Raw genomic sequence first — 121,832 nt, 5'->3', positions numbered from 1 at the left:
GGGCCAGGAAGTGGGGAATTGGCAGAAGGTGGGACCTGAGGTCCTCTGGAAAAGGGGTATGGCGCCTGCGCCCCAGGGAACATCCTAGCAAGAGCAAAGCTCGGAGCCCAGCCCAAGAGCTGCAGGTCTCCCACGCTCTGACCTAGAAATCAGAAGAATGGGAGGATCAGGGAGGGAGCAAGCCAGGGCACCTTCCAGAGGGGTGTAATCAGGGCTCCAAGCCACAGAGAGTGCTGGCTTTGATTAAGGGACAACTGCCGGAGGAGGCTTTGCTGGTTTCCCGCCACTTCCTGGGCTCAGCAGTGGGGTTTTCCCTCCCGGCAGCTCAGGACACGAGGACAGGTGACGAGCCAGACAGGAGCTCTCTCCACTGCCACCCCTTGAGCATATGAACCTCTGCCCACGGCCCCCAGCACCTCTGTATGAGCCACCTGAGCCTCTGCCCATGGCCCCAGACCAGGCAGGTGCACACTGGGCCACCCAGGCCCAGGTCGGGAAGGTTCGGCCCCAGGCCCTGCCAGCCAGCAGCAGTGGACTCCAGGCAACCCACTGCCCTCCAGGCTCAGCTGCCCTCTCTGTGAAAGGAGGCAGAGCACTTCCTAAGGCCAGGGGACCTCGCGAGGCCCAGTGGGGGGCTGGCCACTCAGGGCCACTTCAGAAGCCCCGCAGAAGCACTGCAGTAACGTGTTGGAAGGAGACTCCAGCAGCTGGGGAGGCCACAGTCCTGCCCAGCGTGGGATCTGCCCAGGGCCCAGGGCCGAGGGCCTGGGCAGAGAGGGCCTCGTTCCCTGAAGCCGCGGTGAATGGAGAAATGCAGAGCCTACGATGCCAGGGTGGTAAGAATTTGTTCTAAACGGGCTTTGAAGGCCTAGCATTCGTTCGACAAAATCCTAAGGCACTTGAGGGAAAGGTAGAGTGAAGCGCCAGAACCAGTGCCCACATCTGCCATCCAGCCACCTGGGAGACTGAGGCCGAAGGATTGTAAGTTCAAGACCAGCCTAGACAACCTAGCAGGACCCTGTCTCAGAATGAAGATAAACTGACCTGCAGGTGTGGCTCAGTGGTAGAACACCCCCAGGTTCAACCCCATTACCTAATATGATGGTGATGGTGATGGTGGTGCCAGGCTGGGCCTGGCTCAGTGTGAGGGCCTTCCTAGCATAGGAGAAGTCCTGGGTTCCATGCCCCAGGACTGCAAAAAAAAAAAAGTGGGATGAAAGTGAAGTTCTCCGCGGGTGCAGCACAGGTCCGCAGCGCCCACACCAGCGCCACGATGAGTGGTGAAGGGCCTGGGGCTTCCCCAAGGCCAGTAGCAGCTGTGGATGTCGGTCCTCCCACTGCTGTGGGACATGGCACTGGTGCTGACAGGGCAGACTCTGGGGGAAGAGAGACGGAAGGCAAATGGGTGGGAGCGGGATGTGTAGGACTCAACCTGCTGATGACGTGACCTTGTCTACAGACGACCTCAGGGATCCACTGATGACCTGTTGGAACTCATAAAGGCACTTGGGAAGATAGAGCAATATGTACAGAACCATTGTATTTCTTTCTTTCTTTTTTCCTTTGGGTGCTGGAGTTGAACCCAGGACCTTGCACATACTAGACAAGAGCTCCTACCACTGAGCTCTGGCCTCTGGTCCCTCAATGGTTTTTCCAAACATTGATATAAAAATTAAAACAATTCTGTTCACAATAGCATCAAAAAGGATAAAATACTTAGGAATAAATTTAATAGAACAAATATAAATATTACAAATCATGGCTGAAATGAATCGAAGAAGACCTTAATGAGTGGGAAGCCTCCGTGTTCATGGATTGAAAGGCCTGCCTGTTCTCAGGGCTCTGCTCCTCTCCCCAGATTCAACAGGATCCCTGTGAGAATCCCGTCCGTCCCTGCAGAGAAGTTGGCTCTGGAATTCATAGGCCCCAGCCGGGGATCGGAGCTACCCGACATTCTTAGAAAGAGAACAAGGTGGAAGGCTCACACTTCCCGATTCACACTTACCAAGGGCAATGAGGTCCACACAGTGTGGTCCTGGCCTCGGTGCAGAGTGGAACCGAGAGTCCAGAGCACTCCTGGGCCTCTGTGAGAGCTGACGTCCCCCGGGTGCCAGGGTCCTGAGTGGGGAGTGAACGCGTCTCCACCAAGGTGCTCAGACTGGTATTCACAGGGGAGAGGAAGGAGCGGGCAGCCAAGCATGGTGGCCCCTCTGTACGCCTGGCCACTGGGACACTGACGCAGGACCATCGCAGGTTTGAGGCCAGTTTGAGCAACTTGTCAAGACCCTGTCTGGAAATTTTAAAAAATAAAATAAAATAAAGGGCTGGAGATAGAACCCAGTTAGCAAAGTGGGTCCAATTCCTAGTACTGAGGAAATTAGGGTGGGTGGAGGGGCTGGGGGGCTACAGAGAGCAGACCTGTCCCGGAGGGAAACCTACAAGTGACCATGAGCTCCTGAGAAGACACTCGACACACTGGTCATCAGGGAAGCGCAGCCAAAACGCAGGGAGCACCTCCGGCCCCTCAGGAGGCCACTCGAGAGCCATCCGAACACACCAGGTGGGCAAGGACGAGAAGGACCAGCGCCCTCACAGCTGCTGGGGAGCGGGAAGGTGACACTGCGAGGCCACAAGCCAGCTCCTCAAAAGCGAGCAGAACTGCCCTGTGGTCAGCACCTCCACACCTCCTGGCTCCTCCAGGCCCCGTGGTCAGCACCTCCAAGCCCCGTGTCAGCACCTCCAAGCCCTGTGGTCAGCACCTCCAAGCCCAGTGGTCAGCACCTCCAAGCCCTGTGGTCAGCACCTCCAAGCCCCATGGTCCGCACCTCCACACCCCATGGTTGGCTCCTCTAGGCCCCGTGGTCAGCACCTCCACGCCCCGTGGTCAGCACCTCCACGCCCCGTGGTCAGCACCTCCACGCCCCGTGGTCAGCACCTCCACGCCCCGTGGTCAACACCTCCAAGCCCCGTGGTCAGCACCTCCAGGCCCCGTGGTCAGCACCTCCAGGCCCCGTGGGGCATGCACCAACGTGGCAGTCACTGCGGGTCTGAATATGCTAAAATCCACTGTCTTGAACGGTTTTAAGTGGCGGATTGTACGGTTAATAAAAGGACACGGGCTGGTAGAGAGCACACTGCCCCAAGGCTGACCACGCCCCTGCAGGACAGGCCCAGCTCTGCCAGACCTCACGGCCACACCCCAGTCCCCACTCGTTCACGAGGAGCCAGCCCCAGGCTGGAGCAAGAAACACCCAGGTCAGCACCGAGGGAGGCACCTGGTGTCGGATCCGACTCCGCCGGAAGCTTAGTTGGTGGTGATCCCAGGGTTCCGACTGACCTTATGACCAAGGAGTGGGTCACCGCCCGCACACAGAGCACAGGAGAGCAGGCCTTGCACACCTCCCTAGGTGGGGCCTGTGGCGCAGGGCAGAGCGCTGGCCTGTCGGCACGGGCCCTGGGTTCCTTCCCCAACGCCACTAAAAACCTCCTAGAAAAAAACCAGAATCAAGAGAAAGGATCCACAGCTCAGCCCAGAGCCCTCGAGGGGAACCCTGTGAAGGCCCTGTGTGCCACACCCCAGCCTCACCCGGAGGGGCCGGCCTCGGGCAGTGCTGCTCGCTTTTGAGGAGCTGGCTTGTGGCCTCGGAGTGTCACCTGCCCGCTCCCCAGCAGCTGTGAGGGCGCTGGTCCTTCTCATCCTTGCCCACCTGGTGTGTTCGGATGGCTCTCGAGTGGCCTCCCGAGGGGCCGGAGGTGCTCCCTGCGTTTTGGCTGCGCTTCCCCGATGACCTCACCGAGCTTGTCAGGCGTGCCCAGCGTGGAGGGAAGCCGCCTGCAGACCCTGCCAGTGCCCAGGACCAGGGCTCTGTCTGCTCCGGCCACAAGTGACAGGACGCACAGGCCACGGCTCAGCCCACCGAAGGTCCGGCCTTAGCCTGGAGAACGGAAGCCCAAGGTCAAGGCCTCCTCCCAGCCTGCAGACAGCCACCACTCCATGTCCTCGAGTGGCAGAGCTCTGGGCACCAATCCCATCAAGAGCCGCGCCCTCCAGACGTCTCCTAAAGTCCCCAGCCCCACTGCCACCCCTGAGGCTTGGGCTTCAACCCCAGAGTCTGAGAGCCACAGGGAACAGGGTGTGAGGTTCCTAAAGCCACACCCAGTGACATCCACAGGCTCAGAAGGGGCTGAGCAGGGACCCCAGGGCACATGGGCCCAGCCCTGGCCCCCACCTCCACACGTGCTGCAGCTGGGGGGCAGAACAGCGCACTGACCCTGGCCTCTGCCACACTGGGGGAGACGGACACCCTGCCTGCTGCCTCCCCCCACCTCGTGCTCCCCTCTGTGAGCCCCCAGCGCGGGCCTCTGCTGCTGCAGCAGCTGGCTGAGCCTGCTGGGGGCAGAGGGCCTGTCAGACTGCGCCATGGTCCTGCCTGAGAGTGGCAAGGGTGGCCACAGGAGACCAGCCCCCAACCTGCATGGCCCACCCGGTGCCCTGGACACGGCAGGGCAGAGCACGCCTGGTTGGGGCTTCTGAGGAGGGCTGATGGTTGTTGATTTTCTTTCTTTTTGACTCTGCCATTTGCCTTTAAGTTTCCACCTGAGAAACAGCAGGATCTAAAGAAAGTTAATTATTGAACAATATCAGGACTTAAAAAGAATTTTTTAATAATTAAAAATGCTCAAACATCCCCTTCCCTTCATCTCTCAGGTCTTAGGGTTCAAAAAGCGAGAAAAGCCCAGACAGGGGAATCTTGAAGTAGCCCCACAGTGTGGCCACTCCATACCTCCCAGCCTCCATGCCTCCCGGGCCTCCATGCCTCCCGGCCTCCATGCCTCCCGGGCGCCTGCCAGCAGCTGGAGCGCAGCCTTATGCCTCAGCTGCATCCCCAGGGGCACCACTGGGAGGCGCTGTGGGCTCTGGAGTGGGCCTAGAGCAGGTCCTGGGGTCACGGGGCATCCTCTCAGAGGGGCCCCTGGGACCTGTGCCCTCCTCTCCCCCTGCTCCACTGGATGTGAAATTGATGGCTTGTCCCCAACACATGCTCCTGGCCACTGCCACCCAAGCCATGAGGTGGAGCAGCCAGGGTGGCCCGTGCCAAGGCTCCTAGGCCTGGACTGTGACCCTCCCAACCTTTCCTCTCCACGTCCACTGCCTCTGGCCTTTCATCTCAGACCTCGGCCAGGCCTCCTGCTCCAGGCCGTCCCTTTCCTCACCACTGCCTGGGGCCCTCCTCCCACAGCATGCTCCCTGTCACTGGTCCTGTCACCCCCAGGGAACCAGGGACACCTGGCCCGTGACTTCCCTGACGCTCTTTCTGCCATGCCCTCTGCCATCCATGTCCCACTCGTCCTTCCGGTGGCTGGTCCAGGATTCTGACAGCAGGTCCATCAGCCCCTGCCCAGGCGGCCCCCACCCGGCCACAATCACGGCTCTGAAAAGGAAGGCGGCCCTGGGACTTTACATACCACAGGACCACGGAAGGTTCTGGAAGTCAGTCCTGTGGCCAGCGGTCAGTACTGACTCCTTAGTAAGGCAAGGAGCTGGCACCAGTGGGACGCAGGTTGGTCCCTGTCGAGTCCCAGCCCAGGCCCTCTCCTGTGGCCTCTGCCTGCCACAGGCCAGGACCCCAAGGGGTGGGACACACCTGACTCCACCAAGCCCCCCCCAGCACGAGGCTCCTGATGTGACTGACTGCAGGCCACAGTGGCCGAGCTGAGGGACACATGCCCCAGTCCCTCGGGGCAGGCCTGACCCAGGGCTCCCCCTCTCCGCCTGCGGAGTCCGAAGCCTGGGGGAAGACGGTGGAGTGCTGAGGGTCAGTGGTGGCCTGGCTTCACTTCCCATCGTCCACCACCAGCTGCACCCGCACAGGAAACGGTCCCCAGGGCTGGGGCAGTGGGGCAGGGCCACGGTGGGGGAGGCTACACAGTCCCCTACAGACTCTATAAACCTGACGATGAGACTGAGCAGAAGACAGCCAGGCAAGGGACAGGGACAGACCTCAAGGCAGTGTCCAGCGAGCCCGATGAGACACTGGTGACCAGTTATTCCACTCACCAAGGGCAAGAGGGCCAAGAAGCGAGCGTGGGCCAGACCCGGGCCCACATGTGTGTCGCGGGCAAAGGATCCTCCCGCAGCCAGCGTGGAGGGGGACGCAACCCACACGGCCCGCCTGGGAGGGCCCGCCGTCAGGGTGTGCGAACCGGGCTTCAGGGCAGAGTCAGTAAACACTCTCGGCAGCCCAGGGTAGGCCCGGCCAGCGGTCATCTGAGCTGGGCCCCTGAACCTGGCTGTGCTGAGGGGGCTCCGTGCAGAGCCAACAGCCTGCTGACTCCGCAGGCGGGAGGTGGGGAGCCAACCCACCTGCCTCTGCACGGCCCCCCACGGCCCACTGAGCCTCTGCCCTGAGGCTGCACCAGGCCCTCCAGACGCTCTTCCTGCTTGGCCCCTCAAAGTGGACACTAGACATGGTGCCCGGGGAGCCCACCCTCCCTCTGCAGCTGCCTGCCGGGCTTTGCTGACCCGACCATCCCTGCCCAGCCCTGCCATCCACCCGGGCTGGTTCCCTCCTGCTCCCTAGCGTCGGGCCAAGGAGCGGGGTGCAGCTCGGCGGCAGGACCCTTGCCTAGCAGGTGCAGCCTGGGTTCCGTCCCTGGCACCACACAGCCAGGATCAGAACCCACACTCCTAACTGACCTCCCTCTGCCCTGCCCTCAGGGCCTCTCCTCGCAGGGATAAGGACCCCGTGACTGCCTCGCCCCCAGCCAGGGCCATCTGCTCAAGTTCAGGCATCTGGAGGGCAGCCCTGGGTCCCCGTGTCCCTGTCCCTGCCAAGCGCAGGGCTGCAGGGAAAGTGGACGTCCCTGGAGGCCCAGGTTCCCCAGGGCTGCGACCTACGTGAGCCTGGGGAGTCTTCTCCCAGGCTGGGTTTCCTCACCACGGTGGCCGCCATGTGGCCACCACACACCCTCAGCACCACTGCACTCCACGGGAGGGGCCTTGCCCTGCCGTGGGCCACAGGCAAGCCCTCCCTGCACGCCCTGCCCCCCCTCCACCTTTGGCGGCTGGTTCTGGCTGCCCAGGCCCAAGCCCACGCTCCAGCACCGGAGCACAAGCCGACTCCCAGGGCCTCAGAGGTGGGGCCCACACCTGGAACCAACAGGACCAGGGACGGCGCATCCTGCCCCTGCAAGGACACCTGGCGTGCACTGATCAACTAGCTGGCCCCACCCCACGTCCCAGGAAAGCAGAAGGGGGCACTGACGGAGCACAGCCCTGAGGAGGGAGAGACCCGCGTGTCCCTGAGGAGACGAGGACACAGCAGTCACCCTTCTACCTGTGGAAACACCCCTGCCTGGACGTCCCGTGGAGCAGCGTCCTGCTGGCCATGAAGGTCAGGGACACTGGCCACTGTCAGGGCAGGCGGCACCAAGCCCAGGAGCCTCCACCTCCCGGGGGCCGGTTCTCCTGGACCCTGCAGAGCTGCGTCCTCCACCTCCAAGTCTGAGTCCACACTCGGAGGACAGCGGGAGGCCCCAGCCCCCAGGCTGGCAGGAGACGTGGCCTCACCCCGTTCCTGACCCTGGGGCCATTTCCACAGTCCATCTCCTCACGCCATTTCCCCACAGCGAGTGAGAGAAGTGACACTGGAAAGAGATGGAGTGGTGTCCCTGCGGCCGCGGAGAAAGGACACTGATTCAGAGCTGGCTCAGGAGGTGGGCCTGGAAGGGACGCCCTTTGTCACTTCCACACTGACAGATGCTGCCCAGGCCCGCAAGGCAGGACAGCAGGGCAGGGCTGTCAGGGCGCCTGATGGATGTGCAGGCCACACCGCTGGTCCAGCAGGAGCACGGTGCCGCCGTAGGCCCTGCACCCACACTTCCTCCAGGGTGTGGCTGGGGTCACAGAGCCTCCAGGGAAAGGCAGAGGGCCCTGAGGTGGGAGCCCATCCTGGGGGAGGCCACAGGTGGACAGCCCACTCCTCGGGGGCATGGGGCGAGATGGCCGTGGTCCTGGAACACCAAGACAAAATGGCGGCTTGACAACGTGGCCTCAGGGCCCAGGAGGCCGAGGCCGAAGCCAAGGTGTGGTGGGGCCACCTTCCTGCAAGGTCCCTCCTGGCCTCTGCTAGCTTCTGGTGTCCCCAGCAATCCGTGTCCCCAGTTATCAGTGTCCTACCTCTGCCCCCATCTCCACGTGGCCCCCTCCTCCACGTGGCCCTGCCCCGAGGGGTCAGGAAGATCTTGACGGCTGCTTGTCCAGGAGCGTGTCTCCTCCCAAGGCAGCTGCTTAGTGCTGCTTGTGGGGCCTGCGGTCTCAGCCTCAAACAGGCCATGACCTTTCCAGCACCCAGTGTGTCCTCGGGCATGGTGGCTGGGTGCAGGATGGGGCCCAGTGTCAGGCAGAGAACCAAGAAGCCCGGCTCAGCTCGCCCGCTTCTCCTGGGCCTCCTGGTCCCCAGCGGCCGCTCCCCGGTCACTGTGGTCCCACATGAGCTGACCTGCCGTGGCACTGGCTACCTGCAGGCTTCACAGAAAGCCTGGTCACAGGCACCGCATGGCGAGAATGCATGGTCACCAGGATGGCTCCCGACACCAGCATCACCTCGTGTCCCTGTAAGGGTGTCCTGCCACCCCGAGGTGGGTGGCAGTGCAGATTGACCTCCAGACCTTAGAAAGGTGACTTGCTCCTGGCGATTCTGCCTGCCACGTGGTCAGACGCTGGTGCCAGGCGCACCACGTTGCCAGCCCAGGTGTGCTGCTGCGTGCCCGTCTCCTGCCTCCACAGCAGCTCCCCATGGAGAGTGCGAGAAAACACAAGCGACCACAGGGGCCCCAGGAGGCCCCAGGCCACCCCAGGATGCCCCAGGCCACTCCAGGATGCTCCAGGATACCCCAGGGTGCCCCAAGACGTCCCAGGCAGCCCCAGGATGCTCCAGGCCACCCCAGGATGCTCCAGGAGGCCCCAGGGTGCCCCAGGCCGCCCCAGGACACCCCAAGAGGCCCCAGGAGGCTCCAGGCCACCCCAGGACGCCCCAGGAGGCCCCAGGACACCCCAGGCCGTCACAGGATACCCCAGGACACCCCAGAATGCTGCAGGATACCCCAGGATGCCCCAAGACGCCCCAGGCAGCCCCAGGATGCTCCAGGCCATCCCAGGATGCCCCAGGAGGCCCCAGGAGGCCCCAGGCCACCCCAGGACACCCCAGGCAGCCCCAGGACGCCCCAGGAGGCCCCAGGACACCCCAGGATGCTCTAGGATACCCCAGGCCATCCCAGGAGGCCCCAGGAGGCCCCAGGACACCCCAGGATGCCCCAGGCCACCCCACGCTGCCCCAGGCTATCCCACACTGCCCCAGGCTATCCCAGGCGGCCCCAGGACACCCCAGGCCACCCCACGCAGTCCAGGCTTGCCACAGTCTGGCTGGGCACAAATAACCGGAGTCACGAGCCACTTGTAGGTTCAAACAGGAACTCCTTTATTGCCTGAACCCCACGGGAACTCTAGAACCCCACGGGAACTCTAGAACTCCACGGGAACTCCATGAGAACTTACGGGAACTCCTCGAGAACTCAAAAGTAGCGGGCACCCGAGGTAGCAGGAGCCGCCTTATTGCCGGACAGCAGAGGTTCATATACACAACTGAATACACAGCTTGCCCCAGTCCAGCATCATCCACTTCCAGCAATCAGTCATTATCTTAATGATTATACACAGCTTAACTTAATTATCATCATCTTAATGGCTCGCTGGCGCTACTTCTCAACCACTCCTTCTGGCAAAATGCCAGGCGCCATCTTGACCTGGTTGTGGCTCTCAACACGGGCTCTGGCCACCAGACCTACAGACCAGAGGCTGGATTCCTGGCTCGCAGAAGCTTCTGAAATTGTTGGTGCCCATTCTCCTCAGTAGCCACCATCAATGGCGTGTGAGGGGGGAAGCAAGACAGTGTCCAGGAGGTCACTTGGTGTTGACCACCCCAGGTCTCTTCATGCCAGCTTGAGCTTTTTCTTTCAAAGAAGATTCCTGTGCTTTTTAACTCCAGTTTCACATTTCCCATCATGTGAACTCTCTGAATGGCTTCCGAATCAAAGAGCACACACACGACTTTAGCAATACTCTATACTATTGTGTGTGTGTGTGTGTGTGTGTGTGCGTGAGCGTGCACGCATGAGTGTGCGTGTGCACGTGTGCACAGTGCTGGGCACCCAAAGCAATACTATGTTTTGACTATTCAGTCAGCTTTTGGTAATATTGTGAACACCGAATTTCACGATCTCTCGGGGCAGCTACAAATACATTGCTCTTCAAATCAAATTTAAAACTGAGATTGCTAATCTGTGTCCCCAAAAGTGTTCATAAGGTATATATTTCAGAGAAAGAGATACCACCTCATGAGATGCCTGCTTGCACGTCCACACTTCACCTTCTACAGCTCCGCCAACCATCTGACGTCCAAGGACCCCTGGCCTGTCCAGCTCCACCAGTTCTGGCCCTGACAGACACCACCGCTGTGGGGTTCAGAGCAGCTCAGGCAAAGCCTGTGAGCTGCCAATGGTGGCACAGGGGAGTCCTCGTCAGGCTGGGGCCCAACCCGACGCCCAGCGTCACACAAGAGGGAAACCACATGTGAAACCCCAGGCCACCTCAGTAGAGGACTGAGCTGGCACCGCCGCTCTCGGGCCACACCCGAGACGCCCGGGGCTTCCGCAGTGCCCGTCCCTGGGCTGATCCTAGCCGTTCCACAGCTGTGGCCAACTGTCTGACCAGGACAATTTTAGAGGAGGGAAAGTTTGGGGGTGTCATGGTTCCAGAGCACCCAGTCCACAGGTGGCCGGCTCCATTGCTCTGGACCTGAGGTGGGGGGCAGCCGTAGAGGACGTGTGGAGAAGGGCAGAGCTAGGACAGGCCACCAGGAAGCAGAGTCCTCGCCAGAACGGAGACCCCAGGCAGCCCTCCAGCCACACCCACCCCCAGCGGCCACCCAGTCAGTCCCCAGGTCAAGGCTCTCACTTCCGAGCCTTCGTGGGATGCCTCACATGGGAGCTTCTGGGGGTCACCTCATGTCAGAACCCTTGCTGGGCTGTGCTCCTTCCCTGGACCCTCCATCTCGAGGCAGGGCCAAGGGCCCCGTGGCCTCCAGGCCGTGGTGTGCTTTCCCAGCATGGGGCACACCCGGTGCTCCCCAGGCGCCCACGGCCATGCCCACGGCCTGTGGTCACTGTCGTGTGCTGCTACTCTGAAATCCAAGCGTGAGCCCAGCTGACCTGACGGGAGTGCCGTCGATGGAGTGACCTGCTCTAGGCCTCTCGCCCCAGGTGGGGTGCCCGGGCTCTCCTGGGTTGAGGCGTTGCTCTCTGGTTCTGCAGACCCGCTCTGTAGGAGGAGGGCCAGGGCACAGAGCCACGGCTGGGGGCAATGCCTCCCCCCGGAGGGTCATGGGCTGGTGCACCTCTACTTCTCTTCTTCCTTCATTCCTTCGGGGGCTCGAGTTCTCCCTGCTTTCCTAACAATTTGTTGGAGGATGGGATACGAGGAGGCATGGGCCTTGGTGGGCATCGCGTCTACCAGGACGGGAGGAAGGCCAGTCATCGGCGCCATCTCATGTCTGGATTAGTCACCCAGCCGGGCAGTCCACCAGGGGCCTCAGAACCCACTGCCAAGACGGCCGGGCGCAGGGCGGCCTCCCTGCCCCCAGCCCAGGTTCGACTTTCCCCCCCCCCCGCACAACCTGGAGCCGCGCAGGACTGCGTAGCTCGAAGGTGATGGACCTCAGAGGCTGACTTGTCTCTTAGCCCAGGAAAACACACATCACCGTTTGTCAGATATTTGGGTAAAATATCTGGGAAACTTTGGGGCATGTGTCTACAGGAAAAAAGTGACCTGAACTTCGAGGGGCACTGACCCCTCCCCTACAGCTGCACCCCCGAGAGCCCTCTGCAGCGCCTCCTGGGATGGCAGTGGCTGAAGGAGAAGCCTCCCACTCGGCAGCAAGGCCAACGGTCCTCTTCAGCCAGGGACAGCGCCTGCTGCAGCCTTCCCCCTCAGGAATTCCAGCCTTGATGAACCCAGACATAATTAAAGGAAGACTGATTCACTGTGTGTGCACTTGTGCACGTGTGGGCAGTGTGTGTGTGAGTGTGTGTAGGGGGTGTGGGGTGAGGGCATGCGAGTTCATACCTGTGTGTGCATGCGGCGAGTACTGCGGGGTGTGTAAGTGCCTTGTGTGTGTGCATGCAGGGGGAGGGTGCGCACATGCGCGTGCCTGAGTGAGGACAGTGCAGGGAGGGGGCACTGGGCACACCCGTTTCCTTTTATGGAGGCGCCCTCATGTGTCCAATGCAAATACTGCACTGTGAAATGCCATCTTGGCCCAGGGCATCTTCAGAATCTATGCTGCCTTTCTGCAGAAGCATCTGAATTCCCGGTGGACAGATTCAAGTCCCACTCAGCTTCATGGGTACCTGGCAATGTTGGCCAAGTACTTCACTGGGGCTAGGTGCAGCTGCGGGCACCTGTAGTCCCAGCTGCTTGGGAGGCCCACTCACGCCCAGGAGTTCCACCCTGGGCAACATACCAGGACCCTGTCCAAACAAATGGCCAGAGAGCAACAGCAAAGACGGGGTTGATCGAACTTCCAGCCAAGACAGAAACACGGCCAAGCCGCGGTCCCAGCAGGCAGCTCGGTGGCCCCTGTCCAGGGCTGCAACAGCCAATGACCATGGACAAAGAGGCTGTCTCTCACGCCTCAGAAGGGGTTCAGCTCCAGGTGTGGGCAGGGCTGGCCCTTCCAGGGCCCAGGGAAGGGGCCTTCCTGCCTCACAGAGCTCCTGGTGGCTCCTCACATCGGGGCCTCCATCCCCTGTGGCCTCTATCTGGGCCTCAATTCTCTCTTCTCTCAGATCTCCTGGCATGGGACTTGGAGTCTGCCCTGAATCCAGGACAATCCCCTCGCCAAGACCCTGCCCCATCAGGTCATGTCCAGAGGTTCCAGGGTCAGGACCCGGCAGTCTCCTTCAGTCGCCACCAGTCCTCTGCAGAGGAGAGACCCCCTCAGACAGGGCTGAGGTGGACAGAGTGGTCACTGTGGTGGAACTGTGCTCCAGAACATTCCTGAAGTGTGGGCAGCGGCTGCAGGGCTCCTCAGCAGGCCAAGACACGCATCCTCTGCCCAGGGACCTGCTACCTGTGCCTGAGAGCCAGGGCCCGAGGCGCCCACCGGGCAGCAGCACACTGGTGTGCCCAGAACTTGTGCCAGTGGGGTCCGGTCTCTCTCCACGGCTGCTGTGGCTGAGGGCCTGTGGGGGATGGGAAGCAGACCAGTAGCAAGCAGGGTGCTAGAGCAGATGACCCCTTCCACCCTGGGGTCCTGACACACAGTTCCCAGAGCTGGCCCCATGCACGAGGAGCAGGAGAGGCGGACACCACTGTCCCAGCCCATGAAAACCTCCAGAGCAGGGTCCATGCCTGACACCCATGGCCAGTGCATGACTCACCAGGTGACAGGTGACCCCCCAAACAACAGTGGATCCCATCAGGCGGAAGGTGATCTGTCAGGTGACAGGTGACCCATCAGGTGACATACCCTACACGCAGCAAGGAAGACGAAGCAGTAGGATTCCTGGAGAGTGTGAGGCACCTGGTGTCACCTGCCATCTCCCTACTCTCAGGCCTGAGCCCCAGGGACCAGCAGGTCTAGTCTTTCCCACAGCCCACCTGCCCCCACCTGGCTTGGACAGGGCCCTGCTGGCCAGTGGACTGCCATGCACTCACGGGCAGTGTGACAGGCGCAGAACCAGAGGGTGGGGCTCCGGGCTGCCCTGCGCTGCGCTCAGCCCCAGCCAGTCGTAGCCCCTCACTGCCAGCCTCACCGGGAATCCCTGCCGCCCAGAATCCTCCCTCTCCTTTACCCCCACCCAGCAGGCAAGCCCAGGTCAGGCTCCTCTCCCCTGGACAGACGGCCCACCCCACCCACTCAGGACACCCTGATGCCACCACCTCCAGGCAGCCCTGCTCTGGATCCCAGTGTAGCCATCTGAGCCTGTGTCCCTCTTGGGACATGGCCACGTGGGCCTGCGAGACTGGCTGGAGTGATTGATCCTGCCCCACGGTCAATGCCCTTGTCCCTTCTGCAGGGCAGAATGGCAACACGTGCATTTGTGTGTCCCCAACAGTACTTGGTGTGTACTGGACAGACAGGAGGATGGACAGATGGATGGATGATGGATAGTAGGAGGGGTGGATGAGGGTGTGGGTGGGTGGACAGACGGAGGGAGGGGTGGGCAGATGGACAGATGAACAAACCTCAGGTGTGTACTTGAGGCGCTTTAGCAGCCTGCTGGGTGCCACAGGCCAAGCAGAGGGTCACTGTCTGGAGGCACCCCCCTGCAGGGCACCCCGTGAAGGGTTCCAGCTGGCACCGAGCCACAGCCCCCGGGGCGCGGGGGGCCTGGGCAGGATTCGGCGTGTAGAGTGCAGCCATTGCCACTGACCGCTTCCAGATGTTCCGACCACTGAAGAAATGGGCCTCCAGGCTGCCCCGTGAACTCCTGAGGCGGTTCTGACCCAGGACGCCTCCACTTCCTGCCCTGGCTCTTTCCAGTGGGCTTCCTGGCCTGACCACAAGCCCTCCTCCACCTCCCCAGGCCACACAGGACCCAGGGAAAGTCCCGAGAGCCGGAGGAGCCGTTCACTGCGCCCAGCTCCTCTGCGCCAGCTGCACCCCAGCAAATCAGGAGCCACATTCTCCCGCGGCCTGCGGTCTCTGTCGGGTGGTCCTCACATGGCCACATCCAGTCCTGTAGGGTGACCCGATGCGGTCCAGTCACAGCTCATGAAGGTCTAAGCTGAGAACAGGGCACAGCCAGGCTCCAGCTTCTGTGAGCCAAGTCACTCTGCGTGGCCAGGTCCCCCAGTTCACATGGCACAGTGTCCCCTCTTTCTTTGAATCCAGACAAAGCCCAAGGCAGAAGCCAGCGCAGGAAGACAGAGGGCAGCCTCTGCCATCCCTGGCCTGCGGTGGCCTGGGACACTGTGCTCCTCCCAAAGGGCTGAAGGTCTCTGGGCCCTGAAGCAAGGCCCGCCTCTCCCCCTGAGTGTGCTCCTGCCCTTCCTGGGCTGCGTGCTGACCTCTGAATCCTCACCTGTGTCCCCTGCTCTCCGCGCTCCAGCACACGCAGCACCCTCCACAGGACCTGGGACAGCACTTGGACTGCTGGCAGTCCCCAGGACTACCCCCATGGACACAGCAGACCCTGGAGAAGAGCTGGGATGTGCCTCAGCTGCAGAGAGCACCCACCCCAGCCACCGCCCACGTCCCCACACCCCTGGTCAAGGACAGGTGAGTCCAAGGCAGCAGAGGCCACAAACCAGTGGAGATTCTGACATGAGATGTTCAGTCCCTGAAAACCCCACAGGTGCCGTCCCCAGTGCAGGGCCACCATCCCACAAGGCCCGCCCTCCTGGCAGAACTGCCCAGGGGCCCTGGCATCCAGGGCCTGGAGTTTGGGGGTAGATGGGTTGCCTCCTGGCCTTCCCTCGGGGGGCTCACTGCTCATCAGCATTTATGCTCTTCTGGTGGCCCTGGCCACGCGGCTCACTGCCCTCCCACGACCACCCAGGCAGAGGCTCCCCGGGAATCTTGACAGGGATCTCCCCAGAGGCATCCTGGGGGGCTGCTTGGCTCACAGGCTCCAGAATCTTGCAAATGGAAGAGCACGGGAAACCCAAGAGGCAGCGGCACCACCCTGGCCCTTAAGTGGAGGGGGCATTTGGTCCTCTGGGGAGGACCTACTCAGAGTGACCAATTCAGGGGCTTCCTCCCTATGCTGGTCCCAAGGAGGGGTCAGCCCTAGGCACCTGGGCCCCAGCTGAGAACTGGCATGCAGCAGGTGCCGAGGGAGGACACAGCTGGGTTGGACCCAGGGTGAGGCCTACTGACACAGGGCAGGTCAGAGGAGTGGGCAAAGTGACCAGCTGCACCCTGGGCCTGAAGAAGCCACTGCCCGTCAACCTGGTAGAGGTCTCTGGCTGACAGTGATGCTGAGGCGTGCCGCCCTGGACCACAGAAGCTCACGGCACCCTCAGGATGTGGCAAAGTGAGGCTCGTGGCTGTGGGGACCCCCCGGGCACCTCCTCCGACCCCCCCAGGGTGCCCACATCATGAGCCTGGGAGAACTGGAAGCAGGAGCCCGAGCCCCAGGGCTCCCTCCAGCAGGGCTCCCTCGAGCAGGGCTGCTATTTTAGTCTGCTTGTCCGCTGCTGGGACTAAAAGACCCGACCGGAACACCTTTAAAGGAGGAAGAGTTTATCTGAGGTTCACAGTTTCAGAGGTCTCAGTCCATAGAAGGCCGGCTCCATTCCTCAGGTGAGGCAGGACATCATGGCAGAAGAGTGTGGTGGAGGGAAGCAGCTCATGGGGTGATCAGAAAGCAGAGAGGTCTCCACTCACCAGACACAAATATATACCCCAAAGCCAAGCCCAGTGCCCACCCCAGCACTCCAGTGACCCCGTTACTCCCATCAGGGGACCAGTTCACGGACTGACTCAAGACTGAACCTTCTTGCACTGTCACACGTAGCTTCTGGGGGGACTCCTCACATCCAAACCCCAACAGCTGCTAACGGGGTTTGTTGAAGGGAATAAGGAAACATCCAGGGGCAGAGCACTCGGCTCCACAGGAGGCAGCGGCTCCATTCTCAGCACCACAGAAAATCACATGATTGATTAAAACACATAAAGATATTGTGTCCATCTACAACTAAAAAAAGAGAGAAAACATCCAGGCACAGCAAAGGGTCCTGTGACGATCCCCATCCCTCCAGAAGATGGCCTTGGGGGTCTCTGCTTCTGAGCTCTGCCCTCCTGGCCTCTGTGTGCAGGAAAGTGGTCAGACCCAGCCCCAGCAGCAAGAACCAGCTGAGTCAGCTCAGCCCCAACAGACAGCGGAGCACCAGCCCATCAATCAAAGTCACTTTCTCAGCAATGGGAAGATTCATTGTCTCCGCGTCACTGGTGCCACCCTGTGTCACAGCAAATGGCTAATCAGTCAGAGAAACAGTAATTTTTATGCCATAAAAACCAAATTCCATTTGTCCACTAAGAATGGAAGCTGTTGATCAAGCAAAACCACAAAGGCCCAAGACATAGGGGGAGGGTCGCGCTGTGGCGGGCTGCTCCAAGGCCGGGAGGCACCGCTCCCCAGGAACCGCAGCCAGTCTCCACGCAGGCCGCAGCTGCAGGTGAGGTGGCCAGGCCCAGGCAGGGCTCTTGACAAGAGGGAGCCGGTGTCAAGAGGGTGTGTCAAAAGGGTGTCTCGGGCAGCACTGAGCAATGCTGAGCACCAGGGTCATCTGCTGAAGCCCCAGCCCCAGGACCTGGGATGTGGCTGTTCGGAGACAGTGGTACTTAAAGATGACCTGACTGTCCACACGGAGCTGAGGTGGCTGACCTGCGGCTCACAGTACCCACCTGAAGCAGGCGTCCTGGAGCGACCTGAAGGATCCAATGTCCACCACACACAGTCAGGGCGCCGCCCAGCCCACCCTTCTGTTCTGCAGCCCATCTTCCAACACCTAGAGCCACATGAAGCTGGCCGCATTCCCCCTGCTGGGGACTGCTCTCAGGAGTTCCAGAACGCAGGACAAGGCTAGTCCCCCATCTGTGACATGCTATTCCTCTTTGCCTCTCAGTGTCCAGACTCTCAGGAAGGACACAAAACAGAACTTCTCTTTCTGCACAACTAGAGTTTGTCTCCACAAGGCTCCCAGCAAAAGTGGCCAGGGCCACTCCTCACAGCCGGCCTAGAGGGCCCTCCCTCAGGGCCAGGGCCCATCGCTCACATGGAAGACTTGATGGCTGGGATACAGCTCAGTGGTAGAGAGGTGCCCAGCACACATATTCAATGCCCAGAACAGAGACCTCCCGTGAGCCTTGGTGAAGCCTCCGCACTGAGGTCCACTGCTGCTCCCTGGTGTGGCGATGCCAAAGACCCGTCCATGACTGGCCTGGAGAGAATCCTCCCTCTGACCTTACAAACTCCTCTGGGAAGTCGAGGCCACCCTGGCAGGACAACTGAGCAACCTCAGGGCAAATGCCGTTGGCCTGCACACAGGTCTGGGAAACTAGCGGCACACTGTCCAGCCAACCTCAGAGAAGAGGCCACAACGCTTAGCAAAAGCCCGTTCTCTCTGCGCCAAGCCTGGGGGGACACCTGGGTGTGTGGTCACCAGGCAAAGGAAAGGCTGGCTCCACCCGCCCCCTTTGTCCAAAGGCCTCAGCTTCACCTCAGGAAACATCAGCAGAGCCTCTCCTGGGCAAACCTCCTGAACAGGCCTCGGACACCGCCCCACCAGAGCCTCTCCTGGGCACACCTCCTGGACAGGCCCCGGACACCCCACACCAGAGCCTCTCCTGGGCACACCTCCTGGACAGGCCCCGGACACCCGACACCAGAGCCTCTCCTGGGCACACCTCCTGGACAGGCCCTGTACACCCCCCACCAGAGCCTCTCCTGGACACACCTCCTGTGCAGACCCTGTACACCCCCCACCAGAGCCTCTCCTGGGCACACCTCCTGGACAGGCCCTGTATACCCCCCACCAGAGCCTCTCCTGGGCACACCTCCTGGACAGGCCCTGTGCACCCGCCACCAGAGCCTCTCCTGGGCACACCTCCTGGTCAGGCGCCAGACACTCCCAACCAGAGCCTCTCCTGGGCACACCTCCTGGACAGGCTCTGTACACCCTTCGCCAGAGCCTCTGCTGGGCATACAACCTGGACAGGCCCCGGACAACCTCCACCAGAACCTCTCCTGGGCACACCTCCTGGGCAGGCCCCTGACATTCCCCACCAGAGCCTCTCCTGGGCACACCTCCTGGACAGGCCCTGTACACCCCCCACCAGAGCCTCTCCTGGGCACACCTCCTGGACAGGCCCTGTACACCTCCCACCAGAGCCACTCCTGGGCACACCTCCTGGACAGGCCCCGGACACCCCCCACCAGAGCCTCTCCTGGGCACACCTCCTGGACAGGCCCCGTACACCCCCCACCAGAGCCTCTCCTGGGCACACCTCCTGGACAGGCCCCGGACACCCCCCACCAGAGCCTCTCCTGGGCACACCTCCTGGGCAGGCCCTGTATACCCCCCACCAGAGCCTCTCCTGGGCAGCCCGGGACATTCCCTACCAGAGCCTCTCCTGGGAACACCTCCTGGACAGGTCCTGTGCACCCCCCACTAGAATCTCTCCTGGGCACACCTGCTGGACAGGCGCTGTACACGCCCCACCAGAGCCTCTTCTGGGCACACCTCCTGGACAGGCCCCGGACACCCCCCACAAGAGCCTCTCCTGGGCACACCTCCTGGACAGGCCCTGTGCACCCGCCACCAGAGCCTCTCCTGGGTACACCTCCTGGGCAGGCCCTGTACACCCCCCACCAATCCATTCCTGGGCACACCTCCTGGGCAGGCCCCGGACACCCCGCACCAGAGCCTCTCCTGGGCACACCCCTTGGACAGGCCCCGGACATCCCCCACCAGAGCCTCTCCTGGGCACACCTCCTGCACAGGCCCTGTACACCCCCCACCATAGACTCTCCTGGACACACCTCCTGGACAAGCCCCGGACACCCCCACCAGAGCCTCTCCTGGGCACACCTCCTGGACAGGCCCCTTACACCCCCACCAGAGCCTCTCCTGGACACACCTCCTGGACAGGCCCTGTACACCCCCCACCAGAGCTTCTCCTGGGCACACCTCCTGGACAGGCCCTGTGCACCCGCCACCAGAGCCTCTCCTGGGAACACCTCCTGTGCAGACCCTGTACACCCCCCACCAGAGCCTCTCCTGGGTACACCTCCTGGGCAGGCCCTGTACACCCCCCACCAATCCATTCCTGAGCACACCTCCTGGGCAGGCCCCGGACACCCCCCACCAGAGCCTCTCCTTGGCACACCTCCTGGACAGGCCCCGGACACCCCCCACCAGAGCCTCTCCTGGGCACACCTCCTGGACAGGCCCCGGACACACCCCACCAGAGCCTCTCCTGGGCACACCTCCTGGACAGGCCCCGGACACCCCCCACCAGAGCCTCTCCTGGGCACACCTCCTGGACAGGCCCCGGACACCCCCCACCAGAGCCTCTCCTGGACACACCTCCTGGGCAGGCCCTGTATACCCCCCACCAGAGCCTCTCCTGGGCACACCTCCTGGGCAGGCCCTGTATACCCCCCACCAGAGCCTCTCCTGGGCAGCCCGGGACATTCCCTACCAGAGCCTCTCCTGGGAACACCTCCTGGACAGGTCCTGTGCACCCCCCACTAGAATCTCTCCTGGGCACACCTGCTGGACAGGCGCTGTACACGCCCCACCAGAGCCTCTCCTTGGAACACCTCCTGGACAGGCCCTGTACACCCCCCACCAGAGCCTCTCCTGGGCACACCTCCTGGGCAGGCCCTGTACACCCCCCACCAGAGCCTCTCCTGGGCACACCTCCTGGACAGGCCCTGTGCACCCGCCACCAGAGCCTCTCCTGGGTACACCTCCTGGGCAGGCCCTGTACACCCCCCACCAGAGCCTCTCTTGGGCACACCTCCTGGACAGGCCCCGGACACCCCCCACAAGAGCCTCTCCTGGGCACACCTCCTGGACAGGCCCTGTGCACCCGCCACCAGAGCCTCTCCTGGGTACACCTCCTGGGCAGGCCCTGTACACCCCCCACCAATCCATTCCTGGGCACACCTCCTGGGCAGGCCCCGGACACCCCCCACCAGAGCCTCTCCTGGGCACACCTCCTGGACAGGCCCTGTACACCCCCCACCAGAGCCTCTCCTGGGCACACATCCTGGACAAGCCCCGGACACCCCCACCAGAGCCTCTCCTGGGCACACCTCCTGGACAGGCCCCTTACACCCCCACCAGAGCCTCTCCTGGGCACACCTCCTGGACAGGCCCTGTACACCCCCCACCAGAGCCTCTCCTGGGCACACCTCCTGGACAGGCCCTGTGCACCCGCCACCAGAGCCTCTCCTGGGCACACCTCCTGGACAGGCCCTGTACACCCCCCACCAGAGCCTCTCCTGGGCACACCTCCTGTGCAGACCCTGTACACCCCCCACCAGAGCCTCTCCTGGGTACACCTCCTGGGCAGGCCCTGTACACCCCCCACCAATCCATTCCTGAGCACACCTCCTGGGCAGGCCCCGGACACCCCCCACCAGAGCCTCTCCTTGGCACACCTCCTGGACAGGCCCCGGACACCCCCCACAAGAGCCTCTCCTGGGCACACCTCCTGGACAGGCCCTGTGCACCCGCCACCAGAGCCTCTCCTGGGTACACCTCCTGGGCAGGCCCTGTACACCCCCCACCAATCCATTCCTGGGCACACCTCCTGGGCAGGCCCCGGACACCCCCCACCAGAGACTCTCCTGGGCACACCCCTTGGACAGGCCCCGGACATCCCCCACCAGAGCCTCTCCTGGGCACACCTCCTGGACAGGCCCTGTACACCCCCCACCAGAGCCTCTCCTGGGCACACATCCTGGACAGGCCCCGGACATCCCCCACCAGAGCCTCTCCTGGGCACACCTCCTGCACAGGCCCTGTACACCCCCCACCATAGACTCTCCTGGGCACACCTCCTGGACAAGCCCCGGACACCCCCACCAGAGCCTCTCCTGGGCACACCTCCTGGACAGGCCCCTTACACCCCCACCAGAGCCTCTCCTGGGCACACCTCCTGGACAGGCCCTGTACACCCCCCACCAGAGCCTCTCCTGGGCACACCTCCTGGACAGGCCCTGTGCACCCGCCACCAGAGCCTCTCCTGGGAACACCTCCTGTGCAGACCCTGTACACCCCCCACCAGAGCCTCTCCTGGGTACACCTCCTGGGCAGGCCCTGTACACCCCCCACCAATCCATTCCTGAGCACACCTCCTGGGCAGGCCCCGGACACCCCCCACCAGAGCCTCTCCTTGGCACACCTCCTGGACAGGCCCCGGACACCCCCCACCAGAGCCTCTCCTGGGCACACCTCCTGGACAGGCCCCGGACACACCCCACCAGAGCCTCTCCTGGGCACACCTCCTGGACAGGCCCCGGACACCCCCCACCAGAGCCTCTCCTGGGCACACCTCCTGGACAGGCCCCGGACACCCCCCACCAGAGCCTCTCCTGGGCACACCTTCTGGACAGGCCCCGGACACCCCCCACCAGAGCCTCTCCTGGGCACACCTCCTGGGCAGGCCCTGTATACCCCCCACCAGAGCCTCTCCTGGGCACACCTCCTGGGCAGGCCCTGTATACCCCCCACCAGAGCCTCTCCTGGGCAGCCCGGGACATTCCCTACCAGAGCCTCTCCTGGGAACACCTCCTGGACAGGTCCTGTGCACCCCCCACTAGAATCTCTCCTGGGCACACCTGCTGGACAGGCGCTGTACACGCCCCACCAGAGCCTCTCCTTGGAACACCTCCTGGACAGGCCCTGTACACCCCCCACCAGAGCCTCTCCTGGGTACACCTCCTGGGCAGGCCCTGTACACCCCCCACCAATCCATTCCTGGGCACACATCCTGGACAGGCCCCGGACACCCCCTACCGGAGCCTCTCCTGGGCACACCTCCTGGACAGGCCCTGTACACCTCCCACCAGAGCCTTTCCTGGGCACACCTCCTGGACAGGCCCTGTGCACTCGCCACCAGAGCCTCTCCTGGGCACACCTCCTGTGCAGACCCTGTACACACCCCACCAGAGCCTCTCCTGGGCACACCTCCTGGACAGGCCCCGGACACCCCCACCAGAGCCTCTCCTGGACAGGCCCTGTACACCCCCCACCATAGACTCTCCTGGGCACACCTCCTGGACAGGTCCTGTACACCCCCCACCAGAGCCTCTCCTGGACAGGCCCTGTACACCCCCCACCAGAGCCTCTCCTTGCACACCTCCTGGACAGGTCCTGTACACCCCCCACCAGAGCCTCTCCTGTGCACACCTCCTGGACAGGCCCTGTACACCCCCCACCAGAGCCTCTCCTTGCACACCTCCTAGGAAGGCCCCGGACATTCCCCACCAGAACCTCTCATGGGCACATGTCCTGGACAGGATCTGTGCGCACCCCACCAGAGCCTCTCCTGGGCACAACTCCTGGACAGGCTCTGGACACCCCCCACCAGAGCCTCTGCTGGGAACACCTCCTGGACAGGCCACGGACACCCCCCCACCAGGACCACTCCTGGGCACACCTCCTGGACAGGCCCCGTACACCCCCCACCAGAGCCTCTTCTGGGCACACCTCCTGGACAGGCCCCGTACAGCCCCCACCACAGCATGTCCTGGGCAAACCTCCTGGACAGGCCCCGGACACCCCCCACCAGAGCCTCTCCTTGGCACACCTCCTGGGCAGGCCCGGGACATTCCCCACCAGAGCCTCTCCTGGGCACACCTCCTGGACAGGCCCTGTATACCCCCCACCAGAGCCTCTCCTGGGCACACCTCCTGGACAGGTCCTGTGCACTCCCCACTAGAATCTCTCCTGGGCACACCTCCTGGACAGGCCCCGGACACCGCCCCACCAGAACCTCTCCTGGGCACACCTCCTGGACAGGCCCCGGACACCCCCCACCAGAGCCTCTCCTGGGCACACCTCCTGGACAGGCCCTGTACACCCCCCATCAGAGCCTCTCCTTGGAACACCTCCTGGACAGGCCCTGTACACCTCCCACCAGAGCCTCTCCTGGGCACACCTCCTGGACAGGCCCTGTGCACCCGCCACCAGAGCCTCTCCTGGGCACACCTCCTGTGCAGACCCTGTACACCCCCCACCAGAGCCTCTCCTGGGTACACCTCCGGGGCAGGCCCTGTACACCCCCCACCAATCCATTCCTGGGCACACCTCCTGGGCAGGCCCTGGACACCCCCCACCAGAGCTTCTCCTGGGCACACCCCTTGGACAGGCCCTGTACACGCCCTACCAGAGCCTCTCCTGGGCACACCTCCTGGACAGGCCCTGTACACCCCCCACCAGAGCCTCTCCTGGGCACACATCCTGGACAGGCCCCGGACACCCCCTACCGGAGCCTCTCCTGGGCACACCTCCTGGACAGGCCCTGTACACCTCCCACCAGAGCCTTTCCTGGGCACACCTCCTGGACAGGCCCTGTGCACTCGCCACCAGAGCCTCTCCTGGGCACACCTCCTGTGCAGACCCTGTACACACCCCACCAGAGCCTCTCCTGGGTACACCTCCTGGGCAGGCCCTGTACACCCCCCACCAATCCATTCCTGGGCACACCTCCTGGGCAGGCCCTGGACACCCCCCACCAGAGCCTCTCCTGGGCACACCTCCTGGACAGGCCCCGGACATCCCCCACCAGAGCCTCTCCTGGGCACACCTTCTGGACAGGCCCTGTACACCCCCCACCATAGACTCTCCTGGGCACACCTCCTGGACAGGCCCCGGACACCCCCCACCAGAGCCTCTCCTGGGCACACCTCCTGGACAGGCCCTGTACACCCCTCACCAGAGCCTTTCCTGGGCACACCTCCTGGACAGGCCACGGACACCCCCCCACCAGAGCCTCTCCTGGACACACCTCCTGGACAGGCCCCAGACATCCCACACCAGAGCCTCTCTTGGTCACATGTAGTACCAGGTTGGCCCTGCAATACCCTCCTCCATAACATCTGAACCACACATGTGAGGTCAGCCAGAGGATGGGACCAGAGTGCACCACAGACCCCAGATGTAGACAAGCAAGAGGCAATGGTGGACAGCAGGCTTGGGAGGGTTGGAAAGTCAGGGTGCTAGCCAAAGCAAATCCAGCCTGGGGGGCACGGGATGCCCTCTTCCAGCCACCCTGGCTCCTCTGGCAGCTCCAGGGGAACGAAGGACTGGGGCAACGGCAGAGTCGCCCCATCAGCCGTCTTCACCACCACACAGCTGCACCACTGTACTCCGGGCCTGGAGAGCAGCAGACGGCAGGTGCTGGAACAGAGGAGCCTGTCTTCCCAGGTGCTGGTCCCCAGGGCTGGGTGCCAGAGGAGGCAGTGCCAGGCAGGAACAAGAAGCTACAAAGGTCCTCGTCCCAGGCCAGCCCAGTTGGGCAGCAGGAGGGCCACTCGCTGGATGCCGAGTCCCACAGGCCTCAAGGAACACCTTGACATCCCTCCTGCACTCATCTCTAACCCCAGGCAGCAGGCAGCCCAGCCTACAGCCACCAACGGGGGATAGCGAGAAACACGGGTAACTCCAAGGAAGAGACGCAGGACACTTCCCAAAGAGGACACCTGCTGGATATCCATGAAAAGGGCACCAAACGCCAAGTACTGCAGGATGCCACTCAAACACAGGTAGGATGGGAGAAGCAGGAGGGGGAGATGCTCATGTCCCTCTCCATCGTACGCAGCGCCTATGCACTTGCTTGATAGCACCATGCCCAGTGGGCAAGTGTACACAGGAACGGCAGGAGCCAGCAGAGTCTGTTCGCTAAGGACATAAAGACAGGTTCCCACACAGTCCTCGTGCTCAGTGGTCTCAACAGGGCGCCCACAGGGTGGGAGTGGTGGGTTTGTGGCATGTGCACTGTAGAGGACAAAAAGCCCAAGACGGCTCACGGCAAGTTCTAAAGCAGGCGGCGAGGGCCCAGGGGCTCGGCAGGCGCTGGGCTGCCCAGGCTCCCCAGCCAGGCACTCCTTCCTGACCCTAATTTCCAGTGCCTGCCCTGGGGGCCTCCGTGCAGAGCTAGCCAGCAGGTCCAACAAGCCCACCCTCTGGAGGAAGGCGTGCAGATCCTGGGGGACGGTGAGGGTGAAGCCCAAGGAGGGGTGGACCCCTGAAGGCGGCGGACCTGCCAGGGGCTCCTCCTCCGACTCCTCCACTCGTGGAAAACAAAATCTGGAGCGAAGAACACAATTTCCAGAAACTGTACCTGTTACCTCACACTGAGGAACAGGGGCAGGTGGGGGTCTTCTGCAGTGGGGACCAGCCCCACACAGTTCCCCTCCCACCTCCAAGACAGCAGCAGGGCCAGAGACGAGCCCAGCCCGTCACAGAGGTGTACCCAGCGGGCATGGCCCCAAGGGCAGCTGTATGTCCACTGCTTTTCCCACACCTGTCTGCTCTCTTCCCAGACAGGGCCAGACACCCCAGCCCTCCCCACCTAGCCCCTGCTCCATGTGCTCTAGCCACCCGTGTCCTCCTGGGGCGTGGCAGCAGCCAGCTGGTGTCCACCCAGTCTGCACTTTGCCCTCTACCACGGGGACACACAGGGGAACAGGGAACTCTGGTTTCCTCACATCTTCCAGGGCTGCAGGAGTGCAGGGGACACAGGAGACATGGGGGGACGGGAGATGGATCCCACTGCTAGAAGCCCCCACGTGCAGCCTGGGTGGGAGGCAGGGCCATGAGGAGGCAGCATGGGTCGTCAGGGACCAGGGCAGGCAGGTGGCCGAGTCCTCACGCCCTCCTGAGAGAGGCCACTTCCAGCCCACCTTCCTGCAGAAGGTCCCCATAGGCACTGTGAGGACTCAGCCCCAAGACGAAGTGCCCACGGCCCCATAGGCAGGTTTGCAGCAAGCATCGTGGAGTAGACAGGGAGCTGGCAGCCTGTCCACCTGGAGCCCAGCCTTTCTGCACATTCAGCAGAGCTGCACTGACCAACCTGGGCTGGCTGCCACCCACTCCTGCCCCATCATGATCCAGCATAGTGGGGTGGCCCCAAGCTGATGCCCACCATAGCCCACAGGCCAGCAGCAGGGGCATCTCGGTGAAGGTGACTATAGACCACTGGTCATCTCTGGATGGAACAGCCACAAGGACACTCACAGGAGATGTCCACTGGGTGGCATCTCTGGGGCAGAATCAAACAAGGAACAAGCTCTCCGAGGGTGGAAGCCCACCAGGACCAGGATCTCAGGTTCCTGGGAGAGACACAAGACCTCAGAGTGGTGAGGACATTTGAAGGAGGACAGGGACTGAATTTAGACTGAGGTCTCTCCCCAACAGCTAGCAAAAGAAAAAATAGAAGCCATCGCAGAGGTGGCTTTTCATGCTGTGGCTGCGTTCCTGAGTTGCCGAGCCACAGGTGGGTTTTCTGTGGATCATGCTCGTCTATCCAGTCATTGCAGCAGGGGATGGGAGAGGGCCGAGGGCCTCACCACCCTTTCCTACCATTTTCTGTTGACTGTGGTGTATTTCCAAATGTTTATGTGAACTCGGGTTTGGCAAGTGGGATCCGCAGCTCCTAGCACCTAACCAGGGCGCAAGGCCTATGGCAGTGCAGGTAGGGTGGGGTATAGCCTCCCCTCTGGTCCTGGTCCCAGACCCTTCCCAGTCACTCCCCTGTGGAGAAGCAGGAGCCAGGCTTCCTCCCTCCTCACCACCCTCCACCCAGAGCATAAAAGGCCACAAAGATAGCAGAGGACAAGGCACGACCCACTTCACAGCTGCTGGGTAGAAAGTACGGATGCCAAGCACCAGGGGCACCAGGGCGGGGCCTGGTGCCCGTGGCCCCACAGACAGGTTTGCAGCAAGCATCTTGGAGTAGACAGTGACCAGGCCTCGAGCTGAGGGGTAGCTGGATGCCAGCCCCACCAGGAATCATGCCTGTTCCCCAGAGCAAGGCCCCACCCTGTGGCCCTGGCACGCAGCAGGCACTCCACATGGACTCTCTCCCTCCCACAGGGAGGGACCACAGGGGGAACTGCCTGGTTCCTGAAGTCCTGGGGACCCACCGCTTTGGTGGCTGTGATGACCCTGCTCTGTGCACCTATGGCCAGCCTGAGGTGGTGCTGTGGTTGCAGGCAGCAGTGGAACTGGCGCAAGGCAGAGCCGCCCACCTCAGGCTCCACAGGACACCTGTGACCTAAGCAATGAGCTATGCCTTCTCTCAAACCCCAGAGGCCACCTGGGTCGGGCTGCCCCAGAGTGGGCGCTGCAAAGCCCCCCTTCCTCTCCGTCACTGGCTGAGGCGCACGCACTCATCAGCTACCAGTCTACTGGATGTCACTGTAATGGGGCCTTTCTGCATCTCTTGACCCTGGAACATCACAGTATCTACAGGATTGAAAACAATGAAGAATTGCTCCTTTTTTAAATTGGTAATAACAGGGCAACTTGCTGATCATGAAAGGCCACAAAGATGGCAGAGGACACAAAAAAGACCAACAGAAGGAACACAAAAGAGACCAACAGTGTCCGTGTGTCTATGTTTTATTTATGTAGGTACCATTAAAATACAGTGTGCCTTCAGGGTCACATTTCTACAATTAAGCATTAAATACTGATCTCTTCTCCACCCAACTGCCCACGCCACTCCCCCAAACCCACACACAGCAAACTCCTCTGCAACCTCACTTTAAATCACAAGGGTCACTTGCTCCTGGCCCAACCTGGACACTACTGCATGGCTCGCACCAGAATGCTCCTGGTCTCCACAAGGCTGGACTACACTGCTGGCATCTTGAGGCCATGGCAATGCTCGCTTCCAAGAGGACAAGGAAAAGCAGGTCCTCGTGTTAAAAGGGAAGGGCATGTCCTGGGAGGAACATACAGGCAAGTTGGGCAACACCAGGTCTCCTTGGTGCTCAATAAAAGTAAGGTTAGGCGGCCAAGCATTGAGCAAATGGAACAGGTACAGGAGGCTAGGCAGAGTCTAGATAGAAGAAAATGTGTCAGGGACCAATGTCTGCAAACTGGAATTTCAGCACAAGCTTCGTGCTCAAAGCTGACTTACTGCATTTGTGTGTGCACGCACGCAGACAGGTAAGTAACCAGTCTGTTCTCCCAGCAAGACCCTGAGCCATAGAAGCTGAGGTGGCACTGCCGAGCAAACCTTCTTGCTTAGAAGAACAACTGTGGGCCAAGCAGAAGAAATGAGATGTAGCAAACACTAAATATCTGGAGTCAAGTTTGGACTACCAGGAAAGGATTTAAACTGGAACAATAAATACTAGAAATGGTCTTACATCTCAAGTGACTTGTGAGGGTCTGCTATGTGTGGCAAATTGCTCTGAACAAAAAGTACCCTGCCAGCCACAGTTTCAGGTGCAGTGTACATTATCTTCAAGTTCTGCTGCACTTAACTACATCCTAACTCCAAGCCCCGAGCCACCAGGAAAGGAGGCCGTGTGTGTCATGAACACCAGGTTCCTAGCAGCACCTCATACATAGCCTTCTACAGTTACGAACACCTCAGTAGCTGGTGTGGTGGCTGAACAGCTGGAAAGAATGAGACAGACCCTTCATAATTCTAGAGAAAAACGCTCACAGATTTAGTGCTGAGGAAAAGCAGAGTCAGAAAGTCAAGACCACCCGTGATGTCACCCCGTCTCCAGTGCCCCTGATCCTACCGATCTGTGAGCGCACGTCGTAATCCTGCTAAGCAAGGTGGCCCTGGGACAGCACCGCGAGTGCTGCTACCTAGCGCGTGCCCGGCCATGCGAGCGAGGCTGTGCGCGGCTGCAGGGCCAGTCCAGCCTAGTGGTTCCCTTTGGTCGACTTCTTCTTCTTCGACTCCTCTCTCTGCTTCTGCTTCTTCCTCTTGCCACCTTCTTTGAACCCTAAGGAAACACGGCTTGTAAAACACTGCACACCAGCAACTGCTTCCCCATGAGACATAGGCAGGTGGCTAGAAACTTCCCCACGTTGAAAAGAACGCAAAAAAGGCCATTGGTCTTGTCCACGTCTAACTTCCACAAAGACACGCACTGCCGTTCTGAACTGCACGTGGAAAGCCTCTTGGGTTCCTCACAAGTCACCCACACAGGGCCCTGGGCAGACGCACAGCCAAGACCCAGGGGGTCTCACCACCTGCAGGCCCCAGGTCAGGCCGAGAAGGCAGCGCCTACCCATCTCTCACCCAGGACAGAGCCCTCTTATGTCCCCTCGAGTCAGCTAGTGCATGACCAACCTGTCCAGCCAATCAGAAGAAAGACTGTTCACCCCTGGGTATTCTGCCCCAAGGGCCATGAACAGAAAGTCCCCAGCCCTGTGGGTGGGGAGTGGGCCGGAGCTGAATTGGGGCCACCTCCCCCACACAGGTTCCTTCCCCCCCCGCCCCCGGGCTGCCTGGGCTTCAACTGGGAATGTTGGCACAGCAGGAAGACAAAGGTCAGACTGCCAGAAGCCAAGAACAGGGTCAGCACAGCAGTGACAGGGGCCGCCTCCCACAGACACCAAGCCTCAGGGTCCACGCTGTCTTCTCTCATGACTTTCACATGCCAGAGTCCTTCTCAGATTCTTTTCTAATGGCCACATGCTCCTGCCAGGCCCACAGGGTGCTGGAGGCAATGTGGAAGAGGAATACACCTTTCCACATGTTACTTCAAGGTGGCTGGCTGCAGCTCAGCCTGTACCTCTAAAATGAAGCAGAGTGATTTAAAAGGAGGTCAGCAATCCATGCCACAGCAGGGCAAAGGCCACCAAACCCAGGTGCGTCTCACACCACCTCAGCACCACGGAGCACGGCTAGGGCTCCCTGGACCACCTCCTCTGCAACGGGAGATGGTCCCACTCCCCAAATCCCAGGGCACCCACTGTCTGCTTCAGCAGGCACGATGCACAGTTGTTCCATCCCTTAGAAGCGTCTCCCAGGGAGACTCGTTTTCAATCTAGAAAACTCACATCCTAGAAGCAGGGCAAGAGTAGACTCTGACACTGGGCAAGGAGAGCGAGCTCCTGGGAAAACCAGGCCACTCTGCGGTGCAGCTGAGAAGCGGAAGTGTGAACCTGGGGTCCCTAGCACTTCAAGGTGACAGTATTCCTTATTATACGCTGCTTTTTAAGGAAAAAAGGCCCAAACTTGCAAATTCAACAAAAAGGCAAGGACAGGGGCGTTCAAGGCCACAACTACAGGAAGGCACACCCTGGCTCCGACCTCTCCTGATACCTGGAGCACCCAGACCTGCAACCCAGATGAGCAAGTCCTAGAGGCAAACCCTCTTGCTGGAGGGGAGAGGCCCCAGGGTCATGGCTCTGCTGCGCTGGGGAGGGGACACTTGGTGTCTGGGGCACTTCCTCTACTTGGCTCCGGCCTCCCTGCCTCCCGCTTCCCTGCCTCCCGCATAGGGCTCAGCACGCTGCACCTGCAAGGACCCATGCTCCTCAGCTCTGGTGCTCTTCTTCAGGCCTGGGACCTGAGTACAGGGAAAGGCAACCCGACAGCTCTGGCACATCCAGAGCCTCCCCTGACGGGGGCACACACCAGCAATGCCCCAGTTCACCACACACAGGAGCCGATGGGCAAGGATTTCTGAATTCACAAGTCTACTGTTTTTCCCATTCAAAAATGGCATCTGGTCAGAACCCGATGATACGTGGACCAACGACTCTGCAGGGCTGTCTCCACTGCTAATTCCTACTTTCCCCAAACTCAACAGGATCCACAGCAACAGGTGCCACCAGGGAGAGGAGGAGCCTGGTGTTGAGCCAGGGTCCCCGGCCGGGTCTGCTGAAGCACTACCTTCCAGAAGGCCCACAGTTCTGGGATGGTGAGTCCCCTGGGCAGCCCACACCTGCACACTAGCTCTTAGGACCTGCAGGCCATGCATGACCTAGCGAGCCAGCCCGCAGTCTACAACCTGCATGTCCTGTACCTCACAGAGACCCTTGAGAGGACACTGCCCCTTCTGCAGCCCTCACAGCCCTTGGTACTAGAAGTGGACAGAGGTCCTGGAGGCTTCGCAGGCCCCTCCGTGGGGCAAGGCCAAGCACACTGCCTGACCCTCAGCCCCATTGGGAGAGCGGATACCCCGCTACATTCCCTGGCACACCTTGCTGCAGAGCAGGGCAGCTGGCCACAGGGGCCATGTACCAGCTGCCCCAAGGCCCAGCAACACCTGCCCACAGGTGAGTGTTGATGAAAGGGTGCATTTTTTTCCTCTAAACCCTGCAGACACTGCTCTGTCTGGGGAGGACCAGACGGGAACGAAGGAGGCTCTGGGGAAGCAAAGCAGTAGAATTCCTCCCTTCGGTTTCCTGCTCAGAGCACCTGAGACAGCCTGCACCACCCTGGCTCAGATTACCAAGCGGGGACCCTTCCACAACTGTCCTGCTGTGGCCACCAGCTTCCACACAGCTGGGACCCAGGGGCACAGACACCTCACAGGGAGCGACACTGGGCTTCGGGCTCAGCACCACAGGTAGCCAGAGACCTCCAGGCGCTGCCAGGAGGAAAAAGGGCAGAGTGGGGGCTCAGGAACCAGGTCCTGGGTGCCAGGCCCACAGAAGGGCGGGCAGGGCAGCCACCTCCACCCAAGGGCGGGCAGGGCACACACCTCCACCCACTTTTGGGGACTTTGCTGGTTTTCTATTTTGTTTTTGTTTTGTTTGTTTGGTGCTACTGAGGACTGAACCCAGGGGCAGTCTACCACTGGGCCACATCCCCAGCCCTTTTCATTTTTATTTTGAGACACAGTCTCACTAAATGGCCCAGGCTGGCCTTGAACTTGCGGTCTTCCTGCTCAGCCTCCCAAGTTGCAGGGATCACAGGCGTGCGCCACCGCGCCGGACTGGCTGGGATTTTTTCTTTGAAGGGTGAAGCAGATGCAGAAGATAGGTGTGGCTTGGGACCATCAGGGTAAGTGACAGATCTCCACCTCTTGGCACGAGGTTCTGACAGCAGCACTCAGGTAATGGAGCGACATGGCAAGCGCAGCAGCCCTCACCCCTGCCGGGCAATGCACTCCACACACACCGCAGAACAGTGGGACCCTGCTTTAATGGAGGGAGAGCTTCGAGCAGCCACAGCTAGGCCTCCCGCGGCACAGCTCCTGGAGGTGAGCTTGGGCACAGGCCTTCCTCTGCCTCTGCCCCCAGGGCCTGGTGCCTGCCCCCTGGCTCCCCACACCTGCTCAGGTCAGAACACAGCAGCACAGGTATGACTTCTGTCCTCTCTGTCCTGAACTTGGGGGAGGATCACTTTGGGGCTGCTCCACACCAGTTTCCCTCTGCACACCTGCTGAGCTCATGGGCGTGTCCCAGGTGCTGGGGACCCGTGGTTTGTCCTGCTCCTCCTCTTGCTCCCAGATGCTATGCTGTGGCGCAGACCTGGCCGTCTGTGTGGGGCGGCAGGACTTCTGAGGGCGGGTGCTGGCGTGCTGGGCGGGCAGGGCAGGCTGGCCTCTCCGCAGGCGCTCTTCCACAAGGGCATCCTCATCAGCCACACCTGAAAACACACCAGGGAGAGCACATGAGCGGGAGACCCGCCCTCAAGGGCAAGGGTGCCATGCCCTCAGGAGCTGCTTACCCCTGGAGCCACCAGACTTCTGGAAAAAGAAATGGGCCATTCCAGGCTGGCACTGTTGGGGCCTTGACTTACAATCCCATGGAAATCAGAATATGGAAACAGCGGCTCCCACCCACCCTGCAGGGCATATTCAGAACGATCCAGGCAAACACCCACTGAAGCACGGATGGACAACCACCCTGGACAGGATGGCTGTCAACCCAACCGTGCCACCTGCAAGGAGGCGGCAGACCCAGACAGCTCTTGGGCTTGTGCTGATAAGAGTCCTCCTGTACTGGCTAAAGCAAGCACCCCGTGAAAACTGTGGGAGCGAGGGTGCCCATCCAGCCATCCTGCCAGACAGAGGTGTGCCTTGGCCCTTCCTGAGCCCCAGCTCCTCCCACTGTCCCGGCCTGGGCCCTGGCGTCAGTGCCCCCACCACTCGACATGAGTCACTTGGAAGGCCCTTATCAACCTGAAACATAGAACAGTTTCTGCACACTGACTGGAAACAAGGAAGAACATCTAAAAACAGTACTGACTGAAGGACTGTGATTCTCCACAAGTTCTCAACTAGAAGCACTTCATGGATCTGTTAGAGAAAGCGCTGCTAGACTCCTCCCAACCACCACGCCCAACCCCCTGGACTCCACTCCCTGCGAGGAAAACACCTGCTGCCCTCCTGCACAGCCCAAGCACCGGGGAGGCAAGGCCACGCACCTGCAGAGGAACAAACCGAGGCAGGGGTCACCCTGCGGTGGCTCCTTCATCCCTGTTTCCCAGTCAGCCCAGGGTGTTCGTGAGTGAAACTGAGGACGTAAATGCTAGTCAAGGGTCTCAACGTCCTCACCTGTAACCACCCCTGGAACTTGGTGCCAGGCTCCATGCTGGGGCTTCACCCAGCTACAGCTCGCACAGCTGGGAGCCAGCGACTCCCGGAGTCCACTCAAGTCCACCTTGCCTTGGCCCCTGCACCGTCCACAGCAATCCTATTTCTCCTGTCTCTCAGGCCACGTGACTGAGTTCCCAAAGGGCAAGCTGAGAAGCCACCACAGGGTGTCCTGAGCTACCACATCAGGTACCAACTGCCCCACCCATCACTCACAGCATCCAGCATGTCCTGCCAGAGGGCCGAAGGACCCCATGAGACATGGATCTCCTCTGGGTCACATGAAGCCTCTGGGCTGAGGGATCCTGGCAGTGGGCAGGATGTGGACTCTGCAGAGTGCCCAAGCCCTGAGGCCTGAGACCGAGTGGCTGTGTACAGATGCCCACGGGCACCAGGGCTCAGAATGGCACCTCGGGACAGTCTGTGGCAGGCGGCCAGGCTGGAGGGGTGCTGCCACTGAAAAGCAGCACCCTGCAGAGAGCCCCGGCACAGGCTGGGACAATGAGGAGCTGGTGCCCCCCACAGGGCCTGGCATGTGAGCACCCAGGGCACGCAGGAGTTGAGAGATCCATGCTCTCTGCCTCGGAAACAAGACACCGAAGGGGGACCAGGCAGCCTGCTACACCACGGCACTGGCCCTGGGCCAGCTGCAACCAGCCACACCAGCACCAAGGAGACCACAGGAAGCCAAGTACAGAGCCCATCCCCGCCCCGGAGCAGAATCCCAGCTTGTACTTCTGTTTAAAAACTACACTTTGTCAATCCAAGTGTGGACACTTGAGAAGGAAAAGTAAGAGTTCCAGGTAAAGGACTGCCCACAGGCTGCCTGCTGCTGAGCACGGGACTCTAGGGGGCCAGCGCCGCCAACTCATCCACTTACCTCTGACTGCAAGGGCCGATCAGCAGGCAGGCCTGAGCCGGGCCTGAGCCGTCTCCTGTCCAAGCACATGGAACAATGGTGTCTGGCACACTCTGCCATTCCAGGCTCCACCCAGGCACACACCTGCACACCTCACCAAGTGCTCACAACAGACCCTCGTGCAGCCACGGATCTTCCATGGAGCTAGCTCACAGGTCTCCAAGGTCCCACACTTCAGCCTGGTCTCTCTGAGGCTACAACCACTGCCTGCAGAGGAGCCAGACTCTGCACAGCTGTGGCTCCTTACCTCATCCACCTGCACCTGCCTCCCCAAAGGTGGGGCTGCAGAAATGTACTGCTTCTAGAGCTGCTAGAGCTCTGTGCTTACTGTCAGCTTAGAGAAGAGAAGAGGGCTAAACAACACTCAGATGGAGCAGACAGACATAGTTAATGAGCTCAAAGGGCTGCTTTGAGCTCGGTTCGGTGGCACATGCCTGCAATCCCAGTGACTGCAGAGGCTGAGGCTGGAGGATCATGAGTTCAAAGCCAGCCTAGATAATTGAGGTAGGGCCTCGCTGAGTTAAGTAAATTAAAAGGACTAGGGGGGCCACCCGCAGTCACCACCCTGCAGAGAGCCCAGGCCATGGCCACCGGCAGCAGAGGTGGACAAAAGCCTGCCTCGAACAAGCTAGCATGAGGTGCAGTGACACACATCTCCCAGTGCTTCTGGGCCGGGCCGGGATCACTCAGAATTCAGAGTCATGTTGTTTGTTCTGTGTCTCCCACAGGGAGAAGGCCCAGGCCCTTGGAGGGGGCCAGCGGTAGAGGCCACCACCTGAGAGCACAGTTCTCCAATCCTCCCTGACCCAACCTGCGAGGGACCTCTGCAGCTGGCTCCCAGCTCCCACTTCCCTGTACAGTTCTTCGGGCACCTCTGCTCCTAAGCAAACCCCTCCAGGAAGCCTTCCTGCCCGGGTCCTTGCGACTGGGGTGGGCAAGCACAGCACCTTTTAACCAATGACAACCAAGGCATAGAGGCCATAGGTCCCCACAAAACCTCCACATCTGAAAAGTGCCTAGGAAGGAAATAAAGTGGGAACGGAGATGCATGCGATTCTCCTCCAGAATTCCCACTGGTACTGCCCGACCACGCCAGCACCCTGGACTCCTCCCGTGCCCACTGCTGTGACACACAGGCCTTCAGTTAACCTGCACCAGGACACGAGGGACCCAAATGGTGGCTTAAATAACATGGGCCCGTGTCACCACCCTGCAGACAGCTCAGGCCATAGCTACCCAGTCACCACCCTGAATACAGCCCGAGCTATGGCCACCCGTGTCACCACCAGAAGACAGCCCAGGCCATGGCCACCCGTGTCACCACCCTGCAGACAGCCCGGGCCATGGCCACCCGCGTCACCACCCTGCAGACAGCCCAAGCCATGGCCACCTGCAGCATAGAGGGTGGCCGCAAAGCCACAAGATGGGCTCCCGCCAAGGACTTCAAGCCCCAGTCCTGCAGCACAGGCCCGCGAGGGTGGCCCTGGGAGTACCTGCTCTCAGGCTCGCACAGCAGTGCCCCACAGCCAAGGGCCAGGGCAAAGGACTAACACTCCCAGGGCACCAGCTTCTCTAAGCATCTTGACTTCCGCAGCCACACAACGCCACTCAACCTGCCCTGACTGGCATTGGAACGTCCTGACCCCCCGGGGCTGGTCTTCGGCCCCCTGCCCTTTCCACGTTGTCGTCTGCAGACCTGCCTGGGTCTGACAGTAGCCCAAGGAACCCACTCCCTGAGATCCAGACACTCAACTGTCCTCCTGTGCTGGGTGGGGCTGCTAACCACAGCAGGCACAGGCTGGTACTGGATGGGTTTCCACAACACAATAGAACTTACAACAGCGCCACACACCTAAGACACCACCATGCCCACCCTCCAGTGCAGGAGGCTCCCAGAATACCCAAGAGGCTGGGCCAAGCCAGGACCTCCCTTGCTTGTTCTTTCCATCTACCGCCCCCCCACCGGCATCCAGCCAAGCACCCAGGCTATGCTGGGAATCTACCCTCTATCTGCAGCCCTGAGCACAGAAACTCAGAGAGCCAGCAGCGAACATTTGGGGGGAGAGGAGGGGCGGAGCATGCCTTGAAGTCTCAGTGGCCAGGAAAGCAGGCCAGAGAGAGCACAAACTTCGCTCAAAGATGCCTTGCTGGAGAGCAGCCGATCCCAGCAACCTCCCACAGCAGCAGGGTGGCCAGCACCTTCAGAACCTTAGTGGGCCTGCAGAGGGGCCTATGTGGCTCAGACACCATGGCAGAGGACAGAGGGCCCGCATGTCCTGGTAGCACCACTGGAGGCCACACCAGGAAACAAGGAAGCCTTACTTCCTTTGTTGTCCCCAGTGCTGGAGATGGGGACTGAGTCCTGCTAGACAAGCACCCTACACCCAGCCTACTTTGGTTTTTTTGTTGTTTTTTAAATCAAGGATTGAACCCAGAGGCACTGGACCACTGAGCCACACCCCCCAGCCCTATTTTGTAATTTTTAGAGACAGAGTCTCACTAAACTGCTGAGGCTGGCTTTGAACTCACGATCCTCCTGCCCACACCTCTGCAGGCTTGCGCCACTGCACCCAGCCTCAGCCCACTCTGGTCTAGAACTATGAAGCTCCTGTCTGGCCGCCTAAATGCTGAATTACAGGTGTGTACCTCAGCTCTCAGCCTCCCCCTCAGCTAAGCCCTGATTAGAACAGGAGGACAGGCGGAGGCGGCTCGCAACACAGAGTACCCATCTGCAGGCTGTGCTGCTCCCCTCTGCAACTATGGCCACAGGCACCGCCAGGAGGGAGTCATGGTTTCTCTTTCTCTCAGGAAGGAGAATAAAATGCTAGAAAAAAAGGCTGAATGCATCTAAGACTCAGCCTTGATATTGACAAGAAAGGATGGTATGGTGATGCAGGCACAGCAACTAGAGATGGGGGTCTCCAGTGTTCGCTGCTCAGCAGTCAGGAGGCTGCGACCACAGCCACACACACCCCTGCACTGCACCCTTCCCAGGGCCCGCTGTCAGGAGGACCACAGGAGCACAGTAGAGACAGGGAGGAAGAGCTGGCAATCGCCCTTGAGACTCCTGTAAGAGCACCAGCAATGGAATACTCTGCTCCTTAGAAGACAAATTTTAAAGCTCTGACTGTAACAAGAGTAAAGAATCCTTCCTGTACTAAGAGACTCAGGTAACAAAGCTCATGCAGGGACTCAGGCCCACTGCAGGAAGAGTCCCAGCACACTCTGAGCTAATGGACCTGCAGAGCCCCGGGAGGGCCAGGGTATGCACCAATCACATCAACAGATTCCAATCGCTTCCATCTCCCTCAGAGCTTGGTCATGAGGTCACCACTGCACACAGGCTACATGCATGAGCTGGGGCCCTGGCCAGTCTGCCTCCCGCACCTGTGTGGCCTCAAGTTGGTACTAGGTTCCTCTGCAGGGCTCAGAGTAAACACGCCTCTTCCAGAAAAGTCCTCAGTGCCCACAAACTGTGCCTCACCATGCTCCTGTCCAGCCAAGCAAGTCAAGCTGGGGGTCCTCGCTAACCTGTACATCCAGGGTTCCCATCTATACTGCATCCTGCACACCACAGCTCCTGCAGCAGGGGAATTCCACACCATTAGCTGGAGTCAGATGGGCCTTCAAGACCAGGGTGCACGGTGTGCCACGAGATGTTTGAATGGAAATGTACACACTTGCCAAGCCAACACAGAGGACCCAACTCAAGCTTTTCATAAGGAGATCCTCACAGTCTCCACTGACAGCTGGGCTCCAGGGATAGTGCCTTTGAAGACATAGTGGACCTTGACACCAAAAAGGTCACACAGGTACAGGATGAGACTCACACACAAAAAAGCACACAGCTGGCCCACTTTAGTGCCTAGAGGAGATGGACTGCAACCATCAACAGAAGGAGAAGTGTCCCAGAGCCTAATCACACCACCCCGGGACTGCCTTCCTCTAACTCCCCCAGAGCCTGAAACAGGCAAAGCCGACTGCATTACAGCGCTGAGACCAGGTGAGTTGCTACGCCTACATCCCAGCAACTAGGGAGACCAAGCAGGAGTAATGAGACCCTGTCTCGAAATAAAAATTAAAAATACTAGGGCTGGGGATGTGGCTCAAGCGGTAGCGCACTCGTCCTGAGTTCAATCCTCAGTACCATGTACACACAGCAAAAATAAATAAAACAAATATTATCAGTATTTAATATATTTAATGTTCAAGCTTTAAAACTGAGGCTTTTCTGTGTTTTTTTTGTTGTTTATTTTTGGCAGTGCTGGGGATTGAACCCAGGGCCTTGCACATGCGAAGCAAGCGCTCCACCACCAAGTAGCACACATGAACTTCAAAAGTCTGCATCAGATGCTGTCTCCTGGCTCAATCCTTTAAAACCTGAGGAGACATCTGAAAAGCAAACAGAGCAGGGATCGCTCTGTACCTGCTCATCAGGAGGGAAGATCTCCAGGCCAAGAATGGGGCCAGCAGCAGACCCTATGGACCTTGCTGCCACAGGGAAGCTTCTGCACACTGCAGAGAAGCCCTGAACCAATGCCCTTTGCAAGATCTCCATAAAGAAAGCCATCAAAGAACTGGGACATCCTTAAGAAGCAATCAGCTGGCTGGCCCTGGTGGCATGAGCGTGTAATCCTGGCGACTAGGAAGGATATGGCAGGAGGATCCCAATTTCAAGGCCAGCCTCAGCACTTTAGCAAAGCAATAAGCAATAAGCCTCAAGGGCTGGGGTTGTAGCTCAGTGAAGAGTACTTGGCTACAGCATGTGTAAGGCACGAGGCTCAATCCTCAGTACCATGTATAAGTAAAATAAAGGTATTGTGTCCATCTACAACTAAAAATATTTTTAAAAAAAGAGAACCTGGGGCTGGGGATGTGGCTCAAGCGGTAGCGCGCTCGCGTGGCATGCGTGCGGCCCGGGTTCGATCCTCAGCACCATACAAACAAAGACGTTGTGACAGCCGATAATTAAAAAATAAATATTTAAAAAAAAAGAGAGAACTTGCCTCAAAATAAAAAGCACTGGAGATGAGTGAGACTTAGTGGTACAGGTCACTGGGTTCAATGCTTAGTACCAAAAAGCAAACAAAACCAGCAATCAGCTTCTCCATCAAGACAGATAGATTCCAGGCTGGGGATGTGGCTCAAGCGGTAGCGCATTCGCCTGGCATACGTGCCGCCCGGGTTCGATCCTCAGCACCACATACAAACAGAGATGTTGGGTGCACCGAAAATTAAAAAATTAATATTCTTTTTAAAAAAAACAATAACAACAACAAAAAAAAAGATTCCTAGTGCTGCAGGCCTGTCATCCTGCCCGCTAGAAGCTGAGGCGGAAGGGTATCGGATTTCAAGCCAGCCTCAGCAAAATTTAAAGACACAGGTTCCGCTCTGACACATTCCCTGAACTAAAACTAAAACCTGTGTTAAGTGCTGCTCCTATCATCCCGCCACACCCACCACCACAGTCTGAAAGCTGATCCTCCAAATTTTCCATGTGAAGCCAACTGGCTATTATCATCTCCTACCTTTGGAAATATACATTCTGCTTTTTCAGATATCTCCTCTCCCTGCCTAGTACTTGGGATTGAACCCAGGGGTGCTTAACCACTGAGCCATGCCCCCCAGCCCTTTTGACATTTTTTGGGGGGGGACAGTCTGACTAAATTGCTTAGATTAGCCTCTAACTTGTGATACTCCTACCTCAGCCTCCTGAGTCGCTGGGATTACAAGCATTCACCACCACTCCTGGATATACCACTAATTATTTAAACAATTTTTTACGGCAATTTGTGCAAAAAGGCAATACACATTAGTTGTATAAAAAAAGTCACTGCTAGCTGGACACAGTGGTTCACACCTGTAATCTCAGCAGCTCAGGAAGCCGAGGCAGGAGAATCACGAGTTCAAAGCCAGCCTCAGCAAAAAAGCCAGGTGCTAAGCAACTCAGTGAGATCCTGTCTCTAAATAAAATACAAAATAGGGCTGGGGATGTGGCTCAGTGGTTGGGTTCCCTCAAGTTCAATCCCCAGTACAAAAAAAAAGGCACTGCTAACTCTACAAATCATAAGTTAATGACTACTTTGTATAACTTCTGATAGACCCTTCCTGCACATGAATTAACAAACATCTGCTTTTCTGCTCAGGGCTTCCAGAAGCTGAGTGCACATTGTAACACTGAGCTGTGTCCTGAATTATTAAACCCTATAAATGACAGAAGCATAGGTTGGTTACAAGAGTTCAAGTTTCTTTTCTGCTTGGGAAAGAAAATATACCTAAAGATGTCCTGCCTTCTACAAAGTTAAATCTAAAAACAAATACAAGGCATGCAGCTGTCGCCCAGAGCCACTGAAGTCATCTGGAAGCTGTGAGGAACATGCACCAGCTGTCGCCGCAGCAGCTCTGGTTCTTGGTGCAGTCAAAGGCTGAAGGCATGCAAAAGAGGGCCACCAGCACACACCACCGCTTTCCCAAGCCCACAGTGTCCAAGGGCCTCTGCTGCCACTGCTCCTGTCCATCTTCTGTGGGGTGGGAAGAAAGTTCAGATCCCATACATATTCAAATCATGAAGACTGCTCTCCCTAAGGGAGCACAAACATCCAGAATCGCCTGCTGGCCCATTCAAGACCCGCTCACTCCCAACACCTGGGGTGGATGTGGGCAAGGACTGGGGACAGCGAGAACCTACTACTGTTGAACTCTACAGCAAACAGGTGAGAACAAAATAGGACATGGCAAGCAAGTGCTTGCTGCCTCAGCTACCCAGAGTCTGGGACCAATGGCCAAGGGACCCAGACCTAGAGTGTGCAGCTGACAGAATGGACAGAGACCTTGGCTTGCTGGGGAAGAGCAAGCTAGAGGAGAACAGGACAGACAAGGAAAGGAGAATTGTGAGTTCAAAGCCAGCATTAGCAAAAAAAAAAAAAAAAAAAGACAGGTGCTAAGCAACTCAATGAGACCCTGTTGCTAAGCAACTTAACACAAAATAGGGCTGAGAATGTGGCCAGGAAAGGTCTGTAGACCATTGTCCCAGAACAATCTAGGTCAAGCAGTGGCAGCCCTGTGATCACAGCTACTCAGGAGGCTGAGGAAGGAGGATCCCAAGTTTGAGACCAGACTCAGCAACTTATCAAGACCCTATCTCAAAATAGAAGAAGGGTTGGGATATGGCTCAGTGGTAGAACACCTCTGGGTTCAGTTCCTAGTAACCCCCCCCCCAAAATGGGAGGAGGTAGAGAATGGAAAACAGCCAACAGGCAGAGCCTACATTATAAGGTATCTCATAAGAAAACCTCAAGAGGCCCTGAACTATTTCAAATTATTTCAAAGTTCTACTTACCACATAAGGACACACGAGCCACTTTGCAGCAACTGAACTGAGGTGCAGGACAGGCAGGTCACAGTGAGGCAGGCAGACTCTAAGGCTTTATTTATTTGTTTGTTTATTATTTTTCTTGCTGGGATTAGAATCTGGGCTTGGCCCATGCTAGGCACATGCTCTGCCATTACACAACATCCCCAACACTTACAAGTCTAACAGGCTACTGACTGAGGGGTCTTCGGAAGATGTGAAGACCACTTATCAATGTTACTGGAAAAAGAAAATGACAGCTACTGACACAGGCAGATGCCTGGGTTCAACTGCAGTCAAGCACAAACCATACCAACGCAGACAAGGGCCAGAGGATCTGGAGGCCGCGCAGGGTCACTTCCCCCAACAGCAGGCCCTATATTAGACGCCTCTCCCTGAGCTGGGTTTCAGTTTCAGTCTCAGTCTCCCGGGGCCTGCAGGAAACACCAAATGCTCACTGGAGCTCAGGCCAAGTGCTGTGAGCCAAGACAGTGCAGCTAGGCAACCCTGGTAAACACACAGCAGTCACCCCTCAAACCATGTCCAGGAAACAGATCGAGGCCAGGCACGGGCCTAAGGGTAGACACACACGGCAGTCCCTGGGACCAGGCCTGGACAGCAGCCCACTTGGAGGGGCAGACCCCACAAGCACTGCGGCCACCCCTATGCAGAAGAGAGGTACAGTGGCAGAGCTCAGAGACACGCACTTCCACCCTCAGGTCCAGGGCAGGTAGAAGCACAGGGACAGTTGCAGGGAGTTCCCTGAAGGTCAAGTCCTTCAGCCTGGGCACTACTGCAGAGCCTAACCCTAACCCTAACCCTTTAAGATGCCCTGAGTGGTTTTCAGCACTGGGAAAATGCTGACAGCTGCGCTGTGCCACTCCAAGCAGACCCAGCCCCTCAGGAGCCGAGAAGATGAGTTAGAAGCCCAGGGCCACTGTGGAGCCCATACAAGGTCAGCCACCCCTGCAAGGCACGTGCCAGACCTGGTGCAGGTGGGAGTACAGGGAATTGCTAGAAGCAGAGCATTTTTACACCCCTCATTTTCAGACACTGCTACAGGGGTCACAAGCATGGTCTCGATTAAAGTGACTCCAGGAAGCAGAGCCTTCAGCACAGCAGGAACTGCACACTCTGCCCAGAGCACCGGAGGTGGACACGGTGCCCACATAAGGGGAGGGCCTAACCCACCAGGTCAGCAGTGCCAATAGCCCCTTCTGAAGCACAAACCAGGGTCTGGTCTCCTACATGCCCACTTGCCCTAGACGAGCTTCAAGGGACAAAGTAAAACTATACCAGGTTAACATTAAGTCAAAAAGCAAAGGAATGTGTAGACACGTGTGCAAGCTGTTCACGCAGCTCTGCTGTGCCACACAACAATCCTAAAACAAACCGGGCACAGTGGTGCCACCTGTGATTCTAGTCTCTTGGGAAGCTGAGGCAAGAGGATCACAAATTCAAGTCCAGCTTTGGCAACGAGGTGAGACCCTCCAACAACCCAGCAAGACCCTGACTCAAAGAATAAAAAAGAGCTGGGAATGTAGGTCACTGGTAAAGTGCTCCTGGGTTCAATCCCAAGGTCGGGGAAGAAGGAAGGGCAGAGACAGGAAAATTAAAATGGACACAGTGACATACACCAGCAATTCAGGGCAGAAAGACCACAAACTCAAGATCAGCCTGGGCAACTTAAGATCCTAGCAAGAATCTGGAAATGTAGCGCCGCAGTAGAGCCCTACTGAGGGGCTAAGGGACTCTAAGGGGAAGGGACTACGACAGACAGATGGGGCAGGAGATGCAACCAGAGAACAATAATAAGGCCCTCGGTGCCATTCCAAACACCGCCCCCCCCCCCAAAAAAAAAAAAAGACAGGGAATATTTCAAATCTGTTTTTAAGAAAATAAAGGTATTTACTTTCTGATTGCTAAATATAATCAGAACTTCATACTTGATTGGGGGGAAATAACAGAGGGAGAGTTCACACTACTAAAATAGTAAAACTAGCAATTTCTGAATAATTTACACCAAAACAGATGCTTCAGAGGCCATGTTGGGTGGAAACAAATTCAAAACTACAAATGATTCAGAACCAACAAAAATGGAGAGTTTTATAAGTGTAACTTATTTTTAAAAAGGGGAGGGGCTGCGGATGTGGCTCAAGCGATAGTGCGCTCGCCTCGCAGGCGTTCAGCCCGGGTTTGATCCTCAGCACCACATACAAAGATGTTGTGTCCACTGAAAACTAAAAAAAATAAATATTAAAAAATTCTCTCTCACTCTTTAATATGATGGCACAACCCTTAATCCCAGTCACTTTGGAGACTTAGGCAAGATGATCACAATAAAGAGGCCAGCCAAATTAGGAAGGTCCCAAACAACTTAGTGATACTCTGTCTCAAAAAAACAAAAGGAAGTGGGGAATGTGGCTCCACGGTAAAGTGCCTAGGTTCAAATCCCAGCACCAAAAAAAGGTAATTCTTAAACTCAAATTTATAAATATAGAATGCAGATCAACATCTCAAGACAAACCACTGAAGAGGGAACACACCCCACCCTACAATTCCAGTGCCTCAGGAGACAAAAGATCTCAAGTTCAAGGCCAACCTGGGCAACAAGTGAAACCCTGTGTCAAAACACAATCTTTTCAGAAGGGCTGGGAACTAGCTCTATTAACAGTAGCTCCCCAAGTTGAATGCCCAGTACCACAAAAAGGAACACAAATGACTGGGGAGGGGTTGGGAATTTGCCTCAGTGGCAGAGAGCTTGCCTAGCACACACAAGGCCCTGGGTTCGGCCCTCAGACCTGGGGGGGGTGGGGGAGAAGGACTGAAGATTTGCTCGGTGGTCAAGTGCCCCTAGTCTGAATCCCCAGTACTGGGGTGTGAGGTTCACTTTTTTTTTTTGTTAACTTTACAATGCTGTGAAAGCAATACAGGTTCAGTAAAAACCCTATCTGGAATTTGGAATCTGCATCTTTTCCCAGCTGGCAACACACAGGCTGAAGCTCTCTCCACACTGTGCCCGCCCTGTGCTGCTGAGCTCACCGGGACACGATGCACACTCCAACTCCTGGCACTTCAACCTGATGATGGGTGATGGGGAGATGCTCCCGTGGCATACACTGCAAGAAATGGCAGGACTCCACCTGCAAGCTGAAGCCAACCCAAGGAGGCCAGGCGGGTCCAGAGGACTTCATCTTACAAATGTCGAACCACTGCACTCAGCTAAAAATCTTTGCCAAAAATACTAATGATTTGTTATGAGAAAATAAGGGGAGGGGGCTGGGGGATGTGAGCAAACAGAATTTTTTCATTCTAGAAAATATGCTATTACATGGGCTGTGGCTCAATGGTAGAGCACTTGCCTAGCATGTGTGAGGCACTAGGTTCAATTCTCAGCACCACATATAAATAGGTGAATAAAATATAGTCCATCAACATCTAAAAAAAAAACTTAAATGTTATTACAGGCAGAGGCAAAAGGATCCCAAGTTCGAGATCAGCCTGGACAAGGTAACAAAACCATTCCCCAAAAAATGGCTAGAGATAAAACTCAGCAGCAAACAAACAAAAAAATTACTAGGCGCAGCAGCACACGCCTATAGTCCCAGCACTCAGAATGATAAGGCAAGAGGATTGCAAGTTCAAAGCCAGCCTCAGCAACAGTGAGGCGCTAAACAACTGAGACCCTGCCTCTAAATAAATAAAATACAAAACAGGGCTGGGGAGGTGGCTCAGTGGTCAAGTGCCCCCAAGTTCAATCCCTGGTTTATAAATAAATAAATAAATAAATAATAATAAATAAATAAATAAAGGAAAGAATGAGAACCTGGATGGGGAAATCACCAGGACTTCCCACTGTGTGAAGCCATAGCTGGGGATGTGCATCAGTGGTTGAATGCCCCCGAGTTCAATCCCTGGTATCAAAAAAAAGGGGGAAAAAAATTGCAAAATGAAATGAGAGTAATCCAAGAGTGACTACATTAAAGGAACTAAGTAAAAAGACGACATGATAAACAGGATCCCTTTTTTTGCGGGGGAAGAGGGAGCACTGTTTACTGGGGCTTGAACTCTTGTATTTAGAGATGTTTAGGGCCTCACGGTTGCTGAGGCTGGCTTAGAACTCATGATTCTCCTGCCTCGGCCTCCTAAGAAGCTGGAATTACAGGAGTGTGCCACCACACTGGCCACCTAGGTTCCCTTTAAGTAATGGGCATGCACAGTCAAGCAAGGTGGCATACGCCTGTAATCCCAGTGGCTCAGGAGGGCTGGGAATGTGGCAAAGTGACCCTGGGTTCAACCCCCAGCACACAGAAGTGCACGTGTTGTGTGAAGAGCATTAATTTTTTCCGATAGATGTAAAATAATATACTTTTTAAAAAGAATGAAAGGCTGGGGCTGGGGATGTGGCTCAAGCGGTAGCGCGCTCGCCTGGCATGCGTGCGGCCTGGGTTTGATTCTCAGCACCACATGCAAAGATGGTGTGTCTGCCAAAAAACTAAAAAAAAATTAAAAAAAAAAAAAAAAAAACAACGATAGGCTGGAGGCATAGGCCAATGAAAAGCGTGATTTTTTAGGGGGGGAGGACAGGGTTTCCAGGACTGAGCCACATCCCCAGCCCTATTTTGTATTTCACAGACACAGGGTCTCAATAAGTTGCTTAGAACCTTGAGATTACTGAGACTGGCTTTGAACTGGCCATTCTCCTGCCTCCGCCTCTGGAGCCACTAGGATTATATATGTGAGACAACACACTTTGCAAAAGCCTGAGCTTGGATCCCAACACCACCACTACCCAAAATAGGAAGGAAGGCTGGCCAAGTCAGCCATATTGTTCCTGGAGGTGAAGTGAATCTACCAATTCAATGCAACTCGGGGTTGTAGGGTACCTAGAGTTGACTTTGCATTGTATCTGAAAGTGTTAAGAACGGAATAGAAGAGTTTACCATGAGCTGTCCTTTCATTACCTGATGTAAGGGGATCTGGCACAGAAATAATCCTCAAGAACAAAAGTACACAAGAAAAGAGATGCTATATCTAACAAACTAACGGGATAAAGATGGCACGAAGTCAGGGAGAAAGCTGGGAATTCTAACACAAAGGTCAAGGTACAAAATGAAAATGTGGGAAAGTGCTCTGAAGAGCCGCATCTAAACACATGACCAAGAGAGCCACAGGGCAGGGCACAAGAGAAAGGTGAAGCAGAAGGCCACTTGAGCAGCAAGCTTCAGACCACTTGGCGATGTTGAACACAATCACCGAGAAGGGCTTGCTCTGCAGAGGAAACAGCCCTGAACAGGAGGCTCAACCAGCTAAACAGAGGATGCAAGCTCTGACGCAGAATGAAAACACCAAAGAAAGCACTCAGCTTCCAGGGACCTCACTGGAGGTACAGCAATGCACGACATGCCCAAATCATCAGGTCACAGACAACTCCTGGATGGTCTGATGAACTTTCCTCCACAAAAACAGGAATGCAAACAGGCAGTGACAGTCCTTGTGGTCAACAATTATGCTTCTTTTTCTAATAAGAGGTAGCCCTTGAATCAGCGGCTCCATTATGCTGCAGAGGCTGGGGAGTGGCTTAGCAATACACCTGAGGCCCAGATTCAATCCCTGGCACCAGCACCATAAAGAAAGGGAGAGGGCACTGGGGTTATGTCCCTAATTTTACCTCTAATAAATCAACTGTGGGTAAGAACCCAGCACCAAAGTCTGGGTCCCTAGAAAAGCGAAAAATAGTACATTCCAAATGTACCTGAGTCAGCTGGGACATTTGATGCACACCTACAATCCTAAGGATTCAGTCATTTATCAACATCATGTTTCAAAACAAAATGCCAGGTATGTAGCTCAGTGATAGAGAAGCCCTGGGCTCGAAGCCCAACACTAGCCAGGTGTGGTGGTGCATGCTTAGAATCTTAGCTGCTTGTAATCCTGCTGTCTTAAGAGGCTGAGGCAGGAGGATGAGAGTTCAAAGCCAGCCTCAGCAATTCACAAAGGCCCTAAGTAACTCGGCAAGTCTCTGTCCAAAGACAACTAAAAAATAAATATTAAAAAAAAACTACCTCTTTTATTTATAAATCACACACACACACACATACACGTGTTTGTGTGTGTGTGTAATTAAAAATGACTGGAGATGTGGTTCAGTGGTTAAGCACCCCTGGGTTCAATCCCCAGTAGCCCCCCCCCCCAAAAAAGGACTCACAATCCCCAACACTGGGGGGATGATAAAATTGCCCATCAAACCCTACTCAAAATTAAGTTTGCTTTCAAAGTGAAGCAGCTCTTGAGAGTCAAAACAAACTGGGCTTGTTGGCGTACCCCTGTGATCCCAGGGGCTCAGAAGGCTGAGTCAGGAGGATCATGAGTTCAAAGCCAGCCTCAGCAACAGCGAAGCACTAAGCAGCTCAGGGAAACCCCATCTCTAAATAAAATACAAAATAGGGCTGGGGATGTGGCTCAGTGGCCAAGTGACCCTGGGTTCAATGGGGGGCGAGGGTGGGTTGGTGGGAAGCCAAAGAGAAGTGGCACCATGGGATGACTCCCAAGGGCTCAGGAGAGGTGACATAGGGATAACCTCAAAACACATGGGCGACATGCTAGTTGAGAGGGTTCCTGCCATGTTCAGCTACCAACTGCACAAGCATGGCCCTAAAAGGGCCTCAAAAGGTCACAAGATCTCATGTCTGTACTTAACCACCTCACCCCAAACTGGTCTCATAATTCAGCTAGCTACCTCTAGACCATAGAACACCAAATGTTCAAAGTGACTCCATATAACTGCACTTGAAAACCTACACCAGAGAGGAAACATGTACCTCCATGTTGTCACTGAGCATGCAAATGGCTGAGATCACAACAGCAGAGAGATAAAAACCAGGTACCAATGACTGTTAGGTACACTGAGAACATCTGTCATTGCATAGTGCATTAGCACTCCTTAGAAAGGATACCACCAATCAGCAGGCAAACAACACAGAACCCAAGCTGGACTGAGCAAGGGGACGCATGCCTGGAAGCTCAGGAACTCAGGAGACAGGCAGGAGGATAGCTAGTTCCTGGCAACTCGGGGAGACCCTGTCTAAAAATGAAATAAAAAAGACTAGAGAGGTAGCCCAGGGCCTAGCATGCAGGAAGCCCTGGGTTCCACCCACAGTGTGGGGGGGGGATGGGGGGGTGTGTCTACAGGAATAAGCATTTTAGTAGGTAACTAATAAATTCAAACTGCTCCAAAGATGATCGTCCCAGTGCTCTTCAGATCTTACCATCCTAGAAGGAATCTGTGCTTCAGAAGAAATGTCCTCAAGCTGTAAGAGAAGCTCAATCAAATGGTTAGACTAAACCTCTGGGATCTTCTGAAAATCTGCCAGCAGAAGAACGCCCAGTAGGAATTAGATAAATAATGCTTGGAGCCATTGTCTTTCATATTGTAACAGTCACTAGAAATCTAAAACCAAACTTGAACACATGGACACTGAGCTTATATTTTGTTGAGAAGTACAGGGAAAAACCCACCAGTAATCTGAATCAAGTCAACTGTGGAAAGGTAACTACAGAGAAAAGAAAGCTTACAGAGGTAAGATAAATGCAGCAAACTGGTCCCTCACAAGAGGTCCTCCGCCACAAGGACACTGGGCACAAACCAACGAAGAAGCTCCTGGCATGGGATCCACTCTTTGGGTGGAAGTGAGCAGAAGGAAGTTCACCTACGCATCAAGCTGCTTGCAGATTTCAATTTAAAAGGCAATCCACACTACAGAGACATCTTTTCAAATACAGAAAACAAAATAAATATCAAATTTATTGAGACTTATTATCTACATGAAATGCTGTTCTGCCATGTCAATCTTGGAAATGGTATTTTCACTGCTACAAAACAGTTTTATAACTTTTTAAAGGTGCTTTCATATTATACTCTGGACTCATGTCTCATGCAATGAACTTGATATTCTTCAAAAACCCGGGGAACCAAATTTGAAAAAATTTCAAATAAGTTGTCAATTTTACTAATAACGTAATAAACCCAACTTGAAAGTTCTCATTCTGTAACAAAATCATCTGTGCTGAAAGCAGGCTTTCTGATGCAAACTTCTAGCTGTACCAGCATGGTTCCAGGATGCATACCTACCTCCAACCAGAGGTCATGTGCCAAGATCTCCTAACACACCCAGGCCCATCACTCACTGCAGTCTTTCATATGGCACTCTTTTAACTACCTGTTACCTACTGCTGCACTTGGTTCCTATGGCATCTGTTAAAATACTGTTTACTTACTTGCAGTAGGGAAACAAAAGGTTCATTAAAGACACTGTGATATTTAATAGAAAATCCCACAGCTTGGTCACCTGGGCTAAAAGTCAGGGAAGGACCATATACCGCTCATTCTCAAAACAATGGGGGCGGGGGGCGCCTATCACAGGACACAACAGCCAGGGCAGTGTTTAAAAGCAATTGAAGGCCTTTTTTTTTTTTTTTTTAATATTTGTAACTTTGAGCTAGGATTCTGCTTACCAATGATAATTGCAAAAGGTTTTACAGACTGAGAAAAGCAGCAACTTTATTTTTGCTCACTTCTTGTGATTCCATTACTTTACCATGTATACTGTGCTTAAGTGATCTTACATCATATACATCCCACAGAACAATATGCTTTAAAGAATGGAAATTGGTGGTGTACAACTATAATCCCAGCCACTGGGGAAGATGAGGAAGAAGATCTCAAATTCAAGGAATGCCTCAACAAGGGATCGAGGCGTTTTTGTCTCAAAAATAAAAAGGTCTGGGGATGTGGCTCAATAGTTTAGGTCCCTGGCTTCAATTTCCCCGGCACTAATTTTTTTTTTTTTTTTACAAGCATTACCCGCCTCCCCCATATAAATGTTATACTGACATGTTCAATACATTGCTAATAATCTCTTAAGATTGCTGATAATTCTTTATAATCTCTACACACTCTCCAAATAGAAAATGTCTACACGTGCCTTTCAGTCAGTATCCACCTTAATGATGAAAGGAACACTAATGGAGTGACACTAGAAGCCCAGGCACAAAATCATACACAGACACAAGGAGGCTGCAGACCCCACTCAGGAAAAAATGCACCAAACACATTCACATTTATTTTCTTTTTTTTTTTAAGCAAATGACAAAGACCCAGTTTACCAGATTTTTAAACCTAAGCTTAACATTACATATTTAAACAATTGTCAAAACTTTACTAAGTTGCCAGCATTCATGCACAACTAGAAAACATCCTTAAATTTATATTAAACCAGAAATGTATTACCATTAATGCATTAATATCTTTCATTACTAAATACTGAAAAAAAAAAACCAAATTACTTCTACAGGAGCCTCATCCTGGCAATGTTAGCTCACAGCAGGCTGACACTACTTGGCTCACATGTCAAACACAATGGGAAGCAGATCCATGCTGGTGTTAGAATACAATCTTGTCCTAGCACTACTCAAAGTCAAGGCTCACCTTGGATAACGTTTAATAAAAAAGCAAAGTGCATACAGAGATTACAACAATTTTAAAGACAAAAAAAATGGTCCTATTGTGTGGTCCCAACAATAAACTCAAAAGTCTATGACAAATAGGGGCTCCGATGAGCTGTTTATAAATACTTTAGATTAGGTACAATTATACTGAAAGTCGAGTTCGTCTGAAATCTTCAAAAAAATGTTCCTGTTAATCCTCAAATGGTGCTTGTTATAGTTTAACATTTCTGTTAAATGCGTGCGTTGAATTACTTGTTATCCAAGCGTAGCAGCTGCTCCTTACCATTTATTGTTAAGGACTTTAACTGGCCGTCTTCTTCAACTTCTACTCTTTCTTGACCATTCTCGACGATTCTGTAGGATAGAATTCATTTAAACCTCTTTTGTAAATGAACAAAATATTTATATGAATATAATACATATAAATTCACAAGGGCATTACTACAAAAGTGGTGTGCAAACTGAAAAACACAAAGACAACCTATCAGTATATCTTTCTTAAAACAGATTTATTCTGATGGGCACAGTGGTACATGCCTATAATACCAGTAATTCTGGAGGTGGGGCAGCATGATCCCAAATTTGAGGCCAGCCTTAGCAACTTAGCAAGACCATGTCTCAAAAAAATAAAAAATAAGGACTCGGGATGTGGCTCAGTAGTAAGGTGTCACTGGTTCAATCCCCAATACAAAAAACTATTTATCCTGACAATAATAAATCATCCCAAATACTGCAAGGCTGACTGATAAATATATGCAGATAAATATATGCAGATACAGCTCATCAAAAATAGTAAGGAACTCAGGAGCACTGATTCACACCTGTAATCCAAGTGACTGGGAGACACAAGGCAGGAGAATCTCAAGTTCAAAGCCAGACCCAGCAATTTAGGATATTGCTCAGGGGTTAAGCAATCTTGAGTTTCAATTCCAAGTACCAATATAAGCAAGTAAAGCAGACCCTTTAAACGTGATGACTGGGTGTTAACACAGTTGTGTAAGGTGTACCTCCCTGCTAAAGCTAGAACTGGGGATGTGGCTCCATGACAGAACGGCTTGCCTTGCATGCCAAAGGCCCCAGGTTTAAACCCCAGCACTGGAGGGGTGGCTGCAGCCCTGGTAAAGCACTTCCTAGCATGTATGAGGTTGAGACCCTAGCTTCCATTCTTCAAAACAGGGCAGCTGGGAGAGGTGGCAGGGATGCACACCTGTCATCTCAGCAAAGTGGGAGGCTGAGGTAGGAGGATCACAAATTTCAGACCAGCCCAGGAACCTGACTCAAAATAAATAAAAAGGGTCCAGGAGGAGGGAGCATGGAGGTGGGAAAGATGGTGGAATGGGACAGTCATGATTACATCAGTACATGTATGACTGCAAGAATGATGTGTACTACTTTGAATACAACCAGAAATAAAAAGAATTTTGCTCCATTTGTGTACATCATGACACCAGAGCATGCTGGTGTCATTAGTAACTGATTAGAACAAACAAATAAATATATTTTTAAAAGAGTCAAGAGAGTTCAGTGGTAGAGCACCCCTGTGGTTCAATCCCCAGGACTAAAAAAAATAAATTAAGGGCTGAGGATATAGCTCAGCTGGTTGAGTGCTTGCCTTGCATACACAGGCCCTGGGTTCTAAAATCCAACACCACATTTAAGTGTGTGGGGGGGGGGGGAATCTGCCTCTGGGGTGGACTCAGAATACATTGAGGCAATAAATGAAGAAAAAAAAGTTTGATAAATTAAACGTACAGGTTTTTATTTTTTTTAAGATGGATGGACCTTTATTTTATTCATTTATTTATGTGCTGTGGTTAGAATCAAACCCAGTGCCTCACACATGCTAGCAAGTGCTCTACCACTGAGCCCCAGCCCCAGCCCACAACTAATGGTTTTTCATTTTATCATTCTAACAATGTTGGGAAAACTTATTACACATTATTACATATTAAATAAAGATCACTTCTAATAATTTAACATTAAACACTGAAAAAATTGCTCATAACAAAAATTTTTTTAAATGGGGGAAAAACATTAGAAAGAAATATTCCAGCTAATTAAGAAATTTTTCATGCAGCTTATACTTCGGCTGACTGATAAGCAAAGTACATATCACCAATGAAACATTAAGCTGACGTAATAAATATAAAATGCATAATACCACTCTACCTTTTTGTAGTGATTTTTCTCCCATTTACTATTTTGGTAGAAGTTGATATTGATTTGAAGCTACCCATCCCGCTGCCACCAAATGATGTAGAAGAGAATGAGGTAAGGCCACCGTGACCTAGTGACCCAAATGAAGTAAATCCTATAGGAAAACAAAGAATAAAGATGACTAGGGGCTAATAATGGCTAGTATTAATTCAAAAATAGGACTAAGTTCAAATTTAGCAGAAGACCATCTGATGTCAAAAGCCACACAGAGCAGCTCTTGCCAAAACCACTGTAGCACAAGGGGCACTGAGAGGACTGGCAGTATCCACACCAGGGTGTGGCCTGGCTGATTCCCTGCAGGCATCTCTCCCCACTCAAGTGGCTGAGACCTCACTGACACTCTAGCATGGTGGTGGGCCTCCCACTGTGTCCACGTGGCACCCCATGACACATGGGGCACCAACGGAAAGGAATGAGGGAGTAAGCAGGTCCACAATAATACCTTAGAAGGCTCCTAAGGGCAGGAGAGCTTAACACAAGCCCCAGACACTGGCTTAGATGAAGTGCCGTTTCCCTCATGTTTTCAACAACCTTGTTTTTGTCTGCTCACCAGGCCCGGCCTGGCAAACTACAGACACCCACTGAGAGCTCTGCTGGGGAGAGCCGGGCACACCATGCACAGAAGCCCAACCAAGGCAGCTGTGTGCTGGGTAACATGGGTATCGTGGTGAGGGGAAATGAACTCAACTGTGCAAAAATTGGCAATTCAAACTACCAAAGTTTAACTCAAGTCAGACCCATGAGCACCCACCTCTATAGGCACATAACCAACCACTGTGGTCCAAGCACATGGTTGACCATGTGCTTGGGCTGGACACTTCAAGGGAACAGTCTGGCTAAGGTCACACCCCCAGGCCATGGGCCAATCCGCCAATCCCATCCAACTATACACTGCTTAGATGGGACTGTGCCCTTTTGCTTAACTGCAAGGGAGGTAAGAACACATGCAGAGTTTAGCAAGACTGTCCACTGCAGCTGCTTCATGCCTACTCAAACATGCATTACCCTTTTAGCCAGGAATTTCATTATATGATATCCCTTATGAATGACTCACATTCTTGAATAATTAGGTCATTAAGCACTGATCTGCACACTCAAAATCCTGACAAATGCAAAAAGCTCTTCTCCTAAAAAGAATAAACATAATTCAAACCGCTCTAAGTGTTCTAAGCACTAATTTCTCCTCTAACAACAAATTAAATCTAGGGATTTAATACCTGTATCAAATGCAGAAAATCCACCTCCAAATGTTGGGAATCCACTGAAAGCGGAGAAAAATGAGCCTGCACCTCGGTTTCTGCTTCCTCGGGGACCTCTTCGGTTCCCAAAAAAGTCATCAAATGTATCTTCTAGAAACAAATAGAAAGGTGTATTGTACAAATCTTTATTTTAGATTTTTTTTTCCCATGGGAGGAGGAAAAGAGATTAAAGCCTTAACTTACCACTAGATTTGGAGAAGAATAAAACAAGTAGTATAACCAGGCCATATCATGAGATACTTTCTCACTAGCTTAATTCAAGTAAAGGCACATAACAAGGTAAACATTCAACACACAGACCAAAAACGCACGCATGCACACACACAAACTCAGGGCTGCCCCACATTTCACCAGAGCTGTCTGCTGCCTTTAGCTTAGTGTCCTAATGGGACACTGCTCCTGCCACCGAGACCTGATTTCACGCACAGGCAGCTGTACCCAGTGAACCCAAGCTGCCTTCTTCAGGAATTAAGACACAACATGAACTACTGGAGCATTATAAACTCAGAACGGGGCACCAAGTAGGCAACGTCGAAGTAGCCCACGAATCCAGCCAAGAAGCCCAAGAACGCCTTTCACTTTTCTGTAAGATGATGTTTCAAAAACAATTTTTTTAAGTTATTAAACCAATCTAAGCCAGTGTTAACTGTCAAACATTACACTGTGATTGAAGCAATTGTAGTAGAAAATTATAGACATAAGTGGGTATCTCATTGATAGCTCAAATACCAAAATGCTCCAAAAATCAAAAATAAGACGTGTAGATTCTTTGAATTTATTTCTGTGCTTCCAAACCTAGGTCAAGAGTTCCTGGTTTCTGCACTACACAGGAGCTGAAAAAAACTATCAGGGAAAAAAAGCATACCAAAAGCCAGGAAATGAAACCACTGACATTAAGGGATGTGGTCATTGATTTTTCTGAAGACAATGGAAATGCCTAGACCCTTCTCAACAGAAATTATACGAAGATGTGATGTTAGAGATCTATAGAAACATACTCTTTATTGAAATATGGTCTCCTTGATTTGCTTAGCACCTTGCTATTGATGAGGCTGGCTTTGAACTTACAATCCTGCTGTCTCAGACTCCCAAGTTGCTTGAATTACAGTTTTGTTTTTTTTTTAAAACACTTCTAATCAAAACCAAGAATTTTCAGGAGAGCAAGAAATAAAATATTTTTTGCAAAACTTGATAAAGCAAAGATATGGAAAGCAAGACAGTTAATACTTGGTTTTAAACAAGAAATAGAAATTGAAAGAGAGGGAAGTTCAGAAAATTTGTCTTAATGAAGGGAAAAAAATGAAAATTATTTATGCAGAAAATTACAAAGTCATCAGGTTATATTATTACAAATATCCCAGAAGACAGACTGCTCAACTTGTGCCATTTACTTTTTCTTTGGTTAAAACTTTGAATTACATTATTGTAATTGTAAAATTTTTACTACTCAGTATTTTGTGTAAAACCACTTGCAATACACAATATTTTCAAATGCAAAAACATGTATCAAACTACATTTATGCATCGTTTACAGGGCATTATGAAGCTGTATCTTACAAATACCTTTAGGGAAATAAAGATTCAACCAGCTTGCTCAGCTTTAGAAATAGGATTAGAATAGAAATAGGCATTTTAATGAAAAAAATCAAAACAGTAATAAAATGCTTATAATCAGTTATGTTTTTAAAACTTTTAATAATCTCTACATAAGTTCAGGTTAGAAAAAAGTGTACAGATCATTAATTTAAAATTGCAGTATTCTACTCTGTCAGTTTTATGAAGTAAGAAGGTGATTTTCTACACAGTATAGACAAATTGTCTTATCATTTAAACACATGCATAGTATTTCTACTTAGAGAAAAGAAAAACATGAAGATTAAGGAAATGCTGCAGTAAGCCTTACTTCTGTTGAAAAGGACAATTAAATGTGTTTACAGTTAAAAAAAATAAAATGTGTATTGACAAATTAAGAATGAACAATTTACCCTAAATCCAGCGATGCATTTTTTATTTGCAGATTGACAATATCCTTATTTTGTTATTTTTTTATCTTGTGATGAAGATCGAAACCCAGTGCCTCACATGTGCTAGCGCAGTGTTCCACTCAGCTACAACCCCAGTTCCACAACGCAATCTTTAGAAGATGAGCTCCGAAAGTTTTTCTTTGCTGTGGTAATCAAGGACAGCTTCACTGAAAACACAATTTATACATACTACTTCATAATTTAGCTGGGTTCTCAGTGATTAAAGAAAGTACTGTGTTTTTCTTCCAGAAAAATGGAAAACGTACAAGGAATAAAAACAAGTATTCCTGATAAACATGAACGCATGCAGACAGAATTCATCCAGAACACAAAACAACATAATTAGTGTGGCACGTTTCCAAGCCAGAGGGCAAGAGAGGGCAAACCAGGAAGCGCATGTGCCAAGAGTCAAAAATGTGACAGCATGCCCACCACTTCACACAGCCAGCCAATGACTCGGGAACGACGCAGGTTTATAAGTCAGCTAGGCCCAGGGGAGAAGCAATACCCTAGGGAGGTCTAGAGATGGAGAGAAGCAGACACTGAGGAAGCTCAAGGACAGATGGGAACAGGCAAGTGACAGAGGGATACACTAAGCCGGACATGCCTGTAATTTCAGCTGCTAGGGAGGCTAAGGCAGGAGAGCCACGGGTTCAAAGCCAGCCTCAGGAAGGTGCTAAGCAACTCAAGGGAGACTCTATAAATATTTAAAAAAGGGCTAGGGATATGACTTGGTGATTAAGGGCCCCTGGGTTTACATACATACATACACACACACACACACACACACAACCTTAAGAAGTAATATTCTGGCTGGATGTGATGGCACACACCTGTAATCCCAGCTGATCACAGCAGACTGAGGCATAAGCCACCAGTTCGAAAGCAAAATCAGCAACTTAACAAAGCCCCGTCTTAAAAAATAAAAAGGGCTGGGGACATGGCTTGGTACTTAATCATCCCAGGTTCAATCTCTGGTACAAAAAGAAAAAAAAACACCCAGAACTATTCTGAACAAGGAATGCCCAGTCGGCTCCACCTAAAGGTAAGCTCAGGAATAGAGTTTAAAGACCTGCATGCAGAAAAGTGGGCACTGTTTGCTGGTTCTAAGAGCTAAAGAGGCCAGAAGGGGAGGCAGAATATGCAACAGGGCATGTGAACACGTACACCATGGCATGGACCAGGACAGGCGCGGGATGGGAGTGGATAGTGGTGCTACCAAACCCTGCATCAGGCAAAGAAGTGGGAAGAGCTTCTACAATTAACAAGAGGTTAAACCCACTGATTGATGACGTAGTTCTCACCTTCCACAGCAGTCGTCACCCCATAGGAAGTTCAGGTATGAGCTTCCATGTAAAGAGATCTGACTGTCCCACTTGTTCTAATACTTGAAAGAAAACTTAAACCATAACCCTGGACTAAATCTAGTAACATGTCACGCTTTTGCCAGAGGATAAAACTTTCAAATAATCTAGATAAGATCTGTGCATTCTACTTGTACCACCAATTGTCAGTGCCAGCATGCCAGCTGCACTCCACCTGGGTGTCCCCACCGAACAGATTGACAACCTGGACAAGAAATGTGACAGCTACAGTGAAAATTTGCTATGTGAGTTGGACACAGTGGTCCACACCTATAATCAAAGCAGCTTGGCAAGAGGATCCTAGTTTAAGAGCCAGACTCCCAAAACTAAAATAAAAGACAGGCTGGGGGTCAGATGCAGTGGCACACACCTGTGATCCCAGCAGCTCAGGAGGCTGAGGCAGAAAGATCAGGAGCTCTAAGCCAGCCTCAGCAATGGCGAGGCACTAAGCAATTCAGTGAGACCCTGTCTCTAAATAAAATACAAAAAAGGGTGCGGAGGTAGCTCAGTGGTTCAGCGCTTCTGAATTCAATTCCTGGTACCCCCAACGCCAAAAAATAAAATAAAATAAAATAAACCACCCTTCCTATGTGATAGAAATTCTCTTGTTCTCGTTTAGGAGGTGACCATCTCAAACCTTCTACATTACTTGGGGTGCTGGTTTGATCCAAGATGGTATCAGAGACATAGTCACTGGACCCATACCCTACCAGTAGGAACCTGATAGGATAGCAGATTCTTACATGCCTGCCCTTTTGCTCCTGCTTAAAGATGACATCATGTTACTTCTCCCCCAGGGGGATTAAGAGCTCTACAAAAGGCACTGCCCCCAACACTGTTCCTACAAAGCCTGAGTCTAAACCACTCTTCCTTCCTGGGGACAACTTCTGTATGCAGGTAAGGGTATGGCTCTCTGAACCTTTAGGTGGTCCACAACAAACATTAAAAGCTTATGAATCGGGCACACAGTAATGCATGCCTAAAGAACCCCAACTACATAGGATGAGGCAGGAGCATCCCAATTTTGAGGCAGCCCGAGCAATTTAGATAGACATCAAAAATTAGAGCATATTCATTGGTGGAAACCCCTATGTGCTATCGCTAGTAGCGTGTCAAAAGGGGCAGTCTAAGAACCAAACAAACAGATCTGATACTAATGCCTTCCTTGGTGGGGTGGGTATAAAAGGAAAAACAGGAAACGCCAGAGAGAGCTGACTGCTGGCTTCATTTCAAAAACAGCACCTGAAACCTCACAGAACATCTCAAGCTTGCTGCAGGGGTGGCCAATGCCAGGTTCTCATGGCAGAGACCACAAATCTCAAAATGACCTTCCCAAGAAAGCCGCTGCTTGTGAAGAAGGGTAGAGGAAGCAACGTGCTAAATCACTTGAGACACATGCAGAAGCAGGTAAGAGTGCTGCATCGCATTCCCAGAGGCCAGCTCCCCAGCACACACTGAACCAGACGCAGATGTGGTGTGCACTAGAACATCTCCCCAAGGAATGGACTCATCTGGGAGGTTACAGGCAGAGAAGCGCTGAGCTACATGCAAAACCAAAACCCTAAAACATTTTTTTATAAATGAACTTTAAATTCTCTTTCTATCTTTCTTAAACTTCATTTGTGTAGGTGTCATATGCATGCAATTTGTAAATATCCAAGGACACTTGCTCCCACGTGAACCACAGCAGTGCCTTCAGCTATGATCATAAATCCACATGAAGACTAAACCATCTTAACATGCCTTTTCTAAAGTCTGCTGCTAGCCAGGCACTGTGGCGTCCACCTATAATCCTGGTGGCCCAAGAGGCTGAGGCAGGAGGATCACAAGTTCAAAGCCAGCCTCAGAGAAAGTGAGATGCTAAAGCAACTCAGTGAGACCCTGTCTCTAAATAAAATACAAAACAGGGTTGAGAATGTCACTCCGTGATCAAGTACAATCCCTGGTACAAAACTGAAAAAGTCTGCTGCTAGTTTCTAAAATGTACAGACTAGGACAAAAACCTAAGGGACTCTGCTTAGAAAGTCTATTACAGGTTGAATTATGGCCCTTCAAAAAGATTCAACCAGCGAATGGTATCTTATTCACAATTAAGTCTTGGCAGATACAAATTACAAGAAGTCATTGGTCTGAGTCTAGTCCAACTGGTGACACTGTCAAAAGGAAACGTGGACACAGGTAGCTGCAGAGTGGGATGATCAAGACACAGGAGAAAAGTACCCAACAAGCCAACATCCCTGTGGGGCCACAGGGGACTAGAATCAGTCTAGGACAGCTTCTCCCTCCCCTCCAGGAGGAATGGGCTCTGCTAACACCTCATCTTGGACTTGACCTCCAGCACTATGAGAGGGAAGTTTGTTAAACCACTCAGTTGGAGGTACTTTGTTACAGGAGCCCCTGGAAACTCAGTGCTTCAATACCCCACCCTTCTTTAACCACATCTCCATGGTAGCAAAGGTCACCTGACCAAGTATACTACCAATGTGATAGAAGAAACTTTCTCACTCTGAAAAAACGTTAAAATAAACTAAACTTTCTTATAAAGCAGAGACGGGGCAGTTCCTTTTGCAATTTATTGTTGAACAAGTAGTGCCTCAAGTTCTGGCCCACTGTACTGCTCCTCCTCGCTCAGCAGCTCCTCGCAATCCTCGCTGAACTCCTCTGTGTCCCCAGGGCTGGCTTCCTCCTCGCTGGATATGAGGTCCAACTCCTCACTGAGAAGTTCGCCCTGGCCCCGGCTACAGCCTTCGCTTGGCTCTTCTTCACTAAAGAGGTCCAGCTCCTCGCTGGATATCACATCCAAAACCTCACTGTTCTCGTCACTTGGAGAGTCTTCCACTGTCTCCTCAAAAGAGGGCTGCTCTAGTTCTTCACTAGGCTCCAAGTCCTCACTGGCCACTTCCTCGAACCCTAGGGAGTAAAACGACTGACTCACTACACCAAATTGAGATCATGGCTCTGTAAAGTCAGGCTATTTTCACCCTCAACACAAGGCTCCTTCCTCCCCAACAGTGGGCTGCCCTTGGCTCTACCCACGGGAAGTTCCCCACTGCTACAAGGGTTTCCTTCACCAAGGCTGGCAAGACCAGAGCCTTCATAGAGAAAGATATACGGGAGTGCCAGCATGACAAGGCTCTCTGGGAAAGTCCTCCCACTCTGCTTTGGCTTTCTGAAGTGAGAATATAAATAAAAAATGTTAATTAATACCCAATGTTCCAAACAATCATTCTAATGGATCAATAAAAGGCCTACTGTCCATGGGCACAGAGGCACACACCTGTAGTCCCATGACTTGGGAGGCTAAGGCAGTAGGATCATAAGGCAAAAGGATCATAAGGCAGAAGCCAGCCTCGGCTACTTAGCAAGGTCTTAAAGCAAATAGGGAGAACCTGTCTCAAAATAAAAAATTAAAAGCACTAGAAATGTGCTCATTGGTAAAGCACCCCTGGGTTCAATCCCTGGTATCAAAAGAAAAGGCCTACTATCATGGACATCCAAGAACAGCAATGGTGTCCTGTGATGAAAGACAAATGAAGGGAACATCCTCATTCACATTGGCTTCCAATCAACATTTTGTCAAGGGCCCATATGCATGTGCTTCATATTGTGGAAAAATTTAAGCAGAACTGGGAGCCTCAAACATTCTGAGCCAGTACTGTTTCAGGGCTGCTGGCAGAATCCACCTCTCTTAGCTTTCCTGGGAGATCTGCTAACCTTAAGATGTCAAAAGTAGTTCAGTTCCCACAGGACCCTAGGCCACCCTTTGCCCTGCTCCTCAGTTCGCTGGTTCTGAGGCTCACCCCAAAACGTGGACTATCTCAAGTTCCCCCAAGGAGTCCTGTGCTCTTGTCATGACAAATGCACGGTATAGCTCAAAACCATCTTGAAACAGAACTTTTCCTTTGCCCAGGCTGAGCCAAGAAAGGGGGAGCATGCCTGAAATCCCAATGACTCAGGAGGCTTGGCAGGAAGACTCCAAATCGGCAACTTAATGATGAGTCTGTCTCAAAATAAAAATAAAAAACGACTGGCTAAGTAGTAAAACACCCTCGGGTTCAATTCCCAATTTAAAAAAAAAATTGCCCTGGGTGGCCTTGATTTTGAAATCATTTTTTTTATTTATTCATTTTTGCGGGGGGTCGGGGGAGTGTTCCTGGGGAATGGAAAACAGGGTCTCACGCATGCTAGTTAGGTAAGCACTCCATCACTGAATCTCTGGCTCTAATAATTAATTTTTATTTTGAGACAGGATCTAAGTCATCCAGGCTGCCCTCACTAGTAACTCTCTTTGTCTGCCTGTGAGTACACTGGGCAGATTTTTCATTAGATTCTCACTACGTTGCCTGGGTTGGCCTCAAACCCTCCTAATCTTTTCTTTAGCCTCCCAAGCAGCCGGGGATTACAGGAACGAGCCAGGGCACCCAGGTATCTGACAACGGAGTTTAAAGTACTTCTTTTGAAAGCCAAACAGAAACAGGGAAAAAGGTGATGTGAAAAATTAAGACTAAAAAATACTTTGCTACAATAAAAGGACTCTGAAATGGGTTGTGAAAATGACATCGATTCTGATAAACGTTGACCAAGTCCCAGCCCTGTATACCACTCCGTTCTATACCACACATACCGCCAGGAGGCTGCACAGTCACCTCGTACACGTAGTAGCCGTGGTGCAGCTTCTTTTCCTGTGTGTAAATCCTTACAGCCTGAAAATGGAAGTCCCCTAGAACACCTACAAGAATGGATTGGAGAAGCATCACTGCCGGAAAGCACCTACTGTCAAACCTTGAGCCACCACCGGGGAGTCAAGCACCTAAGAGTAGTTTCAGTAAGCTTAGCATCATTTTTGACTAGTAAAAATAATTACTCATTCACTTCTAATTATAAGCCCTATATCTTCTCTAGAAAGAAACAGTCAAGGAGCCAGGCAGGGTGGCACACACCTGTGATCCCAGGGACTCAGGATCTCAAGTTCAAGGTCAGCCTCAGCAAAAGTGAGGGATCTCAGTGAGACCCTGACTCAAAAACCAAACAAGGGCTAAGGATGGAGCTCAGGGTCAAGAGCTCCTTGATTCAACCCCAGCATGGGACGGGGGGAGAATATATATGTGTGTTTACACACATAAATCTCAAGTCATCTTTAATGAGGCGGCTAATGCATCAATATTTTTCTTAAGGAAAACACTGGGTGCAGAATTCATCACTAGGGAACATTTTCCCCTTTAAAAGAACTTTTAATCATGTAAGATTAAATCATCACTTAAGGAACTTGGCCTTCTGAGAAGGTGCTTCATCTCCTGAATCAAGACCCAGGGGTCAGAAATGTAGGTCTCTTCCTCCTTAGCCACCAGGAGACTTGTGGCTTTGGGAACATATACTGTAACCCTAACACTGCCTTGGCCTGCAAACCAACAGAGTGGAGCTTGCTGGAGCCTATGGTGTGATATGAAGGCATTTCAAGGAAGACCCAGTGGGTCAATCCTCCTTTCATGAAATATCTCTTGCCTATTAGGGTCAAGTGACATGGATATAAATATGGTTCTCTTTCCTATTATATGGTGTCCTTTAACTGAAATGCTTGGGACCAGAGGTATTTCAGATTTGGAGTATTTAAACAAACCCTTAGCAACTGAGGATTTGTAACCTAAAATTCAAAACCTGAAAAGCTCAAAGATCCCTAGCTTTCTGAGCATTACAGACGTGTACTCTTTACAGGGAGCCCTCACAATACATCTGGCAGCAGTAAAGTCAACTCTTCCTCTATGTAAAGGCAACGTATTCTCCTCTGACCCTAATCTGAATGTTCTACTTTGATTCAGCAGCTGCACTTTGCCTACAGGCATGCTGGAAGGTACTCACTATTATTCCCTCCTGCAGTAAGGTATGCTCAGAGTCAGGACATGCCATATTAAAGAACAAGGACACTATGAATCTCCACTGTGGATCACCTCTGAAGCCCAAGGCAACCTACCAGATCCAGTGGCAACCCGCTCCTCTTCATGCCCATGACAAGCAGGGGCTCCACTTGTCTCCCTGTTATTACTGGTAGACACAACTGCTCTTCCTTCTTCCCTCCTGGGGTCTGCCAGTGGTGTTCAGTCTCTTCAACTGTGCTCCAATCAATGAAGGAGGCAAGCACAAGATGTGTTTACCCGCCCAGTGCACAAAAGACAGAAATGGCGGCGGCAGCACACTCAACCCTGGCCTCCCAGGTTACCCAGCAAGCATCAAACACAGGAAGCATAGAAACTAGAATGGAAATTCTACTAGCAGACAGCTAACAAGAATACCTAATGTGCAGTTCATATCCTAGACATAACACAAAACCTGGGATCAGGCACCAGGACAAAAAAAAATTTTCCTACAACCCAGCAGTTGTGAACAAACAGTCTCCTTTAGCAAAACTACTCTCCAAGACACTCTGCTGCCTTGATCTAGTAAAAGTCCTTTCTTCACAAACTGTGGCTTCAACCATTACAACACTCCCAGACAAAAAAGAAGGCAGGTTCATAATCAAATGTCCTCTAAACAATGTCCATGACACTTAAGGATTTCAAGAGGAAGATTCCATGACAAATTCCTACAGAAACTGGTGTTTGAGAGGGGAGCTAGACATGTAGCTCAGGTGTAGAGTACATGTTTTTACAAGGCCCTGGGTTCCATCCCCAACACCATAGAGGAAACAGCATTTCCAATCTCACCACTGCCTTGCCTGAGAGGGCAAAAGCAAAATAAAACCACACAGAAATCTTCACTCTCCAAGAAGTTAATAAAACAAAATCTCTGAAGAGGGCAGATATGTTCTGATTGCTCCTGCTCAAACAGAAAAGTTAATAACCCAGGCACAGCACCCCATAGCAAGGTCACCACCAGCCCTCACCATGTCATGGACACACCACACATACCACAACTAACCACCACAGGAAATTCACTTACCAAAGAAGTCGAAGGAAAATGGGTCCCTTCCACCAAAAAAGTCCCTGAAGACATCATCTGGGTTCCGGAATGTGAAGCCAAACTCAAAAGGACTGTCAAAATGACTTCCACCTACATAAACATAGCATACCTTTAGTATATAAGAATTCTGGTGCCTATAAGCAAATATTTTTGTAAAACATTATATGAATCATGACCTAGAAAAAAAAAGAACCTATTTCATATATCTGGGGTTCTTTGAAATTCAAAATGAGTCCTACTGTTACTGAAACTCTGTGCTCAGAATGTCCCACCAGCAATCCCTTCATTACTACTTCTGAGCAGCTCCCAATCTGGGATCAGCATGTCACTGCTGATTTTATTACTTAGATCTATGAGAAACAAGACTGCATTCACCCAACTTTCCTACTGTTACAGCTTGAACACATGGGCTCAGCGCAGGAGTTCAGAGAGCACCACTTGTCAGACAAGGGGCTTCCCACAAACACACTTTTTAGCTTTTCAGTAATCTTCTCTTCAAACCCTGACGGAAAATTTACTTACTAATACTGATTACTAGTCTAACAGTATAAACTCACAGGATGACAGTACAAAATACTGAACTGTATATAATATATGTATATAATATATGTATATAATATATGTATATAAAGATATCAACATAGACTTTCTGGTCTAACAAAAGATTAATAGGTTTGTTTTGTTGTTGTTTTTAATGCTGTCAATTTCTCCTTCCCCTACCCAATTCAGTCCACTTCTCAGGCTGCATCTATATTTAGCAAACAGGCTGACCAAGAAATTCAGTAATTTACAATTCAAACACTGAACTGAACTCCAAGTCAGAGGATGACTGCCAAGACCTTTGTCTCTAGAGAGGAAATCCATTTACATACCTCCACCTCCACCATTTAAGCCTTCTTTGCCATACTTGTCATAGATGTCCCGTTTTTTAGCTTTAAATTTGAAAACAGAATTATTAGGGCCAAGTTCTTTTCAAATCCTCAAAATTCAATCAATAAGGTAAATTCAAGTAATAAGGCATTTCCCAAATAGTAAATGAGATCTCAGTTTTTCATGAATTTTAAGTCTGCCCTTGCTTTAAAAGACAGAGGAGCAGGAGAAAGACCCTGTTCTGAGAGAAGAGGAGGAAAACTCTTTAAGCACTGTTCTTTAGAAATTATTAATGTCTATTCTGTTACATCATTTTACTTTACTGCTTAGAGTTCATGCATACATTACAATCAACCCGTCCTAGCATACATGAGGCTATAGATCTGTGGGGGGGGGGGACACTTTTCCTACCTAGAACAGAAGTGATCCCCCTTAACTACAAAGTCCAACAGGGGATCAGGTCTGTGCCCTAGGTAGGCTGAAGAGGAGCTGCCCTCAGCCTGCAGGCCTGGCTGCTCATCCCCAGATCTCCAGGACCAAGAGAGCTGTAGCACAGCGCTATGGACACACCAGTGCTGACTGCACACCACCACCTGTGTTCCCTGAAAACCTTATTCCACAGAGTGGGCAGCAGGCTTAGAAGATACCCATTTGGGGTTACCAAGCCCTACCACTGAAAACTTTAGCTATGGCAAAAGGCCAGCCATGGTACATGACCAACACAGACTCCACCCAGAGACTTTCATGACTACTTAAAGGTTCTTTCCACTGAATATGAAGCCTCAGTGCACTCCTCAACACAGCTAATGTCAGAAGTGCCTGAAAATCTTCAGTGTGGGAGCATGGCATGGTCACATTGTCAGCAAGACAGGACCCAAGACAGAGTCTTCAACACCCTTCAGGCCCCATGTCCCATCTGCAATTTATGTTCTTAAATGCCACATTTAGGGGCCGGGGTTGTGGCTCAGTGGTAGAGTGCTCGCCTAGCATACATGAGCCACTGGGTTCGATCCTCAGCACCACATCAAATTGAAATAAACATAGTGTGTGTCCACCTACAGCTAAAAAATAAGTATTTTAAAAAAAATAAATGCCACATTTCAAAGTTTTCCATATCAACACTGTGTTTAGATAAGCAAGGTGTCTGAGACTCATCGCTTATGAGCAGCATTGATGCACAAGGAGGCAGTATGCTGGTGACTGCTGAGAAGGTAACACTGGGCTCCTTTCTCAAACAGCCAACTGTCACCTGACCACACACAGAACACGTGAGGCTTTGGCCCATTTCCTGTGGTCAGTTAATCAGTCCCTACCCTGCTAACCTCCTCTGCCTTACCCAGAGTGTGGGTAATAGTTTCCAGTCTCTGTCACCATTCCCACCAGGCCCCTGCAGTCTTGCCTTCACCATGAATCACTAAAACCATTTCACCAATAACTGACCTTTGACCTAGTCACAAAACTAAGCCAATGTTTCTGTCTTTCAATGGCATTCAATACCTACACTCTAGAACAAGGGTGGAAAAAACACAGAGGTTTTGATGTTTCGTTCTGAGCTGTATGTTCCCTTCCTTCTTTACTGAAAGTCCATTCAAACAGTAGAACTTACTCCATTAACATGGTATATTTCCAAGTAAGGCAATGAGGATGAGAGGACAGCAGGGGCAAGCACAACCACATGCAGTGACCGAAGCAGGGCCCTGCAAGCTGGGCAAGGTGGCACATGCCTGTTATCTTAGCTATGTGGGAGGCTGAGGCAAGAAGATCTTAAGTTTGAGGCCAGCCTCAGCAACTTAGGGAGACCTTATCTCAATGGAAGATAAAAATGGTTGGGGATGCAGCTCAGTGGTAGAGTATTCCTGGGCTCAATCTTGAGTACTGCCAAAATACAAAACAAAACAAAGCCCTGTAACCCAACCCCAAGCCCAAGCCCAATGCCTTCCTCAGCTCCTCCAAGCCAGGGCATTCCTACTGTTCTATCAAAGTCATCCTGGGTGCTCCTCAACACTTGTGGCTCACTGGGTACGTTCCAAGCTTCACCAGAAAGAAACATTCTCAGTGGTCTCAAAATCCAGCTGGTGTCAGGATGTGTGTCCACATCCTGGTAGGCCAGAGGAAGGCTTCACTGCCTCTCCATTCCCAGTTCTACTTCACCCACTCAGAGCCCTCCCCTAAAATTCAGCATTACTCACCATCTGATAACACCTCATATGCCTCAGCTACTTGTTTGAATTTTCTCTCTGCTTCTTCTTTATTCTCAGGATTTTTATCTGGATGCCACCTTAGTGCAAGTTTCCGGTATCTTGGGAAAAGAGCAGAATATTTATCACATGTACAAAGTCCATAAAACAAGTGAGCTTTTATTTTTTTTTATTTATTTTTTAAGTTCTCGGCTGACACAACATCTTTGTTGGTATGTGGTGCTGAGGATCGAACCGCACACATGCCAGGCGAGCGCGCTACCGCTTGAGCCACATCCCCAGCCCCACAAGTGAGCTTTTAAAACTAACATAATTTAGCCAAGCACAGTGGAACATGCCTAGAACCCTAGCCAACTCACGAGGCTGAGGCAGGACAATCAGAGATTAAGGTCAGCCTCACCAAGTTAGCAAGGCCCTAAGCAACTTAGCCAGACCTCATCTCAAGTTAGAAAAATAAAAAGGGCTGGGGATATGGATCAGTGAGTAAACAGCTCTGGGTTCAATTCCCAGCACCAAAAAAATTAATGAATGAATAAATATTAAGATAAAAAGTCCTGGGAGGGACTGGGGTCATAGTTCAGTGGCAGAGCACCTGCCTAGCATGAGTGAAGCACTGGGTTCGATCCTCAGCACCATGCAGAAATAAATAAAATATGGGCTGGGGTTGTGGCTCAGTGGTAGAGCGCTAACCTAGTACACGAGAGGCACTGAGTTCAATCCTCAGCACCACATAATAAATAAAATAAAGGTATTCTGTTCAACTACAACTGAAAAAGATTTTTTAGTTAAATAAATAAAATAAAGGTATTGGGTCCATCTACAATGAGGAAAAAAAAATTCTTTAAGAAAAAAAAAGGCCTGGACATTCGCTTCTTGGTTCTTTCCCCAAAACAAAATACAAAACAACAACAACCACCTCACCCCCCCTCAAAAAAAAAGCAACAAGTTATTTGTAATACCAACCTCCAGAGTTGTCTAACCTGTATACCAGCAGGTCAGTATCAAAGGAGAAAACCCTGGCCTGTGATTCAATTGTAAGGGAAGTGTATACTGCCTCAAGAGGGGGAAGCTGAGTCCAATGGTGCCAACCTGTAAACCCAGCAGCTTGGGAGGCGAAAGCAGGAGGATCAAAAGTTCAAACCCAGCCTTAGCTGCTTAGTGAGGTCCTAAGCAACTTAGGAAGACCCTGTCTCAAAATAAAAAAGGGCTGGAGATGTTGCTCAATGGTTAAGCACACCTGGGCTCAACCCAGGTACCAAAAAAGGGGGCTGGGGAGATAGCAGCCACACCCCCTTAGTCCTCAAATAGAAACTATCAACACACACAGCAAAGCTAACAGCCACCCCATGGTTATCATTTTGCTCATGTGAAAAGCTAATACTTATGCAACTTAATAGGGAAAATTTGTTGCTTTTAAAGGTAACCGCCTGTTTCTAAAGTTACGCTTAAATCAACCTGCATGTACTTAGCAAAATCAATCTGCTCTCCGATGCTAGTAAGCCAGACATGTGATTCCATCAGTAAATAAAATTACTACATGTTTATTCAAACATATTATTCAAAAGTATTGCCAGGCACGGTGATGCACGCCTGTAATCCCAGTGGCTCGGGAGGCGGGGGCAGGAGGATGGAGTTCAAAGCCAGCCTCAGCAAGACACTGAGGAATTCAGTGAGACCCTGACTCTAAGTAAAAATACAAAACAAGGGTGGGGATGTGACTCAATGGTTCAGTCACCTTGAGTTCAGTCCCCCTAAGATCAATCCCGGGGGGAGGGGGAGGGAAGAAGGAATTCAACTATCTCTCTGTTCCACTGTTCTGTCTCTCTGTAAAAGCGGCTATTAACTAAAACAAATATAAGAACAGTGTAGACCTAGTAAAACCCCTCAGCCTCCCATCCAGGATGTGCAAGATACTCACACTCCAAAGTGACAGTACCCAGGCCAGCCTGGTCTCTCCTCAGTGGGCTGTGCCGACCAGCTAGCCTCTTGGCTGGGTCTGAAACAGGAGACACTGACAGCTATCTTAACCTAATTGGTTGACTGGTTTGAAGCACTTCTGTTTCACAGAGTTACTTAGCGCCTCGTTTTTTGTTGAGGCTGGCTTTGAATTCGCGATCCTCCTGCCTCAGCCTCCCAAGCCGCTGGGATCACAGGTATGTGCCAAGCTCAATGTTTTGAAAGGACTATTTCTGCTCCAAATGAAGAGGGGGGGGAAGACCCTTTTCCCATTTAGAAGTTTAGACTTCATCATATATTGAAAAGTTTTTTTTAAAGTTGTTTGAAAGTCTTGTTCTCAGTTAACACCTCAATGAACTGAATGGATCCAGAGTCCTTTGGAGCCATATGCAACCTGGGACTCGCTCAGTTTGGACAGACACAGGCACAGTGGGCAGTGAAGGAGTTCTCAGCACTCATGAGGGTCAGCAGGGATATAACGGCAACATGGGTTAGGCTTCAGGTCTGGCCCCTACCGTGCCTGAAAGGGGTGCATAAGAGTGACAGTCAACACCACCGCTGAGTCCAATGCAAAGGGTTTGAGAGATTTTCACATTCTCGGTCCAAAAAAAGGAAAGAAAAATCAAGGAGCAAGGGGTAGTATTAGAGACTTAACACGAGAGTCCCCCAACCTGAGCTCTATCACCAGTCATTTCTACTGTTTGAGGCAGGGTCTCACCAAATTGCAGAGGATGGCCTCAAACTCATTCTCTTAAATCACTGGGATTACAGGCATGCACCATTTGTCCTGGGGCCTCTCAATTTTGACCTACTTCAGGCATATAAGGAATTCAGTCCCAAAGCAAAGGAACAATAACTAGACAACCTTACCGATAAGTAAACTGTAAGGCCGTCTAATTCAAATAAATGCTCATCTGTACTGTTTATGTATTAAAATTGCATGAACCTTGGGGCTGGGGATGTGGCTCAAGCGGTAGCGCGCTCGCCTAGCATGCGTGCGGCCCGGGTTCGATCCTCAGCAGCACCACATACCAACAAAGATGTTGTGTCCGCCAAGAACTAAGAAAAAATAAATAAATGTTAAAATTCTCTCTCTCTCTCTCTCTCTCTCTCTCTGTCCCCCTCTCTCACTCTCTCTTTAAAAAAAAAAAAAAAAAAAAAGTATGGAGAAAAAAATTGCATGAACCAGCCAGGTACAGTGGTATATTCTTGTAATCCCAGAAACTCAGAAGACTGAGGCAGGAACACTCCAAGTTCAAGGCCAGCCTCAGCAACTTAATGATGCTCTAAGCAACTTAACAAGACCCCATCTGACAAATATTTTTTTTAAAAAGGTGGGGAGGAGTTGGGGGGTTTTAACATCACACCTGGGCTTAATCCAATATAAAAAAAAATTTAATAAACTGTGGCATTCATTGATGATATATTACATTAAAATCCGTTTTAGAATTAGGGTTATAGTGCAGTGGCAGAGCATGTGAGGTCCTGAGTTACAATCCCAACATCACAAAAGAAAAACAAAAAAGCCATTTTAATAGGTAACAGTTATACTATCCACTTACCAATGTATGCTTACACATTATCTTATATATCGTTTCAGAAATAAATCTACTTACGCCTTTTTTATATCCTCGGGTGAGGCATGTCTCTGCACGCCTAGAACTTCATAGTAATCCACCATGTTTTAACAGATTGTTGGAACAAGTCCTGCAATTAAAAATGTGTGGTCATTGACAAGACTGCCAAAGCTGGGTGACTCATGAGGGTAAGACCTGTGGGGGGGGACAGGAAGATCACCTCTGTACCTACTGACCCACAGGGAGAACTTCTGTTCATCAGACACTAGCTTGTCAGTCTGGGCCTAGTCTGGGAACTGGTTCAAGACCTGGGCCCAAAGACCCTTCTAGATGATTTCACAGCTTTTTTTCTTTATCTAGCTGTGAAATCATCTAATTATAGACTGAAAGAAACAAACAGGTGACTGAGCCCTGAGCAGAGGCTGGTGGCCACTAGACCAGCAGCTAAAAGGCTTTCTGTATCTGTTTCCCTGGACACAGGCGTGCTTGGGAAGCTTCAGCTACCTCCCCCCTTACTGCATTCCCAGGCCAGGCATTGGGCAAGGCTGAAGGGCTCACAGGAACACACTGTCCCTGCCCTAAGAAACACCCCTCCATGGCTCTGTTGCTCTCAGGGGAACAGCAGGAACCAGCAAAAGACCTCCCACACATTCCCCAGACAGAAAAAGGGAAAGGCCCTGGACTACACTTACTAGTGTAACTTTACCATCTGCCTTCTAATGCCCAAGGGCCCATCTATCGAACCAGCACAACACTGTCCTGCCTCAACACTAGCTAGATAGTTATCACTGCCAACTAACACACGGTGGCATATACCTGTAATCCCAGCAGCTCAGGAAGCTGAGGCAGGAGGATTGAAAGTTCAAAGCCAGCCTCAGCCTCATACGGAGATCCTAAGCAACTCAGAAAATCCTGGTCTCAAATATAAAATATAAAGGGCTGGGGATGTTGCTCAGTGGTTAATCACCCCTGGATTTTAACCCCCAGTACCCCACCCCAAATCAAAATAGAACTTAAAAATGGCTCTGTGGGTGTAGCTCAATGGTAAAGCACCCGAGGGTTTCCTGGGAAGCAAAAAAAAAAAAAAGCAAAGTAGAGGACTTCTTTTTTTTTTTTTTTTTTAAAGAGAGGGAGAGGGAGAGAGAAAGAGGGAGAGAATTTTAATATTTATTTTTTAGTTTTCGGGGGATACAACATCTTTGTTTGTATGTGGTGCTGAGGATTGAAACCGGTCCGCTACCGCTTGAGCCACATCCCCAGCCCAGTAGGGGACTTCTTAAAGCAAAAACAAAAATGCAAGCGGGAACTAGGAGGTGCAGTGCACACACAATCCCAGCAACTCGGGAAGCTGAGGCAGAAAGGTCACAAGTTTGAGAACAACCTCGGCAACTTATCTAGACTGTATCAGAAATAAGAAAACAATTTAAAGTAGTGGCGATGTAGATCAGTGATAAAGAACCCCTGGGTTCAATACCTAGTACCAAAAAAATAACTCAGAAAAGAACAAAACTAAAATTTAGCATTTACAGTACCAAATATTTTTCTTAAACAGATTACCAGAATTTTTTCAGTAACAATTAGGTCAAAATACCCTATGTGATTACTGTTTTCTTATAACTATTCCAACTTAACCCTTAAATCTCATTTGCCAGATATTGACAAGGTAATGTACCTATGGGCAAAATGGTTGTTCATGGTATAGTTTTTTCAACTCCACTTGAAATGTTCACATTACATAAAGTATTGAGGAAATTTTAATAAAGTAAATTGCAATATAAGGTTACTGGTGGTTACAGTGACAGCACATGAGTATTTTAAAGACCTTAAGGGGACTGGACCAGTCAGAACAACAAAATTCTCCTAAGACCCAAGAGCAGAGCAGCCTTCTATCTTCCAGGAATCCAAATCTCAAGTTCAGCCACAATATAGCAGAAGCCACAAAAAAGCAGCAGAGAATCAGAACCCCTTCAGTTCTAGGGGGAAAAGCTAAACATCAAAACAGCAATGCAATGCTGTTGCTGCAAAGGCTCTGAGGCACATTTTAACAGCAATGCCAACAGCAGCACCCACCAGAACAAGGTTGGAAATCCCAGGTCTGCCTTCCAGCTCCAATCAGACCCACTGCCTGAGCCATGTGTAGAAAGAGACTAGCCAGTGTGTCACTTCTTAGGCCAGTTTGTCTTGTACTTGCACTAATGTATCAGTGGAGGTGACATGTTAGTGTGGCACAAGATGCTGCGGCAAGGCACTGAGCATGGAGGAAAGAACAGGATCACACTGGGAGGCTACATCTGCCTCTGCAAAGACTCAGCTACCACATATCTGCCCTGCAAGACAGGCACAGGGATAACTGGGGCATGGACGTGCACCATTAGCTGACAGGGCCTGGCTTGCGGGCTACATTCCATGCTAGCCATTTTTCTTACTAAATGAAGAAGACTGTGAAAAACAATTTCAATGGTAATGAATGAGACAAAACCAACTGGAGAGTCAAAACCTTGCCCTGCCAGGCACAGTGACACACACCTGTAATCCGGGAAACTCTGGAGACTGAGATAGGAGGACCAGCTCAAGACCTGCCTGGGCAACTCAGTCAGAACCTGTCACAAACTAAAATTTAAGAAGGAGTAGGAATATGGTTTGGTTGCAGGATGCTCCTGGTGCAATGCCAGTATCAGGAAAAACCAAAACAAAATCTCTGCTCTTTGCAGTCCCATTGCAACCTGCTTATACTCCTCTGCTTTTTTGCCTTAGCTGGCCACTTCTGTCCCACCAATAAGAGAAGCCTCCATGGTACCAACCCAAGATTTCAGGTTCTCCTTGCCTGTCTTCCCAAATGCCCTTCCTGTAATCTCTGATGGGTCTTCCATGGCCCATGCAAAGGCTCCCTCCACTCACCCTATGACAAAACCACTATACAAAAACTAAGCTGAAAATATAAATGTAACCTTAGGTCTCTCTTTGGCCTTTCAGACACAAATAGATGATGACCAAGCAACGTGGCCACTTGGGCACTTAGCAGGCATCCCAAGCAGAACCACCAAAGTTTAACCCCTGATTCTCCCTATTTCAGCACCTGGCTTCTCCCTCGTAACTCCCACACTGCTTGGTCCTAGAGACTTCCACCCTCTCCAACATCACTAAGCCCACACACCCACACAAACCGTCACAGTCCTATCCATCCTAGCCTCACCTAGCTCCCAAATGTTCCAATTCCATCCCCTCCTCTACCTCTACCAGCATCCTGCTTCTTAGCCTTAACCACTGCAAGAGCCTCACGCTGCAGAGGTAAACTGCCAACTACAGAATCCGTCACTAGGATCCCCTGGGCATGCAGTGGACAACATCAGCCCTTACAAGGGACACTGTCCCCTCAGCTGGGGATTAGAGGAACATTCACTATATCAAGAAATGCCAGGTTTGAGGCAGGAGAGGTACAAGATGAGCCCAGGACTTATAGCCAAGCAAAAGTAAAGAACTATTAAAAATCATAGGCTGGTCAAGAAAAGATAGTTCTGTCAGCCTAGGGGTATCCAACAAAGGCCAGCCAAATGCAACCTTGGTTTCTGGATTGGCTCTTGGAACGGAAAAGGAACTACAGCGTGGGAAGCAGAGGGAACAATACTGCCCCAAGTGAATTTCTTCGTTTTGAAAAACACACCATGGTTACATAAGATATTCTATTAATAAAAGTTGGGTGAAAAACACACAGGAAACTTTTACTTCTCCATGATTCTCCTATGAATTTAAACTTATTTCACAAACTGAGGTGTAGCTCAGTAGTGCTTGCCTAGCATAAGCCAGGCCCTGGATTCAATCCCCAGGTCCCCAATAAATAAACACATACACATGAATAAATGCATGCCTAAACAAATAACAGAAGCCAGGTATGCTGGTGCCTGCCTATAATCCCAGCAACCTGGGAACCTGAAATGCTGAAGCAGGAGGATCTCAAGTTCAAGGCTAGCCTAAGCAACCTAGTGAGATATTGTCTTTAAAATACAAGGTTTGGAAATGTAGCTTGGTGCTGGAATGCCCCTGGGTTCAATCCCCAGTAAGGCAGGGGGAGGGGTGGGGGAGGGAGGGCAAAGATGATCTTCCAATAACAACAGGAGGGGAGTATCCAGGGGTGTGGGGGTGAGCATGCAGGACATGAACCACTGAGTTAGAAAACCCATCTACAAGGATGTCATGCCCTCACTAGGGATGGAAACTAGGAATACTCTACCACTGAGCTACATCAGGTCTTCCAGGTCCACCCATTCTGCTAAAGGAACACTGAGGCTCACTTCCAATAACCCACAATAAAACACTTCATGATTCAAGTAAATCCTTTTGCAATACCAACTTACTTGGAACAAATATTTTTTTAAATGACAGCAGCTACTTAGCAGAAGTAAAAATCATGATTTCAGGATTTGTCAACTTATTTGATCCCAAGTACTGTTATTTGACCTTTAACATTCCAAGACCCAGAACAAAAAACAGTGAGCTAATCTTCCAAGACAGGATCGAAGGACAAGCAGCTGGCTGCTGTCTGGAACCTGCTAGTCAGAATCCAGAGTTATGGGGCTGGGGATGTGGCTCAAGCGGTAGCGCGCTCGCCTGGCATGCGTGCGGCCCGGGTTCGATCCTCAGCACCACATACCAACAAAGATGTTGTGTCCGCCGAGAACTAAAAAATAAATATTAAAAAAATTCTCTCTCTCTCTCCTCTCTCATTCTCTCTTTAAAAAAAAAAAAAAAAAAAAACTATTAAAAAAAAAAAAAAAAAGAATCCAGAGTTATGGGGTTGTCTATGATCACCTCCTACAACCACCCTCGCCATCTCCAAAGGCAGGTCCTGACTTGAAACCAAGGGTTGTCTTCTCCCTGATCCTGTTCCACAGGTCTCCAGGGAATGTTCACCCTCTGGTACATGTTCAGTTTTAGAAAGCAGATCTTGGTTTCTCTTCCACACAGCTGCCTATGTGGGGGCTTTATCATGATGCTTCCCTCTCTTGACTAGAATTTTTTTTTTGCATTACAATTCTTTTTTTAAATTTTGTTTAGTTGTAGATGGATACAAGAACTTTATTTTTTTTTGTTTTTATGTGGTGCTGATGATCAAACCCAGGGCCTCACACATGCTAGGTAAGCACTCTACCCCTGAGCCACAACCCCAGCCCTACAATTCTTATTACACATATATACCACAATTTTTCATATCTGTTTGTATATAAAGTATGTTGACACCCAATTTGAGTCTTCATACATGTATTCTGGATAATGATGTCCATCACATTCCACCATCCTTGCTAATCCCCTGCCCTCCTCCCTTTCCCTCCTACCCTTCTGCCCTATCTAGAATTCATCTATTCTTCCCTTGCTCCCCCTCCCTACCCCACTATGAGTCAGCCTCCTTATATCAGAGAAAACACTGAGCATTTTGGGGGGGGATTGGCTAACTTCACTTAGCATTATCTTCTCCAACACCATCCATTTTCCTGCAAATGCCATGATTTTATTCTCTTTTATTGCTGAGTAAAATTCCATTGTGTGTATATGCCACTTTTTTTTTTAATCTACTCATCCACTCTAGGGCATCTAGGTTGGCTCCACAGTTTAGCTATTGTGAATTGTGCTGCTATAAACATTGATGTGGCTGTGTCCCTGTAGTATGCTGTTGGGTTAGGGAGAGGGATAGCTGGGTCAAATGGTGGTTCCATTCCCAGATTCCCAAGGAATCCCTATATTGCTTTCCATATTGGCCGCACCAATTTGCAGTCTCACCAGCAATGTATGAGTGTGCCTTTTTTCCCCTCACATCCTCAACAACACTTATTGTTGCTATCTTCATAATAGCTGCTATTCTGACTGGAGTGCTGCGATTCTGACTCTCTACTACTTCTACTTCCTTCTAAGAAACCCAACCTAACTGGTCCCTCCCCTCTGAGCATGTCCCAATGTTACAGGCTCTTAGCAGGAATCCAACATGAATGCTCAGAGACAGTCTAGGTAGACTGCCATTTACAGAAGAGAATAAGACTCCTATATCTCTTTCTGAACCAGTGCAATGGGAAGGCAACTGTGACTCTCCTGGTAATAATAAAACTCTGATAAACACCCAGGTCTTTTTTTTAATATTTATTTTTTAATTGTAGTTGGACACAATACCTTTATTTTATTTACTTGTTTTTATGTGGTGCTGAGGATCGAACCCAGGGCCTTGTATGTGCTAGGCGAGTGCTCTACCACTGAGCCACCCGAGCCCCCCCCTTTTTTTTAGTTGTTATAGACCTTTATTTATTTGTATGTGGTGCTGAGAATCGAACCCAGTGCCTAACACATGCCAGGCGAGCACTCTAACACTGAGCCACAACCCAAGCTGCCCCCAGGTCTTTTTGAACCTGGGATTACTATCCTGCCTTTGCATTATCTTTTGGAGCAGATGAAGAGAGTTCACAGCTTGGTTCATTGTCCAACCAACCAAATCTGCTATGATAACAATTCTTTAATTCTGAGTGACCTTGCCCAAATTCTGAGTGACCTTGCCCATACAAACTTACTATTTATGGGCTGGGGATATAGCCCAGTGGTACAGTGTGTGAGGCCTTGGGTTTGAACTCCAGAACCACAAAAAGAAAAAAAAACAGGGGCTGGAGTTGTGGCTCAGTGGAGGAGCGTTTGCCTAGCACACATGAGGCACTGGGTTCAATCCTCAGCACCACATAATAAAAATAAAGGTATTGTGTCCACCTACAAATAAAAAAAAAATTTTTTTTAAAAAGAAAAGAAAAGCCCAAACTTGCTGTTTGTAACATCTATGCTAGCTCTGAGAACAACAGAAGCCAATAATTCTGGAGAAAGATAATGCTGGGCATGCAGTGGTACATGCCTATAATCCCAGAAACAAGAAGGCTAAGGTTGGAAGGCAGGCTGGGCTTGGTAGCACATAACTGTAATCCCAGTTATGGAAGGCTGAGGCAGGAGGACTGCCAGTTCAAAATCCAGCCTCAACAATGGCAAGGAGCTCAGCAACTCATGAGACCCTGTAGGGTTGGGGATGTAGCTCAGTGGTTGAAAGCCCCCCACCAGTTCAATCCCTGATAATCACTCCCACACACACACACAAAAAAGGTAGGAGAGGACAGTTTCAAGGCCAGCCTCAAGCAAACCATAAAATGCTTAAGCAAAAAAAAAAAAAAAAAAAAAAATTTAAGGTTGTAATTTTGGTAAAGCACTCTGGGTTCAATCCCCAGAGTGCACACAAAAAAAAAGTTCAGTGAAGACAGGCAAGTAAACACAAATCACAACTAACAAACACCAAAAGGAAGGAGCATGGATCACTGGTGCAGACAAAGCTGATATTTACTGAGGAAGGGAAAATTAGGAATAACCCCGTACAGAGAAGATAGAAAAAATTCTGACACAAATCACAACATATGCACTCAAAATCTAAAAACAGAAGGTGCACCAGGCTCAGTCACACATGCCTGTAATCCCAACCACTCAGACAGCTAAGGCAGGAGAATTACAATTTCAAGACCAGCCTCAGAAACTTAGTTATGTCCTAAGCAAGTTAGTAAGAGCCTGTTTCAGAACAAAAAAATGAGAGCTGGGAATGTGGCTCAGTAATAATAAAGTGCCCAAAGTCAATCTCCCAATATCAAAATAAAAACAGAGGGTAGAGACCATAGGGACAGATTTTTTTCTGTCATCAAGTAAACTTCTAGGCCTACACAACCAATTCACATTGCAGAAGCCCTTAAATGGCTTAAGAATTAAAAAGAAAATTAAGAAATACATGATTTATTGGTCTATCCCCTCTCCATGGGAAAGAGGACACTGGTACACAGTTTTAACTGCTTTATTAAAAAAGGAACTTCAAGACTGGTGATGTAGCTCAGTGGTAGAATACTTGCCTAGCATGATCAAGGCCCTCGGTGCAATTCCCAGTACCCCCCCAAAATTTTTTTTTTCCAATACAAAGATTCACTGAACTTCCCCCTGCCCCACACCTAACTCTATCCCACAAACTCAGAGAAACAGAGGTTTACCCAGGGTCTCTTGCAGAGCCAGGAAGAGGCAACTTATCCAAGTTATCTCATTCAATGCCAGATAGTAGAAGGTAGAGAAACAGGCATCCCACTTCGGTCCCGTGGGTCAGGGGGTCTGTCCTGTGCATTGTATTATTTAGCAGATCCCTGGCCTCTACCCATTGGATGGGTGAAACACCTTCCCAGTTGGGACCATCAAAAAAGTCTCCAGGCCCAGCAACTTGAGAGGCTGAGGCAAGAAGTCAGCTTCAGCAACTTAGCAAGGCTCTCTCTCAAAATAAAAAATCAAAAGGGATGGAGATGGAGTTCAGTGGTAAACCCCTGCCCCCCCCCCAAAAAAAACCACCAAAGTCTCCAGACATTGCCAGAAGCCCCTTCAGACACAATGATAACCCAAAATGAAAACGACTGCTGCAGGTTCTTTTGTTGAGCTAAATGGAGCAGAACAAGCTACAAAGCAAAAACACAGTACCTAATCCAGATGAAATAGATCCTGTGGGGCAGGAACTGCTCCTTTCCAGAACACTCCTACCTAGCTTCCAACCCACCCTACCACCTCTTTCCCAGTACACCTGGGCAGGACATTCCTATCAATTCAATCAATTCAATCTCTAAGTCTGCATATAAGGACCCAATGGTCCATCAGCTTTTTGCCATCTCAAACCACACCACAACAAATACCCTGACATCACGAAAGTCAGTTTTACAGATAATACCTGAGCCCTTACTACGGGGAGTACTAGTCTCATCTACTCTTCCTCCTTTCATCCTAGAAGGACAGCCCTACAAAGGTCAGCACAATCACTGCCCAACAGGACAACTGCACAAAGGTGGGCCTGATTAGGCCCAAGGTTCTAGAGCTGCCCTCTTCACCACTGCTGTCTCAGGGAAGCAAGATCTCTAGGTAGGCTGCGGAATGCTTTCAAATTAAGGATTAGGGATATAGATAGCTCAGCTGGTAGAGTGCTTGCCTCAAATGCACAAAGCCCTGGGTTTGATCCCCAGCACCACCAAAATAATTATCATAATAATAATCAAATAAACCAAAGATACTGAGCTGAGGCTGTAGCTCGGTGGGTGAGCACTTTTCTAACATATCCAAGGCCCTGGATCCTATCCCCAGGGAAAAGAAAAAAAGTGGGGGCGGTCATGCAAGCTTGTTATCCCAGACTAGCCTTGGAAACTGAGCATGACCCCTGGCAACTTACCCATACCCTGTCTCAAAATTTCTTAAAAATAAACAAAAAGGGCTTGGGATGAAGTTCAGTGTTAAAAGGACCTATGGGTTCAACCCCAAGTGAAAGACAGACTTGCTACCCAACTGCCTCAGAGGTGGCTGGCACCAATTTACATTCTTTTTTTTTTTTTTAAAGAGAAAGTGAGAGAGGAGGGAGAGAGGGGGGGGGATTTTTAATATTTATTTTTTTAGTTCTCGGCAGACACAACATCTTTGTTGGTATGTGGTGCTGAGGATCGAACCCGGGCCGCAAGCATGCCAGGCGAGCGTGCTACCGCTTGAGCCACATCCCCAGCCCTACATTCTGATTATTATTATTATTATCAGCCTCAGGTTTTTGCAGTCCTCAGAAATACTTCCTTGCTTGATTTTTCCATCATAGTAAGTAAAGCCTAACTGCTCATTGTTTTTGTTTTGGTACTGGAAATTGAGAACCACGGGGTACTCTACCACATATCTCCAGCACCACCCTTTTGTTTTGATACTGGGAATTGAACCCAGAGGTGCTTAATCACTGAGCCACATCGACAGCCTTTTTTTTTTTTTTTTAAGTTGTTCATGGACACAATACCTTTAATTTTGTTTTTATTTTTAGGTGGTGCCAGGGATCGAACCCAGTGCTTCACGCATGCTAGGCAAGGACCTTACCCCTGATCCACAACCCAGCCCCTGCAGCCTTTTTTTTATATATATATTTTATTAGAGACAGGGTCTCACTGATTGCTTGGCACCTCCCTTTTGCTGAGGCTGGCTTTGAACTCAAGATCCTCCTGCCTCAGTCTCCCAAGCCACTGGGATTACACGCGTATGCCCCCAGCTCCAGCCACCCCTCACTTTATTTTTAAATATTTTTTAGTTATTAATCTTTTATTTTCTTTTTTTAAAATATTTATTTTTTTTTAGTTTTCGGCGGACACACATCTTTGTATGTGGTGCTGAGGATCAAACCCGGGCCACACGCATGCCAGGCGAGCACGCTACTGCTTGAGCGCGCTACTGCTTGAGTCACATCCCCAGCCCTATTTTCTTATTGTTCATTCATTCATTCACTCATTTATTTGTATGGAGTGTTGAAGATAGAACCCAGGGCCTCATATATGCCAGGCAAGTGCTCCACCATTGAGCCACAATCCTAGCCCAACCCCCACTTTTTGAGTCAGGGTCTTGCTGACTTGCTGAGGGGTTCACTCGGTTGCCCAAGCTGACCTGAACTTGGGACCCTCCTGCTTCAACTTCCTGAGTCACAGGAATTGCTGGCTGTACCACCAGGCTGTACAGTTAAGTACCTTTGAGGTTCAAGAACCATCTACAGCTTTGTTTCCCAAGGCCTGCTTATCAACATCCTTGTCCATTTTTCCACCTAATTGCTGGCCTTTCTTTTACTTTTAACCAAATCATATGAAGGATTTACTGAGATTACTACATTCCAAATCTGTCTTCAAGCATTCATTTTTTTACTTTTGTAGTTGCAGATGGACAACATGCCTTGTTTTTTTAAGGTGGTTCTAAGGATCAAACCCAGTGCCTAACACAAGGTAAGCAATTGCTTTGACACCATGCTACTACAGTCTAGCCTCCCAACATTCACTCTTTTATTTTGTACCGGGAATTGAACTCAGGTGCACTTGGCCACTGAGCCACATCCCCATCCCTATTTTATATTTTATTTAGAGACAGGGTCTCACTGAGTTGCTTAGCACCTGTTTTTTTTGCTGAAGCTGACTTTGAACTCCTCCTGTCTCAGCCTCCTCAGCCACTGAGATTACAGGCATGTACTCCAACATACACTCTTCACACAGATGATGCATGCCCACCAGATGCCAGAACTTGCTACTACTGCTTGGTGGGGCGGAGCGGGGGAGGCCACAGGGGACCTAAATTTTGTGTTATTTTTTTGAAGTGTTAGAATTCAAAACCAGGGCCTTGGGCTCAGCTGGTAGAGTGCTTGCCAGGCATGCACAAGGCCCTAAATTAATCCCCAGCACCAAAAAAGGAAAAAGGAAAAGAAAAAAACCAGGGCCTTTCTCACACAAGCTGTCTACCACTGAGCTACATACCAGCAAAACGGGTTAAGGTGATGGTGCTTCTACAAGATATAATTACGTGCAGCTAAAACGCTGAACTAAATCAACAATGAACTTCAAGAATAAGCTCCTGACAGCCTAGAAACAGAAATAAGGATAGCAGTCCGGCCAGGCATAATGATTCACAGAACACACCTGTAATCCCCCTGCAAAAGGGAGTCTGAGAAAGGAAGAGCCCAAGTTCAAGGCTAGCATCAGTTAATTTAGGGAGACCATATCATAAAAAAAAAAAGAAAAGAATTTTAAGGGACTGGGGACATAGCTGAGTGGTATAGTCCCTGGTTTAGATTTCCAATACCCAATAAATATTAAATAGATAGAAAGCAAACTGTTGCTGGAGTATGCAACAGGAACTTGTCTAAGAAAGAACTGCTAATCCTAATCCATGATACTATTGCAACAGGCAGGATGTAAATCTGCCAATCTGTCCTACAAACAAGCACCGCCCCCCCATTGATTCAGTATGAACCCAAAGTCCACTTCGCATGAATTTATATTAGCCAATCCAAATTAATGAAATTTTAAAATGAAACTGCATACCCAATACATGCTAGATATTGTTGAAAGAGAACAAATTTTATTCTATTTGAGTCTAGACCTAGCCCAAAGAGAAGTCTGCATTCAATGCACCATACCTGCCAGATGACGCAAAAAACTACATGGATGAAAAAGACTAAAACCAGCGATTCTTACCTATTTACATTATGTCTTAAAAGTTCGAAAAAATAACCAGAAAAAGAAACCTTTAGTTATCCAAGGAGAAACTGTGGCTAAGAAAGAAATTCTCTCCTTCCAATTCAGCCGGCCTCTTAAATGTTAAAAACCTTTTTTTTAATTCAAACAAACTATTTACCAGACTGGGGCTGTAGCTCAGTGACAGAGCACTTACCTAGCATGCGTGAGGCACTGGGTTCAATCCTCAGCATCACATAATAAACAAAATAAAGGCATTCTGCCCATCTACAACTACAAAAGAAAAAAAATTTTTTTTAATTATTTACCACGCACACAGCTCAGCTCAAGAGGCTGAGGCAGGAGGATGGAGAATTTAAAGCCAGCCTCAGCAAAAGTGAGGCACTAAGCAAGTCAGTGAGACCGTGTCTCTATAGGGCTGGGGATGTGGATCAGTGGTTGCATGCCCCTGAGCTTAATTCCCTGTAGCCCCTACCACCAAATTATTTACACGTTCAACATTCTCCAGATGTATCTTACAAATACAAAAAAAAATTAAACTTGTAAGTATTGGGACTAAGACCCATAGATATTAGGACTAGGTATACCTCACAAAGATCATCTTTCTAGAAGACTAGAGGATACCTATTCCCCTACTGTTGTTTTGCTATTTCCTCAATCCCCTAGCAGTAATTCAGCTACCAAAAGTTGAATTAACTACCCTCCACAATTACTCTACAGGTGAGCTAAATCACTATAATTACATTTACCTCAGATGGGTGATTACACCTGTAATCCCAACAGCTGTAAAGACTAAGGCAGGAGGATCCCAAGTTCGAAACTAGCTTCAGCAATAGGAAGATCCTGTCTCTAAATAAGGGCTAGGAATGTAATGAAGCACTGAGTCAATCCTCAACACCACTACCAGCAACCCCCCCCCAAAAAAGTTACATTTTTAAGTCTTATTACTAATTTTTGTGGGGTTTTGTTTTATGCCATGCTGGGGATGAAACACAAGCCTTGCACATGCCCCCAGCCCTTTTTATTTTATACAGGGCCTTGCTATGTTGCTCAAGCTGGTCTTGAACATGTGATCTTCCTGCCTGAATGTTCTAGTAGGGCCAGGCTCCGTTGGCAGAACCTGTGATCCCAGCTTGAAAGGGGGACCTGAGGCAGAAGGATTCCTAGTTCAGGCCAGCCTGGGAAACCAGGAAAGACCCTGTTTCAAAGTAATAAAAAGCTCACGTGTGGGAAGCCATTCTAACACGTGATTGGGCGACTCCCGTTAAGGGCCTGAGGCACTTTGGCAAAGTTGAAGTTTTCCTGACCCTTTCCTGATGAGAGAGCCCATCCGTGTGGGGGTGTGCCTGACCACTGACCCCGGGGACCCAATCACTGACCCTGACCTTGGAGTGCAGCCCCCCTCAACCTTCATTGGATGGAATTCTCCCCTGAATCTCTTGTTCCCCAATAAAAGGCTGGTCCCCAGCGTGCTCACTCTCTCTCTCCTGCTAGCCCTGAGTAATCCCTGCTGCCCTGCTGGGAGGTTGGAGGAGGGAACCAGAGAGGGGAGCATGTCTCGGACCTAGCAATAGAAATAAGGTAACTGAGTCTTGTGTTTTATTTCGATCTCTTCTAACTAACTTTATGCCTAGAACCTCATTAATGAAACCACTGCGCAGGCCGCGTGGTAGATCTCACGGGCTGGAGATGTGGCTCAAGCGGTAGCGCGCTCGCCTGACATGCATGCGGCCCGGGTTCGATCCTCAGCATCACATACAAAAAAAGATGTTGTGTCCGCCAATAACTAAAAAAAAAATAAATATTAAAAAAAATAAAAATAAAAAGCTCAGGATGTGACTCAGTGGTTAAGCACCCCTAGGTTCAATCCCCAGCACAAGAATAGGACATAACAAATTAATATGCCTATTTCTTCTACTAGCCTATAAATGGGTAATTTAAATATTTATTTTCAGAGGAATTCAATTCATGTTGGGCATCAAACAAATTTAGTGTAGGAAAATTTGCTTAATGGAACAGAAGTAGGGAATTTTAAATGAAAAGGTCATAAATCTGGAGAGCTTTCCTAAATGTCATTTCATCATCTTTTGAATTCCCAGAATATAACACTCAGGTAAGAAAAGGGGGGGAGGAAGCCACAGTAGTAAATCATCATCACTCCTCATCACAGATCTACTAATGCATTCCACCTGTATCCTGAATGCCCCAATATGTTCCTGAGACACACAGAGGAAGCTTTTGCCATGACTCCAGGTCAAAGGTTGTTCTTTTAAACAGCAGTCATCTGTTACACACTTACGGGTGTGACCAACTCCCAAGTCATCTCCTGAGCACTCTGGACATTTCTGTCTAGGTACAAATGAAGGCCTTCAGATTCAAGGCGTAACCCAGAGGATCAAGCCAAAGTGACACAAGGAAGTAAGAATTTTTGGTGCACTGGGCTGGGGTTGTAGCTCAGTGGTAGAGTGCTTGCCTTGTACATGTGAGGCACTGGGTTCGATCCTTAGCACCACATAAAAAATGAATAAATAAAATATATTGTGTCCATCTACAATTAAAAAAAATTCTTTTAAAAAAAAGAATTATTAGTGCACATACCAAGACAAAATGTGTGCGAGTATGGACAACATAAATTTTAACAGACTTTTCACATGCTTGTGGTGGTAAAAACAGTTTTACAGGAGTCAAAATCATACTGTGTGAGGATATTACTCCTCCCCTCAAAAGAGGGAAAAAAAAAAGTTTTCAACTGCAGCTGAAGATTCCTAAAATGCCTGGAGTGCTTTAATATGCAGATAGCTCAAGCCTCTGGCAGCCAAAATAATAGTCACTCTTGTTTATTCAGAATGGCAAAAAAGTCCTTATGAATTTTAGATAAGGTAACAATTTTCAGAGAAAATCAAGCTATAGCCAAATAAAGTACAGCTTCTGCAATACACAAGAGCAGTATAAATAAACCGAACCTGTCTCCTCTTTGATAGGTACTATATATGAGCCTTAGGAATCCAAATACTTTTCTTTTTTGGTACCAGGGATTGAGCCCAGGGGCGCTTTACCACTGAGCTACATCCCTAGTCCCTACCCAAACCCCCCGCCTTTTTCCCCAGGCAGGGCCTCAACAAATTGGTGAGGCAGCCTTTGAACTTGTGATACTCCTGTCTCAGCCTGTAATTGCTGAGATTACAGGCATGCCACCACCAAACCTGGCCTAAATCCTTTTAATATTTACCAAAATTCAATTTTCCAAACCTTAAAAAATTATTTTTGAAATTTATTTCTTAAGTAGAATACTAACATGAAAGGAGCCAAATATTAAGTTTGACAAACACTTTATCAGTAATATAATCAAAACATGAAGCCAGGTACTGTGATGCCAACCTGTAATCCCAACTACTGGGGAGGCTGGAGCAAGTGGATCCCAAGTTTGAAGCCAGCCTCAGTAACTTAGCAAGAATCTGTTTTAAAATAAAAAAAAATAAAAGAGTTGGAGTTGTAGGCTCAATGGATATGAGCCCCTGGATTCAATCTCCTATACAATAAAGTATGTGCAGTGGCATACATCTATACTCCCAAGGATTTCTGGGAGGCTGAAGCAGGAGAATCACAAGATCCTGGCCAACCTCAGCTATTTAGGGAAACCTTATTTCAAAAAAGGCTGGGAATTGTAGCTCAGTAATTAAGCACCCCAGGATTCAATCCCCAGTATCAAAAACAAAGCAAATGTCCAATCTTACTGGCTGACCTACCCAGTGTCACTCTCTCCAGGTAGCTTGACCCTTGTCTTTCCATTCCTACATCATCATTTTATTACCTTCGTTTGACCAGTTTCACTTTTCTTCTCAATCTCTGTTTAGGGTCAAGTTCCCTCTGAAATCTTACAGCATTGGTTCAATTTTGCCACTGATCCATCCTACTCACTAAGGGGCTTGCAGCTACCAGCCCTTTACCACTAGATGGTGTCCTGGAAGAATTCACACCAAATTTTCAACACAGAATCATTTCCAGTGAAGTGAGAGACTTAAACCAAAAAAAAAGTTTGGTTTAGCTTGTTTTTATTACCAGGGATTGACCCAAACTCACTTAACCACTGAGTCAATCCTCAGCCCTTTATTTTGAGACAGGGTCTCACCAAGTTGCATAGGACCTTAAACTGCTGAGACTGGCATTGAACTTGTGATCCTCCTGCCTCAGCCTCCCAGCTGGAATTAAATGCAGGTATCACCACACCCAACTCTCTAAAAAAGTTCTTTTTTAAAAATCATGTCAAAACATCAAGTATGAAAGCTAACTATGTTCACTTACTCCTTATTGACAGACATCAGAAATGGCTTAAAAGTTTCTTCATCTGTAAACACTAAACATAGAATGTAACCTTATCAGATTAACAGTAAAGTGGAAAGTGGTATACATGTGTCATACCAGTTAGACTCCAGTTAGAAGTGTTTTAAAGTGCCTTCTTTAAAACTATGAAAGATAGGGGCTGGGGTTGTAGCTCAGCGGTAGAGTGCTCGCCTAGTCCATGCGAGGCCCTGGGTTGGATCCTCAGCACCACATAAAAATAAAGGTATTGTGTCCGACTGAAAAAAAAAAATTTTTTTTTTAATGTGAAAGATAAACCAGGAGTGGTGGTTCATGCCTATAATCCAAGGAGTTGAGAGGCTGAGGCAGGAGGATCTAAGTTCCAAAGCCAGGCTATGCAACTTAGTTTTGTTTTTTTTTTTTTGTTTGTTTGTTTGTTTGTTTTTGCAATTTTGTGAGACCCTGTCTCAAATAAAAAGAACTTAATGGGGCTGTGATTCAGCCACAGTGCACCTGCCTGGCCTGTGTGAGGCACTGGGTTTGATTCTCAGTACCACATATAAATCTAGGGGGGAAAAAAAAAAAAAGCAGTGGCCAAAAAAAAGTCTCCTAGAGCTGCAATCTCAGCAACCAACTCTGGGAAGCTGAGGCAGGAGAATTCCAAATTTAAGGCCAGCCTCAGCAACTTGTCAAGACCTAAGCAACTTAGTGTAACCCTGGCTCAAAAAATGAAAAGGGCTGGGGATGCAGCTCAGTAGATAGTGGAGCACTTGTCTGGCATTCATGAGGCCCTGGGTTTGATCCCGAAAACCACAAAAAGTAGTTGGTGGTAGTTATGGGTACAATTGCCTATGTGCTTGAAACTGTCCCAAAACAAGAGCACAAGAGAAAATGATTATACCCTTGGTTCTACCACTTAAAATAATGGGATTGCTCAAAGGGAAAAACTAATCCAGGCCTCTTAGTTGTAGGTATTACAACACATAGTAATCTCATATTCATATAGTCTTCACTGTATGAAACAATGCTCTGCACCCAGAACTCAAGTTAATCCATCCTGCAGCCAGCACACCTCTTGAATCTGGACACTTTGTTATCTATTACAAAATAAGTCTGGAAACTGATGTTTCAACGAGTTCTGAACTCGCCCAAATCTTTTTTAAATCTTCCACCATACCACAATATCAACTTCAAAAACTCACCTCTCCCTAGCGGCTTGGGAGGCAAAGCTTGCTTAGCAAACTCAGTGATACCCTGACTCTAAATAAAATGCAAAATAGGGTTGAGGATGTAGCCCCTGAGTTCAATCACCACTGCCCCCACCAAAAAAAATTAAAAACCCACCTCTCAACGCTTTTTTTGTCCCACTTCATGTCATGTCACCCACTCCTACAAACTACACCAAAAAAAAAAAGGTAACTCATTCTCCAAATTTTATATTATTATTCATAATGGAAAAAAATGCAGCTCATCAGTGTATATAAACACAAAAGGCAGCCCTAACCCCTCTGGAGCTCCTGGTTCCCCCAGTGGTGGAAATAAAAACACAAGCTGGAGCAAATGTCCCCGAAAGTACAAGGGACAGGACTAGGGGAAAAGTATACAATTTCTTTTAAACAACACTAATTCATGGTGATACGAAAGATTAGAAAAACGAAATTCACCTCAAGGAGCAAGTAGCTATGAAAGTTGAAACATTTAGATTACAGTTTGCCTTTCCTTTTTCCTTGGGGGGCTATGAGGAGACGGTCGCTTAGTCTAACTTTTCTACTAAATCAGTGGCGTTAAAATACTTAGCCGTAGGGCTGGGGGTGTGGCTCAGTGGCAGAGCGCGGGTCCAGCAGGCGCGAGACCCTGGGTTCCAGGCCCAGAACCGGAAATAAAAATAAAGTCTTTTAGTAACAAAAACTTAAAGCAAACCCCTGAAGTAAAACGTGGAAAATGCCCAGGACGCTGCTGGGCCTACTCCGCTGGGCTGCGGCCCGAGGCCTCCCGGGGAGACCGGTTCTGCGTCCGCAGCCGGTCCCGTCCCAGGCCACACCGGTGCCCAGCAGCCCGCCGCAAGCTCACTCCCCGGACAAGCCGAGGCCGCCGGCCGCGCTTCCCGGGCGACGCGGGCGCGAGGAGCGTAAACTTAGTTACATAAACTTAGTTACATAAACTCCAGCGGCCCCGGGAGCGGCCGGCTCCCCACCGCCCGGAGTGTGGAAACCGCCTTGCGCTCCCACCGGCCGCGCGGCCGCCTCCGTCCCGGCCGCCCGCCTGCGCCGGGTGCAGGCCGCGGACTCCGGGCCCCGAGCTCCGCCGACCCCGGCGCCCCGCGCGGACGGCCCGGCTCAACCGACTCTCCGCGGCAGCGTGCGGCACTGGCCCGAACCCAGCGCCACCCGAGCTCCGGAACCGGACTCGGACCTCCGCTTAGACCCTCACGGGACCCTCACTCGGCCAAAGCCCGGTCCCAGCCCCGCGCCCGGGTCAAACCCACGCCCCGGTGCAGAGCCGGTGGCTCAGACCGCCGCTCTGAACCCAGCCGCACCCCAAACCCGCCCGGACCCAGCCCCGGCCCCAACCCAGACCAGACCCAGACCCCGGCCACAAGCCAGGCCGAGACCCAGGCGCCTACCCCAGCCCGGGGCCCGAAACGGCTCCGACCCCAACCCAGGCCCCGGCCCCGGCCCCGGCCCCGGCCCCGGCCTCGAACCCAGCCCAAACCCTGACCCAGACCCCAGACCCAGCCACGGCCACCACCGAGACCCAGACGCTGGCCCGCCAGCCGGACGCGGCTCACCGAGGACGCGGCGGACGGGACGGGGCGGACGGACGGGTGCTCACGGTGCGGCACGGCTGCGCTGGTGGCGACGGCAGCGGCTCCTCGCGCTTTCCTTTCTCTCCTTTCTCCAACAACAAACAGGAAGTACGTCACGCGGCGGCGGCGCGGCGACGTCGACTTCCGCCCGGCCCTGACGCCGCGCACGCGCACGCGCCCCGCACCGCCCGGCCTTCGCGAAAGTTCCGCCACCGCGCGGGCCGGGGCGGCGCTCTGCAGGCGGTCGCGGCGGGTCGCGGGGTCGTCCCCGCCCCTTGTGCGCGGCGCTCTCTTTCTGCCTAGTGCACGGGACGAGTGTCCCGCGCCGGGGCTGGTTAGCCTGGGTTCGCTTCTTAGACCCGTTCGCCTGGAACTGAGAGAGGCCCGAGTCGGACGAAGCCGACCCGAGGGCCCCGGCTGGAAATGCGGGGGGAAGCGGGCCGCGTGCGTCGGTGACCCCAGCCCCGCTGGCCTGGGACGTGGGGCTGCAGGCCCGCCCGGGCGACTGGCCGGGAGCCTGTCGCGCAACGCAGCACGGGCCTCGCGGGAGACCCCGGAGGCAGAGGGGTGCAAGTGCGAGGCCAGCTACTTAGCGAGACCCTGGCTGAAAAAAGAAAGAGGGCTGGGGGTGAGGCTCGGTGACAGTGCCCCGGGGTGTACCCCCTGGCACACTCATGGCGCACACATGTCCACGGAGGGGGCTGGGAATGTGGCTGGGGTAGAGCGCTGGGGTTCCATCCCCCAGGCCGACCGTTTCACTGGCATGACAATGAAGTTCCCTCTGCCTTGATCCTTGCACCAAAAGGTAGTCCAAACCCAGTAGGTGTGTTTCTATTGTTCTGTGGGCCAGCCTGGATTTAGGAGGAAATTAATATTGAAATGCCCTATCCCAATGGCTTTTTTTTTTTTTTCCCCCTTTGAGAAAGGAGATACAGCTCTGTGGTGGACTGCTTGCCTGGAATGCAGAAGGGTCTTGGTGCCATCCCCAGCACCTACAAAAAGAGACAGGTCTCCCTGAATTGCAGAGGCTGGCCTCAAACTTGGGATCCCCCTGTCTGCCAATGGTTTGTTCTTCAGACTTTCTCTGGGTTTCCAGGCATGGTGGCGCATGCCCATGATCCCAGCAACTCTGAAGCTGAGGCCTGAGGATCATGAGTTCAAAGCCAGACTCAGCAATAGAGAGACACTAAGTAACTCAGTTGAGACCCTACCTCTAGATAAAATACAAAATAGGGCCGGAGTGTGGCTCAGTGGTAGAGCACTTGCCTAGCATGCTTGAAGCACTGGGTTGGATCCCTGGCACCACATAAAAATAAAGGTATGGTGTCCATAAAAAAAATAATAAAATACAAAAAATAGAGCTCAGTGCCCCTGAATTCAATCCCTGGTGCCAAAAAAAAAAAAATTCCTCTGTTTAGCCCATTGGAACACTTAATCTATTTTAGGGAACCTACTGTACCCGAATTTAAGAATCACAAATAGGGGCTGGGGATGTGGCTCAAGCGGTAGCGCGCTCGCCTAGCATGCGTGCGGCCCCGGGTTCGATCCTCAGCAGCACCACATACCAACAAAGATGTTGTGTCCGCCGAGAACTAAGAAAAGATAAATAAATGTTAAAATTCCCTCTCTCGGGGGCTGGGGATGTGGCTCAAGCGGTAGCGCGCTCGCCTAGCATGCGTGCGGCCCGGGTTCGATCCTCAGCAGCACCACATACCAACAAAGATGTTGTGTCCGCCAAGAACTAAGAAAAAAATAAATAAATGTTAAAAATTCTCTCTCTCTGTCCCCCTCTGTCTCTCACTCTCTCTTTAAAAAAAAAAAAAAAAAAAAAAATTCCCTCTCTCTCTCTCTGTGCCTCCCTCTCTCTCACTCTCTCTTTAAAAAAAAAAAAAAAAAAGACAAATAGAGCTAATTGAGATTGTCTCACTGAGTTAGAATTTTGTCCTTTGACAAATCCAGTTACAGAAACCTCACAGGGTAGAAAGGAAAAGTGTCCTCACCCATACAGTTTCTTCTCTTAGGCAGTTGGCACACTGGATAGTGGCTCCATTACTAGAGCCCTAGGCTAGAAGCCCATGTTTGGGAATTCCAACAAATCAGATCTGACCACTTGCCCCAAAGTACAAATGGAAATAGTGGTGAAAGGCGAAGAAGACATTGTATCAGTTAACTACACAGGGAAGAGAAAGCACACCAGCTTTCCAGTCTTGGGGACACTGAGGTGAGTGTCCAGGTGATAAAGGAGCAGGAACAGGGAGGTGGCTGTGGTCTGGTTGCTCATGATTGGTCAGGCTGCCTGATAGGGACAGGAAATCGCTGTTGCCTGGGGAGACAGTTCCAAGTCATCACATGATGTCTATATAGATCAGACCTGTTGCTCCTGGAATCCAAGATGACTCAGAGCAGAGATAATGTGCAATGGAGCCAGAGGTACCAAGTTAATTTTATCCTGCTTTTAGTTATTCACTGGTCATTTGAAGGCCCAAGTAAAGAATCAGTGCTTTCAGCAAAGATTGTCACTAAGTCCTTGTTACAGTTCTAGATCCTCTACTTCAGAATGAGATTTTGTGGGAGAGCTCTTGCCAGCCATTTAGGAAGTCCTGAGTTCAAGCCTCAGTACTATAAAGGACACCTGAAGGATTGCCTCATACTGCTTATTTACTTCTTATGTTTCTTATTGTGTCACCTTATAGAGTTTTATATATTAGTTAACAAAAGTAAAGATTCTAAAAGTCTGACTCAGTTTTCTATATATTTTAGGAGGTTAGGTAAATGAGTGGTCAAAAGGAAGAAATAACATAATTTTTGGTTTTAGTAAGGACATCTCAAAATGAAGCCTAAAATAATCTCAGCAAGAACTGGAATCTCTGGGCTGGGGATGTGGCTCAAGCGGTAGCGCGCTCGCCTGGCATGCCTGCGGCCCGGGTTCAATCCTTAGCACCACATACCAACAAAGATGTTGTGTCCGCCAAAAACTAAAAAATAAATATTAAAAAATTCTCTCTCCCTCTCTCTAAAAAAAATAAAAAATAAAATTCCACTCAACCTTCATTCCAACTCCACCATTAAAAAAAAAAAAAAAAAGAACTGGAGTCTCATTCAGGTACCCGAGTTTGTCACAGGCAACCCTGCTGGCCAGCAGGTGACAAGGTCTCATTTCTAGTGTTCACCTTCCACCAAGTTAACTTGCTAATGTGATATTTCATATGCAGATAAGTCCCCACAGCCATTGAGTTAAGCTTGAAGTGCAGATTTTTTTTAATATTTATTTTTTAGTTGTTGGTGGACACAATATCTTTATTTTCATGTGGTGCTGAGGATAGAACCCAGTGCCTCATGCATACTAAGCAAGCATTCTTCCTCTGAGTCACAACCCCAGCTCCCAGTTGTGTGAGTTTTAAATAGTAAATGTCAGACTAGCCACAAATAGCTTCTCTTTCCCACCCTCCAAATATATATATATATTTGAAAACCTTTGTATATATGAACATCTGTAGTATGAGACATACAGACTAGCAACACCAAGTCCAGCCTCCTGGATCCACAGGCAGCTAAGAGAACAGGTGTGAATACCTTCAACATTGGACGGTGCAGCCATATTGCAGTGGCTCTTGGTGAAATGACAGAGCTCCTTTGTTTATTCCAAAACTAATGTTAGCCCAGTGAGGGTGCTCCCAGAAACCTGACTCAGGAGAGCCCCTTAAAGTGGGCCAGCAAGGACTTGAACTTGCTGAGCAGAGAGACTGAGCAAGTGAGCACATCAGTGCCACTGCCACCAGGTTTCAAGGTGACAGACAAAAGGGAGATGGAATGGAAAGGTAAGGGACTGCCGAGGTCAGAGACTGCCCTGCAGGCAGTGGAATGTTATGGAAGTTTTAGGGAAAAGGAAGCCAAACAGTGGTAAATCTGTGGTTTGCAGGAAGGACAGAAGACTGGGAGACCAGTCTCTACAACTCTACAACTTCCTCTCTCAATGGGATAAGTAGCTCGGTGCAGTAGTAAATGTGCCACTCAGCACTCAGCAGTAGTAGTTCTTCCGTACCACCAACCTCTGAGGAGACTGATGAAGGGAGTCCACTCTTCCCAGGCAAGTGTGCAAGTGCTGAGTGTTCACAGGTGCTCACACCCACCACACACTGCCACACCATCTGCCATCTATGAGATAAGGGTCTCAGCAGACGGCAGGTCTGCAATCTTTTCTCTAACAGTAGAATTGGTATCGGATCTGACAATAGACAATAATACTGCACAAATTTTCACAAAAGCAATAACTGCAAAGTGGGGAGAAAAAAAACTGGGCTGAAGTTGTGGCTCCGTGGTGGAGCACTTGCCTAGCATGTGTGAAGCAATGGGTTCAATTCTCAGCACCGCATATTAATAAAATAAAATCTATTGACAACTAAAATAAACATTAAAAAAAAAGAAACACAGTTATTAATCACTAGTTTGCAGAGAATCAACACCACTGTTACCGCTGTTGACCGGTGACGAGTTCTTGCTCCCCAATGTTGAAGAATAACACCAAAGAAGGCAAGGTCAGAGTAGAAATTAGAAATTTATTAAAGGACAGAAGAAAAGACTTCTCCCGGAGGAAGAAGGGGACCCAGAAGGTGGAATCCGTGGAAATGCGGTTGTTTCCCCTTTTTATAGTTCTTTCAGTGATGGAATGTAGGTTGGAAGGCCCCAGGGGTGGGACACAGGAGGGCCAGGAAGGACTGAGCAGGAAGGACTTCATTATCACTTCTTTGTGATGGGCTCATTAACATTTCTTTGGGATGGGCTGTCTTCAAATCTGTTGGGGGCTGTTCATTATTAACACTTCCAGGTGGACTTTGGCCTAGGCCCTTTTCGGAACTTCATTAACATTCCATGAGTTGTCCTGTGTTTTCCCTGAGTCGTTCCCAGCATGGCCTCCATTTTAGATTTCACTCGGTATTAGACCCGATTTACCTAACTACACTAACTACCTAACTTTAAATCTGGCTTCACCACCTCACTATGAAAGACCACACAGTCCATAAAAATGGCAGTGAGTGGGGACTGGGGTAGGGCTCAGTGGTGGAGCACCTGCCTGCCATGCCGAGGTCCTGGTTCCATTCCTGGTACTGTCATGTATAATGACAATGTGGTTATGTTTATTGACATCAGGCATATCCAAGACACATTAATGAGATAGTAAGTATAGCAAAACATACTTTTTTAAAAAGTCACATTAATGGCCTGGGTTATAGCTCAGTTGGTAGAGTGTTTGCCTCACATGTACAAGGCCCTGGGTTCAATCCCTAGTACCATACAAAAATTTGTATATTTATACACACACACACACACACAGAAAGCTAGAGGAATGGTCAGGGAGAGCTTTAGATAGAGACAGGTACAGTGGCACACGCCTGTAATCCCATAAAATCTTTGTGATTTTATCAAGTTTTTTTTTTTTTTTTTTTTTTTAACATTTTTCAGTTCTCGGCGGACACAACATCTTTGTTGGTATGTGGTGCTGAGGATCGAACCTGGGCCGCACGCATGCCAGGCGAGCGCAGTAACGCTTGAGCCACATCCCCAGCCCTGATTTTATCAAGTTTTAATTCTGATTTCATATAAGAAATAGATTGGCTTATTTATTATCACTTTTCAAAAAGAGTAAATTTTTATAAAATGAAAACCACAAATGACAGAAAGCCCATTCAGAATTCTGTTCGTGTGGCTTTGAGGTGCTTGAGTTTGAAGTAAAGCCATAGATAGAACATAAGAGGGTATTACCATTCATCCATTGAGCAGGTGTCAGTAGCCAAGGGACACTACTTAGGCTTTCCACACAACCTCCCTCCCAGAGACAGGATCTTAGGGTCTCAGCCTGAAGCAAGGACCCATCCTTTGTTTTTGTGCTGGTGCTGAGGGCTGGGGAGCAGCTCCAGCCCAGAGAAGGGACTGACAGATTAGCATCAGAGGGTGGGGGGTGAGTTAAGAGCTAAAACCCTGGCTGGACAGAGAGTTTCAGCATCAGGGACCATTGCCAAGGGTAACCAAGAAAAGAAAAAAGAAGAGAAGCTGTTCCACATTCTTCAGATGAAAACAGAATCCCTTTGGGAAAACTTTTAGGTGTGGGGTATAAAAAAGGAAGACCATGCCTGGCACAGTGGCCATGCCTGTGATCCCAGCAACTGCAGAGGTGAGGTGGGAGGGTGACAAGTTCAAGGCCAGCCTCAGGAATTTGGCAAGACCTTGTCCCAAAATAAAATAAAAAGGGCTGAGGATGTAGCTCAGTGGTAGAGTGTTAAGAGTTATGGAAATAATAATTCTACAAAACAGGGCTGGGGATGTGGCTCAAGCGGTAGCGCGCTGCCTGGCATGCGTGCGGCCCGGGTTCGATCCTCAGCACCACATACCAACAAAGATGTTGTGTCCGCCGAGAACTAAAAAATAAATATTAAAAATTCTGTCTCTCTCTCTCTTTAAAAAAAAAAAAATTCTACAAAACAGCCCCCAAAGAAAAGCAGAGAGACAAAGCGACTCAGGAGGAGGTAGAGGAAACTAGCCAAGCGTTACCCTTCCCCATAACAATGGGTCCTGGCAAGGAGGCCAATACTGAATGTTAGGTTCTGGACTTTGACCTTCCCCCATTGCAAATCAGTCCTAAAAGGACACACAGTAAATACTGAACAATGGGCCCTGAAGGAAGGAGGGAATACTGAAACCCTGGGAGACAATAAATCCCCGGAAAAGAAACACCCATCCCTCCCAGTCCAGACTCCTATCTCCCCAAGTAACCTAGAGCTTCAACAGCTGCCCTCCTGAGTTTTAACCCACAGTCTGAAGGGCACACCCACAAGTTCCAATGATGAAACCACCCTAATGTACCCTGTAAACCAAAATCCTCTCTGTAACCACTGGCCATTTTTGCATCTAGAAAATGAGTACCCACAGCGCCAGCTTTCCTGTGAAAAACCAGCCTCTACCTCAGAGCAAAGCCTGTCCAAGGGAGGGGGCGTGACCCTTGCCCTTGGAAAGACCCACAGAGCACCCCTAGGCACATACCCACCCTGCTGAGTTGTTTATCTACAAATAACAGGAGAGAGCTGCTGTGCCAGGTGTCCCTGACTCAGTCAGGCTAGGTGGGGACCCATAGCAGCCCCCTAGCAGCCACCAATCAGCATGAGACAGGGAAATACCTGGGATGCCAGATGACCCCCCAGTAGTTTATGGTGGTTGATAACGTGTTGGGAAACCATGTAATTCAGCATGAACACCCCTCTTGGCTTAAAACCAATCAGTTTAAAGGAATCCCCCTTGCTGGGAGGTATGTGAAGTCCCTGCCTTCCCCAAACAGTGTATAAGATTGCTGCAAACCTTGGGCTCCGGGCCTCTCAGCATCACCAGATGTTGTGTGCTCGCGGAGAACCGAGCTAGCTCGCAATAAACACCTCTTTGCTGCTTACATCAATCTTGGTCTCTGGTGGTCTTTTGGGGGTCCCGAATTTGAACATAACAACACCTGAGTCTGTTGAAGTCTGCACCCTCATTTTGTGCTTTCAGGGTACCTCTGGGTTTAATGCTCAGTAGCAAAAAAAAAAAAAAAAAGCTACTTGGTTTCCCTTGCGAATGTCCATAGTGGGTGGGTAACAGCAGGGTTAGGATGTAGCAGGGGTTCACTTGATGCTTTGACTATGTCGCTTGTGGCTTGGAAACTTACATTTTCCCCCACTCTTCTCTTCCCTAACCCTCCTGATCTCCTCCCTGATCTTCTGTTGGTTTTCCCTAACCACCTCCTCCCTGATCTTCCTCTCTCTGATCTCCTTGCGGATCTCTCCTCCCTAATCTCATTTTCTCTGAATCACATCTATCAATGCCCCCTGTTCCTATGGACAGGCAGAATCACTGTCTTTGGGACAGAAGCCCCTGTGTTTCTCCTTTGCTAGCAAAGCAGTGACCTTCTTTTTGCTTTTTCTCAAGACTTTGCCTCATGTTGGATTGGCCTCGAGGACAAGGACCGAGCTTCCAGTGTCAAGAGTTTGGCCTCTCTGTCTCATTTTGTGTCTGTCCCAGTGGCTCCACATCCCTCCCTTGGCTTCCAGGAACAAGGGCTGATCCACTGAACACCTTGTGATGGGAGGAAGTGCCCTGACTAGGACCCGCCTGGCGGGCTGTGGAGCAGACCCGATGAAGATCACTGCTCTCTCTGGCTGAGCAGGCTCCCCACTGTGGCTTCCATTCCCCTCTATAAAACTTAAAAGCCACTGTCAGCCACTGGAAGACAGGGCTGAGGACAGGGGTCCTTCCTGTCCCTGCGTGACATTGCTGCGTGAAGTAGCTCTCCTGATTCTCACCGTCGCCTTTTCCAGTGGTTTTCCAGGAGGGGCCAGTCCTGATATATGGGGTCCCAGGTCAGGCCTCTGGGCGAGGACTCCAGTGGCACATCTGGGGTCTGGTCTATCTCACCAAGACTGGGTCCCCACAGAGCACTGCACCTAACCCCAGATGACTAAAGACCCTGCAGTGGTTACCAGGTGACACACCTGGATTGTTTCTCAGCCCTTTCTCTTTTAACGCATTGATATTAACCCAGCCTTCTCCAAATTCCTCCCTCCTCCCACCCTTTTTGGTACTGAGGATTGAACTCGGGGTGCTTTACCCCTGAGCTACATGCCCAGTTCTTTTGATTTTTTTTATTTTGAGACAGAGTTTGGCTAAGTTGTTTAGGGCCTCACCAAATTGCTGAGACTGGCCTCAAAGAACTCGAGGTCCTCAGCCTCAGCCTTGAGAGGGGCTGAGATTCTAGACGTGTGCCACCATGCCTGGTAATGCTCATTTAAAAAACAGTCGACCCAGCTCAGTACCCTGTTTTGGGACATTTACTAAGCTCGGTGCTCTTGTGACTCTACAGATTAAAGGTGTGTTAATTATCTCCTGAAAGAAAATTTCAACCCACGAACGTCACACCTTTAGGGAAACGGGATTTTAATAAAAGCTTTAGGGTAGCAAAGTCCCCAAGGCCCTTTTGTTTCCTTAAATGGAGTGGCTTCTGTAATGAGGTTCAGCTGCCACTGGAGCAAGCCGATTTCCAGGGAAGGGAGCTTGGCCATGATGAGCAGGTCTGGGTAGGAAATGGGCTTGGAGACAAAGGGAAGTGGGAAGCGGTTCGGGGAGGCTCTCCAGAGAGTGACATTCCCCTGTCCTGCCTGGGTGGCCTGGGGGAACTTCTATAATACAACAAGTAACATTTAGGTTTACACTTCCACCCGCCAGATCCTGCTGGTCTCTGAGTTCAGGCCACCTGAAGGCCAGGAGTGGCTCTCGGGGGTACTGGCCAAAACTGGAGGGATCTAAAGGGCTTCCAGTGACCCCAGAGGACCTGTGACCTCATTGTGATCAGGCAGGGGTGTTCCTCCTCTCTGCACTCCTTTGCCCCGGCATTATCCAGGCCCATCTCCCGGGTGGGAAGTGGGTTGGGAGCTTGGCTCCTGCGTGTGCTTTTCTCGTTGTTGATATTGGGCACCAGGGATTGCTGTAACACTGAGCCACACCCCAGCCCTATTTTGTGTTTTATTTAGAGACAGGGTCTCACTGAGTTGCTCAGCACCTCACCATTGCTGAGGCTGGCTTTGAACTCAGGATCCTCCTGCCTCAGAGTCTCCCTCACTGCTCACACAGTGCTTGGTCTTGGTCTTGTTATTGGTTATATAATTGCCATTCCAATTGCCCTCAGAAACTGAGACCCTGCTTACAAATTTTTTAAAAGGGGTTAGGTGTGTGACTCAGTGGTAGAAGGCCCCCACGTTCGATCCTGGATAAAAAAGAAAAAGGCCAGCCAAATCACAAAGACCAGAGTCGCAAAGAGCACCAGCAGGAAGGAGCGTGGGTCTCAGAACAGGCTGGTCACCCTGGGCTTCTGGCAGAGCAAAAGAGTGTGCAAACTCTGTCCCCCAACAGACACTTGGCTGCTCCTGGGTTCTCCACGTGTGCACCCAGCAGCACCCCCACAGCGAATGCATGTTCTCTTTTCTCAGGAAACTGGTAGGTTCCTCGACATTTCACTTTTTTTGAAATAAGGAATTTGGAAAGTTGCCTTTACTTTTTGTTTATTTTCTTTTCCTTGGTGCTAGGGTGGGAACCCAGCGCCTCAGGCATGCTAGCTAAACAGAAGCTTTACCACTGAACCACCTCCCCAGCCCCAGTTCCTTCCTCAGGTAGCACCCACACCTGCACTGGCCCTTCCCGGAGCCCTGAGGAGTCTCCTGGAGGAAGGAGAGGCTGCTGCTTTGACCCAGAGATGCTCTGGAAGCCAGGATTAAAAAACAGAAAGATCAATTGGGCCAGATTGAAGAAAACAGACCCAGGTGGAAACTGTGCCCCTGGAGATTGAAATGTTAATGTGAATGTTCCCGGAGCCCAGCCTGGACTGCCCACCCTAAAGAATTGTTAATGAAGCAGCTCTAAGCAGCCTGGAACTGCCCATCCACTCACCCTAGGCCCCTTCCCGCCCGGATCACTCCTCCCTGGCCCCTCCAGCCCACCAGTTTCCCACGTTTTGGCCATCCCACCTAGCAGTCCTGGGCCTAGTCACAGGAGGGAGATAGAGGGGAAGGAGAACAAAGGAAGCCTAGGACTTCTATAAAAGGGCAGAACGCCCTCCTTCCTTGGGATACCAGCTATGGCCCCCTTCTCCTCCTGGGAGCAGCCTATGTTACTTACCGCCTTTTAAATAAACCCTGCTCTATATGCCCGCCTCGGGGTGCTTCTCTAATGTTCAGACTTCAACGTGTAACCAGCGGTATTGAAGCCAGATTTAAAATTAGGTAGTCAGTGTAGTTAGATAAATCGGGTCTGATATCGAGTGAAATGTAAAATGGAGGCCATGTTGAGAATGAATTTCCGGAAAAGTTGAGCAACTCTTGGAATGTTAATGAACCCAGGAAACAGCCCCCTACAGATTTGAAGATAGCCCATCCCAAAGAAATGTTAATGAACAGCAAACTTGACTCGGAAGTGCCCAGATTACTTCTTTGGCCCACCTGTGTCCCAACCCTTCAGGCCTTCCCACCTCCCTTCCATCACCAAAAACTATAAAAAGGGAAACTTCTTCCTCCGGGAGAAGTCTTTTCTGCTGTCCTTTAATAAACTTCTAATTTCTGCTCTGACCTGGCCTCTGCGTGCTTCTCTGGTGTTATTCTTCAACATTGGGGAAGCAAGGACTCAGGACTCGTCACCGGTCAACAGCGGTAACAGTATCACTCAGATTGGGGACAGTCACCTTCAGACTGAGAGACCCTGTTGGGTCGCCCAAGCCCCCACACAGTTCTCTTGTATCCAGAGGGCCCAGACCAAGTGCTCAACTCAGTGTGAGGGTCAAGCAGGGACTGAGGACAGGCGACCTGTGAGTCTGGATGGCTGAGCACTTGGGGCAGGAGGACTGTGACATTGCTGTCCACTTAGAACACTGTGCAACTTGCAGGGTAATTCTGAAAACACTGTTAATCCCGCTGACCACTTATCAGAAAATAAGATATCTGAAAAGCAGACCTTGCCCAACAGGCAATTCTAGGGTGGGGCTCAGTGGTAGAGTGCCTTCCCGGGAAGCCTTGGGTTCGATCCCCAGCACTATGAACAAGAGAATTCCATTTTAGGATGGCTATGACATTGGAAATGGGGAAGGTATCCTTTGCTTTTTTAAAAAATATATTTATTTTTTAGTTGTAGGTAGACACAGTATCTTTATTTCATTTTTATGTGGTGCTAAGGCTTGAACCCGGGGCCTCACGGGTGCTAGGCAAGCGCTCTACCACTGAGCCACAACCCCAGCCCTCTCCTCTGTTTTAATCTGGTACTTTTCCTTACTTCACAGTAAAAATAATTTTAAAGTCGGAAAATCATGGCAATTGCGTGGCTCATTCATGAGAAATGAAGTCATAATGTGCTCATTGTTGTTTTGCCAGGGTGACAATTGTTTCTTTAGCTGTTAACACAGGGTAACAATGGCGCCCATTCTCTCTGGCCTCAGGTGATCAGAGTCCTGATTAACTGACCTGGAAGGGTGAGTGTGACTGTGGCTTCCCAGGCTCTTTCTTGGCTCCGTCCTGTCACCAGGGTAGCCCTAACACCCTCTCCCCCTGGTCACCCAGGAGTGCTCTGTTAAGGAGCACCACAGGCTGTGGAGTGGGACCCTGGGGCACATTCACATTCCTTAAGACCCTGAGAGCCAGGGATAACTCCTCTGAGAGTGAGGAAGTGGCCGCATCTCTCTGGGGTTTTGGGTGTTGTTCCTGCCCACCTACAGGATCTGTAGGGGGTGATCCAGATCCAGAAGGAGCTCCTCCTCTGGGTGGGCCACACCTTCCTGTGGATGGGGTGGGGCAGTGCAGTGGTTAGGAGCCCAGGGCATTGGGAAAGAAACCTCAGCCCGACCTGCGAGATCAGGTGGGAACCGCGTCCTCCTTAGAACTAAAATCTCCGCCTGGCGCATACCTGTAATGACAGCATCTCAGGAACTGAGGCAGGAGGATTACAAGTTCAAAACCAGCCTCAGCAATGTAGCGAGGCGCTAAGCGACTCAGTGAAACTCTGTCTCTAAATAAATAAAATACAGGTCATGTGGCTCAAGCGGTAGCGTGCTCGCCTGGCATGCGTGCGGCCCGGGTTCGATCCTCAGCATCACATACCAACAAAGATGTTGTGTCCACCGAAAACTAAAAATTAAATAAATAAAAATTCTCTCTCTCTCTCTTTAAAAAAAAAAAAAAAAGGGCTGGGAGTGTCAGTGGAGCAGGTTTTACCTGGCATGCACAGGCCCTGGGTACAATTCCACTGCAAAGAAAAAAAGCAACACGAGAGGACAAACGCACAAGTGCCAGGAAGAAAACTGGCCCAGAACCCTGCAGCTGCAGCCCGACTCCGTCTGTCCGTCCTGGAGGGTGTCTCTCCCTGGGAGAGGGCCGCCTTCTGCCTGCAGTGCCCATTCCTTGCTTCACCCCAAAGGCTGTGGAGACTGCCCTGTTGTCCCTTGAACGTGCCCAGCTCTCCTGGTGCACCTCTGTCCAGGCCTTGGCTGGAGCATGCAGAGATTCTTTTCTCCTGGGTGTGCCAAGAGCTCCGCTGGCCCTGAGTCCAACTCCCCCTTCTCTCCAGGCCCCTCCTCTCCCCTGATGGTGTCCCCCAGAAAGATATGTGGAAGTCCTATCCCCCAGTACCTCCAAATGTGACTTTATTTGGAAACGGGTTCACTACAGATGCAGTTGAGATGAGGTCTCCCCGGAGCAGGGCGGATTCTGATTGGACGTGACTGGTGCCCTCAGGAGACACAGACGACACACAGGGAAGACCCCAGGCAGCAACAGAGGTGGGGGTTGCAGAGGTACAGCTGCAAGCACAGGAACAGCCAAGCAGGAGTGTGGACAGTTCCTCCCGGAGCCCAGGGACCAGAGCCCTGAACTCAAGTGAAAAACATCAGCATTGCCTGAGGCTTGAAGTTTTGGGGGACTTAAGTTAGCCCACAGCAGCCACTAGGTGGTCCACTGGTTCTGAGGAAGACAGCCTGCTGTCCCTCCTGGGGCTCTCGGAGCGCAGCCTGCAAAGACCTCCTGAGGTCACAAGTCCCTCACGGTGGCCTCCGTGTTGGAGATCATCGACACACACCAAGATTTGTAAATTCATGCATGTAGCAACTTTTGTTGATGAATAATATGCTCCTAGAGATGTAGGAGACAAGATGTGTAGTGTGTTTCAATGGATGGGGTGTAAACTCACTCCGAATGTCACTGGTGGGCACAGTGAGGCAGGCCTGCGAGCCCGACCCTTGGAAACCTGGGGCAGGAGGACCTCGATATGCAGGCCAACCTCAGCCACTCAGTGAGACCCTGTCTCAAAATAAAAAGGACAGTTCAGTGGTAGAGCACCCCTGGGTTCAATCCTCAGTACCAAGAAAAAAGTTAGTGGACAGTGATTACGGGGTTCCTTGGAATTCTCCCTTCCAATAGGAACCAAATTACAGTCCCTGCCACTTGAGAGGCCACAATGATCTCTTGAGGTTAAATGTGGTGTTTTTTTTTTAGTTGTAGATGAACACCATGCCTTTATTTATTATTCATTTTATGTGGTGCTGAGGATCAAACCCAGGGCCTCACGGCATCCATGCGAGGCGAGTGCTCTGCACTGACCGTAGCCCAGCCCTAAATGGGGTTCTTATTCTCACAGCATGGAAGCTCTCTGCTCCACTAGGCCACAGGCCTTGTCCAACAGCCTTAAAGGCCAGCAACCGGGGAGAGGACTCAGCACTCTGAGGCAGGACTGGGCCCAGAGGCCATCAGTAAGACCACCCTGCCTGCAGCCCCGGGTACCAGCTCTGACTCAGCACCTCTTTGGGGCAAAGTGGGGGGATGTAAACACCAGATCCTGGCCAAATGGTGACACCGCTGTGACCTCATCAGGGAGTTCCCTGCCTAATTAGGTGCCAGGCAGGGAGAGGTGCCTATTGCCCAAGCACAATCACCTGGGACATTGCTGACAGTCAACGCCTCCAGGGGACGTCTGCAGGAGGCTGTCTCTATTTTTTGGCTTAGCAGAAACTTCATCTGAACTCTGGAGAATTCAGAGCTGGCCCCTGGAGAGGGGAAGTCAGTGCTGCTGGTCACAGGGCTCCCGGGCGACTCTGCCAACCACAGACTTAACCAGGGCTGGGAGTGTGGCTCCGGGCGCCCAGCGAGTGTGAAGCCCTGGTTAGGAAAAAAGATCACCCAGCACCATTTCTGCAACCTGGGAAACAGCAGCTGGAAAGAGAGTGCTCAGACAGGGGACAGAGGCCCGCTCTGGCCTGCTCTGCCCGGGGTGCCCACCTCCGAGAAGGGAGAGCCCTCAGCCATGCCACAGTTCCCTGAGCCCCAGCGGGGCCGGAGACAGAGCCTCTCGTGGGCACACGTGGCTCTTGCGCACTTCTGTGCTCCTGAGAGTTTAAGATGCTCAGGGACTGCAGTGCCCGGGAGGGGAAGGCCCAAGGCCTCTCCGCTGTCCTGAAGGGGGTGAGTGGCAGGTGGCCCTCCATGGTGAGATGGTCCCCTGTCCTTCACCTCCTCTGACTCAGGTGTGGCAGTTCCCTGGGTGTGTCAGCAATGACCTGTCCCAGGAACAGGCAGGTCCTTGTCTAACCAGGGCTTGGGCCTGTATAAGCCCACAAGATGGGCTTTTGGGGGCTAGATCTGGGAATCACCAGGGCAGCTGCTCCACACCTACCTGTGAAGGGTGGGACGGAACACCAAAGACCAGCCCACCCCCATGCCAGTCCTTACCTCACCAGGTGCTGTAGGAGGCACCTAACTGCAGCTGCCCTGTGGCTGCAGGTCCACAGCATGACCTTGTACCCCTGAGACCTCTCCCTGCAGAGACTTGGAAGGTCAGGAGATTGGCCCAAGTGCCCCTGCAGAGATCACTGTCCAGTTGTGGCTGCACCCACCCTGTGCTTCCTGTAGGACCCCAGGTGGCCCCAGGACAAGGCTGGGCCAGTCCTGCTGTAGGGCAGGACTGAGACAGGCCTATTCAGGGAAGAGGAAGTCTGTGGAGCAGAGGAGCCTGTACCAGCACACACACCCCCACACACACAGACCTGTGCATACACATACAAGGCACATGTGCTCTCATCTCTCCTGCTGTTCACTAAGGTCTGGGGGTGGTGCATCCCTCTTACACTTGTTTTCTTTTTTTGTGGTGCTGGGGATTGAACCCAGGGCCTTGTGTGCGTGAGGCAAGCGCTCTACCAGCTGAGCTGTATATGGGGGACTGAACTTGGGCGCTCAACCACTGAGCTGCATCTCATTCCCCTTTAAAATACTTATGTTGGGACAGAGTGTTCCTAAGCTGCCCAGAGGTCCTCCGGCCTCACAGACATCTGTTTCCTCCACTCTCCCAGTTGGTCTTCAGGGCCTGTGTGCAGAACTACCTGTCCACCACCCACCTGCTGTGCAGGCCAGCTGCTGGTCTTCCTCCCAGAGGCCTCCAGAGCCAGGAGGAATTCACACACCTGAGCTGCAGACAGGGCCAATGGAGGTGCACCGCACAGAACAGGCACAGCTAGAGGGTGGGCTGGATGGCACTTGCCACACTGTTCTGAGACTGTGAGGTGGCCACTTCCTCCCAGCAGCCCTCCTACCCGGAGGCTGAGCAGGTACCTGCCAGAGTCCCTGCACCTTCGTGCTCTGCCCCCCTCCAGCTCCTCTCCCAGGTCCTCCGGGCACAGCCTGGGCCTCCCACGGAGAACACAGGCTTTTCCAGGATGTCCCTGCCTATTGTCACAAGGCTGGATGGGCTGGCTGTTTTCTCTCTGTGGCTGGCAGATAAGGCACAGGAGCCCTGGCAGGCAGCTCTGGCTTCAAAGGCGTGCTGTAGAGCACCCCCAGTGCCCCTGGCCCTGCCTCCCTCGCAGCAGGCAAACCTGTCTGCATCCCCCAAGACTCAGCCTGCCCTGGGACCGGGCCTGACCGCCCAACTTCCCACCGGCACATGCACACGGAGGCAGGGTAGAGACAGTGAACAAGCTCCCAGGTGCCCCTGAGAAGACCCTCCTGGTGCCCCACGGGCGTGGGCTTCCTGGTCGCCTCGGCCTGGCAGGCTCTCCTTCAATCATTCCCATGTTGTGAGAATGAGCTGACCTTGCCATCTCACTGAGACAGGCCTGTTCAGGGAAGAGGAAGTCTGTGGAGCAGAGGAGCCCGGCATTTCCAGGAGAGCAGGTCTGGGTGGGGCAAGGCTCAGAGAAGGGCTGGGATGCCCCAGGTGACCTGTTCTTGGGCAGGGCTGCAGCGGGGGCAGCAGATCCCACAGGAATCCCCCACTCAGGCAGTTCTGCCTGGGAGCTGCTCTTTCCAGGCGTTTGAAGCCAAAGAGCAGGGATGATTTTTTCTTCTTGTTTCCATCCCTGTGGAGCAGCAGCTTCGTGACGAGGGCCTGTCCTCTGCTCCTTGTGGGATTCCTTCCTAGGTGCCCCCCGCCAGGACCAACACTCATGGGCAGTCTAGTGAAAGCAGAGCTCCTAGGGCATCGACGAAAGCCTCAGGACTCTAGGTCCTTCCGGCGGTCAGTGGGCTGTCTGTCCAGGGGTGCTGGGGAGAAGGTCTGGCCCCGGCTCCTGGCAGTCTTCATGAGGGGTCCCGTCCTGAGGCGCATGGTGTCGCCCACAGCTGTGGGCCCCAGTGGCTGGGCCTGGGAGGGAGCCTGTCTTCAGATGGGCAGATGGACTTGTTGGCTGGCCTTTCTGCACTGTCCTCTGCTCTTCCCGCAGGGCGGTGTGGTGGCAGCACCTCCCAGGATCTTGCTGAGTTAACCCAGGTGGGTCTGGAATTTGGGATCCTCCTGCCTCAGTCTCCTGAGTTGCTGAGATACCGGTGTGTGCCACTGTGCAGAGCTAACTTCCTTATTTTATTTTTTGAGGTACTGGGGATTGAACTCAGGGGCACTTGACCTCTGTGACAGGGTCTCACTGAGTTGCTTGGTGCCTCCTCATTGCTGAAGCTGGCTTTGAACTCCCAATCCTGCCTCAAACTTCAAAATCGCTGGGATTACAGGTGTGTGCCACCGCACCTGGTTTACTGTTCCTTATTAAACAAAACTTTTTTTGTTTTACTTAGCAGTGTTGGGGATAGAACCCAGGGTCTCATGCATGCTAGATAAACACTGCACTGAACTACATTCCAGCACTGCATCTTCTTTATTTATTTATTTTGAAATTTCAATTAATTAATTAATTAATTAATTAGTTAATTATTTTGGGTACTGGGGATTGAACCATATCCCCAGCCTTTTTTTTTTTTTTTTTTTAAGAGAGAGAGAGAGAGAGAGAGAGAGAGAGAGAGAGAGAGAGAGAGAGAGAGAGAGATTTTAATATTTATTTTTTAGTTTTCGGCAGACACAACATCTTTGTTTGTATGTGGTACTGAGGATTGAACCCGGGCCGCACGCATGCCAGACGAGGCAACTACCGCTTGAGCCACATCCCCAGCCCCCCCCTTTTTTTTATATATATTTTACTTAGAGACAAGGTCGTACTGAGTTGCTTAGGGCCTTGCTAAGTTGCTGATGCTAGCTTTGAACTCCAATCCTTCTGCCTCAGCCTCCTAGCCGCTGGGATTACAAGTGTGTTTCACCATGCGCAGCCCTAATCTTTGTAAAACAGTAAAACCCAAAGGTTTTCTTAGGACCTATCACAGAAAAATGATTCACTCTTAGTATTACTGTCAGTCAATACTATGAAAAATGATGTGTAATGCAGAAATACACACTGACTTGGGGAATTTCCATTAATTCCCAGACAACAGGCTGTGCCCTGTTCTGAGCTACTCCCTGGTGTACAGAACCACAGCTCTCAGGCTGAGCCTGCCCTAGTGACTCCATGGTGTGCAGAACAGCAGTCCTCAGGCTGTGCCTGCCCTAGTGACTCCATGGTGTGTAGAACAGCAGTCCTCAGGCTGTGCCTGCCCTAGTGACTCCATGGTGTAGAGAACAGCAGTCCTCAGGCTGTGCCTGCCCTAGTGACTCAATGGTGTGTAGAACGGCGGTTCTCAGGCTGTGCCTGCCCTAGTGACTCCATGGTGTACAGAACAGCAGTCCTCAGGCTGTGCCTGCCCTAGTGACTCCATGGTGTGTAGAACAGCAGTCCTCAGGCTGTGCCTGCCCTGAGTGACTCCATGGTGTGTAGAACAGCAGTCCTCAGGCTGTGCCTGCCCTAGTGACTCCATGGTGTGTACAATAGCAGCTCTCAGACTGTGCCTGCCCTAGTGACTCCATGGTGTACAGAACAGCAGTCCTCAGGCTGTGCCTGCCCTAGTGACTCCATGGTGTACAGAACAGCAGCTCTCAGGCTGTGCCTGCCCTAGTGACTCCATGGTGTGTAGAACAGCAGTCCTCAGGCTGCGCCTGCCCTAGTGACTCCATGGTGTGTACAACAGCAGCTCTCAGACTGTGCCTGCCCTAGTGACTCCATGGTGTGTACAACAGCAGCTCTCAGACTGTGCCTGCCCTAGTGACTCCATGGTGTACAGAACAGCAGTCCTCAGGCTGTGCCTGCCCTAGTGACTCCATGGTGTGCAGAACAGCAGTCCTCAGGCTGTGCCTGCCCTAGTGACTCCATGGTGTGTAGAACAGCAGTCCTCAGGCTGTGCCTGCCCTAGTGACTCCATGGTGTGTAGGAGAGCAGTCCTCAGGCTGTGCCTGCCCTAGTGACTCCATGGTGTGTAGAACAGCAGCTCTCAGGCTGCGCCTGCCCTAGTGACTCCATGGTGTGTACAACAGCAGCTCTCAGACTGTGCCTGCCCTAGTGACTCCATGGTGTACAGAACAGCAGTCCTCAGGCTGTGCCTGCCCTAGTGGCTCCATGGTGTGCAGAACAGCAGTCCTCAGGCTGTGCCTGCCCTAGTGACTCCATGGTGTGTAGGACAGCAGTCCTCAGGCTGTGCCTGCCCTAGTGACTCCAAGGTGTGTAGAACACCAGTCCTCAGGCTTTACCTGCCCTAGTGACTCCATGGTGTGTGGAACAGCAGTCTTCAGGCTGTGCCTGCCCTAGTGACTCCATGGTGTGTGGACAGCAATCCTCAGGCTGTGCCTGCCCTAGTGACTCCATGGTGTGTAGAACACAGTCCTCAGGCTGCGCCTGCCCTAGTGACTCCATGGTGTGCAGAACAGCAGTCCTCAGGCTGTGCCTGCCCTAGTGACTCCATGGTGTGTACAACAGCAGCTCTCAGGCTGCGCCTGCCCTAGTGACTCCATGGTGTGTAGAACAGCAGTCCTCAGGCTGCGCCTGCCCTAGTGACTCCATGGTGTGCAGAACAGCAGTCCTCAGGCTGTGCCTGCCCTAGTGACCCCATGGTGTGCAGAAAAGCAGCTCTCAGGCTGTGCCTGCCCTAGTGACTCCATGGTGTGTAAGACAGCAGTTCTCAGGCTGTGCCTGCCCTAGTGACTCCATGGTGTGTAGCACAGCAGCTCTCAGGCTGTGTCTGCTCTAGTGACTCCATGGTGTACAGAACAGCAGCTCTCAGGCTGTGCCTGCCCTAGTGACTCCATGGTGTGCAGAACAGCACTCCTCAGGCTGCGCCTGCCCTAGTGACTCCATGGTGTGTGGAACAGCAGTCCTCAGGCTGTGCCTGCCCTAGTGACTCCATGGTGTATAGGACAGCAGTCCTCAGGCTGTGCCTGCCCTAGTGACTCCATGGTGTGTAGAACAGCAGCTCTCAGGCTGTGCCTGCTCTAGTGACTCCATGGTGTGCAGGACAGCACTCCTCAGGCTGTGCCTGCCCTAGTGACTCCATGGTGTGCAGAACAGCACTCCTCAGGCTGTGCCTGCCCTAGTGACTCCATGGTGTGTAGGACAGCAGTCCTCAGGCTGTGCCTGCCCTAGTGACTCCATGGTGTGTAGAACAGCAGCTCTCAGGCTGTGCCTGCTCTACTGACTCCATGGTGTGCAGGACAGCACTCCTCAGGCTGTGCCTGCCCTAGTGACTCCATGGTGTGTAGGACAGCAGTCCTCAGGCTGTGCCTGCCCTAGTGACTCCATGGTGTGCAGAACAGCAGTCCTCAGGCTGCGCCTGCCCTAGTGACTCCATGGTGTGCAGAACAGCAGTCCTCAGGCTATGCCTGCCCTAGTGACTCCATGGTGTGTAGAACAGCAGTCCTCAGGCTGTGCCTGCCCTAGTGACTCCATGGTGTGTAGAACAGCAGCTCTCAGGCTGTGCCTGCTCTAGTGACTCCATGGTGTGTAGAACAGCAGTCCTCAGGCTGTGCCTGCCCTAGTGACTCCATGGTGTGTAGGACAGCAGTCCTCAGGCTGTGCCTGCCCTAGTGACTCCATGGTGTGTAGAACAGCAGTCCTCAGGCTGCGCCTGCCCTAGTGACTCCATGGTGTGTACAACAGCAGCTCTCAGACTGTGCCTGCCCTAGTGACTCCATGGTGTACAGAACAGCAGTCCTCAGGCTGTGCCTGCCCTAGTGGCTCCATGGTGTGCAGAACAGCAGTCCTCAGGCTGTGCCTGCCCTAGTGACTCCATGGTGTGTAGAACAGCAGTCCTCAGGCTGTGCCTGCCCTAGTGACTCCATGGTGTGTAGGACAGCAGTCCTCAGGCTGTGCCTGCCCTAGTGACTCCATGGTGTGTAGAACAGCAGTCCTCAGGCTGTGCCTGCCCTAGTGACTCCATGGTGTGTACAACAGCAGTCCTCAGGCTGCGCCTGCCCTAGTGACTCCATGGTGTGCAGAACAGCAGTCCTCAGGCTGTGCCTGCCCTAGTGACTCCATGGTGTGTACAACAGCAGCTCTCAGGCTGCGCCTGCCCTAGTGACTCCATGGTGTGTAGAACAGCAGTCCTCAGGCTGCGCCTGCCCTAGTGACTCCATGGTGTGCAAAACAGCAGTCCTCAGGCTGTGCCTGCCCTAGTGACCCCATGGTGTGCAGAACAGCAGCTCTCAGGCTGTGCCTGCCCTAGTGACTCCATGGTGTGTAGGACAGCAGTTCTCAGGCTGTGCCTGCCCTAGTGACTCCATGGTGTGTAGCACAGCAGCTCTCAGGCTGTGTCTGCTCTAGTGACTCCATGGTGTACAGAACAGCAGCTCTCAGGCTGTGCTTGCCCTAGTGACTCCATGGTGTGCAGAACAGCACTCCTCAGGCTGCGCCTGCCCTAGTGACTCCATGGTGTGTGGAACAGCAGTCCTCAGGCTGTGCCTGCCCTAGTGACTCCATGGTGTATAGGACAGCAGTCCTCAGGCTGTGCCTGCCCTAGTGACTCCATGGTGTGTAGAACAGCAGCTCTCAGGCTGTGCCTGCTCTAGTGACTCCATGGTGTGCAGGACAGCAGTCCTCAGGCTGTGCCTGCCCTAGTGACTCCATGGTGTGTAGAACAGCACTCCTCAGGCTGTGCCTGCCCTAGTGACTCCATGGTGTGTAGGACAGCAGTCCTCAGGCTGTGCCTGCCCTAGTGACTCCATGGTGTGTAGAACAGCAGCTCTCAGGCTGTGCCTGCTCTAGTGACTCCATGGTGTGCAGGACAGCACTCCTCAGGCTGTGCCTGCCCTAGTGACTCCAATGTGTGTAGGACAGCAGTCCTCAGGCTGTGCCTGCCCAAGTGACTCCATGGTGTGCAGAACAGCACTCCTCAGGCTGCGCCTGCCCTAGTGACTCCATGGTGTGCAGAACAGCAGTCCTCAGGCTATGCCTGCCCTAGTGACTCCATGGTGTGTAGAACAGCAGTCCTCAGGCTGTGCCTGCCCTAGTGACTCCATGGTGTGTAGAACAGCAGCTCTCAGGCTGTGCCTGCTCTAGTGACTCCATGGTGTGCAGGAGAGCACTCCTCAGGCTGTGCCTGCCCTAGTGACTCCATGGTGTGTAGGACAGCAGTCCTCAGGCTGTGCCTGCCCTAGTGACTCCATGGTGTGCGGAACAGCAGTCCTCAGGCTGCGCCAGCCCTAGTGACTCCATGGTGTGCAGAACAGCAGTCCTCAGGCTGTGCCTGCCCTGAGTGACTCCATGGTGTGTAGAACAGCAGTCCTCAGGCTGTGCCTGCCCTGAGTGACTCCATGGTGTACAGAACAGCAGCTCTCAGGCTGTGCCTGCCCTAGTGACTCCATGGTGTGTAGAACAGCAGTCCTCAGGCTGCGCCTGCCCTAGTGACTCCATGGTGTGTACGACAGCAGCTCTCAGACTGTGCCTGCCCTAGTGACTCCATGGTGTACAGAACAGCAGTCCTCAGGCTGTGCCTGCCCTAGTGACTCCATGGTGTGCAGAACAGCAGTCCTCAGGCTGTGCCTGCCCTAGTGACTCCATGGTGTGTAGAACAGCAGTCCTCAGGCTGTGCCTGCCCTAGTGACTCCATGGTGTGTAGGACAGCAGTCCTCAGGCTGTGCCTGCCCTAGTGACTCCATGGTGTGTAGAACAGCAGCTCTCAGGCTGCGCCTGCCCTAGTGACTCCATAGTGTGTACAACAGCAGCTCTCAGACTGTGCCTGCCCTAGTGACTCCATGGTGTACAGAACAGCAGTCCTCAGGCTGTGCCTGCCCTAGTGGCTCCATGGTGTGCAGAACAGCAGTCCTCAGGCTGTGCCTGCCCTAGTGACTCCATGGTGTGTAGAACAGCAGTCCTCAGGCTGTGCCTGCCCTAGTGACTCCATGGTGTGTAGGACAGCAGTCCTCAGGCTGTGCCTGCCCTAGTGACTCCATGGTGTGTAGAACACCAGTCCTCAGGCTTTACCTGCCCTAGTGACTCCATGGTGTGTGGAACAGCAGTCTTCAGGCTGTGCCTGCCCTAGTGACTCCATGGTGTGTGGACAGCAATCCTCAGGCTGTGCCTGCCCTAGTGACTCCATGGTGTGCAGAACAGCAGTCCTCAGGCTGTGTCTGCTCTAGTGACTCCATGGTGTACAGAACAGCAGCTCTCAGGCTGTGCCTGCCCTAGTGACTCCATGGTGTGTAGCACAGCAGCTCTCAGGCTGTGTCTGCTCTAGTGACTCCATGGTGTACAGAACAGCAGCTCTCAGGCTGTGCCTGCCCTAGTGACTCCATGGTGTGCAGAACAGCACTCCTCAGGCTGCGCCTGCCCTAGTGACTCCATGGTGTGTGGAACAGCAGTCCTCAGGCTGTGCCTGCCCTAGTGACTCCATGGTGTATAGGACAGCAGTCCTCAGGCTGTGCCTGCCCTAGTGACTCCATGGTGTGTAGAACAGCAGCTCTCAGGCTGTGCCTGCTCTAGTGACTCCATGGTGTGCATGACAGCACTCCTCAGGCTGTGCCTGCCCTAGTGACTCCATGGTGTGCAGAACAGCACTCCTCAGGCTGTGCCTGCCCTAGTGACTCCATGGTGTGTAGGACAGCAGTCCTCAGGCTGTGCCTGCCCTAGTGACTCCATGGTGTGTAGAACAGCAGCTCTCAGGCTGTGCCTGCTCTAGTGACTCCATGGTGTGCAGGACAGCACTCCTCAGGCTGTGCCTGCCCTAGTGACTCCATGGTGTGTAGGACAGCAGTCCTCAGGCTGTGCCTGCCCTAGTGACTCCATGGTGTGCAGAACAGCAGTCCTCAGGCTGCGCCTGCCCTAGTGACTCCACGGTGTGCAGAACAGCAGTCCTCAGGCTATGCCTGCCCTAGTGACTCCATGGTGTGTAGAACAGCAGTCCTCAGGCTGTGCCTGCCCTAGTGGCTCCATGGTGTGCAGAACAGCAGTCCTCAGGCTGTGCCTGCCCTAGTGACTCCATGGTGTGTACAACAGCAGCTCTCAGGCTGTGCCTGCCCTAGTGACTCCATGGTGTGCAGGACAGCACTCCTCAGGCTGTGCCTGCCCTAGTGACTCCATGGTGTGTAGGACAACAGTCCTCAGGCTGCGCCTGCCCTAGTGACTCCATGGTGTGCAGAACAGCAGTCCTCAGGCTGTGCCTGCCCTAGTGACTCCATGGTGTGTAGGACAGCAGTCCTCAGGCTGTGCCTGCCCTAGTGACTCCATGGTGTGCAGAACAGCAGTCCTCAGGCTGCGCCTGCCCTAGTGACTCCATGGTGTGCAGAACAGCAGTCCTCAGGCTATGCCTGCCCTAGTGACTCCATGGTGTGTAGAACAGCAGTCCTCAGGCTGTGCCTGCCCTAGTGACTCCATGGTGTGTAGAACAGCAGCTCTCAGGCTGTGCCTGCTCTAGTGACTCCATGGTGTGAAGGACAGCACTCCTCAGGCTGTGCCTGCCCTAGTGACTCCATGGTGTGTAGGACAGCAGTCCTCAGGCTGTGCCTGCCCTAGTGACTCCATGGTGTGCAGAACAGCAGTCCTCAGGCTGCGCCTGCCCTAGTGACTCCATGGTGTGCAGAACAGCAGTCCTCAGGCTGTGCCTTCCCTGAGTGACTCCATGGTGTGTAGAACAGCAGTCCTCAGGCTGTGCCTGCCCTGAGTGACTCCATGGTGTACAGAACAGCAGCTCTCAGGCTGTGCCTGCCCTAGTGACTCCATGGTGTGTAGAACAGCAGCTCTCAGACTGTGCCTGCCCTAGTGACTCCATGGTGTACAGAACAGCAGTCCTCAGGCTGTGCCTGCCCTAGTGGCTCAATGGTGTGCAGAACAGCAGTCCTCAGGCTGTGCCTGCCCTAGTGACTCCATGGTGTGTAGAACAGCAGTCCTCAGGCTGTGCCTGCCCTAGTGACTCCATGGTGTGTAGGACAGCAGTCCTCAGGCTGTGCCTGCCCTAGTGACTCCATGGTGTGTAGAACAGCAGTCCTCAGGCTGCGCCTGCCCTAGTGACTCCATGGTGTGTACAACAGCAGCTCTCAGACTGTGCCTGCCCTAGTGACTCCATGGTGTACAGAACAGCAGTCCTCAGGCTGTGCCTGCCCTAGTGGCTCCATGGTGTGCAGAACAGCAGTCCTCAGGCTGTGCCTGCCCTAGTGACTCCATGGTGTGTAGAACAGCAGTCCTCAGGCTGTGCCTGCCCTAGTGACTCCATGGTGTGTAGGACAGCAGTCCTCAGGCTGTGCCTGCCCTAGTGACTCCATGGTGTGTAGAACAGCAGTCCTCAGGCTGTGCCTGCCCTAGTGACTCCATGGTGTGCAGAACAGCAGTCCTCAGGCTGCGCCTGCCCTAGTGACTCCATGGTGTGCAGAACAGCAGTCCTCAGGCTGTGCCTGCCCTAGTGACTCCATGGTGTGTACAACAGCAGCTCTCAGGCTGCGCCTGCCCTAGTGACTTTATGGTGTGTAGAACAGCAGTCCTCAGGCTGCGCCTGCCCTAGTGACTCCATGGTGTGCAAAACAGTAGTCCTCAGGCTGTGCCTGCCCTAGTGACCCCATGGTGTGCAGAACAGCAGCTCTCAGGCTGTGCCTGCCCTAGTGACTCCATGGTGTGTAGGACAGCAGTTCTCAGGCTGTGCCTGCCCTAGTGACTCCATGGTGTGTAGCACAGCAGCTCTCAGGCTGTGTCTGCTCTAGTGACTCCATGGTGTACAGAACAGCAGCTCTCAGGCTGTGCCTGCCCTAGTGACTCCATGGTGTGCAGAACAGCACTCCTCAGGCTGCGCCTGCCCTAGTGACTCCATGGTGTGTGGAACAGCAGTCCTCAGGCTGTGCCTGCCCTAGTGACTCCATGGTGTATAGGACAGCAGTCCTCAGGCTGTGCCTGCCCTAGTGACTCCATGGTGTGTAGAACAGCAGCTCTCAGGCTGTGCCTGCTCTAGTGACTCCATGGTGTGCAGGACAGCACTCCTCAGGCTGTGCCTGCCCTAGTGACTCCATGGTGTGTAGAACAGCACTCCTCAGGCTGTGCCTGCCCTAGTGACTCCATGGTGTGTAGGACAGCAGTCCTCAGGCTGTGCCTGCCCTAGTGACTCCATGGTGTGTAGAACAGCAGCTCTCAGGCTGTGCCTGCTCTAGTGACTCCATGGTGTGCAGGACAGCACTCCTCAGGCTGTGCCTGCCCTAGTGACTCCAATGTGTGTAGGACAGCAGTCCTCAGGCTGTGCCTGCCCAAGTGACTCCATGGTGTGCAGAACAGCACTCCTCAGGCTGCGCCTGCCCTAGTGACTCCATGGTGTGCAGAACAGCAGTCCTCAGGCTATGCCTGCCCTAGTGACTCCATGGTGTGTAGGACAGCAGTCCTCAGGCTGTGCCTGCCCTAGTGGCTCCATGGTGTGCAGAACAGCAGTCCTCAGGCTGTGCCTGCCCTAGTGACTCCATGGTGTGTAGAACAGCAGCTCTCAGGCTGTGCCTGCTCTAGTGACTCCATGGTGTGCAGGAGAGCACTCCTCAGGCTGTGCCTGCCCTAGTGACTCCATGGTGTGTAGGACAGCAGTCCTCAGGCTGTGCCTGCCCTAGTGACTCCATGGTGTGCAGAACAGCAGTCCTCAGGCTGCGCCTGCCCTAGTGACTCCATGGTGTGCAGAACAGCAGTCCTCAGGCTGTGCCTGCCCTGAGTGACTCCATGGTGTGTAGAACAGCAGTCCTCAGGCTGTGCCTGCCCTGAGTGACTCCATGGTGTACAGAACAGCAGCTCTCAGGCTGTGCCTGCCCTAGTGACTCCATGGTGTGTAGAACAGCAGTCCTCAGGCTGCGCCTGCCCTAGTGACTCCATGGTGTGTACAACAGCAGCTCTCAGACTGTGCCTGCCCTAGTGACTCCATGGTGTACAGAACAGCAGTCCTCAGGCTGTGCCTGCCCTAGTGACTCCATGGTGTGCAGAACAGCAGTCCTCAGGCTGTGCCTGCCCTAGTGACTCCATGGTGTGTAGAACAGCAGTCCTCAGGCTGTGCCTGCCCTAGTGACTCCATGGTGTGTAGGACAGCAGTCCTCAGGCTGTGCCTGCCCTAGTGACTCCATGGTGTGTAGAACAGCAGCTCTCAGGCTGCGCCTGCCCTAGTGACTCCATGGTGTGTACAACAGCAGCTCTCAGACTGTGCCTGCCCTAGTGACTCCATGGTGTACAGAACAGCAGTCCTCAGGCTGTGCCTGCCCTAGTGGCTCCATGGTGTGCAGAACAGCAGTCCTCAGGCTGTGCCTGCCCTAGTGACTCCATGGTGTGTAGAACAGCAGTCCTCAGGCTGTGCCTGCCCTAGTGACTCCATGGTGTGTAGGACAGCAGTCCTCAGGCTGTGCCTGCCCTAGTGACTCCATGGTGTGTAGAACACCAGTCCTCAGGCTTTACCTGCCCTAGTGACTCCATGGTGTGCAGAACAGCAGTCCTCAGGCTGTGTCTGCTCTAGTGACTCCATGGTGTACAGAACAGCAGCTCTCAGGCTGTGCCTGCCCTAGTGACTCCATGGTGTGTAGCACAGCAGCTCTCAGGCTGTGTCTGCTCTAGTGACTCCATGGTGTACAGAACAGCAGACCTCAGGCTGCGCCTGCCCTAGTGACTCCATGGTGTGCAGAACAGCAGTCCTCAGGCTGCGCCTGCCCTAGTGACTCCATGGTGTGCAGAACAGCAGTCCTCAGGCTATGCCTGCCCTAGTGACTCCATGGTGTGTAGAACAGCAGTCCTCAGGCTGTGCCTGCCCTAGTGGCTCAATGGTGTGCAGAACAGCAGTCCTCAGGCTGTGCCTGCCCTAGTGACTCCATGGTGTGTAGAACAGCAGTCCTCAGGCTGTGCCTGCCCTAGTGACTCCATGGTGTGTAGGACAGCAGTCCTCAGGCTGTGCCTGCCCTAGTGACTCCATGGTGTGTAGAACAGCAGTCCTCAGGCTGCGCCTGCCCTAGTGACTCCATGGTGTGTACAACAGCAGCTCTCAGACTGTGCCTGCCCTAGTGACTCCATGGTGTACAGAACAGCAGTCCTCAGGCTGTGCCTGCCCTAGTGACTCCATGGTGTGTAGAACAGCAGTCCTCAGGCTGTGCCTGCCCTAGTGACTCCATGGTGTGTACAACAGCAGTCCTCAGGCTGCGCCTGCCCTAGTGACTCCATGGTGTGCAGAACAGCAGTCCTCAGGCTGTGCCTGCCCTAGTGACTCCATGGTGTGTACAACAGCAGCTCTCAGGCTGCGCCTGCCCTAGTGACTTTATGGTGTGTAGAACAGCAGTCCTCAGGCTGCGCCTGCCCTAGTGACTCCATGGTGTGCAAAACAGCAGTCCTCAGGCTGTGCCTGCCCTAGTGACCCCATGGTGTGCAGAACAGCAGCTCTCAGGCTGTGCCTGCCCTAGAGACTCCATGGTGTGTAGGACAGCAGTTCTCAGGCTGTGCCTGCCCTAGTGACTCCATGGTGTGTAGCACAGCAGCTCTCAGGCTGTGTCTGCTCTAGTGACTCCATGGTGTACAGAACAGCAGCTCTCAGGCTGTGCCTGCCCTAGTGACTCCATGGTGTGCAGAACAGCACTCCTCAGGCTGCGCCTGCCCTAGTGACTCCATGGTGTGTGGAACAGCAGTCCTCAGGCTGTGCCTGCCCTAGTGACTCCATGGTGTATAGGACAGCAGTCCTCAGGCTGTGCCTGCCCTAGTGACTCCATGGTGTGTAGAACAGCAGCTCTCAGGCTGTGCCTGCTCTAGTGACTCCATGGTGTGCAGGACAGCACTCCTCAGGCTGTGCCTGCCCTAGTGACTCCATGGTGTGTAGAACAGCACTCCTCAGGCTGTGCCTGCCCTAGTGACTCCATGGTGTGTAGGACAGCAGTCCTCAGGCTGTGCCTGCCCTAGTGACTCCATGGTGTGTAGAACAGCAGCTCTCAGGCTGTGCCTGCTCTAGTGACTCCATGGTGTGCAGGACAGCACTCCTCAGGCTGTGCCTGCCCTAGTGACTCCAATGTGTGTAGGACAGCAGTCCTCAGGCTGTGCCTGCCCTAGTGACTCCATGGTGTGCAGAACAGCACTCCTCAGGCTGCGCCTGCCCTAGTGACTCCATGGTGTGCAGAACAGCAGTCCTCAGGCTATGCCTGCCCTAGTGACTCCATGGTGTGTAGGACAGCAGTCCTCAGGCTGTGCCTGCCCTAGTGACTCCATGGTGTGTAGAACAGCAGCTCTCAGGCTGTGCCTGCTCTAGTGACTCCATGGTGTGCAGGAGAGCACTCCTCAGGCTGTGCCTGCCCTAGTGACTCCATGGTGTGTAGGACAGCAGTCCTCAGGCTGTGCCTGCCCTAGTGACTCCATGGTGTGCAGAACAGCAGTCCTCAGGCTGCGCCTGCCCTAGTGACTCCATGGTGTGCAGAACAGCAGTCCTCAGGCTGTGCCTGCCCTGAGTGACTCCATGGTGTGTAGAACAGCAGTCCTCAGGCTGTGCCTGCCCTGAGTGACTCCATGGTGTACAGAACAGCAGCTCTCAGGCTGTGCCTGCCCTAGTGACTCCATGGTGTGTAGAACAGCAGTCCTCAGGCTGCGCCTGCCCTAGTGACTCCATGGTGTGTACAACAGCAGCTCTCAGACTGTGCCTGCCCTAGTGACTCCATGGTGTACAGAACAGCAGTCCTCAGGCTGTGCCTGCCCTAGTGACTCCATGGTGTGCAGAACAGCAGTCCTCAGGCTGTGCCTGCCCTAGTGACTCCATGGTGTGTAGAACAGCAGTCCTCAGGCTGTGCCTGCCCTAGTGACTCCATGGTGTGTAGGACAGCAGTCCTCAGGCTGTGCCTGCCCTAGTGACTCCATGGTGTGTAGAACAGCAGCTCTAGGGTGCGCCTGCCCTAGTGACTCCATGGTGTGTACAACAGCAGCTCTCAGACTGTGCCTGCCCTAGTGACTCCATGGTGTACAAAACAGCAGTCCTCAGGCTGTGCCTGCCCTAGTGGCTCCATGGTGTGCAGAACAGCAGTCCTCAGGCTGTGCCTGCCCTAGTGACTCCATGGTGTGTAGAACAGCAGTCCTCAGGCTGTGCCTGCCCTAGTGACTCCATGGTGTGTAGGACAGCAGTCCTCAGGCTGTGCCTGCCCTAGTGACTCCATGGTGTGTAGAACACCAGTCCTCAGGCTTTACCTGCCCTAGT

The 121,832-nt window shown here is 51.9% G+C and overlaps 1 protein-coding gene across 2 annotated transcripts; it reads right to left on the bottom strand.

Moving 5' to 3' along the window:
- Nucleotides 1-28,189: 28,189 nt before the first annotated feature.
- Nucleotides 28,190-91,604, bottom strand: Dnajb6 (DnaJ heat shock protein family (Hsp40) member B6). 2 transcript variants are annotated; one of them, XM_078040935.1, is made up of 10 exons: nt 91,447-91,604; nt 72,346-72,436; nt 68,765-68,874; nt 66,578-66,637; nt 65,685-65,795; nt 55,322-55,453; nt 54,057-54,198; nt 52,171-52,241; nt 32,952-33,161; nt 28,190-29,556 (listed from the first exon to the last, which is right to left on the bottom strand). In XM_078040935.1, exons 2-10 carry the CDS (start codon nt 72,408-72,410, stop codon nt 29,474-29,476), a joined length of 984 nt encoding a protein of 327 aa, XP_077897061.1. In that variant the 5' UTR covers nt 72,411-72,436; nt 91,447-91,604; the 3' UTR covers nt 28,190-29,473. The 2 variants fall into 2 exon arrangements, with proteins under 2 accessions (XP_077897061.1, XP_077897062.1); XM_078040936.1 differs by lacking the exons at nt 28,190-29,556; nt 32,952-33,161; nt 52,171-52,241; nt 54,057-54,198; nt 55,322-55,453 and adding exons at nt 61,311-61,661; nt 63,376-63,480.
- Between the last annotated feature and the right edge of the window lie 30,228 nt (nt 91,605-121,832).

The sequence above is a fragment of the Ictidomys tridecemlineatus genome, chromosome 2 (assembly GCF_052094955.1).
Source record: "Ictidomys tridecemlineatus isolate mIctTri1 chromosome 2, mIctTri1.hap1, whole genome shotgun sequence".
NCBI lineage: Eukaryota > Metazoa > Chordata > Mammalia > Rodentia > Sciuridae > Ictidomys > Ictidomys tridecemlineatus.
Note: the sequence above shows the minus strand (reverse complement) of the source record. Positions and strands in the feature narration are given on the sequence as shown.

Excerpts from the sequence above, each read along its gene's own strand:
- Dnajb6 (XM_078040935.1), bottom strand. The coding sequence starts at position 72,410 with ATGGTGGATTACTATGAAGTTCTAGGCGTGCAGAGACATGCCTCACCC. Across the intron at positions 68,875-72,345 it reads CCCGAGGATATAAAAAAGGC|ATACCGGAAACTTGCACTAA; the intron begins GTAAGTAGATTT and ends TCTTTTCCCAAG. Across the intron at positions 55,454-65,684 it reads ATTTTCCTTCGACTTCTTTG|AAGATACATTTGATGACTTT; the intron begins GTAAGTGAATTT and ends ATTTGTTTCTAG.